The following is a 144,179-nucleotide window of genomic DNA, read 5'->3' on the forward strand; positions in this document are numbered from 1 at the left end:
TTTTTTTTTTTCGCGATGAGCGTCTAGTACGCGAACCGGAAAGCGTTCTGGGCAGCGTACTATAAGGATAATAGAATGATACACTTTTCAAAGACTGTATGTTAATTGTTTGGTTTTTTTTCTTTTTTTTTTTTGTTGTCTTTATTTTTAAAGTTATTTTTGTTATTTTCATTGTTTTTCATACTTTATTAAATTTTCTAACATTTCATTGTCAGAAATGTCATAATTTATTATAGGGTGTAATTGTTTTTCATTTTCAAGCAAGTTGTCTACTGCTTCAACACATTGTAGAAGTTCGTGGTCTCTACTGTCATCCATAAAGTCATCAAGTTTGTCTTGGCTGCTCTCCTTCAGTTCAATCGAAAATGAAATTTGTTGTTCGCCTTCCATTTTGCCTGAAATTTTGAATAAGAAAATATATATTAGTAGAGATAGGGCACTGTTGGGATTAATTTTAGATAGTCATTTTTTATCAGTGAATTTATCTTTTGGCAGTGTATAGTATCAGAGTGGAAATAGGACTATAAAAAAGTGTATGTGATTTAACCAAGACAAGCCTAACTCCATTCATAACTATAACAGAGAAGTCTATCTAAATACATTACTACTACAGAGGGATAGTGTATACGTAGCAGAAAAATTCTATTATATTAAGTTATAGTGCACAATATATTTCGTGTTTTTTTAAAAATTATATCTTACCTTCACAAAGAAGTTGAAGTTTTTGGAAGCTATTAAAAGGTGTTGTACAACAAGAAGTAGTAGTCAAAATGGCTGTGTTTTCTTCTCTTCCTTTATATATATTCAAGTATATAACCAATCAAATGTCAGGTAATAAAAGTAGAAAATGAAAGTAACATTTTCATTGGTTGTCAATTCCAACAGTTCAGATGTGTTTTGTGAAGTAATTTACCTCACGGTATTTGGAGAGGTCTAAAGGCTAAATGGCTAAATGAAATTTCAATCAAATTTGTGAGAATGAAAGGGATTGTTATGTAGTATGAGCTAATTTATATTTGGTGAGAGTGTCTCTAGTCGTTTTTCTGTAAATTACTTTCCCGCCTTTTTTTGGACCGCTTCCCGGATAGCGGTCCGGTCCGCGTACTTGGAGCGTAACGGGAGTCCACCATTTTGTGTTACGGTCGAATCAAGGAATAAAATGGAGGGTAAATAATGTTCTGAATGGGTAGAAGGGGGCATGGTACAAGTATTTTGCCCCCCTACGTTTTCTGAGGGTGGCTGAGGAGGACTATATTTGCGAAGAAAAAACTTTTTTTTGAAATTTTGCGCGGTTAGCTTCCAGTTCGCGTACCGGATAGCGCTCTTTAAGCGTAGTTTGTTGAAAATTACAGAAAAAAGTTAGAAAAAAAAATAATAAAAGTGTGTGATCAGATGAAGGGTAGCTCTGAGAAGAGCTTTTGGGTTTATGGTACATTTAGGTACTTATAAGTAGGTACCAATGCACAGTCTTAAATTCAGAATGAAAATTCTGTTGCCCTCATCTGAGAAGTGAACTCCATCTCCTCTGTAGATATCTTGCATGTAGTAACGCAAGTTATTGTTGTACAGAGAGCCCATTCCATGGTCTCTCATGAAAGCTGACACAGATTTGTTTACATGCTTCCTCGCTTTCTCAATTTGTGGACAAAATTGGTTGGACCACCTCCATTTCTGTCTTTGGCATATATTGGAATATACCAAGGCAGTTTGAGGAAAAAGTGCCATTAATTGCTCAAAGGTGTCCTTTAAAAGCATTTCCAGACCTACCCCTGTCAAAGTGCCCAAATCATTACCTCCACAGTGCACTATTAACAGGTCAGGTTTTGGCAAATGCATAAAGGTTTTCACCAATGGTATCAATTGGTGACATTTTAATCCTCTTTGGCCCAACCACTTAATTTCCACATCTTGTAAATTGAGGTTAGGTAAATTTCTGCTCTCAGCATACCTTTGAGCCCAGTGGATGTAACTATGTCCAACAATCCAGACGTTAAACATGGTGGCTGAAGGTTGTTCTGCAGTCAGATGAAGTGTGGTAATGAAAGGGCAGTTGAAACAGTAGGAGTTTCTAAAGAAAAAAAACTGTGGATTTACAATGCTAATGATTCATTAGCAGTGATTGGTGCATTTACATTTCTGAAAACAGAAAGTTAGGGTGCATGGATGTGTTCTTTGAAAGATGTAATTTGAATGGTCAAGGAAGAAACATTTAATGAAAGATTGCACTGGATACGCAGGTGCACTGAGAGTTCAGAGTTCAATTGAAACATTGTTGTGTGAATTTGCAAACATGAGAGGTCTTCCAGGAGGTGGTTGCTATGGATACAAGGCAGACAGGGCAGAGGGGGGAAGGATTTTGATTTGAAAAAAGTGAGGGAAGAGGTATGATTGGCTAATATGAGAGATATGTGAAAAGAATATCTGTATTTCTGTGCTTTCAATAGCTGCAGCCTTTGGAGTGCATCCTTTTTCTTCTGCTGAAGACAATTTGGTGTATTTCTGAGACTGTTTTCAAAACTCAAAAAATATTTGCTAAGGTGAGAAAAGATTTATTTAATTTAGATAGAGAATAGTATGATTTAAGGAGAAAATGATGAAGAAAGCTGTGTTTTTAAAATGTGGTTTTGTCTCTAGTGATATACTAATAGAATTAGTTTCAAAGAGAAATTATAATTGCATATTTGGTGTAACATTCTGGCATGCAGTTACACAAGATATTGTAATACATGGAGGCCATTTCATGGTCTGTTATGTAAGCTGAAACAGATATGTTGCTTTTAAAAACGATTTAAGAAATCAATTACATTTCTAGATATGTACTGCTAGAGCTTCATAGGTTGTTTTGGGCCATATTTATAAGGTATTTGAGTGTCTAAGATGTTGTGTTCGCCTTTTAAAATGTAAAGTGTTCCTCATGGGACAAGTGTCTTGTAAAAAACCATAGGTTATAGACCATATATAGTTAGGAATTAGCATTTACAAAACCTTGAAAATTCACTGAAAAAACCATAGGTTATAGACCATATATAGTTAGGATTTCGCATTTACAAAACCTTATTTTACTCACACAAAACCATTGAAATTCCATATATAGTTAGTTGCACTAACTATATATCGCGCACCCGCAATCCACTGCTGATGATGTCACATATTACATCATTCATGACATGGTCAGTGACATCACTGATGACATCACTGATGACATCTCAAATGACATCACTGATGACATCACTGATGACAACATCCAGTGACTGTATGTTTCTGTAAAGTTAAAATATGTCTTACATATTGAAGAATGAGTGGATGTATAAGTGTCTGGATGAAGGATTTAGTAGGTGCATGACTGACTGTATGAGTGAGTGATTAAATGTGTCTCACTGAGTGCATGGGTTAGTGACTAAACTGTCTTAATTTGTGCATCATTATGTCTGTTGTTCTGTAAACTGTTGCATGTGTTGATAAGTAGCTATATGAGTAACTATATGGGTTATTGATTGGTTGCCCAAGTATTTGTATGGGAGACTGAGTGTGTGTGTGGGTGGCTGGGAGGTGTATGACTCTGTGCATAGATGTGTGAGCAGTTGATTCACTAGATGTATGGTTTCAAAAGTGCATGTGGAAACAGCTGTATGGGCGGTTGACTGTGTGCATGAGTGTATTGGTGAGTGAATGGATATCTCAGTGCTACATGTCAAAGTAAGTACATATGTAAAACACAGTACATGTGAGAGTTGACATATATAAATAACTGTGCATAAGAGCCAGTGAATGTGTGAGTGGCTGTATGGATCATTGTGAACTTGTATCAGGGATTGTATAAGAGAGTAAATATGTGTTAGTATATGTTTGAATAAGTAAAGTTTGTATAACTGTATAGTTGAGGAAATGGAGGTGTGATTGATTCTTTGCATGACTGACTAGGTGTGTGAGTAACTCCATGGATGAGTGACAGTCTGTGAGTGTCTGTTTACACTGATTGTATCTAAGGTTATATTAGAGTCTGAAGAGGTTCATCGTATTATCACATGAATGATATCATCAGTGATGTGATGAGTAATGTCAAATGAGATGTCATCAGTGATGTCATCAGTGATGTCATTTGAGATGTCATCAGTGATGTCATTTGAGATGTCATCAGTGATGTCATCAGTGATGTCACTGACCATGTCATGAATGATGTAATATGTGACATCATCAGCAGTGGATTGCGGGTGCGCGATATATAGTTAGTGCAACTAACTATATATGGAATTTCAATGGTTTTGTGTGAGTAAAATAAGGTTTTGTAAATGCGAAATCCTAACTATATATGGTCTATAACCTATGGTTTTTTCAGTGAATATATATACAACACAAGTTTCTGGGTGTTGAGAAAAAGGGCATTTCCGTAATCGGTTTTGGAGAATACCAAGGTGGTAACTAGGGTCTTCCCAGCTGAGGTGGGGAGGTAAGGCAGCAATTTCTTAATTTTGTTTAAAATAAAGAAAGCAGAGGAGACAACCTTGTTGACATGAAGGTTGAATGTCAGCTTGCTGTCGAAGATGACTCCCAAATTCCTCGCCTATTTCACTGGGACAGGTGGAGAACCCAGCTGGTTGGGCCACCAAATGGAGGACCATTCTGGGGAGGGATTGCCAAAGGTCATAACCTCGGTTTTATGCAATTGGAGGACATCCACATACTAACAGCAAGCATAGCCTCCTGGAAATTGGCTGCCACCGCTGTGCCCTTCTTATGGATCGCCAGCACCAGTTGAGTGTCATCTGCGTAAGATGTTAATCGCACCCCATGGGCCTTTATTACCCTCGCTAAGTCCGCTACGTAGATGTTAAATAATGTGGGACTTAGCGAGGAGCCCTGTGGTACCCCACATGGTAGTGCAGAGACGGGAGAGTAGAAATTACCCAACTTGACTGTCTGGGTGCGGTCGGCCAGGAAGGATGAAATAAGGTCTCTAGCCGAACCTTTTATCCCCAGAGCTGTGACACGGTCGACCAAAATAGCATGGTCGACCGTGTCAAATGCTGCGGACAGATCCAGAAGAATCAGGATGGCCACACCTCCCTGGTCCATAATGGCTCTAATTTCATCTGAAGCTTTTATTAGAGCGGTCTCCATTCCATGTCCTTTCCTAAAGCCAAACTGCGTTTCGTCTAAGAGTTGGTTAGTGTCGACGAACTCCGAGAGTTGTTTATTCATCAGAGCTTCGCAAATTTTGGCAGGAAAGGGGGGACAAGCAATGGGTTTGTAGCTGACCAAGGCGGAGGGATCCAGGGAGGGCTTCTTCAGAAGAGGCTTAATCACTGCCTTCTTCCACGGGGCTGGATAACAGCCAGTTCGAAAGGCAGTTTGAAAGGCAGTGTATGTCTAAAGGTCGATGGAAGAATAAGTGTGTAAATAAGTGTCTAAATGGATGTTTTAAAATAAAAATGATTGTATAACTGACTTATTAAGTGTATCTTAGTGAATACATGTATTAGCGAGTAATGTTTAAATATGTAAATATCTGTATCAGTGTCTCACTTTGTGTATAAGTGGCTGCATGGGTTGGTGACTAGCTACATGAGTGTCGATATGGGTTATTAGTTGGTTTTTAGAATATCAGTATGAGAGTCTGTATGGTTTGGTGGGGGATAATTCTTACCGCATAGATGTATGAATGGGTGACTCACTGTTTCTATGTGTTTTGAAGACAGCATGTGTGCAGGAATGTATGGGTGGATGAGTGTGTGTATGGGTGTGTTAGTGAGTGAATCACTGTCTCAATAGTATCTTTATGCGTAACTACATATGTTTTAAACTAGTATATGTGAGTATTGATGTATATAAGTGAGTATATGTGAGAGCGCAAGATTTTAAGAGTTCCTGTCTAAATAAGTATGTGTTTCTATAAGTGATTGTTTAAGAGAGTACGTATGTATACGATTCTGTAGAAGTAAGTGTAGTAGTGGGTGTATAGCTGTATATGCAAGTAAATGGATGTTTGAGAGTAACTCTATAGATGAGTGTCGGTGTGTAAACAGATCTATAGGTGTTTCACTACATATGATGAGTGAGTACATGTATGAGTGCCTATATAGAACTGTTAGCGAATGACTGGATGTGTATGTAGATTTTGGAATTACTGAATAGGTTGTTCTAACTGGTATTGGTATCTCAATTTTTTTGCAAATTTTAGTTTCTATTTTTGAATGTGTGTATCAAGGGTTATATTACGCTGAGAGGAGGTCTGCCACTCTTTCACAAGGATGATGTCATCAGTGAGGTCTTCAGTGATGTCATTTGAGATGTCATTAGTGATGTCATGAGTGATGTCACTGACCATGTCATGAGTGATGTAATATGTGACGTCATCAGCAAAGCATTGCGGGCGCGCATGTTATAGTTAGCTAAACTAACTGTAACGGGGAATTTCAATGGTTTTGTATGAGTGAAATGTCCAGCTAATTATAACATGTGTGAAACCTATGGTTTTTTTGTGAATTTCCAAGGTTTTTTAAATGCCAATTCCTAACAATAACGTGGCTGAAACCTATGGTTTTTTCAGTGAATTTCTATGGTTTTGTAAATGATAATTTTAAAATGTACTAATTATTATATTTCTTTCTTTTTACAGTAATTTCCTACATTTTTATTATAAATACTTATATTTATTTTATTTTTAAAGTTACATTTCATATTTTTAATGTAAAATAATAACAAAAGTAAATTCAAAAAGAATGCAGTGCTAGTGAAACTGCCTGGGTGAATTTCTAAGTGTTTGTTGGAGGCAGATTTACAACACCAATGCTGTTGCATCACTTTTCTGATGAAGCGGCGGTGCAAAAGATGAGCCATGGTATATGTTATTTAGAATGTGACGTATCTGGGAGGTGGTATGTGATATTTAGAATGTGACGTATCTGGGAGGTGTGTCACATTGTAAATCCCTGTACCAGAAGAAGACATTCCTACATGGGGGATGGGGGTGGGGGGGGCGTTCGGCACAGGAACAGCTCCTAAAAGTGGCTGACTGAAATCTACAAGATTTCACTTTGTCACTTTTGGGCTCATGCTGTGTCAAAACCCTGCACTACCTTAAAGCAGCTGTAAGGATTGACACAACAGTCTGAGTATAGGGCCCCCAGAGCATTGCTGCAGATGCGTTGCACTTGCAACATATCTCAAACAATGCACCACATTTACAGCACAGATACATCACATATTTGTGCCATTTTTGTCCCATGGTACACCGCATTGTAAATACGGCACATCCATAGTGGTGGTGTCACGGAGCACAATAACTGACATATTCCCGGTTATTGTATATGTGCCCATTAGTGTTTTAATATAGTGAATAGATTACTACATACCGATGAATGAGTCACTACAAAACTAAAACAACAGTGACAGAGTGTAAGGATACAAACTGGTAAATTGAACATATAAAAGACAAATTTGCAATTACATAGAAGACTGCATACATCCTCTATAAGGGTTTGAAGCAGTCTATGCCCTAAGGCCTATTTTTAATGCATGAGTACTGCTAAATGGCTCACTACAATATTCAAACTGTAGTGTGACAATGTTTGCTGCAAGTATAAGGATACACATTGAGGAATTGAACATATGAAACATAAGTTTCCTGGTGCATAGAACAGTGCATGCACATTCTATAGGGGTTTGAAACAACCTATGGACTAAACCCTCTTTTAATCAATGAGTAGCTAGTTACTAACTGGATCATTACACTCCTACAAAGAAAGTTCCTCACTAAATTATTACAGCTTCAGTTTTACCACGGTGCAATGGAAAAGAACATACTGCTGACTGGCTCACTACAATACTAAAACAGCAGTGTCAGAGTGTTTGGAGGAAGTCTAAGGATACAGACTGGGGAATTGAAGGCATAAAAAACAAGTTTTCAGGTGCATACAAGACTGCGTGTATACTCCATACGGAATTTAAGCAATCCATTCCCTCAGACCCAATTTGCATATTTTAAATCAATACAAACATTTAAAGAATATATAACTGAATCTATGAGTGCTTCACTTTTAGTACAATAAATACATTAGTAGATAATGCTCAAACTTTTATTATTTTTTAACAATAAATTTATTCTATTAACATCTCATAATTTAACACACATTCCAATAGAAGTTCATCAGATATGTCATTCAGGTCAATTTTCTCATTAGCAGTTTCTGAATTAATTTGTTCTAAACGTTCAACATAATTTAATACTTCCAGAAAATCTCCATCAAAGCTTTTATCTTCAAAATCACACCTCCCGTCTGCAGCACTAATTTCCCCTTTATCACTGTCATTGCCTGTGACAGATACCTCTTCAATTACACTTAAGATAATATCCAAAATCTCCTGAGTATGAGCTATTCTCTTTCCATAATGTTTTCTTTATGTTCTTGCTCCTTGTATAAAAATATAAATAGTTAATTTTATCACTTTTCGTAATATATAATACAAAACTACCATTTTCACCTATTTTGGCCTCCAAAAAATACTATTATCTAATAACATTCCATTAGTAGAGTTTTAGTCCTTTGCAAAGTTATACAAATATAATTACTTATAAGGATATCCTGTTCTTAGCTTTGCTTAAACTTTGAAACAAGTCACTCCTTATGACTATAGGAAAAGACTCAGTCTGTTATAGTAAAATACACAATTAAAAAATGTAGAATATGTCTATTCACCTTACCCATTCCAAAATACTGAATATGTTTTACTAAAATGCAAAAGATACTGTTCATTGTCCAGAATTACACTGTGTATCTGTGTATATTTAGACATCATTATCACACTACTTTGTGAATAGTTCATGTGTTTACTCTATCTCTATTCCTCATCTATAACTTAATCTAACCCTACTAATTACCTACCCCTTCGACTTTCGACCTAGCCTCCCCTCTAGTATTTATCTGCAACCTTGTAGCTTGCGCTTCTTTATTTTTGTCACTGCATATAACCTATGATTACCTAACATTCATTAACCTAGCCCTCTCAGTTTATTATCTAATTTTTATATTATTAATTTCCTTGTGTTCTTTTACTAACCATTCTTTATGCAGTTGCTTGTTGTCTATTCTATCAATCCTTGAATATCTTGTGTTTTTCACTAATGTTCCTTCCTTCTTAATTCAAAAGTATGTCTAGTATTCCTTACTCAATGTGTTCTTTTCCCTTAAGACCTTCCTTAACACGAATGTTATCGTTTCTTGTTTTAAGTTATAGAAAATACATTGACTGAATACATTCAATATTGTCTATAATGTCAGGTAAGTTTACTTACTCACTAACTTGTCATACAACATTCTTTAACTCTCTCAGAAATATTTGCACTTTCTCTTCAGGAATGTCTAAGGAGCAATTGAAAACGAGTCTGAACTTCGGAACGTCTTCGGTGAAGTGCGCACTCGTTAGTGAGCGCGTGCCTGACAAAGGACTCCCCACAAGTCTGTGGTAAATGACTAGATCGCTACCGTGTCTTTCAGCCGCGGCCCGTGGAGGGAGTTGCCGTGGGGCAGGCAGGCATGGCGGGGGAGGGGCAGGGTGGGGGTTGATAAACAACGGAATCTGAATGATTGCAGGTAGGTAAACAATTAAATTAATAAAACGAATTTCGTTCCGTGCTCAGCATCAAAGGCTCAACAAAGGCCATCAAAGATTTTGACCTTGGGAATCATTGTAAATTCCCCCAAGCAGTCCTACGGGATCAGGAAGTCCTATAGCATAGAGCAAACTTTGCCGATCAATCTACACACTCAATCTACACACATATAGAAATAAATAAAAAATCAAATTTATTCCCACATTAAATTAAAAAAGAAACACACTTTTATATTGCTTGAACTTTTGCACCCTTTCCAACTGACAAAACATTCAACCATTCCCCATTCCACAATCTGCCAGTTACCATAGAAACACTTCAGGGAACACCTAACTCAGCACACAGGTGAAAGTTCATCATACATTGTTGCAAATTAAAACAGCAAGTATGCTTGACTTGAGAATATACCAGCTTATCTTATAAAACGTTCTGTTCTATCAGTTTTTCTTAACCAATTAAAATAAGGCTTTTAAAAAACAGAAAATGTACCCTAGTTTTCTGTAAAATGTTGTCAAACAACCAATCATTTCTTTTCTTTTCTCAAAACTGCATGTTGTCCACCATTTTAGAAAAATGTTACTTTTCAAACTGCCATTTCATTTACAGAGAACATCAGAGTGCATCCAGACCTCTCTTCAAAATGCTTACAGTGTGGATTGTGGGACACAGCTATATTTTCTGGAGTCAAAGGTACGCACAACAGAAAAGAATTCACAAAGACCTACGTTTACCAAATGTAGGCGTTAAATGGATTGGACAGAGAGGATTAAAGTGGCATCAATTGATGCCATTGGTGAAATCCTTTTTACATCTCCAACACCCTGACCTCATAATTGTGCACTGTGGTGGCAATAACCTAGGCACTTTGACTGGGGTAGGTCTGGAAATGTTTATGAAGGACACCTTTAAAGAACTGATGTCACTTTTCCCCCAAACTGCCTTTGTGTATTCCAACATATGTCAAAGACAGAAATGGAACTGGTCTAATCAATTTTGTTCACAGATTGAGAAAGCTAGGAAACATGTGAATAAATCTGTTTCTGCCTTTCTCCGAGACTATCGAATGGGGTCCATCTACCACAACAATCTGTGTTTCAATATGTATGGTATCTATAGGAGAGATGGTGTACATTTTACAGATGAGGGGAACAGAGTCTTCCTCATAAACTTAAGACTCTGCATCGGTACTTACTTGTAGGTACTAAAATCTCCCAAAAACACAAGGGTTTTTTTTAGAGCCACACAACACATAAAGAAATACACTTCATAAATATCTAAAATTATTTTTATTTTTCTTGCTTACGTACGCTTACTGGATGACTTCCAACATTCCTGCTGCACGTCGTCCATACATGCTTGGTACGCGTACAATAAATCTACCATATAAAAAATAGCCCTTATGACTAATTTTCTTTAATTCCCGAGGACCCCATTTCCCGGGGATAAAATCTAACGTTACAAACCCTGGAAACAGCCCCAAGGCCTCCACGATCCCAGCCGGCTCCCCACTTCCTGTGGGAGCCGGCATTGCTATTCCTCACAGAGAGCAGCTTACATGCTTCCATTCTAATTTCAAACATGATTTCAACAGTTTCTTATTATAAAATAATATAGCACTGCACGCTAAAGCAGAAAAGTCAGCACAATTATGATAGAATACAAAATAGAAAAAAATATATACTTCTACACTCAACAAACTCATAAGCAGAGTACACAGTTTAATTTAAAAGCATCCTACCACAACTAGTTTTTGAAACCCATTGTACAATAAAATGCGTCAAAAAATAGGCTACATACATGCTGACTCTACAACGTCACATAGAAAAAATAAGGCCACTCTTAAGCTACTAGGAAAATACAACAAAAGTACAAGTCCCAAACTTCCATTGTAGAGATTTCTTAGTTGCAGGTCTAGTTGTCAGATCGACAAACACACACTCCCTCATGGTTGGTAGACACCCACGCCACACCCATCCAGCGCATTCGTCATAACACATGTGACCCTATCTATAAAAAAGACAGAGCGCATGTGTTTTGTACGCCATTTTAGAGTTGTTCCCAAAGCACCGAACAATGGGCCCACTTCTACATGCGTGGCCTCTTTGGTCACTGAGTTAGTAGTTCATGATGATGGGAGCACGCGTATGTCGTTAGCCATAGAGATATCCAGACTCTGCACCATATATGAGACTTCTTTGTTGGAGATCAGGACTACATCATGAAGAAGTTGTCTTTTCCATGAAAAGGTTAGCAGTGAGGCTTGAGTACGCATCAGAAGGAGTCAAAGAGTTGTAGCTGACTACATACAAAAATGCGACTTAATATTTTAGACAAATGCACTCCTATATAATGTATATAATGAATTAATTTACATGTATAATTTTTTTTCGCAATAGCACTAACGTTTTTATAATCGCTAAAATGTCCGGAACATATTCACAATACAAACAGGGAGATATTATCAAGAACCGTTGTTAAAATTATCGCAGTTTTATTGGCAGGATACTGCCGATAAAACAGTGATAATGGGCTTGATAATTCGCCCTTGTTAATTCCCATAGAAGCCCATGTTAACACCAGAACATGGGCTTCTATGGGAATTAACAAGGACGTATTATCAAGCCCATTATCGCCGTTTTATCAGCAGTTTCATGCCGATAAAACGGCGATAATTTTATCAACGTCCTTGATAATATGCCCCCTAGTTCTCAAAAAGAACCATGAGCCATATTATCAAGCAAAGGCGATACATTATTGCCGCTTTTATCAGCAGGAAACTGCCGATAAAGCAGCGATAATGGGCTTGATAATATGCCCTTGTGAATTCCCATAGAAGCCCAGGTTATGGTGTTAAACTGGGCTTCTATGGGAATTCACAAGGCCATAATATCAAGCCCATTATGGCCGCTTTAGTGGCAGTTTCCTGCCGATAAAATCACATTTGGCGATGCAGCGCGGGCAACAAAATTCATTTTATTCATTTATTTCCTTACTTACCTGTAATGGTCCATATCCCGCATTTTAAAACCCCCCACCCTGCCCCTCCCCCGCCTGACGTCACCGCCCCGGTATATTACCCTGCACGGGCCGGGCCTGGTTGATGTCTTCATTTAAATAAGGTTCTGAGTAGGCTACTTCTCGGGATCAACGTTTATTTATAATGTATAGTTATAGTGCGGTGCTTACTTCTGTCGCAGGTAGTGCTACTTCCTTGCAGCAAAATAGTAGGTGTGGTTGCACTGCAAAAATTTAAGTCTAGGTTTGAAAGAATTTTTATTAAGCAATCACAAATATACGTTCTTAGGAAAGTGTAGCTATATATATCAGAGGGGTGACACATAAAAACGCAAAATATAAAATATCCCTTAAGTGTGGCCACACCCTCGTTTTTTTTTGTCACCTATAGTTTGTAAAAGTGTTCCCCTTATTCTTGTTAGTATAATGGCATCAGTTTTGTTTAGATCAAGTAGAAAAGAAGTGCTACAAGAAACACTCCCGCACTACATCATCTCAGGTCACAACAACAATAACAAGTAAAAACCAGTTAAACACAAATGACGTCTTATTACCTTGAAATGTACGCTTCATCAAAAGGTCAAATGTAGCACTATGTATACAATTTTTTTTTAGGGACTACAATTTTATAAAATATTAGCAGTGTTACAAACTGTGAGGTATTAAGTAAATAATGTAGTAAATTTTGGTAATTTCTCGCACAGATAGATCTCCAACCCCTTTGTACTATACATTCACAGTATTAAAATGTACAGGGTGAGTTTATAGTATTCCACAGGAGAAGAAGAAAAAAGGAGCACAACAAACAACTAAATGTTTCCAATTTCTATTCTGTAGAAGTCGGGAAAGTTTTGTCGTAGTTCTTAGAGGTCGCTCACTGCTCTGATAACAGATCACATACTCTTTTAAGAACATATAGTTAAGTAGTAATATATACACTACTATTCCTATATATTCTATAGGGAGAACGAGAATAGGAACCACAACAGAGAAAAAGAGAAATAGCAAAATATCAATTAAGAAATGTAGGGTTTATCAAAGGCATTCAGTAAAAAAGTATATGTGCAAACAATCTTTTTTTAAACTGCAATTTCAAAAAATATTCTCACTGGAAAAATATTTGATCAAGTAAGTTATAAAGGTCAGTAAGCTGTTTTTCAGATGGTTTACTCCTGGTGGCGACAATCTCCAATTCCTCTTGTGTAAAAAAATGACACTCTACTACAATATAGAGAGTGTTACTGATGCCACACAAAAAAAGAAAAGGAAAATAAAGTCATAAACACGAAACAAGATCAATAACAAAATATTTTCCAGCGGTGAATATGTTCAAAGCTTTTTTCTCCGGAACTTCTAAATCTTTCGTCTTCCCGCCGACGGCTCATAAACTCCTCTGAGATCACCATGACTGTGAATATTATAATATACATATCTACTCTGGTGAACACCCTAAATATTGATTCAAAAATATTGACTGCCCAGAATATTGAATGAAAAATATAAAATGGACAGAATATCGAATGACCAAAATATAGTTTGTTAGAATATCGAAATTAAGGTAAGAAATATTGATTTCCATAATATAGAATTCACAATATAATTTTACATAATATCAAAGTTTGTTTTAGTGTTATGTATGCTAGTATATGCGTTAAAAATATATATTATATTTGTAATGTATGTTTAATTTTTTTTTAAATAATGACATTTTTGTTATTTAATTTTTGCGTAATTTAATTCCATAGCAGGTTGTGGGTGTATAGGGGAAAAGAGGGGGAAGTAATTTAATTATAGTAAATTAAATATTCGTTTTTATGAATTAATGATTATTTTTCACTTAATTTTGCGTTTTAGTTCTGTAGCAGTAGTTTGTGGGTTTATAGGGGAATAGGGTGGGAAGTAATTTAATTGTAATTAAGTAAATATGAATTTTTGTTTGTATGTATTGAAAATTAATTAATTGTTAATGAATTATTAATTGGTAATTATTTTTTATTAATGGGTATTTAAGTTGTAATTAATTGATTAATTGGTAATTATGTAAATTGTTTTAACTTATTATTTGGAGTGGGTTGTGAGTTATAGGGGAATAGGGTGGGAAGTAATTTAATTGTAATTAAGTAAATATGTATTCATATTTAATGTATTGGTAATTAATTAATTGTGAATTACTTATTAATTGGTAATTCATTGTTAATATGTGGTATTTTTTAATCTTATTACATTTTTGGTATTGAAAAGTAATTAGTTATTAATGAATTAATAGGGGATTCATTTTTAAGAAATAACATTTATTGGTATTTATAACTAATTAATTATTAAATATTTTGTAAGTGGCAATTAATTTTAATTAATTTTACATTGGTATTGATAATTAATTTATTATTATTTAAATATTAAATCATTACTTTCTCTACTGTTGCACTCTCTGGAGTGGGAATATTCATTTTTACCCTCCCGCTATCCAACGCTTTCCCTACTGTTGCACTCTCTGGAGTGGGAATAGTAATTTTTACCCCTACGCTATCCAATGCTTTCCCTACTGTTGCAATCTCTGGAGTGGGAATAGTAATGTTTACCCTTCCACTATCCAACGCTATCCCTACTGTTGCACTCTCTGGAGTGGGAATAGTATTTTTTACCCTCCCGCTATCAAACGCTTTCCCTACTGTTGCACTCTCTGGAGTGGGAACAGTAATTTTTTACTCTCCCGCTTTCCAACTCTTTCCCTACTGTTACACTCTCTGGAGTGGGAATAGTAATTTTTACCCTAACGCTATCCAATGCACTCTCTGGAGTGGGAATAGTAATTTTTACCCTCCCGCTATCCAACGCTTTCCCTACTGTTGCACTCTCTGGATTGGGAATAGTAATTTTTACCCCTACGCTATCCAACGCTTTCCCTACTGTTGCACTCACTGGAGTGGGAATAGTAATTTTTGCTCTCCCGCTATCCAACGCTTTCCCTACTGTTGCACTCTCTGGATTGGGAATAGTAATTTTTACCCCTACGCTATCCAACGCTTTCCCTACTGTTGCACTCATTGGAGTGGGAATAGTAATGTTTACCCCTACGCTATCCAACGCTTTCCCTACTGTTGCACTCACTGGAGTGGGGATTGTAATTTTTACCCCTACGCTCTCCCACGCTTTCCCTACTGTTGCACTCATTATTAATTAACATAAACATTATTACTTTAATTATTTTAATTATTGTCTATTATTTATTTTTATATTTAAATACTATGTATATATATATACATAGTATATGCCCGTTGCAAGAGGCCGCCCTGAAGGGTCGGGGGCTCCATACTGGAGACTTTTTGTGTGGATGTTAAATAATGGAGCATGACCCACTCACCGGACTGTGCACCCACTGAGGTATGCTATTTGCAAGTCGGAGTTCGGCGCTGGAAGGGATTGTGTGTGGAGAACTTCCACACAGATCGTGCTGGGGACTGGAGTTTTGGACGGAGTCCTTAAACATCGAGCATTTGCTGTGATAGACATTCACGAGACTGCACATTAATTTTGAATTTGAATGCACTGGTGACAAGCAGCGAGCTCGGCACTGACTGAGCCACGAAAATGTAAAATGAAAACGAATTTGAAATCAGCTTGACACTTTATGTCCCAGATGCATTGTGGTACATAGAGACTTATTGAGTCACGTGATTAAAACATTTAAATTGCGTGCATTGACGCACTTGGTGGTTGGCTTCCTTCCGTGATCAAGGCCCACCCGCCGAAACATGTTGGTTTATGGGAAGCTTTCTAATGCCGCATGACCTCGAATAAAGCTTCTTTCCCCAGTATTGGGCCTCTTTTGGTGTGCTGCTTTTGTGGATTGGACGGGTTTCTCCGTGCCCGTTGCAAGAGGCCGCCCTGAAGGGTCGGGGGCTCCATACTGGAGACTTTTTGTGTGGATATATATATATATATATATATATATATATATATATATATAGTACTTACCTGTTATAAGATATTCATTCTATATTGTGTCCCTCGATATTTTGGTGTCAATATTTTGGTAAGTCGATATTCGGTCCCTCGATATTTAGATACTGATCCATTCACACTATGTGATCAAAGGAGGGAAATAGAGTAAGAAGCATACACTGGTGATGTTACATATATTTCTTTAGTCTTCGCACCGATGGGCCACCAACACCTCTGAGGTCTAGTATAGTGTCAATATTATAATATACAAAGTCACACTATAAGAGGTAAAAGGAGCCAGAAAATTAACAGTGTTTCCTCTATTCTGTCTGTTTCTTAATGCAAGCTGTTGACATATAAAGGCAAAAACAACCAATAACACTTTTTTCTTAATACAAATCTTTAAATATTCACAAATAGCTACGTATTATAAGTATCTACTATGCCATAATCAAACAACTTACAACTCAGTAATATGTTTTGTTGTCACAAAAGAGGAATCCAACGCTAGAAAAGGGAACCTGTATCACAGAATGGACATGCGTAAATAACTCGCAAAAACGAAACTAATTGTACAACGGGTGTGGTTTATATACTTTTTGGTTATTGAGTAGTCTATGGAAGGAAGATGCGGCTCTGCCCATTTAGATGTGACTTATTACAGTTGACACATGCTCCTGTTTTCACTGTTTCACTTGGGCACATGTTGGGAAAAGTTACAAAATGCAAAGCGGTAAAGGTTTCGATTTTGATCCTCACAAGTATAAGTTCCTTAATATATGAATACATTTGAGAGCTTAAAAACTGTTACCCGGCAAACCGTGTCATTTTCTTTCTCGTGACTAAAAACATCTATTAATTGCCGTAATTCTAAATAGAAGTTACAAACAATATATTGTTCAGAAGAGAAGAAAAAAAAATATGTGCTAATATTTCTCATCACTATGGTTTTAAATTAAAAAAAGTCCAGCATTTGTAAAGCGTACAGCTTCCTCCGGAGAGGTATCCTGGAGCTCGGGGGCATAGGAAAGATTAAGCAAGGTGTTGCCCACAGTGACATAGTGGTGGGCTAACGTGTCTCTGGAGCTGAGAATCGAACTGTGAAAGCTGTTGTTCGAAGTCAGGTATCATAGCTGCTGCGTCACACTTTTTCCACACATATATGCTAATGTTTTAAACATTGTTAAATTATAACTTATAACAGACTACTGTTACAATTAGTTTTTCACTACAAAAAGTATGCACGTCTTTTTAAAATGTATTTAAAAACAATATAGGTTTCAGGGACATTGTAGTTAGAAATTAGCATTTAAAAAACCATAGAAATTCACTGAAAAAAACATAGGTTTCAGGAACGTTATAGTTAGTTTGACATTTCACTCGTACAAAACCATAGAAATTCCACTGTTATAGTTAGTTCAGCTAACTATAACTTGCGCCCCCGCAATGCACTGCTGATGGCGTCACATATTATACCATTCATGACATGGTCAGTGACATCACTGATGGCATCTCAAATGACATCACTGATAACATCACTGACAACATCAGCCACGTGAAAATCTGGCGCACCTCCTCAAACTCTCATATAACCTTTAATACATCCACTGTAAAATACGGACTAGCATTATCTAAATTATTGACACGCCAATACCAGTTACTAGACACACACTCACTGATTGCTAGGACTACACACACATCCACTCATTCAGCTATAAAATCACTCATACATGCAGTCACTCATCAAGACAACACTATCATATGCACTCATGCACCTATACAGATAATCACACACCACCACTCATCCATGCAGTTACTCACACACCTAGTCAATCATGCTAAGAATCAATCACGTTCCCATTTACTCACCTATACAATTATACACACACCACCTTACTTATTCATAAGGATACTAACGCATACTTACTCTCTTATATAATCAGTGATACAAGAACACACTCATCCATCCAGCCAGTCTCACAATCACTGACTATCATGTAGAGTCATTTATATACTTCAACTCTTACATACACTGCCTTTTACATATGTAGTTACTTGGACATGTGCCAATGAAACCTCTATTCACTCACCAACGCACACACTCACGCAATCATACAGCTGTTTCCACATGCACTCTTGAACCCGTACACCCAGTGAATCAACCACTCACACAACAATGCACAGTCACAAACCTCCCACCCACCCACACATACATTTAGTCTTCCAAAAAAATACTCAGACAACCAATCAATAACCTTCATCGACACTCATGTAGCTACTGGCCAACCCATGCAGCAGCTTGCACAACAACAGACAGTCTGATACAGACATTCACACAGTTTAGTCACTAACACATGCATTTAGTAAGACACATTTAATTACTCACTTATCTAGTCAGTCACGCACCTTCTAAATCCTCCATCCAGACACTTATACACCCACTAATTCTTCAATGCACCTTGGAATATATATAAAACATATTAAAACTTTACAGAAACACACAGTCACTGGATGATGTCATCAGTGATATCATCAGTGATGTAATTTGAGATGTCACGGTGATGTTATCAGTGATGTCACTGACCATGTCATGAATGATGTAATATGTGATGTCATAAGCAGTGCATTGTGGGGGCGTGAGTTATATAGTTAGCTGAACTAACTTAAACGCTGGAATGTCTATGGTTTTGTACGAGTGAAATGTCCAACTAACTATAACGTTTCTGAAACCTATGTTTTTTTTCAGTGAATATATATATATATATATCACATCAGCTTCTTCTCCTATGAGTCCAGTAGATAAAGACACGGCACAGCAACAGTTGGTTTTCTCCACTATTTTATTTACACACCATGTGCAAAGAAAAGTGCATCAAGTGCATATAGATATATATATTACCTACTGTCGGTTGCCAGTAGGTAGTTATAGTTAGGACCAAGTTTCCATAGGAGGAATATTTTTTGTTTTGCTTAAAATCTTAGCGTAGTTTGATGAATCTTCATGAAATTTTCTAAACTAATTACTTGTTTATATCAGCTCCTATGTTGAAAGTTTGGGTGTGATTTGTCAAGGAGAGGCCCAGAAAAAAGGGGGTTCCAAAATGTGTTTTCTCTATGCAATTTCTATAGGAAACTTTAGACAATGCTACAAGTCGAACGGGTGAACGGAATTACCCCAAATTTGCCAGGGAGAAGGGTCTTGGTCTAGAAAACACGCTTTTGTTTATTTGGTGTAAATCCATTCAGTAGTTTTGGAGAAATATAAAAATTTACAGATATCGATATTTGGGAATTCTGCCATCTGATTGGCTGAGGAGTTATGAGCACAAGCTTGCTGCTTATTGGCTGTGAGCGGTTGCAACTAGGAAGTGTAGGCAGCCATTTTGTGATTCTGTTGAAACGTATAAGGGGAAAAAAGGGCAACAAGAGTAGGAAAGAGGAGGATAGGAGCACTGTAACCTCTGTGGGGGAGTGCGAAGCGAAGTAGTCATTCCTGCCGGTCTGAAAGTGCGTTGTTGCTCAGAATGACATGGTACTGAGAAGAGATGCTGCTACACTTGGGTATGATACCGAGAGCCTAAACCGTGAGCTCATTGCTGTAAAGGGATGTGCTCTGGTCTTTGTAGCATATGTGTACAAGTAGTGTTAGTAGGCATTTATACCATACAGGGAGTGGGAAGCGAACTACTGACCCCTACCGTGCGTTTATACCATACCGGAAGTGAAGTACTCACGCCTACCGGTGTAAAGTCTCAGGGATCAAATCGAGTGACATGTACTTAGAAGAGATGCTGCTACACTCGGGTATGATACCGAGAGCCTAAACCGTGAGCTCATTGCTGTAAAGTGATGTGCTCTGGTCTTTGTAGCATAGGTGTACAAGTAGTGTTAGTAGGCGTTTATACCATACAGGGAGTGGGAAGTGAACTACACACCTCTACCGGTCTCAAGACTCGTGGATGAAACCATGAGCTCATTGCTTTAAAGTCATGTGCTCTGTGTAGTATTCCAATGTAAGTCATAGTAGAATGTCGGTATGTAATGCTACTAGAATGTAAGTATGTAATGTTAGAATGTAGGGCTGTCATGAGGGGAACCTTGGGGAGTTTGTACACAGTGCTGGAGAAGACGGTTGCCTTGCTGTCTGCTCCTGTTGGTGGCTGTTTAAGCTGTCTTGTTTTCCTGCAATAATTCTACTCATCGGATCCACTGCTATCTGCCTCTTCACTACATAAATTTGGCGACGAGCGGGAGAAGGTAAAAAGAAGGCAGCACTCACCAATATTTCGAGCTTGCTTGAGTTCTGCTGAAGACCCATTTTCTTAGTGAAGCTGTTTTTACTCATCCCAAGGCCATTGGCTCATTGAACTATGTCATCCGACCTTTGGTAGGATTTATATATGTTTTGATTTTGGGCTTTCTCTGTCTCTTCACTACACTCTGGTCACTGTACTACACATGTGCAAGTAGTGTTAGTATGCGTTTATGCTAATTCTGTAGTTATGCAGTAACATCATGGGCCTAGGGAGCGGCACCTCCCAGGTGCAGCTCATACAATGTCCCAGGGTGTGCATCTGCGGGACATTTATGTTTGCCATTACAGGGTGGGTGCATGGCTTCCACCCAGTGATAGCAAATCCTTGTTTGCCTTGTTGAAGCGAGAGGAGGAAAACCTCGTATCGCTTTAATGGAGCTGATCCGGATGGTAAAAATGGAGAAAAAAAATGTAAGCAGGGTCTCACCCATTCATTTACATGAGGCCTCTGGTGGGTAACGTTCCGGGGATAATCCTATTATTATATTGCAGGGTCTCTGCATCACTGGTGACCTTAATCTCCCATGTAAATTAGGCGCGGGAGGGCACAGAGACGTTACGCAGCCTAGGCGATCGCCACTTCCCCGGGTATTGTTTACTAATTGTTCGGGGGCTTGGAGGCCAACTCTAGTCTGGGGATCGCCACCCTCTGGGGCTTTACTTAAATATGCAGGGTGGGCCTCTCCAGTCCCTGAAGCATTCGGTGGCCCTAGGCAGTGCCTTATTGGTTCTGTAATCACACGGGCAGTACTCATGGTGTTATAATGTGATACACTCTTAGAACCCTTGCAGTTGTAGAGTTACGCAGACTTCATTTATGTAATAGTCTGTTGGTTTATATTTGGTAGGTGCACTGCAAAGTTACAAATGTTTTCCCTCATAACCTCCTATAAACAGCCGATTTTGACAATAAACTACAGACAAGTGTTGTCAGAAAAAGAAGACCCATACACTCACTTATTTTTTTGTAAAAAAAATAACCTTTATTAAAACAAAACAAATAAATGGAAACGCAACTGTATTTCAACAAACAACAGTGGGTGGGTCTCCTCCGGAAGCAGTGTACAAAATCTGCAAGACAAAAAAGAAACATAAGTATGTGTGCCATGTCCAAGAGAAAAAGAAAGGTAGACAGAATGAAAGGAAGATAGTGAGAATGGGACGGAGTGAGAGTGGGTGCAATGGAGAAGCAGAGGGAGAGTCAAAAGAACAGAGGGAGGAGCAGACAGTGCGTCAGCGTACTCTACCCAGCCCTCACTGTTTACCTCCCGTCAGCCGTGTATCTAGGACGCTGGGGTCCACGAGAAAGAGTGCTGTCCAGCAAGTCCTTAAAATGAAACAGATATGAATGAGGCCAGAGATTACATTATTATATACTGCAACATCGCTTGCCTGCACTTGTGCACCCAGGCTTCTGCATCCCAGCCCCATCCCCTGCACTGTGCTCAATTGCTGCTCCTGCGCACGAGGCTTCACTGCTCACCTGCCACCACTGGTGTGTCCAACGACGTGCCGGGGCAAGCTCCGACTCCGGGGAGCCTCTCCCAGGTTGGCACAGCAGGTCTCTGATCGGGGACGGTGTCTTGATAACATGATGGACGGCATCAGAATGTCCAGGGCATTGTCACAGGGTGAGCACCCGCTACGCCCATTTTGGTGCAAGTAACTCAGTGTCTGAAAAGGAAGAAATAATATAATGCTGGAAACGTCTTGAGGTAAATGAAGATTTATTTCAAGCTTAATAGAGAACACCAGTTTAGTGCATCATTCCTTCTTGAAGTTCGATCTACCAACTGTTAATGGTAATCGTGGTTCAAAGAGGAGTTGGAGTGCACGAGAATACACAAGATTAAATATTAAAATGTTATGCCAACGTTTACATACAAAGGAACAGAGCGCATGCTAGAAGAAGGCATAATGCAGTGGCGCAAGCCTGTGTGCATGTACACTTAGTAATTAGCTCACTGCAGTGTTCCAAAAGCCAACGCCATGTGTCTGTAGTGCCCGCTGGCTCAGGCCTACAGTAAGGTCCAGCAGGTCCTTAAAATGAGACAGAGATGTGACTGAATGATGTCAGATATCACATCATTATGCACGGCAACATCGCTTGTTCGCACCTGCGCACCCAGGCTGATGCACTCCACCCCTCTCACAGCACCGTGCTCAATTGCAGCCCCTGTGCACCCAGGCCCCACTGCTCACCTGCTGCTATTGTTGTGTGTCCAAACACGACAGCCAGTAGGGTTCACTATTCATATCCAGTGTTGATTGCCAGGATAGTGTACATCTCATGGATCCTTTTTTTTATTGCGCAATGTGATAAGCGAGGTGGATGAGGCCATATCACCTGAGGCAGTGTGGAGGAACTGGGACATGTGGTGTTGTCATTATCCTATTTATACGTACGCAAAGTGGTCTGGGCTTACGTACGCCAGGCCAGTGTAGGGTTGTGAATAATTATTCTGGGGACCTGGGCATTGTTCAGTTCCTGCCTGGCCAGGAAGTGTACTTATCTGGGTTTCTGCTCCAGGTTTGACATCGCAGAATGCGCAATTTACATTAATGTAGCATGTACCGGGAGGGTGGCAACTATCGCTAATGAGATGCTGTTCGAAAACATTGAATGGCCAACATCACATGTCATTGTCAAGCTTCTGGATATGTGCAGACACGCATGTCAATGGTGTGCGGTATTATTGAAAGTGTTGCTATTGCGAAGCGCACACATGTGAATGTGCTCGGATGGAGGGAGGATCAGCAGTGAGGCTACGGCATACATAGTGATAATGCGCATTACAGTCAAGCAATGCATGTCAACTGTGAATCTGAAAGTCTCACATATGACACACTACTATACTGGTAAAGTCTGACAACAGAGCATACTGCAACACAAATCTACACATTACTCTTTACTGTTTGTCACATGTGATCTAGGATGTGCAATCTGCCCGTGGCTGATGATACCCCTTTGAGCCACCAATACCCAGGCCAAAAGGCAGCTCACTAATGCGCACACACACACACACTCCAGGGGCATCGTGTATCACACATTTGTTTTTTGATATAATGTTTCAGATGCATTGCCTTTGGTCATATAAGAGAGAGGCTTCAAGTGAGATCTTTCAAGGGACACACAAGTTAGATGATGTAATCACTTGCTGCATTCCCATTGTCTTTTTTCACTAGAGCGGGGCCTCATTCACCGAGCAGTTGCCGGGCGAGGTGAGGCTTACCCCCACATAAAGCTGGGTAAGTACCTTCAATTCACTACAATTATAATTCCCACCGTCAGCACTGTTTGGCTAATGGGACTAGTTATGTACAATGTATTGCAGAACTTAATGACAGTACGAAACTCCCTGTTTCTGAGCACTGTTTACCTTCGATCTCCTTAAAATTGAGTATTATTTTCCCTGATAAATTTTTCCTTCTCAACAGGAATGAAGAAATTACTCTGAAAAACTACACACATATGAGATATATTTCTGGTAGGGTGGTTAATAAACCACTGATTTATTTTCTTGTTTAATATATTTTTTTTCACACAATTAGAATTATTAAGCAGTAGCACAATTACTTTTAGGTCCTGAAGAAAGCCGGGTCATTCACCCTCTCGGCTGAAACATGTTGACCTCACTTTTAGCCAAATGATAGTAAAAATCTTTCCACACTATCTGGCGGTTTTTATTACATGGCATTAAGACAATCCCTATTAAACATATTTTTTGTCCTTCTAGCCATTTTTATCTCACTTGCACATATCACTTGCACTGCACTCCACCGGTCATCAAACCTTGGACAAACATAGAGGCTGAGTCATTTAGAGAGTAAGAGGTCCATTACCTTTGTACATGCAGTCTATGTACCACTGGGCTATATGTGACCCTTCTCTCTTAGTTTTCCAAATGACGAAGCTCCGCCAAATGGGTGGGCTGATGGAAACCTTACTCTAGCCCTGGTTGGGACAAGCCTTGTACAACTGGTGAACTGCACATGCTCTCACATAGGTTCTCCCTGTCATATTCCCTAGACCAGTGTTCTCCCTTTAGTTAGTAGAATCAGATGCATTGCCATCACACGTGGAAGGCTAATGTACAGACCATGAATATTGATCAAGATGATCGTTGCATGTTGTGTGTAGTATAAGATATGTGTACACAGCAAAAAACTTTTCAAAAAAGCTCTCTAAGCAGAAGGGGTGTGTCTCATCAAATGCTGTAGAGAGAATGACTAAAATGGGTGGGGTCCTCCAACTGTTATAATGGGAAATGTTATAAACTAATCAAATGCATTTTTTTAGGTCACATGACAATCGCGCATCTAGCCGCAAGGAGGCTGCACCCGACGTGATTTTGAGAAAATATATTTATTATAATATAAGTTTATTACAGTTAAAAATATATAAATGTTTAAAATATTTTAGATTATCGCTTGCTCTCATATACACTTTAAACTTATTTAGATATAGTTTTGAGACATAAAAAATGAGGGAATGGTGTACCTGGCGCGACAGCTTACGTCTATGACGTAACACAGGGCCTGGCCGGATGCACTCGTCGCATATGCAATGCACAGCGGGCGTGACCCCATACTTACATGACGTAACTCTTGGCTTGGTACTGCGTACCCGTTGGATACCAAAATAGCAGCTGGCGTGACCTCATGCATATATGATGTTACTCGAGGCGCAGTGCCACGAACCCGTCGGATACGAATTGTCATTTACGAGTTTAGCAATATGACGGATAGGATTTGCGTGGTGATGGAGCTTGGTACACTACCGGTATGGGACTGCAGATTTCTCCCAAAAAAAAAAGATATACATATTTGTTTGGGAAGATATTAAACATTACATAATTTTTAAAGTAAAAAAAAAAGGATAATAGAGTTCCAAAATATTCCACAAAAAAAAAGAGAAAATATAGGTATTAAAATATGAAATTAACATTTAAAAAACCTTTGAAATTCACTAAATAACAGGTTTCAGGGATGTTATAATTAGATGGACTTTAGATTCATATAAAACCAGAGAAATTCGCCCGTTATAGTTAGTTGAGCCAACTATAACTTGCGCGCCCGCAATGCACTGCTGATGACGTCGCATATTACATCACTCATGAAAGGGTCAGTGACATCACTGATGACATCTCAAATGACATCACTGATGACATCATCCATGTGATAATCTGATGCACATACTGATGCCCTAATATAAACTTTGATACACCCATTCTAAAACGCAGACTACTATTTTTGAAACCATACACACAACAATGCCAGATACTACATACCACTCACTTATGGCTGAGATACCCGCCACCCCCTCTCAACACAATCCCCAAGGATGGGAAACGGGAAACAGTTCTGAAGTCTTTGGAAGACGGGAGGGAGTAATCCCCCCGGCCGTATTTATTAAAATATGAAACAAAATTAAAACATTAAATAAACAGTTTCATATTATGTACAATTTCATTACCACATTGCGATGTTTGGCTAACCTTAACAGATTCTCTAATACAAAGGTTCTCCTAGCCGAACTAACATCCTGCAAAACATTTACTTGAACTTTTGAAATTGTACATCCTAACGTTTAAGGGCAAGGTTGTAACCGGTGTCAAGATCCCTAACCCAGAAATATCGCCCTCACTTGTGAGGGGCGGCCCAGAGGCGTACCTCAAGTGCAATTACCAATTTCCCTTGACTTGACGGGGGCCCCAATAAAACTCGACGCCACTTAGAGGTCGTACGAGGACTCGTGTGAGGTATCTAGAAGGTAGCGTAGACCCCCCCCCAAACCCCACACAACTTACCATATCTGCCGTCGCAGACGTCCTGGCCCCGGGAAATTCCCCAGGAGGGGGCTGTAACCCCTCCTACCCAGGAAGGGGCCTTGACCGCCTTTCCTCTTCTTCCGGCGACCCATCCTTAGAAGGGACCGCCTCCCCGTTGAGGGGCCAATGGCCACCTCCCCCGAGCGCTCCCATCCGTGCTGGGTAATGCCCACTCATAGGGATCTTCCAATTAGTGCTCACCGATCATGACCTTACCGCCACAGGCCGGATAGTTGACCGGCTATCCGGACCCCCCACAACACTCCTACCTAAAGGTCATGGTGTAACGTTTTTAGCCATGCTAAGAAGTCTCCTATGAGTAACTCATTCCCCACCCGAGACAAATGCACTCCATCCCCCAAATACATACTGTCATCATTAATACACCCATGTGAAATAGCATGCAGTGTCTTGGAACGGAACAACCTACTCACTTTGTTATTAAGCTTCCTAACAGAATGATTTAAAGCAGGAACCGAAATAGCCCCCCGCCACACTTTTCGTGGGATCATATGGGACCACACAATTGTGCACCCTGGAACTCTCCTCGCTAACCAACTTACAGTGGACAGCATCGCCTCAAGAAGAAGTCGTCTACCAGTGGTGACCAAATCATTACCCCCAAGATGTACTATCACTACAGACGGCGGTGACCTCGTCCGCCCTAGCAAACCCTCAAAAAATGATTGAAACTGGTCAATACAGAGACCGCCTCTTCCGTAGAAGGACACACTGTACTCGTATTCCCCAGCTACGTGAATCATATCACCTGCCTTGAATACGTCTGCAGCACGTCTCACGTATGAGTGGCCCACAACCCACACCTCCTTTCTCACAGCCGGTGATGTCTGACCGCTGGCCCGGTGTAGGGTCGACTGCAAAGTCCGCCCCGCCTCGTAGGCTTGCGCAACTGAAAACCAAACAAAAACAAGAAGCGTGAGTACATTGCTACAGCTTCACAACATGTGCAACCGCACATACCTTTTATAACAATTGGAGGACCAACGACCCACCCGTTTAACTTGTTCAACATCCAGACCCCTGGCTGTAGCTTCTGTAGCCGCCCCTATCCGAAAGGAATGGGTCCCAAACTCGCCCGGGTTCAAGCCCGCAGCGGCAATCGACATCGCAAGCACCCGCTGAAACTGAAACCTTGTCAGTGGGGTGGCGTCAGCGTGTCTCAACAAGGTCCCCCCCCATGATGCCACCCTTTGTGCTAAATAATCTTCTAGACACCTTACCGGGCACATGGAGGACCCGGGAATCCTGCGTATGAATACGCAGTCACCCATCCCACTTTGATCGGTCTTGGACCTGACAAATGAGACCGTCATCGTCTCCCCTCTGATCTGGACGTGCTCCTGGCACAATCCTCCTGTCACATCCTGCTTGTTCCTCGCCACTAATTCGCTTACCCGCATAGCCCCATGGAATGCCAGCGTAAAAGCGGCTCGGAATAACACTGACTCAAACTGAGATGAACACGTAGCAGGGAGTCTGGATAATAACTGGGCCAGCCTATCCAAACCTATCGGGCGCCTCTCATCTACCCTGCGACCCTCAAGGCGTTGCCACCCCCGCAGCGCTTTCTGTACAACGAAAGACGCTGTCGGGTCATGGATCCCGTGAGCCCTAGCAACAAAGGAAATGGCAGCCCGATGCCTCTGAGCCGTGGCCACCGATTTCCCGACCCGATGTAAGGACATCAGAAAATCCACCACCCACTCTTCCTGGCCCCAAAGCTCCTCCCTATCAGTCCCCAAAAAGGCCAAATAGGACCGGAACGCCCCTTCATATGCCTTCCTCGTCCTGGGTGCTAAACTCTCTCCCACGAGGTTACGAAGTTCGGGGCACCGAGAGACCAGAGAGCTTCGGGAAAGGGTGCCGGCTCCGGGTCCGCTGTGGGAAGGAAACCCCAGAAAGCCTGCATATGAAAACGAGACAGTGCATCAGCCGCCTGGTTCATTACCCCTGGGACATGTCTTGCTCTGAATAGCACGTTCAATTGCATACAAAGTAAAACAATTTCCTTGAGCAGTCTCAAAATCCATTTGCATCGTGCTGCCTGACTATTGATACACTCGACCACGGTCATATTGTCAGACCAAAAATACCACCGAGTGATCCTTGAACCCTTCGGGCCACGTTCTCAGGGCCACTAAAATGGGGAAAAGTTCCAGGAAAGCAATGTTACTTGTCAGTCCACTGTCATGCCACCATGCCGGCCACTTTTGTGCAGACCATCTTGTGCCGAATATGGCACCGAAACCTATGCTCCCTGCCGAATCTGTCCACAGCCCCAGCTCCTCAGAGGACACGGCTGGTTTGTTCCAGACGACTCGACCATTGAAATCCGCCAGAAATGCCAACCAAATGCGCATGTCCTGGCGGACCTCTGCCGAGAGCCTTGTGTGATGATGGCACTCCTTCAGGCCGACCATGGCTTGAGCGATCGAACGGGAAAAGGGGCGGGCCATTGGTATAACCCTCAGGGCAAAATTCAACTGGCCAACTAACTGCTGTAATTGATGCAGCTTAACCTTAGGTCCCCTTATACACATCTGCAGAGATGTCCTGAACTTTGACACTTTGTCAGCTGGTAAACGAAAACAACCTTCTGCGGAGTCTAACTCGATCCCCAGAAACTCGAGGCAAGTGGAAGGCCCCACAGTCTTACCTGGTGCCAATGGCACGCCAAACTGATTCATCAAGACACAAAACTGTGCCAAAGCTTGCCCACATTCAGGGTCCCCGGCTGCCCCCAGGAACAAAAAATCATCAAGGTAATGCATCACATTTCGGAAACCCGTCTTCCTTGTGAAGACCCATTGTAGAAAACTACTGACTTTTTCGAAATAGGCACAAGATATAGAGCACCCCATCGGCATACACCTATCCATGTAATAATGACCCTGAAACATGAAACCTAAGAGACGCTGATCGTCTGGATGTACCGGGAGCAACCGGAACGCTGACTCGATATCAGTTTTTGCCATCAGCGCCCCGGGTCCCAGGCGATTCAAAATGGCTACGGCCTCATCGAAGGATGCGTACCGCACCGAACACACTTCCGGGTCTATCGCTTCGTTTACGGAAAGACCACGTGGGGCTGATAAATTATGGATCAGCCGAAACTCACCCGGGTCCTTCTTTGGGACCACACCTAAAGGGGAACAAACAAAATTAGGAACCGGTGGTACACTAAACGGACCTGCGACTCGACCTCGAGTAACCTCCTTCCTGATCTTATCCTGTACCACAGTCGTATGCTGAAAGACCGATAGCTGATTTTTACATTTCGTTGCACCTTGAAAGTCCCCCACTGGGATGCGGAAACCATAAGAAAACCCGTTCCGCAGCACCCCAGCAGAAGCACGATCCGGGTATTCACTGAGCCAAGGAATCATTGCCAAGATATCAATCGGGTAGGTAAAGGCGCCCCTCGGACTATGTTAGACCTGTTTGGCGCCTCCTCTACCCCCGTTATCACCCGTTTTGGCTCTGCACGTGGACTCAGGATGGGATGATTGCCCACACCCACTACATTCGTGTCTAAATTTGCACGATCCCTGGGGCCTAGTACATTTACCCCTGTTGAAGTTCCAACAAACCCCCCTTTTTCCTGTGTTACCGGCAGGCTTCGAGTAATTGTCTGTACCCGCACCTGACCGAAAGGGCGCCCCCGCATACTGGCGGGAAGATTCGCCAACGATACTCCCCACTAATGGCAATTTTAACATACCAGTCTCCTTCATTTTGGACCATGACACAGAATCATAACAATCCCATGTTAAGTTTTTATCATGTTCTTTAGCTTTTCTAAACAGGTTATCATAGCAGAACCAATGATTACCCTCGTGTGATACAGAGTACCCCATGATTCGTGACTGATAAATCGGCAATTCGGGTAACAGATCGGGCCTTCGCTCCCCCAAGATCGATGTAAAAACCCCCCACGCTTGGCCCCAATTGCCAATGTTTTCATTTACCTTAAAGGCGGCCATTTTTGTGCGCCAAACACTCGGATGCATAAGCTCCTTCTGGCCCTTGACATGCTCCATCTCATAGTGATCAGTAAGCAACGAGAATATGTTTACGTATTCCCCTGCCCATATCCTTTCCTTAATAGCCAAAGGAACATGCTGACCCAATTTTTCTCTACGAGAGGGTGCCGACTCATCCCTCGCAATCGGCAATGGCCGCTTACCTGCACCGGACGTTGTCTCTGCTACTGAACCCGTCCCCTGTGGCTTCTCTACTGCTGCAGCCGGCGTGGACACCCTCGCTGCTTCTCGTGACTCACGCAGTTGCTTCATTAGCTCCTGCGCGTCGACAGCCGTGGCGCCCTCGCTACCTTTTCCCAACCACGCTGCCAATTGTGCTGCCAGCTCGGGCGGCATATCTTCCTCAGACACGGGGGTGACCACAACGGGAATCGGATTCCCTTCCTTCGGCACGGGAGTTGGTGCCTCGAGCGGGGCACTGGGACCCGGGATGTCTTCTCCCGCTGCTCCCCTCCTGGGCCTCTTGTTTTTCCCTCCCGGGGCTGCTCCCGCCAAAGGACGTTTCGGTCCCCCTTCCTCGTTCTTATCCATTCGCCTCTTTAGTTCGGTCATCTCCTTCATGAGAACGCGCAGCATCTGTTCAGTAGTCATGCGCTTTCCCGCCTTCTTCGGCATTCTCCAACAGAGTATCTGCAAAACAAACAAGAACGATTACAACGTTCAAAAATTGGCTCTTCGTTCCGTCTCGAGCTCACGTGCAGCGAGGAGGTGCAGCTTCAGAGCACAGGAACAAGAGGATGCCTTCGGATCTTGCTTCTCCTTTTATCCGTTTTCAGGGCGGGCGTAAACCCGCCCCTGCCTGCTGCCCCTAGGGCGTGGCCAGCCGCGTCAGTGTCTAGGCCAACCCACTCTAGGGCGGGAAAAGGCGCGCCCCGGCTACGCCGCTTCGGGCATACCAGCCGAGACTCGCCTCCCGCCCAAGATGGCTTCCCGGGGGGATCGTGGTACTCTGCCATACGTTCGGGGGGACCGAGTGGTCGCCCCTTTCCAATTTCCTAGGTCTACACACGCATCCAGTCACTTATACATGTAGTTACTCATCAATACAGTACTATAATATGCACTCATACATCTATACATACAGTCACACTCCTCCACTCATCCATAGAGTTACTCACACACCTAGTCAGTAATGCAAAGAATCAATCACATACCCATTTACTCATGTATACAGTTATACACACCAACTCCGTTATTTTTAGACACACCACGTCCCTTATTTATACAGATAATAACACATATTTGCTGTCTTATACAACCACTGATAGAAGCAGACACTCATTTATACACCTACTCTTCAAATAACTTACTCTCACGTATAGTCATTTATTTACTCCAACACTCACATATAGTGCCCTAAAACATATGTAGTTAGTCACAGATATACCACTGAGACATTTATATACTCACCAACACACCCAAACACACACTAACACACCCATATAGCCCTTCCTAGATGCACTTTTCAATCCATACAACCAGTGAAACACCCACTCAGACATCTATGCACAGTCATACACCCACCCACACAGACACTCAGGCACTGACACAGATACTTAGACAACAAATCAATAACCCATATAGACACTCATGTAGCTATTTACCAACCCATGAAGTTGCTTACACACCAACTGAGAGACTAACACAGTTTAGTCACTATCCCATGCATTCAGTAAGACACGTTCAATCACTCACTTAAACAGTCAGTCCCGCACCTACTAAATAATCCCTTCAGGCACTTGTAAATGCAGTAATTCTTCAATACAACTGGCATAGATATATATGAAAAATATTTAAACTTTACAGAAACACGTATTCACTGGATGAGGTCCTCAGTGATGTCATCAGTGATGTCATTTGTGATGTCATCAGTGATGTCATTAGTGATGTCACTGACCATGTCATGAGGGATGTAATATGTAACGTCATCAGCAGTGCATTTAGGGCGCGATAGTTATAGTTAGCTCAACTAACTATAACGGGCACATTTCTCTTTTTTTATATGAGTCAAATGTCCAACTAACTATAATATCCCTGAAACCTATGTGTTTTTAGTGAAAAAAAAATATATATATATGTATATATATTTTGTTTCCAAGTTGCGCTGATGTGAAGACACCCTCAACAGGAAATTATTCTTCTGAATCCTTTATTTGAAAAACCAGCACATTGTATTCTAATCTTTTAAAAAGCCTGACCGGTTTCGGAGCCCCAGCTCCTTAATCATAGGGACAGATGCTCCAACACATGCACTCTCCCGTCTGCATGTTGAGAAAGTGATTGACCTCCGGTGTGCCTCTCAGGTGAGTTTGTACTTGGCAGTGCATGCTGGGAATAGTAGTCTGTTTACTTTTTTCCTTATCCTTAACCTTATCTTTGTCCTTTTCTTTCTCTACCTTGCTCTTTAAGCATCTTGTCTCTGGTCGGTTCACAGTGCCCATGGAACTCTGCACTGTTTGAGGTGCAGTCTGACCCCCAGTTGGACCTATGACACCTGGGCCCCCTGATGGTACTAATGCTACTAAAATGTTTGTGTCTGAAACATGGCTACCTGCAGGCTCCTCCATATTGCTCTTTATTTTGCTCTTTATCTTTTTTGCCAAATTTTAAACGTAGCTCACCTCTGCCCGGTTGCCTAGATTTCGTCCTCCACCTGAGCAGACTCACACCCAGACCTCCACTGAGTGTTCTGAGTGTTCTCTCCACAATCAAAACGGGCAGCACACGCCCGGACCGGCAGAAGAGAGTGCAAACAGCAAGCATCAGACCTCATAGGGCCGTCTGACCGTATCGGCTGCCCCTCCAGACGTTCCCTAGCAACGGGAAACTGAAGCTGGATCACCGTCAACCAGCTCTGAATCAACGAGGGGACGCCGTCTGCACACCACTAACAGGTCAGCGCTGAGCGCCAAGCCGTTTTTGCCACCGAGGTATTGCCTCGGAGCTTCTCTTTCTCTCTTTTTTTCTTTTTTTTCGGGACGTCGCTGCTATGAGGGATGCGAGGGATAGCTTTAGAAATGCTTTCAAATCAGCTTTCAAATTGGCGGCTTCCACCCGCGGCTTCCTCCCGGTTTCCTCCCGCGGTGTCAAGTGTAGTTCGCCGGCATCTCCATTAGTCAGTTACGGTTCTTTTCATCTCGGGTTGCTTCACCGTAAACACAGTGTACAGCATGCTTCTCCAGAACAGCAGCTCGCCTAATGTCATTATCCTGTCATTTTTCTTTCTTTGAACACGACAAACAAAAACCTCCATGCAGCGTTGAACGCCGCACAGAAAGAGAACAGGCAGAGCAGCGGGGGTCTGAGCCAGCAGAGTCCGCCTCAAGCCCCGATCACCCTGACGCCATCTTGCCCCCTCCCTAGAAAAGGAAAAAGACAAGGATATAGATTGTGATGGAAATGGAGTTGATAAAGTATATAATTCGCTCAGTATACAGAGTAGTGGGTGTGCTACAGATAAGACAGACCTGCTGGCTAAAAAGGCAAGAAGATTGCAGACATTAAAAAATTTAAAAACTGCCCCAAAAACCAGCGGGAAAACTGCTGAAGCCCAATCCCGGATTTCAAGCATATTTAATCTTGTGGCTAAAGCTTTGACGGGCTCTGTGGGGAGCGATGGGCCCATTGCTCTTGATACAAAATTAGCCCACACATCAAACAGAACAAAAATTCCATGTGTCCAAGGAAATAACCCCTCTGTTAAAACAGGGAGACAACCCGAAGTGGCAGAAAATGGTAAAGATATGGAGAAGGATAAAGTTAAAGAACACGATAAGGGCATGTTGGAGGTCAAAATGAGCGAAACTATCAAAATGGCTAATTTAACAACAGTACCTGAACACACATCGGCACCAGTCAGGGTGGGGAAAAACACAGTCACAGCTGGAATGGCGGAGTATAAGCTGACTACAAAAATAGACTCTAATACTGGCCATGCTTCAGAGTTACTTAGCGTACAACCGGCGCAAAACCTGGATCATGACAAAGGCGGGGCACAACAGAGACATGAGATACAACATGTACCAGAGCTAAATATTGATAGTGATACCGGGGAAAATGCCAATCTAGTTCAAATCTAGTCATGCACAATCAGTTTCAATGCCTGGCCCATGCTGGCTTTGCAGAGTCTGCAGAGTCTGATTCGGGTTCTGAAATTTATGAAACTGGCGCCTCAACCTCAAGTGAGTTGCAGCAGCTAGAACAGACGAGTGTTGGGTCTCCTGAACCATCAGATCGTGAATTCGATTTATCAGAACCAGAGCCAGAGTCAGAGCAAGAGCCTGAAATAAAGAGATTGAGTGTAGTTTCAAAGGATAGTGCGTCAAGAAAGAATCAAGAAAGAAGAAAAAAAAGACAAAAAAGACAAAATAAACCAATGTATGAGGACACTACGGATCAAGGGAGTAACATTGATCAGACCGGTCATAGATCCAGGAATATTCCATCACAAGATATTACCTGTTTAACATCCTAAACTATGTCTCTCCGGAAAATCAAAAACACTTAAGACTTCGCAACCTTATGTTTGGGATGGCAGGAGAACACAATCAGACCCCTCCTTGTGCGACGTGTTAAAATCAATCAAGAGTTTTAAAGAAGACGTCAAACAGGATAACAAAAAAAAAACATACTGTCGTCCATACTGCCATCCAGAAACTTCAGGGGGCTGTACAAAAAGTGTGAGCCACGTGTCTTGAGATCTCTGACAGAATGGCATCAGTGGAAACACGTATGGAAAGTATTGAGCAAGATGTATCGGCTCTACAAACACTTGGGAAAGAGCAGGATCGTATCGTTAAAGATTTAATGCAGAAGGTTGAAGACCAGGAGAATAGAGCAAGACAGAATAATTTACGCTTTCTTGGGATACCTGAGAATGCAGAGGGGAATGATCCCAGGGGATACATGATCGTGTTGTTGAAAGAAGCGTTTCCAGAGCTACACATGTAGAAATACAACGGGCCCATCGCTTTCCCCTGACTCTTTCAAAAAAATCTCAGACAACTGTGCAGTATCCTTGAGCGCTCTTGGTAAATTTTGGTAACTTTCTACTTCGTGAAGCCCTTTTTGATTTAGCTCGGCACACAAAAAAAAGAGAATATAAGGGCTTCTCGTTCTTTTTTAGACCTGGCTTCGCCCACGCAACTGTGGAAAGAAGGTGGAGGTTGAGACAGTTAATTACTCCATTTGAACTAATTGGTGCCACCGTGTATTTGCAGAACCCGGCACGATTAAAAATCATAGCTAAAGGCACTATGAGAAGCTTTACCAGTGAAATACAGGCAGAAGCGTACCTAAAAGAAATCCCAAATTCAGATAAAAGCAAGAATAATAGATAGATTACTTAGCAACAATCATAAGTAAAATGTTTGTAGTAGTTATATCATTGTCACCTATTTGTACATATGTCAAATAATTGATGGAAATTGAATACACTATGCTTAAGAATAACCCCGTTCCTTCAGGCAGACACGGGGGTTGGGGCGAGTGGCCGCTTGGAGCTACTAATCACACGGGTGCCCACAACTTGGTTCGTTTTGAACCTGGAAGCCTCAGTAAGGGGTAGTGGGGGGTGGGATGGTTTACTGGGAGGGGGAAGCAGTTATTTTTTTAAAGGGGCACTAGGGTAAAGAGTGAGGGGGTGGGTTTACAGGCATGTAATTAGGTCAGAAGTTGTGGATTTCGTAAGTTTCCATTTGCTTGTGGAAAGCTTTAATGATAGATTACTTTTTTCTGTGTATTGATGAGTCAATTAAAAATATTAACAATTAACATTTGTGGATTAAACGACCGAAAAAACGGCAAAGAACGGCGATATGTCTTAATGCAATCGGAGCGGAAATAGTTTGCCTCCAGGAAACTCATGTCCCAGGGTCCCTGTTGGACCCGGCCCGTTGGGCAGGTTCACCCCTAGACTTTTTGCTTTTTACTAGCCTGTTTATGGAACCTGGTGTTGGTGATTTTAGGCCTCTGCGCACTTTTTCACTGTGGTACAGTGTAAAGTGCTGGAGCTCTCTGTGAATGAGTGGTGAGTGACCTGCCCTCCCATAGGAATGAATGGGGAATATGTATGCCCATGGTAGTTCCTGATGTGTGGGGAGTGCAGGGTCGAGTTTGATATGTATGAACTCGTGAGAATGAATGCTGCAAAATGATATATGCGGCATGACTGTGTCTAGTCTAGAAGTACTACTTTTGGAAATTGGCATATTTGTGTCAGTTGGTGCTGGCGTGTGATTGGCTAGTGAGCCTGGCCCAGAGTGCCTGGGCCTGCTTGTGGATTGACTGTCTGGTTTGAGGATGACAGGGGCTGGAGAGCCCAGGAGGTTGTCTGAAGTCAGCCCATGGATGAAAGGCAGCATCTGCTGCCAGGGAAGTGGGAGGAGATGGCACCTGATAGTGAAGGGCTGTGCCTGCCTAACTACAAAGCTGGCTCCACCTCCCGCTGGGGGACTGTCACCTCTGTCCCTGATACTGAAGGGACTTCCCTCTAAACCAGTCCGGCTGGTTCTCACACTGAGACTTCAAAGACTTCAAAGACTTTTCACTGTATAAGAAGGGGCTGTGTCCCCTTCCAAAATGTTCTTGTTTCTAACTTGAATCTGCCAGGGGCATGCTGCTGCTGGGGCCCAGGGGAATCCCTGGGCCCTGCCCAGCTCCTGGACACCTGATGGACTTTCCCTGGGGGACCCTTTGCCTGTGGTCCCCTGCTGCAGACTGCTGGGGACTTTTGCTTGCTTTTGCCAAGGCTTATTATAGCCTGGAAGTGCCTGGAGGACTTTGCTGCTGAGAGCGCCTGGAAGCGCTTTATTTTTAAAACCTTCTTGGTCCTTGTAGCGCTGGGGGAGTGCTGGATGTTGTCTCTAGCGCTTAAGAGCACTTCATATTGCAATAGCGCTAGGAACGCGCTGTATTTGGATTATAGCGCTTAAGAGCGCTTCCACCTGGCCCCCTGGCGCCTGGAGGCGCTTCTCTATGTGGCCCGCATGTTTAATTAAATTGCGAGTGCCCACCTCGTGTAGTATGACTTTATTTACTCTTCGGCTACCCACGCCGTGATTGCCATGGCCCGGGGCCAGGAAAACCCTCTCAAAGTTGCTGTTCTTGACCAGGAGCTGCGGTAGCGAAGATCGAAGCCGCCGCGCTCCTATTGGCCCAGCGAGACGAGCCCCTCCAGTAACGCCACGCTGGGATTGGCCCAGCGCAGCCGCGTCATCGCCGAGGCCGCGCCCTGATTGGCTGACGGCTCAGCATCTTCCAGGGGCTGGTCCCGGGAGCCGCGCTGTCATTGGCTGGCTCCCGGGCGTGTTTTGAGGATGGCCGTGATCACCGCCGGGCCCGGGAAGAGGAAAAGTCGCGTGGCCGCTGCTGGGGGCTCCCGGGTGTCGAGGGAGCACCGGCGAGAGAGAGTGAAGCCAGGGACGTTTCCTTCCAGTCTCCCGTGAGGAGAGGGAGACCGGAGATGCCCGCCGCCGAGAGGAAAGCGGCAGAGAGCAGCTGAGCTTGGAGGCGGGGCTCCGTGGTGGAAGAGGAGCCCCGCGCTGCCCAGAAGACAAAGCCGCCGCCCAGAGGAGCCCCGCACAGGAGAGCCCGGTGAGTCGAAGGGCTGTGGGGCTCCGTGTGGGCCACTGTGGGTGCCTGCTGACGTCGAAGAGCGTCCCCACTTGGCAGCGGGCCGCTCCAGCATTTGGGGCATTTTTGAGAAGTTAGATTCCCCCGTAGGGGACTCCACCATGAGTGGGGCAGAAGAGAGGAGGGGCGCCGGGACACGTTGTCGGTGTCCGCCTCTCCAGAAGCGCGAGCTCGCGCTCCTTGTTCGTGGGAAGCCACGAGAGCTTCAAGGGCGGCCCCAGCTGGCAGTGGGTCGCCCCAACATGTGTGAGCCCAGAAAGGCTCAGAGGGGCCCTAATTTGTTTAAGAGCCTGTTTGGCTCCAGAGAGGGCCACATTAGATAGAGGGGGCGTCGGGGCACATTGTCGGTGCCCGCCCCCTCCTGCCACCGAGTGTGAGGGCCAGAGCCTGAGAGGCTCCAACGCTGGGTGCACAGTAGTTTTAGAGCCTGTGTGGCTCAGGTGGCGCAGATTTGTTCTAGGGGCTACTGAGAGCCCTGCCACAGCTTTTTGTACACAGCTGCCCAGCACTTTGTGGGCAGCTGCCACGTTTAGGCTTTTGGTACTTTTGGACTGGCGCTGCATGGCAGCGCGCTCTGACATTGGACTCAGGGCATCCTTGCCCCACAAGGCCAGTTGGCCTAGGGACTGCCACAGGTGGTGACTTATGTAAGTCATGTGCAATGTGATTTCTATGGTTTTAATAGTAATTGCCTACTGTGTGTTTTGTTTGCGCTATTGACTTCTGTTCTGGCACCTCTGAATGTGTAGGTTTATGCATTATGTGTCTTTCTTTCCATGCGCTGCACCTCTGAATGCTTAGTCATCATGTGTCTTCTTGCGCTGCACCCCTGAATGTATTTTATTGCATCATGTGCTTTATACTTAACACCTCTGAATGCTTAGTCATCATGTGTCTTCTTGCGCTGCACCCCTGAATGTATTTTATTGCATCATGTGCTTTATTCTTAACACCTCTGAATGCTTAGTCATCATGTGTCTTCTTGCGCTGCACCCCTGAATGTATTTTATTGCATCATGTGCTTTAGTCTTAACACCTCTGAATGTGTAGGTTTATGCATCATGTGTCTTCCTTTCCATGCGCTGCACCTCTGAATGTTTTAGGCATCATGTGTCTTATTGCGCTGCACCCCTGAATGTATTTTATTGCATCATGTGCTTTATTCTTAACACCTCTGAATGCTTATGGCATCATGTGTTTCTCTTTATTACTCCTCTGAATGTGTTTTATGCATCATGGGTAAGGTGTTCTGGTTTATACCCCTAAATGTGTTTATTCTTAGGTGGTTGTCCTTTTAGTACAGGTGGTCCTAGTAAGGTCCTGGTTCCTGTTACCAGTGGATACTGGTTGTGATCTTTGTGATTACCATTTTATGTTTATTATTTCTTATTCTAGAAATACTATATCTGATATGACCGTGGCCCATGTGGCCCTGTCTTGTGAATAATCCCATGTGAGTATTGCCCGTGCCAGTTGGCACAATGTATATGTGTGATTTTATCTGATGTGTTTTTACAATACAAAAGTTATTTTTATAATAACGTTGTGTGGAGTCTCTTTTGTGGTGTGCCTAGTATGTTGTTGCTGCTGTGCGCTGGCGCAAATGCTTTACACATTGCCTCCGAGTTTAGCCTTACTGCTTGTGCCAAGCTACCAAGGGGGTGAGCAGGGGTTATCTTGGCGTGTGACTTCCTTGCCCTGACTAGAGTGATGGTTTCTGCCTGGCTTTGGCGTCAGCCTTAGCCTACCAGAAATAGCCAGTTCTAACATTGTTGGTCAGCGGTGCAGATTTGGACTTGTGTTTGCGCAGTGCCATAGCGACAACTGGCTACATTACAAAACTCTGCAATTGTTTTTTTCAGATAGTCACATGTTTGGGATTATTGTTTTTGATTTTTTTTCCTCAAGAGTGTCATTTTCAAATGTGTTTCTGCGCTTTATGCTTAGTGGCAGATGAGAGAAAGTGACAGGGCGGGACGCCAGTGGAGGGGGAGGTTCCCATAGATTAGGAATCCCTTGCTGGGTCCAGTGTCCAATCCCAAATCCTGTCCCTGTGTGGGTAGATGGAAGAGAGGGATTGTGAGGAGAAATGACTAGCTCAGGAGGGTGGTTGTTCCCTGAGTGTAGTGTGTGTGTGTCTGGATTCCCCAGTGTGGTAGGATCCAGTGGTGGCAGCTTAAATGTGTCCAGTGCGTGTGAAGTCCCATTCCCAGTTCCCAGAGTATGGTGCCTGGTGCTCAGTAAGAGGGTGACAGGTTGTGAGTCAAAGGCAGTAAGGAACTGTCTCACCAGTTTGGAGGGGGAGTGTGTGGATGAGTGGTGTCTTGAACTGGAGGAGTTGGTGTGAGTTTTTTTTAAGGAGCTTGCACGTGAGGTGTACCTCTGGTGGTGTGCAGGAGGTCCTGCAGAGGCACTGGACAAGAAGGTGGATGTCTGGCGGTGTGCTAGATGTCTTGCAGAGGCATTAGGAGGTGATTCTAAGGGAGTGGCTTGTGTATCTGATGATCCTGTGAAGGGGAAGAGGTTCATGTGTAACCCAGCTAGGTCCCAGTAGTATGGTAGGGGTGTAGGGGCTCACGCCCTGTCTCAGTGGAGGTGGAGTGAGTGTGGGACGGTGTGTCCCACGTTGGCCTGAAACCCTATCTCAGGGCCTGGAGGGTTCCCTAAGGGAGCGCCAGGTCAGGGGCCTAAGCTGTACATAGGTCATTTGAGGAGGATCTTCCTGTGTCTAGAGGACGGGGAGTGTCTGTAATCAGAACTCTGGCGGTCCTAGTGTTGGGCAGTACCGCTCCTAGTGGAGGGTGCAGAAGTCCTGGCTCCCTGAGCATTTGACAGTCTAGAGTGCTTGACCATTTGTGGGGCCTCTGGAGGTCGTTCCCCGAGGAGGGGGGAAATCCAGGTTGGGGTTGTGGCCTGACCTGGAAGGAGTACTGGAGGAAAGTGTGTCACTGATACGCTGCTGGCGTGTGCTCTGTCTAGCCTGGGACATACTGAGAATCACCCTGTGATAGGGAGTACTGGAGGAGAGTGTGTCGCTGATACGCCGCTGGCGTGTGCTCTGTCTAGCCTGAGACATACTGAACTGGAAGGGGGTGCAGAGGGACGGTGTCCTTACTTCTGACCCCGGTGTAACCTGAGGGTTTAGATCTTAGGTTGGGAGATTAGGAAACTTCTAGGTCAAGAGGAATCTCTACCAAAGTGGATCAGCTGAAGAGACTGAGGGGGCTGCCCTTGCTGTGTGTTCTGGGGCTCACCTGCAGTTTGTTGTTTCCACTAAGGTAGAGAAAAGGGGACTTTGCTGTGTGCTGTGTCCCCCCACCTGCTTGAAGAGGGACTGTGCTGGGTGCTTTGTACCTCAGAAGTGGAATAGTTTCCAGGTGGTAGACCAGTGATGGAGTGAGGTCCTGATCTAGTAGAATTGTGTTCTGGTGGGTGCTTCTCTGTGAGGGTGCGGAAACCCAGAAGTAGAGGTAGGGTGGGGCATTCTTGCCGTGACCTCTGGTCAGCCTAGGGGTGTGGACCCTAGGTTGTTGGATCAGTGGTAGTTGTAGCTACACTGAGGAAGAGTGGAGAATGGCTATTGTGTGCCAGGGGTTACTGGCCCCCACTCTGTGGATTAGTTAGGACCTGTGATTTGGATGGCCTATGGCCTGGTCTTGGCTGTGGATGACTAGGGAGTACCAGTGGGGTATCCTAGTTGTGTCAGAGAGTTATTGTTTGGAGGAAACCATGTAGGTTCAGAGTGGCGAAAAACCGGAGGGTGTCCCTGCCGTGCGGGCCCGTGTCCGTGTTTTGTCGCCCAAAGAAAGGAAGCCCATCAGTGGAGTGATTGGTCTACCCTGGGTTTTGGCTGGAAGGGGCTTGTGTTGGACCCGGCCCGTTGGGCAGGTTCACCCCTAGACTTTTTGCTTTTTCCTAGCCTGTTTATGGAACCTGGTGTTGGTGATTTTAGGCCTCTGCGCACTTTTTCACTGTGGTACAGTGTAAAGTGCTGGAGCTCTCTGTGAATGAGTGGTGAGTGACCTGCCCTCCCATAGGAATGAATGGGGAATATGTATGCCCATGGTAGTTCCTGATGTGTGGGGAGTGCAGGGTCGAGTTTGATATGTATGAACTCGTGAGAATGAATGCTGCAAAATGATATATGCGGCATGACTGTGTCTAGTCTAGACGTACTACTTTTGGAAGTTGGCATATTTGTGTCAGTTGGTGCTGGCGTGTGATTGGCTGGTGAGCCTGGCCCAGAGTGCCTGGGCCTGCTTGTGGATTGACTGTCTGGTTTGAGGATGACAGGGGCTGGAAAGCCCAGGAGGTTGTCTGAAGTCAGCCCATGGATGAAAGGCAGCATCTGCTGCCAGGGAAGTGGGAGGAGATGGCACCTGATAGTGAAGGGCTGTGCCTGCCTAACTACAAAGCTGGCTCCACCTCCCGCTGGGCGACTGTCACCTCTGTCCCTGATACTGAAGGGACTTCCCTCTAAACCAGTCCGGCTGGTTCTCACACTGAGACTTCAAAGACTTCAAAGACTTTTCACTGTATAAGAAGGGGCTGTGTCCCCTTCCAAAATGTTCCTGTTTCTAACTTGAATCTGCCAGGGGCATGCTGCTGGTGGGGCCCAGGGGAATCCCTGGGCCCTGCCCAGCTCCTGGACACCTGATGGACTTTCCCTGGGGGACCCTTTGCCTGTGGTCCCCTGCTGCAGACTGCTGGGGACTTTTGCTTGCTTTTGCCAAGGCTTATTATAGCCTGGAAGTGCCTGGAGGACTTTGCTGCTGAGAGCGCCTGGGAGCGCTTTATTTTTAAAACCTTCTTGGTCCTTGTAGCGCTGGGGGAGTGCTGGATGTTGTCTCTAGCGCTTAAGAGCGCTTCATATTGCAGTGGCGCTTGGAACGTGCTGTATTTGGATTATAGTGCTTAAGAGCGCTTCCACCTGGCCCCCTGGCGCCTGGAGGCGCTTCTGTATGTGACCCGCATGTTTAATTAAATTGCGAGTGCCCACCTCGTGTAGTTTGACTTTATTTACTCTTCGGCTGCCCACGCCGTGATTGCCGCGGCCCGGGGCCAGGAAAACCCTTTCAAAGTTGTTGTTCTTGACTAGGAGCTGCGGTAGCGAAGATCGAAGCCGCCGCGCTCCTATTGGCCCAGCGAGACGAGCCCCTCCAGTAACGCCGCGCTGGGATTGGCCCAGCGCCGCTGCGTCATCGCCGAGGCCGCGCCCTGATTGGCTGACGGCTCAGCATCTTCCAGGGGCTGGTCCCGGGAGCCGCTGTCATTGGCTGGCTCCCGGGCGTGTTTTGAGGATGGCCATGATCACCGCCGGGCCCGGGAAGAGGAGAAGCCGCGTGGCCGCTGCTGAGGGCTCCCGGGTGCCGGGGGAGCCCCGGCGAGAGAGAGTAAAGCCAGGGACGTTTCCTTCCGGTCTCCCATGAGGAGAGGGAGACCGGAGATGCCCGCCGCCGAGAGGAGAGCGGCAGAGAGCAGCTGAGCTTGGAGGCGGGGCTCCGTGGTGGAAGAAGACGAAGCCGCCGCCCGGAGGAGCCCCGCACAGGAGAGCCCGGTGAGTCGAAGGGCTGGGGGGCTCCGTGTGGGCCACTGTGGGTGCCTGCTGAAGGCACAGTGACGGCGAAGAGCGGCCCCACTTGGCAGCGGGCCGCTCCAGCATTTGGGGCATTTTTGAGAAGTTAGAGTCCCCCGTAGGGGACTCCACCATGAGTGGGGCAGAAGAGAGGAGGGGCACCGGGACACGTTGTCAGTGTCCGCCCCTCCAGAAGCGCGAGCTCGTGCTCCTTGTTCGTGGGAAGCCACGAGAGCTTCAAGGGCGGCCCAAAATGGCAGTGGGTCGCCCTAACATGTGTAAGCCCAGAAAGGCTCAGAGGGGGCCTTAATTTGTTTAAGAGCCTGTTTGGCTCCAGAGAGGGCCACATTAGATAGAGGGGGCGCCGGAGCACATTGTCGGTGCTCGCCCCCTCCTGCCACCGAGTGTGAGGACCAGATCCTGAGACGCTCCAACGCTGGGCGCACAGTAGTTTTAGAGCCTGTGTGGCTCAGGTGGCGCAGATTTGTTCTAGGGGCTACTGAGAGCCCTGCCACAGCTTTTTGTACACAGCTGCCCAGCACTTTGTGGGCAGCTGCCACGTTTAGGCTTTTGGTACTTTTGGACTGGCGCTGCATGGCAGCGCGCTCTGACATTGGACTCAGGGCATCCTTGCCCCACAAGGCCAGTTGGCCTAGGGACTGCCACAGGTGGTGGCTTATGTAAGTCATGCGCAATGTGATTTCTATGGTTTTAATAGTAATTGCCTACTGTGTGTTTTTGTTTGTGCTATTGACTTCTGTTCTGTTTTAAGAATACAAGGGAACCCACTAAAGGCCTTTGGACCATGGGTAAGTGTCTTATTACAGAGAACAAGGGTCCTAAGGAGTTACGGTATGGCGAGAGGATAATAATATAGACTACAATCAGTACTATATAGTTTCAATGCCCAGCCGGGCGTGAGTTTATTTAAGGAATAGTATAGAATATTGATGATCCAAGGAGGATCAAAATAAAAGGTGAGATAGGGTACAGTCCTGTACCTATCCCAAAGGGTTAGAGAGAATAGATCAAAGCAAGGGGGATAGAAGGAGGAAACAGGTTTTTCAGGCAGGAAAAAATTCTTGAGCCAAGGGGTGACTTGCAATTACAATAAATAGTTCCAACAAATTCACCTTGCAGTATAAACAGTTTTAAATATACATGCTATATCATATGCTATACTGCATTGCGCGTCGACGCGCAATGCAGTATAGCATATGATATAGCATGTATATTTAAAACTGTTTATACTGCAAGGTGAATTTGTTGGAACTATTTATTGTAATTGCAAGTCACCCCTTGGCTCAAGAATTTTTTCCTGCCTGAAAAACCTGTTTCCTCCTTCTATCCCCCTTGCTTTGATCTATTCTCTCTAACCCTTTGGGATAAGTACAGGACTGTACCCTATCTCACCTTTTATTTTGATCCTCCTTGGATCATCAATATTCTATACTATTCCTTAAATAAACTCACGCCCGGCTGGGCATTGAAACTATATAGTACTGATTGTAGTCTATATTATTATCCAATTGACTTCTGTTCTGGCACCTCTGAATGTTTAGGTTTATGCATTATGTGTCTTTCTTTCCATGCGCTGCACCTCTGAATGCTTAGTCATCATGTGTCTTCTTGCGCTGCATTCTGAATGTATTTTATTGCATCATGTGCTTTATACTTAACACCTCTGAATGCTTAGTCATCATGTGTCTTCTTGCGCTGCACCCCTGAATGTATTTTATTGCATCATGTGCTTTATTCTTAACACCTCTGAATGCTTAGTCATCATGTGTCTTCTTGCGCTGCACCCCTGAATGTATTTTATTGCATCATGTGCTTTAGTCTTAACACCTCTGAATGTGTAGGTTTATGCATCATGTGTCTTCCTTTCCATGCGCTGCACCTCTGAATGTTTTAGGCATCATGTGTCTTATTGCGCTGCACCCCTGAATGTATTTTATTGCATCATGTGCTTTATTCTTAACACCTCTGAATGCTTATGGCATCATGTGTTTCTCTTTATTACTCCTCTGAATGTGTTTTATGCATCATGGGTAAGGTGTTCTGGTTTATACCCCTAAATGTGTTTGTTCTTAGGTGGTTGTCCTTTTTAGTACAGGTGGTCCTAGTAAGGTCCTGGTTCCTGTTACCAGTGGATACTGGTTGTGATCTTTGTGATTACCATTTTATGTTTATTATTTCTTATTCTAGAAATACTATATCTGATATGACAGTGGCCCATGTGGCCCTGTCTTGTGAATAATCCCATGTGAATATTGCCCGTGCCAGTTGGCACAATGTATATGTGTGATTTTATCTGATGTGTTTTTACAATACAAAAGTTATTTTTATAATAACATTGTGTGGAGTCTCTTTTGTGGTGTGCCTAGTATGTTGTTGCTGTTGTGCGCTGGCGCAAATGCTTTACACATTGCCTCCGAGTTTAGCCTTACTGCTTGTGCCAAGCTACCAAGGGGATTGAGCAGGGGTTATCTTGGCGTGTGACTTCCTTGCCCTGACTAGAGTGGTGGTTTCTGCCTGGCTTTGGCGTCAGCCTTAGCCTACCAGAAATAGCCAGTTCTAACAGTCCCAAATATCAATTTTAAAAACTCTAGGATATAGGGTGATCACGGCAACTGCTCAGGCAAATAAAACACGGGGAGTAACAATTTTGGCACGCGGTGGGGGGCTCCAACTTGATAAAATCAACGACAGATAAGCTTGGAAGATGGGCCATTACTGAATGTCAATATGGTGTGGGGAAAAAACGAACCATTTGCTCGGTATATGGGTGCGTAGATGATGATCCTGATCCTTTTATATTTTTAAACAATGAATTAGCACATTGGCCACTACCATTGATTTTCTGCGGGATTTTTAACCTGAATCTTCCAGCAGACAGGGCGCAAGGGCCAAATAAATTCATGTATCAAGGCAGGAAACCGAGAGTTTATAAAGCCCTTGAAGAACTTTGTAGTACACATGGGATATTCAACTGTTGGCAAATGCACTTTTCAAATAACCCCGGTTATACCTTCGTTTCCCACCCATATTACAAATTTGCAAGACTGGACTATATATTTGCTTCACATTGCATTGCTACAAAGTGCACAATAGATAAATTACCGAAGGTGTTGTCTGATCATAACCCTTTAATTATAAGTATTGATATAGAAAAGATACAATAAACCATAAAAGGTGGACTTTTGAAAGGGCTTTCCTGCTTAACGAAGAATATTGTCAGCTTATAGAAAATTGGATTACCGAATTTTTAGAATTTAATCTCGGCAGTGCCCCACTGGAAATTGTATGGGATACCCTTAAAGCGGGAATCAGGGGAGAAACCATCAGATTCTCTATCAAAAGTAACCAAAAAGCAAAATTGCTGATAAAAAATTTACAAAATAAATAAGCTAAAAAAGAGGAAGATCTAGTAAGGACAATTCAGGGAAATACTAACGTTGACGAAGCGATAAGAGAAGTTGCCATCACTAAAAACCAAATTGTAGAAATATTTACCTCAAAAGCAGTTTGTAAAGCCACCCAAAATAAGCAAAAGGTCTATGAGCTCGGGGAAAATGTGGGGCACCAATTAGCTGTTCGTACAAGGCAGGATTATACTGACAATACAATTAAAGAGATTAGAGATCCCACTAATGGCCTTACACAAGACACTAATGCAATTAGAGAATCATTTAAAAGATATTATGAGGAATTATATACCAAGACATGTAAAACCCAATCTCAAATCGAGGAATATCTGGATTTGGTAACATGGACACTACTTTCCCAAACTGATCGAGATATTTTGGCCGAGGAACCACAATGGGTCGAGATACTACTCTCAATTAATAGCCTCTCACCTGGTAAAGCAGCTGGGATCGATGGAATTCCATCAGAATTTTATGCCAGATTTAGTAAACAACTGAAAGGGATTCTTGCCAAGCTATTGACCCATGTGTTTCAGGGTGGTCAACCGCCAGGATCCTGGGCACAGGCAAAGATTATTGTATTCCCCAAGAAGAACAAAGACCCCACTGAGCTAGGGGCCTACCGTCCTATCACCTTAAATAATAATGATTCTAAAATCTATTCCAAATTACTGGCCAGCCGGCTTGCTCCACTAGTTCATAAAATTATTTCAGCCAGGCAACATGGATTCGTTCCGGGCCGATCTACCACCGATCACATTCAGAGGGTTATCACACTCTTTGACATAGCCGAAATTGCAGGGGACCCTATGGCACTTATACTGCTAGACGCTGAAAAGGCGTTCGACAGGGTCTCCTGGCAATATTTATGGATGACTATGTCAAGGAGTGGGATAGGGGAAAATTTCATCAGGGCAATACGTATGATGTATGTTAAACAGGAAGCGACGGTCATGATAAATGGGGAGACATCGGACAATTTCAAAGCGACAAGAGGGACAAGGCAGGGTTGCCCTTGCTCCCCCCTATTATTAGGTTTATTTATAGATCTGTTTATTCGGAAACTAGAATCCAATCAAGCCATAAGACCAATAACGACCCCCAATGGAGCCACCAAAACATTGGCATATGCCGAGTACATAGCTATAACAACAACTAACCCAAAGGAGGCCATAAAACTAATTGAACAAGAGGCTGGGGATTTTGGAGTGGTTTCGGGTTATAAATTAAATCCAAATAAAACTCAAATTATAATCAATAACCAAATTAAGTATTGTGATATAAGGGTAGTAAAAAATGCAGTTTATCTAGGAGTTAATATCACTTCAAATCTTGACAATTTGGATAAACTCAATCTTAATCCACTCTTGAAACAAACGGACCAAGCTTTGAAGAAACTGCATAATCTACACCTAACTATTATCGGTAGATGCAATCTTATTAAAATTGTATTTTTCCCCAAATTTTTATATTTTTTCAGAACTTTCTGTCTAATGTTTGACCAACAAATTTTTAAAGAAATTGATAGTATGTTTTCTCGCTTTATTTGGGGGTATAGTAGATCGCGTAGAGCCATAAAATTCATTAATCTACCTAAAGATAGAGGAGGACTTGCCCTTCCAAACTTTAAAGTTTATTGGTGGGCGACTATTCTCAACTATAGCAGCGCACTCTCAACCCCAAACTCGCAATTAGATCAAGTGAGGGGGGTCCCGACTCCACAGGAACTTATTTTGGGTGCAGAGACGGGAAATCATCTTTGGCGCTTGACTTATGATTGTCACTTTAAAAAGGTTCACTTTAAAACTATATACTGCATGGGGCAATATACGCAAAATCCTTGGGATTGGTAGATTTTCGCACTATACGACTATATATAGAAATAGAAATCTCCCTGAGATTTTCTCTGATTCATGTATGGAACGGTGGGTTAGGCTGGGTATCAGTAGACTTGGCCTTTTTTATAATTTAACAGGGTTCAGTACATTTGAATTATTAAAAAAGAAATTTGGTCTGGATCATCGCGATATTTTTAAATACTTACAAATTAGAGATTTTATTAAAAAAAAGGGTGGCGGCAACTCGGCATTTCAGAAAATACAATTAATTGAAATGATTACCCAAAATAACACAATTAAAATTGGGGAAACATACAACAATCTGATTACCATGCTGCCTGTCGATTTAGACAAACATATTCAAATTTGGCAGAACCTATTAGATATACCAGAAACCTCGATTCAGATGGGATTTGATTATTCTCAATCATTCCTAATATCAACTAAACTACAGTCACAATACTATAAGACTTTTTTTCAACTATATTATACGCCTAAAAGAATAGCTACGTGGAGTACAGGCAAGGGCACTCAATGTCCTAGATGTTCACTACCGGAAGTCGATATAATACATATGTTTGCCACTTGTAAGGAACTCTATATTATAAAACAGAAAATATCTACTTTTCTTTCTAGAATTTTTAAAACTAATATAGAGATAACTACTGCTGAAATAGTTTTGGGGGTAGACGGTGATACACAACCGACGCACACAAGGGGATTGAAATTTGTTGCAATGGCAGTACTTAGAATATGTCTTGCATCAGCATGGCTTGACCTTTACTCACCTACATTTCAACAGTGGCAAGCGCGTATGCTAGCAACCTATAGTTTGGAAATTGCCTTATGCAGTCGGAAGGGTCGGAATAAGAAAAAGAAAGGGTTAGAAATTTGGGAGCCCTTAGCACAATGGATGGAACATACTGATTAATCAAGGATGTAAATGATGTCATTATATTTTAATTTGCTTAATTATAATTTTTGTATAATTATGTGCTTATTCTGACCTATGTTTATATATTTGTTTAACTATCATGCCTGTCTTAGGGTGGGGTGGGGGGTGGGGGGACGAGTTGCTTCAATAATGTAAAAACTCAATAAAGATTGTTTTAAAAAAAAAAAGGGAATAAAAAAAATTTGTAAATTGATACTTGTATAGCGCACTACTCACCCGCAAGGGTCTCAAGGCGCTTGTACGAATACCGCTGTGGAACCCATCCTGGCTTTCCCTGTGAGGCGTCCACTCCTGGGCACCCCCAAGGTGGAGGCCAGGCATCCTTAGCGTTGTGGGGGCCGTTGTGGAGATTAAGCAAGCTATTGCCCAGAGTTGCAGAGTGGGACTCAATGATTGGAATAGGCACCGAGGCGAGAATTATCAGGTCCGTGGAATTTTGAGCCCAAGACCCGCCGAGGCGGGGAATTGAACGCTGGTCCCGGGCTAGACCTCTGCATCAGGGTCTGCCGCTCTAACCATTGAGCTACACTTCTCCAAATATCTCCGAATAGTAGTCTGTGTAGTGCCAATATTTCTCACTCCAGTGGGTTCTGTGTACTTTAACAGATTCATCTTTTTCACATTTAAAGCCATCCAGTAGGCCTCAGAGTACAAGTCTGGTTTTCATTTGTAAATCTCCTGTGCTGCTTCCAGGCTGAGCATAGTTCCCAGCCCCTGCGGCCCCATTTTGTTCCATGTAATGGTTGTGCAGTCTTCCACAGCCGGACTGCTGTGTATCAATTGTTTCCAAGTTGCCCTGATGTGAATACACACTCGACAGGAAATGATTCAGGCTTTTTAGAAGATTAGAAAACAACGTGCTGGTGTTTCAAATAAAGGACTCGAAAGAATCATTTCCTGTCTCGTGCGTCTTCACATCAGAGCAACTTGGAAACAATTAATACAGGCAGTCCAGCCGTGGAAGATTGCACCACCATTACATTATACAAAATGGGGCTGCAGGAGCTGCAGAAACGGGAAGTAGGTTGAAAGCTCAAAAAAAGGTAAAATGAGCCCCCTCTTTGAAAAATGTCACAACTGTGATAAAAGATTAGGAATTTTGATTCAGCTCTGCATGTTCCTGAAAGCTAGGAAGAATTTGTCTTTAGCACATTAAACAGTTCATTGATGCCCTTTTAATTGAAAAACAAACTTTTATCCAGAGCACTTTTTTCCTATTTTACCTCAAAACTCAAAATGTTGCCATATTTGGCTATTTTCTAGGGCCCCTTCAGGAAAATTCACAAACCATGGGTAATTTTTAGAATCCCCAGGATGTTGGCAAAAAATAGAAGCAAATTTGGCATGGATAGCTCATGTTCACAAAACGTTATGAAGGCCTGAGAGAGAACCACCCCAAATAGACAACAAAAGCTTAGCACGGGCGAAGAGGCCTAGAAGCGAAATTGTAACAGTGAAAGTATAATACATTTTAAAACTTTTGTTAATCATTAATATCCTTCTGTCCCCCAAGTGCAAGAAGTAAGACAGAAACTTTTTGCAAACTTTCTGCCAGGAGAACCAATAGAGAACAGGATCCCTGTCAAAGCTGATGACTTGGAATCGATTTTCAGCGTCACCTCCTGGCTTGCCCTACTGTAGGAGATCAAACTTCCAGAAAAGTTTCTAAGTATCAATGTAGAGGGCTTCACCATGATTGATGCCAATAAGTATTCAATCTATGTTAAGGCCTTCTTGGTCACGGTTTGTGAACTTCCCCCACTCTGAACTTTTCCACCAGAATGCAACTGGTCCCTGGATCCATAGCGATCAGCCTTAACTTTTGACTTTGACCCTGTCTAGCATGACCAGATACCTACGCTTGGTACTTTGTGCTTTTTAGCACTATTTTCAATTCAAACTTTAAAATCTCCAGTGCTACTTATTGTATTTTGTCTTTTTAGTGTCATAAAACATTCTCATTTTTTCTAGATTGGTTTTGAAATGTTCTTGTGTTATGTTTTAACTTTATTACTGTGTGAATTGCTGCATTGTCTCTAAGTTAAGCATCACTGCCTTGTGCAAAGCTACCATAGTGTTAAGCACATGTTTATTTAGTAATTTTTGTAGTTCGCCCTGACAAGGACTGTGATTATATTTTGAAGTGAATTCTCATTCCTTTCAACTAATACTCCACTTTCTCCCAGATAGCATCAGAGAAATCGGTCGGATTGTATCCAGGTTTCAGAGAAAACTGCAAAAGACCTGCAGTGGTGGCTACTGGATTCCTAATGGGTCAATGGCTCTCCTTACATCACACAAAGCTGACAGTGGTCACAGATGCATCCGTAAGGAAATCAACCTTAACAATGGGCTCTACTCTCGGGAGCAGTTTCCTCTGTGGTTGCAGCTCCTGCGAGCTTTCGCTTGCGTGTCTCAAGTTGCAGGTTGTCACGTTCTCTGGCCGATTTAATTTTTTCCTACAGCCTGAAACAGCCCACACACAGCATCATGGGGTGATTCTTTCCTGGACACCAGCATTTCGGGAACAACTTATACAAGAGGATTGACTGAGTCCACAGTATTTTTAGGATAGAAAAAAATCATGTTTATGCACATACTTTTCTCTTCTTATTCTGGTACTTTTTGGGATTATGCATGATTCCGCTGTAGTTTTCGCGAGCTTAATTGTATTTCTTCCTAATCTAAGATGGGCACACCCATTCTGAATGACATCCCATCCTGTTTAGTACTATAGAAGGAGAGTCCATTTTGATGTCCATTTTGATGTCCCAATTGTTCTTGCATAATTCCTCGCTTGCTGGACTCTGTGAGCTTTACGCATTCTCCTGTTCCTGCTTGATCAATCATGCTTATTGCCTAGCTCCTAAGCCTGAACAGCTAGAGACTTGTTCCTGGCTTCCAGTTTTTTCCTACCTACTGGATATTATTTCTGGAACAATACTGGATTCTCAGTCACGTCTAGTGTTGTTTCTTTAAATAGTAGGCCTTTCTTATTCACCAAGAAGCCTCTCCGAGCATTGCCCAGAAGACCTGCCTTTGAAAACACCACTACTGGGTTGAGGGGTCACTTAGGATAAGTAGAAGTCAGAGGCCTCTGGTCGCCTGCAGCGACTCAATTCCACATCAGTTTATTGGAGTTGAGGGTGATTTACTAGGTGTTGAAGGCCTTCCTGCCTAGCCTCTGAGGAAGGCTTGTGAAGGGTACACCCAGTCCACACCAGTGCCATGTCGTACTGCAACCAGCAGGGTGGAATGGGGCCTGTGTCAGGGGGCTCTGTTCTTCTGGAAATGGCTGGATCACCAAGGAATTTCTTTGGTGCTAAGCCATATGGTGGGATCTCTAAACATCATGGCGGACAAATTTAGCAGCCAACACTTAGCCAGATCACAAATGCCATTTTGCTATAGACGTGGCGCAGGGCATCTTCTGCCAATGAGGAGAACACTGGCTTGATCTTTTTGTCACAGCCAAACATATTCCATGTCAGCACTTTCGCACATTGGAGTTTCTAAAACATCTCTCTCTTGACTTTCCTTCTAGAGTAGACCTCAGCACACCTGTATACCTTCCTGCTGTTGCCTCTCATGTCCTCAGTTCTGCAAAAGACCAGGAATGCCAGGGCCCTAGTTATCCTGGTAGCACCAATCTGGGTTAGGAGAGTGTGGTACCTGGGACTCCTGGGCATGATTATCTGTCCCCCAATGAAGCTGCTCTTTTGAGAGAATATTCTGTCGCAGTAGCAGGGCAGTGTCCTGCACTTGGGCCAGCACACATTGACTGGAAAGTGAGTGTTGCATTAATGGCATTTTGGCGATGAGACATTCTGGTACAAAATTGTGTATGCTAGTGAGGTGACACAAAAATTCACTCCCTTCAAGCCAAGTTGTCTGACGCGTTGTTGTTTGTTTTGGCCCTGGACCAGCTAGGACTTGCTTCTGGCACGGTTAAAGGCTATTTTGTCGCCATCTGCTTTTTTGCAGTTGCCTGATCAGGCTCTTTTATTTAAATCACCTGTTGTTATGAGATATTTGAAATGTTTTCAACATTTGTTTCAGCCAAAACCTTTTGTGATTCAAAATGGGAATTACATTTTTTGATGTGCACCCCTTTCAAGATGCTGCACAGTTGTCCATTAAAGCTTCTAATGTTAAAAACAGTCTTGTTCATCGTCGTAACATCAGCTAGGCATGTGAGTAAGCTGCAGACCCAACCCATTTTATACAACATTCTTTCCAGATAAGTTGGTTTTGAGGACCAAGCTTAATTTGTACTGGCATTCTTTGCCCCACCCGATCCCTGTACAGAGGAGGAATGACTTCCTTGTTTGGACTCCAAGAGAGCACTGAGCTTTTATATTGATTGCACCAAAGAACAGTGAGTGGATAATCTGCTTTTTGTGGGGTTCTCTAGGCAATAGGGGAACCAAGCAGTACAAAAACGGACAATCTCCCAATGGATGGTTCTCTCATAAAGAGCTTCTACCAAGAAGACAAGAAGACTCAGAGGCTCATTCCACCAAGGCTAAGGCTACCACCACTGTGCTACTGCATGGAGTTCCTTTCTTAGATATTTGTCAGGCAGCAACTGGGACATCTGTACAAACATTCACAAAGCATTGCTGCCTGGAATTTGGGTTTGTTGTGAGGGCCACTTTGCCTGCTCAGTGCTGCAGTGCTTTTAATCTAAGCCAGTTCACAAACCCACCATCTGGAGCGGTACTGCGATGGTATCTATTCACAAGGTGAGGAAGCAGTGGTTAGAGGTATCCACATCAGAAGAATACGTTACTTACCTTCAGTAATAATCTTTCCCATTTACAAAAGGTCCCAATTTAGGGAGAGGCACAGTGGTTATGCCAATCTGCCGATGGGCTCTGCGAATGAAGTCCTGGACAGCCAGGGAAAGCAACTGATATCAGCGTGCATGGGTGGCAATTATGTGCGGCTCCACTCATCACTTCCGGAGTAGAACGACATCGGTGTGGAGCTGGTGCAGAAGAGCTTCTTTAAACTTTCTGGATCCAGTCTGAGGCCAGGGGAATATTCACAAGAAAGAAGGCATCTGTGGTTAGAGCTACCCCCAGAGATTGTTACTGAAGGCAATAACTTGTTCTCTATGAATAGGGTCTTATAGTTTTCCATGTATCCCCGCAGTGGTTTTAAAACTACTGCCAAGCCAGGACACAATGGTGCTCTCTCGAGCAATATATTTTAGCCATGTATAAGGGTGGTGTAAGTATAAGTCGCAGTCTTAATATAACAACACTGGTGCGTTTCCAGCGCCAACATCCACGGCCCTACTGTCAAGATAAATAAACTAATTGGATGTAAACAATTTTACTGAATGTGTTCAGACGCACAGCACACACACGAGGGCACGTATGGCAGTGTCAATGTACTCTAAGCCATTATACGAGCAAACATACACAAATGGTGAATAATCTGCGGAGTTCATACAGAAAACGTTGATTTCCTGCAGTGTATCTATCGATTTCTATGAAAAGAACGGTAGGTGAACTTGTTAATTGTTCAAAAACATATTTGGAATTAAAATGTGGCCAGCATCTGTGGACTTTTACAGAGGTAAAATGTTAGTTTCACTTTTCTCATAAACTCTTCCAGTGCCATTTAAGCTTCTCTGCATGGCATTGGAAGCAGTTCTTTTCTAAGTAAGCGCTGCTGCGAGTATTCCAAAATTTCAATAGGACATTCCTGAACACTGTATACAAACTACACATTGTACACCTTTACGCATTGATTCAGTTTCCGTTTTCCTGTGGAAAAACAATAAAAAGCCGTCAAACAAAAGTATAAGAACCCCATTTCAGAATTCCTAGTTTAATGTAAAATTTTCGCAAAATTGAAATTACTTCATTTCTTTCTTTGAGGGTACTGTAACATTTTGGTATATGGTGTGATTAACATAGAACAGAACATTATGTATGCGTTTCTAGAAGCATATGATTGAAGGGAACCTCAGACTGGTCTTAACCGTTTCAATCTTGAAGTATTTCATTTCCCCATGGAGATATGACATGGGGAAAGACTGACTCATTTTTTCCAGAAGAAATACCAGTTAAATATGTATTACATTTCAATCGTATTAAACCCTGGGAATTAAAGTTGGTATACTCGAAACCGAACTTGGCTCATTTTCCCACACCTTGTAATAATTTCAGTAGTAACGTTTTTTCCATATGTGAGATGGTATCTAAAGTTCAGGTTAAAATAAATCCGCCTCGAAGCCAAGAGCAATTGTTTTCATTTTACAAACTTCGCTTCTCAATTTAGTTTTCATTTAACATTCTGTCATGGCAAATTACACGTTGACAACCTACGTTTTATTTATCAGGAGGATCAGACCATTACAAAAAAATGTCCTAGAGGCCATGTTAGGTATCCAGTCGAATTGTAGGTCTTCTCGGTTAGACAGCACAAGCTCTCTGGTTGTGAAAGACCAGTTGTGAACTTACAGTGTATTATTTGCTTACCATTGGCTGGATTTATATCACTATCATTTGATTTCTTCTTATTCACTGGCTTGATGTCCTCTTCTTGTGTTTGTCCCTCCGCTGGAGTATGGACTTTGTAAGATCATTTTGAGTGCCACTTGTAGTCTTCGTTCCACGCTAAACAACAGCATTCAACCAGATGTTGCTCTCTGCCTTGTATAGTTCTCCCCGGCCTGTGCTGATATCTTCCTCATGTGCTGCTCACTCTCTCCTGCGTCTTACCACTCTCCAGTGCTGTCCACTCGCTCTTGTACTTCTCCCCAAACTCCCCTGCCCTGGTGTGCCATGTTGTTCTCTTCCTTGTGTGCCTCTCACCTGCGTGTACTTCTCTCTTCCGCATGTGCTGCCAGGGTCGGATTGGGATCACAATTCGGCCCGGGCACTGACGAAAAAAGTGGCCCACATTCAAGAGGCGTGGCCCATATTTAAGGGGCGTGGCCCACATTCAAGGGGCGTGCCCTTTCATGAAACACCATTTGCACAGACAAGGAATGAAAGTGGGAGGATACTGTTCTTGCACACGACACAGGGCCAAGGTGACTATGGCCTACATGCTGAGCAACTAAACAAAATAGCAAGGCCCCTTTTTGTCACAAAATTATTCCAGCCCTCCAGCACAGGAGCACCTGAAAAGCAGCAAAGCCCTTGCTAATACTAACCTACTCAGCCCTCCCCATACCTTCAGCTCAGGAGCACATGAACAGAGGTAAGGCCCCTGGAGTTCGTAAATTAATCAACCCTCCAGGCCTTGGGAAAATGTCCTGGCAGGGGAGCACAAAACACAGCTTTCTGGGTCATCCAAGGTAGCCAGGTAGCCAGGGGGGAGGCTGAGGTGAAGCTGGTGCATGGGAAGTGCCTTCCCAGTCTGTTCTGGCAGTTTGAATGTTTACCATTTATTGTAGTATTACCCTTGTACCTGTGTATGGTACCCTTTTGTAACTTGCACAAGTCACTTTTCTCTTGTAACACACTGTTTGCTCCTCTCACTTTTGTTTGCTTTAGATACTTGCACAAGTGCCACCATTGCCTACATAACGTTTGTTCTTGTGCTGGAGTGTCTACCATTAATTGCAGTATTATACCTCTACTTGTATTTTGTACGCTTTGTAACCTGCACACATGTCACTTTTTCCTCCTGTAATGTATCGTTTGCTCCTCTTGTATTTTGGTTGCTCACTATTGTCACTTTTGATTCATGTAACTTAACGTTTGCTTTTGTAATTTGTCCACTTATAATTTCTCCATGTATTATTGCTGTTCCTAGTGTGACGCGCTCTGACACCTTAGGTAAAGTCCGTGCTATATAAAATTGCATAAATAAATAAAGAAAACAAAAAAATTCCAAACATCACCAGGCCCCCACAGCAAGACCCTTTTGCCCTCGCCCACTGTGCCCTGAATGTGAAGGGCTGTGGGCGAGGTGTTAAGACTAACACCGTTTCTGGGCTGCATGGGCGCCAGGGGGCCGAGGTGCAAATGGCTCAAAGGCCTGAGAAACACCTGGCCCCCAGGGAGGCCGATTATTGCAAACAATCACCCCTTCCCAGCCCAGCATCAGCTTGATTGCTTGGCAGGGCAGGGGTGAAGGAGAGCTGACAATTGCTGTCCGGCCGCACAGCGAGGCTGCTTTCATTTTCTGTCTCTGTCTCCGTGCACTCTGTGGGCCGGTTTTTTTTCTCCCCTTTCCTAGTCCACTCTCTGTGGACTGGGACAGGGGAGAAAAAAAACGGCCCACAGAGGGCACTGAGGCACCGGCCCTTCGGCCCGTTCCCGAATGCCCGCCTTGCCAATCCGCCCCTGTGTGCTGCTCACTCTCTCATGCTATTGCCAGGGGGAGGGGGCTCAAGTGATCCTAGTGGGGGCTCCAAGCTCTGGCCAAATGAATCATTATGCTGATAACAGTGCTTTATTTTAAGTAGAAAAAAATTGTGACAGTAAGACACTCTGTAATGGGCCATTACTAACATCTTTTGTCATTGATATCTTAGCTGGGAGTATGTGTCAAAAGGGAAGGGACTCCAAATATTCTTCAAAACCCAACCCCATTTCTCATAATCACAGTGTGGATGCTTTGGCATGTGAATAAGGCCTGCCTGACCAGAACAGTATGTTTGGCAATCATTTGTTTAATTGCATTTGTAAAACGGTAGCAGAACTTAACTGCAATGTTTAAATAAGTCTAGACATATTTAAACATTACCAATTTATATTGGCAATAGAATAATTGTGAAAAATGTAGAGGGGGTGGCAATAATTTTTTTCCACTTGGGGGCACGCCATTAAAAAGGTTGAAGACCACTGCTTTATTATGTGTTCCTCCCCATGCCCATGTTTCTCCTCCCTCGTGCACTAATTAAAAAAAAATAAGTATTTACCCATCCAAATAGCATCCACCATCTTGGATAGGCAAATCAAAAGAAGGAAAATGGCACCCTTGTCACTATGCAGGCATGTGCATGCATGGTGACACATGTGTGCACCTACAGAATAACACTCCCGGCAATAGCGCTTGCATCATGACACAGTTTTTTTCTTCTTTTCCTGTGCAAAGACATCAGAAGGCCCGTTGCTCTACCGTGTGCCAAAAGGCAAGATCTTCAATAAAAAAATTGTGTTCTTTGATTTCAGTAATACATAGATTTCATATATATACAACCCAGTCAGCACCTGTTTTGTTTTTGTATAATCCTGTTGTAAGTCTATCCATCCAAGAAGGCAGCAGAGACTGGATACACTTTTTCAAAGTTTATTAGTAACAGGAACCCCATGCCAAGCAGGCACAGCATAGAAAGTACATCTCACAACTGATTAGAACCCCCACAACATCAATAGATAACATTCCACAGAATGATATGACACCCAGGGTAAAGGGTGAAGAAAGACTGGAAACATAGTATAACACATCCCTCTTCTTTCAGACAGAACAACAACCCACGAGGAACCCCATGCAGGACACCACCCACAATCCCACAGATAAATAAACACGCAAGGGAACACAAAACAAATAAACAACAGGAGAGAACAATGGAACTCTCCGCTAACTGTGGAAAAAAAATCAACGAGTTACAAAATCATTTAACCATTTGGGAGATCCTATAACTCTTCTGTTTCTTTCAGATTTGCCAAATGGCCACACAGTGCATTTTACATTACATTTCTCATTCCCAGATGTGCGAAAAGTTGTAAGCCCATTGGTTTTGGGTAAAGTGGAAACTTTATTCGAAGGAACAGGGCTCGACCTTTGAAACAAAGCAACTCTTCTAATGTTCCAAATCTGCATATTGTCCAACTTCAACCAATTGTGGCCAACCTGAATAACCTTAAAGGGACTACGAAATTTGGAATAACCAGCTTTGCAACCACCTGGCTTGACTTTCACTAAATATCCAACCTTGAAGAAAACTGGGCTGGCGGGAACAACTGAATCGTTGGAAGGAGAAACATTCTCATTTTTCCACATCCAAAAAGGACACAATTCAGAGGAGGGCACCCTACCCCTCGTGATTAAAATGAAGTCTTACCGGTGGCTGTATTGGGTGTGGTGCAATAAGCCAAGAGCATGTCTTTAACAGCACTCTGCACATTCTGCCCCACTTTAAAGGCTAACTCCATGGTGCCTTTAAACTAATCTGTTAATCCTCTCAACTTGGCCGCACTCTGTGGATTGCAAAGACTTACAAATGTGTTTTGCACCCACATGACTCAAAAATGACTCTATGTCAGAAGAAGTGAGATGTGTGCCATTGTCAGAAACCAACTTAAGAGGGACACACTCTATTCTAAAAATTTCCTCCAACATAGCAATAGTGGATCTGGAGCTAATGTTCCTCACGAAAATCACCTCAAACCACTGTGACTTGGCATCAACTAAGATCGCAGCAAAACGTTCAAACTCAGAAAGGAACGAAAAAGGACCAATTAAATCAAGGCTGAGCTTCTCGCACACTGAGTCAGCTTCAGTTATGTGAAAAGGAAAATCCTTGACAGCTCCTCCCCACTTGGTCAGCTATAGGGAGTCCTTCCAATTGTTTAATCCGTACCTTAATTGAATTCAGAATGTTTGCAAGGAAGGCATTTCTCAACCCAGTCTTTGACATCAGATTGCATTTAGACCACCAAAAATTCTCCTTGACCCTTTTTCAAGTAAACGTATGGCCCATATGACCCTCATGCGCTAATGTGAGTCTGGGCCTCAAAGTGACAGGGAGAATTAATCGCTCATCTCTGAGAATGATGCCATCAGAATTTACAGAGAGTCCTTCTACAATTTTACAATATGGTCTGACATTGAGAGGATACACACTCTCCATCATAACACCTTGGTTAATCATTTTGTAAAGAGCAAGGAGTTCAAAGTCCTTGGCAGAAGCATCCAGCCACTGCCATTTAGAAATGGCACTATGTGTCGCAGACAGAATTTCTTCAATACTTGCAACTACCTCTTCCGTAAGAACCTCACCATCATCACACATTTTATCCAGCAGTCTCAATAGACAATCTGCAACCTTGTTTTTCCAACCAGGTACATACTCAGTCGAAAAATCACACTCCTGTAACTTAACAACCAATCTGGCAAGGCTGGCAGAGCAATTGTTGTAACCAGAAGGTGCAAACACTTTTAAAAGAGGTTTATGATCAGTCCTCAAGATGACCCTGGATCCCCAAATGAAAGAGCGAAAGTGGGAAGTGGCCCAGACTGCCGCCAAAATTGTTGAAAGCTCATCCATCCAAGAAGGCAGCATAACCTCTATACACTTGTTCCAAGTTTATTAGTAACAGGATCCCCATGCCGAGCGGGCACAGCAGAGAAAGTACATCTCACAACTGAATTAGAACCCCCGCAAGATCAATAGATAACATTCCACAGAATGATATGACACACTGGGTAAAAGGTGAAGAAAGACTGGAAACACAGTATCACAAATCCCTTTTTAAGGCTCAATTTTTGTATTAAAACCCACCAGAATTTTTTTTTTAAGTGCACCAGTAAAATTCCCATAAACAATTGAGTGTGTTGCATACTGCACTTACAATTTACCCTACATATATATATATTCACAGAAAAAAACATAGGTTTCAGGGACGTTATAGTTAGTTGGACATTTCACTCATACAAAACGATAGAAATTCTGCTGTTATAGTTATTTGAGCTAACTATAACTCGCGCTCCAGCATTGCACTGCTAATGACGTCACATATTACATAATTCACGACATGGTCAGTGACACCACTGACGACATCTCAAATGACATCACTGATGACATCATCCAGTGAATGTTAAGTATGGGCCCAAAATCCGTTCCGTTCGCAAAATTTGTGGATTTTCGGCAATTTCGCGATCCGCGAATCTCGTGAAATTGCCGAAAAATATGCAAATTCGCTCACGGGTAGATTTGGTTATTTTTGCAGTAGAGGGTGGCATCTTCGTGGATAAATATGCAGGCAGGATTCATTCTGGCACGATGCTCCTGTCACAAAAATTAAACCTCAACAGGAAGAGCTAACAGATATAAATAAAGCAGGTGCCCAAGTTGAAGCTCAAATTCAGTCACGCATTATAATCAGCCCAAACAACTAGTGCACACGGTCGAGGCTAGGGAGGTGTGCTTCCTCCCCATATCTACCGCCTACAATTAGATGTTATCCTAGATGGAGGTCTTTGCATGCACGAGTTTCTCTAGCGCAATCCCCTTGTACAGCCTGTGACCAGGAGGCTGCTTTGTGCTTCCTTCTCATCTCTGCTCTGATCGGTCTCTGACCCTTAAAGAGGCATGTGAACTCACATGGAAGCCGCGCCCGTTCGGCCCCACCACACACACACTAGGGAATGCAAAGTCTTTGCGCCTTTACCTCACAAAGATGGCCAGCTCACTCGAGGGACCTCGGCGCCCAAACAACTAGTGAGCACGGTAGAGGCTAGGCAGGTGTGCTTCCTCCCCATATCTACCGCCTTCAATTAGGTGTAATCCTTGATGGAGGTCTTTGCATCAACGAGTTGCTCTAGCGCAATCCCCGTGTACAGCCTGTGACCAGGAGGCTGCTTCCTTCTCATCTCTGCTCTGATCGGTCTCTGACCCTTAAAAGGCATGTGAACTCGCATGGAAGCCCCGTCCGTTTGGCCCCGCCACACACACACTAGGTAATGCAAAGTTTTCGCCCCCTTACCTCGCAAAGATGGCCAGCTCACCCGAGGGACCTCGGCGCCCGAACAACTAGTGAGCACGGTCGAGGCTAGGCAGGTATGCTTCCTCCCCATATCTACGCCTACAATTAGGTGTAATCTTTGATGGAGGTATTTGCATCCACAAGTTTCTCCAGCGCAATCCCCGTGTACAGCCTGTGACCAGGAGGCTGCTTCCTTCTCTCTCTGCTCTGATCGTTCTCTGACCCTTAAAGAGGCATGTGAACTCGCATGGAAGCCCTGCCGTTTGGCCCCGCCACACACACACACTAGGGTATGCAACGTTTTGCGTCCTTTCCTCACAATGATGGACAGCTCACTCGAGGGACCTCGGTGCCTTTCAGCGCGGTGGCAAAGTTACAGACACATGTGTGACAAATGGCAAAAAAATCCGCAAGTTCGCTGGAAAATCCACTAACTCGCAGATTTTTTGGCCTTTTCGCGCAAATTCACAGACCGCGAATCCGCAATATTCGCCCATACTTAGTGAATGTGTTCATATATAAAATGTAAATATGTTTAATATATATAGGGAAAGGCGTATTGAAGAATGAGTGGGTGTATAAGAGTCTGGACGGATCATTAAGTAGGTGTGTGACTGACTGTATAAGTGAGTGATTAACTGTGTCTTGCCTAATGCATGTGTTAGCGATTGATACAGACATTCACACAGTTTATGTTGTCAGAAAGTGTGTAAGTGGTTGCATGGTTTGCTTAGAAGCTACATGAAGATCTGTTTGGGCTATTTATTGCTTGTCTGAGTATCTGTATGGGTGCCTGAGTGTCTGTGTGGGTGGGTGAGGGGTGTGACTCTGTGCATAGATGTGTGAGTGGATAATTCACTGGTTATATGTGTTAAAGACTGTATATGTGAAGGGCTGTATGGTTGGGTGAGTGTGTGTATGATGTCTTAGTGAGTGAATGGATGCCTCAGTGGTACATGTGTGAGTAACTTAATATGTGAAAGGCCGAATATATGAGTTTTGGACTGTATTCATGACTCTATGTGAGTGAGTGATTGTGAGAGTGCCTATATGGATCAGTGTGTGCTTGTATTAGTTATTGTATTAGAGAGTAAATATGTGTTAGTATATGTTTATGCTTATGGCCTCTCCTGAAAGCTCACCAGCTTGCTCTTTATCTAAGATCATTGGGTAGTGCAAGAGTGGCTGTGCCCAGGGTGCATAAGGCGCGACTGGGCGGAAGATCATTTGGCTTTCTGGCAGCCAGGGCCTGGAATGAGCTTCCAGTGGATCTTAGAACAACTGAGTCAGAGTCTTTGTTTCGCAAAAAATGGAAGACTTTGCTCTTCCGCTCTTCCCATGGAGGAATATAGTGGTCGGGTTCCACCTAGTTGGATGCCCGCGTGTGGGGCAGCTGGGGAGGGCTGTTAGGGCTTGTTTGTCATAGCGCGGGGACACTTTGGTTGGAGGAACCATTGCGCTTTACAAGCTCACTAATAATAATAATAATAATAATGTTTAAATAAATGATGTAGTATGTGTATAACTGTACAGGTGAGTAAATAAAAGTGTGGTTAATTATTTCCATTACTGACTAGGTGTGTAAATAAATCTGAGAGGCTGTGTCTGAGTGTCTGTATAGATATGTCACTGGATATGATAATGATGTACTGATGGCTGACTGTATGTATGAATGACTGTATGAGTGAATGCTCACAGGAGCAGAATGTTGCAAGTTCCCAATGCCCCTCAGTGATTTCCAGCACCATACATATCAAAAGTACAAATGCTAAGAAACCCCATGGGGGAAAGGGGATGGGACAGAGAAGAGACTGCACACCAAGCCTGATTCTTCCTTCAGTTTGAGACGTCTTTGGGCATTCGGTTTTACTGGTAGTACTAGCAAGCTGCAATAAATTAACAGTAATAAAACTACTACTCTAAAGCTTTAGCTATTCTCATACTCTAAGTGTTGCTCTTGTTGTCTACACCTACCTATTATTGGTGCGACCTTGCCTCTCTTCTAACAGCTGTATACTTATTTTCTTTCTTGTTTATTTCTGTAATTATAAGCATAACCTTTAGACTCATTTTATGTGTCTAACCTCTCTTCTTTCTCTCTTATTATAGGTTCCTCACCTCAAGTATGCCCAGCTGTTGACTTTACTGGATTCTTCTATGGTAAGTCTTGCTTCCTTTACTTGTTAATTCTTCGTTTATTTTTTCTATTTGTGTTCTGCCTTAGAGTCTTCTTATCTGAACTGAAGTTTTCTTTACTTAACACCTCGTTTATTTTCTCTTCTAAGAAACTATTTCTCTCATAGTTCTTATTAAGGATACTTCTAAGAACTAAATCTAATTTATGTGCAACTCCCTTTTAAAACAACTAAATTGAGATTAACTTCTATTTAAGTAATTCTCAAATTCGTAGCCAAGTATAACGTTGCTTAGTTTTCCTCTCTGGCTCTTCTGTGAATGCACGGCGTCAACTAAACCTCCGAAATTACATACTGCTCTCTCACTCTCTCTCGTAGAAAAAACTGAACAGACTTACGTCTTTTCTTCTCCTCGTAGCTTCTCAACAATTATATTCCGGTCCGCTTTGAGATTTACGAGCTCTGCCAGGTCTGAAACGTAACCTGCGCTGAGCTCGAATCAGACATCCATATTGCGTAGTTCCTCAGGTGAAGTGCGCAGTTTGGCGTGCACAGGCACCTGAACCTTCCTGATTTGGCCACCAACTAGAGCGATAACCTTACGACCTAAGAAACGTTTTCTGGCGGCCATTTTAAAGATTAAGCTTGTTCGTCTTTTTAAGTTCAATGGGGATCTTCTTCTCATTTGCCCTAAGCTACATGTCACCACACCTTGTGAATGTCCAGTATCTTGGGACTGGATCGTGATCCTGACAGTTCATGGTTTCGAAAAATATAGTCTGTATTTTAGAGTGGGTGTATCAAGTGTAATATTAAGGTCTGATGAGGGGCATCAGATTGTCACGTGGATGATGTCATCAGTGATGTCATCAGTGATGTCACTGACCATGTCGTGAATGATGTGATATGTCATCAGCAGTGCATTGCGGGGGCACAAATTATAGTTAGCTCAACTAACTACAACAGCCGAATTTCTATCATTTTGTAGGAGTGAAATGTCCAACTAACTATAACGTCTCTGAAACCTATTTTTTTTGTGAATTTCTAAGGTTTTTTAAATGCTAATTCCTAATTATATTGTCTGTAAAACCTATGTTTTTTTCAGTGAATTTCAAAGGTTTTTTAAATGCTATTTTCTAACTATAACGTTCCTGAAACCTATGTTTTTTTCAGTGAATTTCAAGGGTTTTTTAAATGCTAATTTCTAAATATAATGTTCAATAAACATATCTTTTTTTTCTGTGTTTTTTAATTATCATCCCATTCTCAACCTGGTGAAAACTGCAAATCTCACCACTCTTCCATAGATAACTTCTGCCAACAAAATCGCCATAAACTAGAGCCACAACTAATGCTAATGATATGCAAAGTAGGCGTTCCTATGCAAAAAAACATGAAAACACCACTTCCCCATATTTTAAACAACCAGCCAAACTTGTAATGTGATCTAAAAAACAGACGATAAGCCGACTTACCAGTAACAAATTAACATCAACTTTTAACTGGTTTAAGGAGGTTGACTATCTACTATGTGAGTTAGACCCAACTCACAGCCACATCTAAAGACCAACATGTGATAGAGCTACTGATGATGCAGCTCCGACACCCAACAAGACCACAACACACTGGGCCACCACCACTAGAACCTCCCCCGGACCACCACCCCGCTACTACCACTGAGGCAGCGCAAAACAGGACAACGGTCCTTCCCAAAATACCACAGCTCCTCAGCCGCACAATAGCTGAAGGTTGGGAGATATGGCAACCAACTATATATGAAGAAGGCAAGTCGCCCATCAAAAATAATGCACACAATGCCAAGTGTAAGCCTGATGTGCTGCACAGACCTCACTATGCAAACCACAAATTTCTCTATGTGGAGATATACTATTGATACTTGTAGTGTAGTGCACAGTGGACGTAACCATGTTACCTCAGGCCGTGGGGAAGATATTGGTCATGTAGCTGTGTTTTCCCCCCTGGAAGCGAAGCGGAGTGGTTTGATCCAACGTACGCCACTTCAGAGTAGGAGTTTGAATAAATAGGCCAGGCCCTGGACGTGGTTTACTTCTGCGAAGACCAACGAGTCTGCCAGAGCGGTGGCCTCACCCCGGCATGTGGCTGCTGCCACGACCGCGGGCCTCCTCCACACAAGCCCCCTGCAAACCAAGCACCACAGCACCGCAGACTTATGTCTGTACTGACTGCTGCCTTCGATCTACACTGCGGACAGCAGGGTTCACAACTTGATTCAGCCTTGATTTAATAAATGCACAGGGAATTGTACTCTGTCAGCCACATGCATCATTGTAGGAATTTGCGATTCCTTAATTGCGAAAATTAAGGAATCGCAATTTAGGAATCGCAAATTCCTATGCATCAAGAAATCGCAATTTTTTTTGCGATTTCTTAATTTTCCTTATTTGCGATTCCTTAATTGTGAATCGCAAATAAGGAATCGCAAAATAAGAATGCAATTTCAAGGGTGCAGGGGGGGGCCGAAGGACCCCCCCCGCGCCCCTGAAATGTCACGTAATTACATTTTACTCACACACATGTCCCAAGGGCATGTGTGTGTGTAAAATATAAGTTTCAAAAATGCATTTTTTTGCATTTTTGAAACTTTTTGCAAATTACCATGAAGGTTTACTTCATGGTAATTTTCCCTTCCTAATTGCGAATTCGCAAATTAAATTAAATCATGCATAGCATTTAAGAAATCGCAAAATTTGCGATTTCTTAAATGCTAGCGCAATTTGAGAAATCGCAAAAATTTGCGATTTCTTAAATTGCGAAAAATGAAAATAAAATGATGCATCCCAAAAAAGGTTTTTGCATTCGCAAACGGCCGATTTTTGCGATTTGCGCCGTTTGCGAATGCAAAAACGCTTGATGCATGTGGGCATATGTCCTCGGATTTTGTCAAGAAGAAGTGGTGACAAAAAGCATTCCTCGATGTCTATGCTAACTACTGCCTTCGATCTACACTGCAGACAGCAGTGCTCACAATTCAGATACAGTGGCGATTGCATATGACGTAGTCCAGTTTGCAAGACACAGTGCTCCCAGAGCGGCCCGCCAGGACCACGCATCATCGCAGGATGCGCACACGCTGTGTGCTTCAGGTGCTACTAACTCACTGCACCATAAGTCATATCCAGGTGGCCTTATCAAGGCAAGACATTGCTCCAAGTGTGGCTCGCCGGGACCACGTATCATCGCAGGGTGTGCACACGCTGAGTGCTCCAGGTTCCACTAACTGTGCAGCTCAACTCAATGCTATGTGGCTATGCACCCATCCTGACCACTGCCTGCGCCCTACACTGGGGTTACACGGTTCAGAATTCAAGATTAGTAGCGACGCAAATTGTGTAAGAGACTATAATGGGTTAAGTAGACCAAATGCTCCCAATCTGTGCAGCTCAAGTCAACGTCACCTGCCTGTGAGCCTTTGCTGACCTCTGCATCCAGTCTAAACAGTAGAAGACTGGCCACACGTGGTGCCAACTAACCCTGTTCAACGCAAGCCGATCCCACATGTGTAACTGGTTCCTGAGTCCTGAATGGCAGCGACCCCAACTTCTTTGCAGCAATCATAGCACCAGAATCCCTTCAATCAGTGAGGGATATTTGCATATGGAAGGCCAGCAACACGTGGTGCCACTGAACCTGCACTACGCAGGCCGGTGGGGCCACCAACGTATGTACGTGACTGTGGGCCCTTGCTCACCGCCACCTCTGGACTACACTGTGGAAGACCGGTGACACATGGTGCCACTAACCATCTAACTCTGTTCAACACAAGCCTATCCCATGTGTGTTACTGTGTCCTGAGTCCTAAATCGCAGTGTCCCCAAGTCCATGGCAGTGACCACAGCGCCAGACTCCCTTCGATCAGTGAGGCATATTTCAATATGCAACTGCGGCGACACTTGGTGCCACTAACTTTGTTCAACACAAGCCAATCCCACATGTGTAACTGTGTCCTGAGTCCTGAATCGCACTGACCCCACGTCTGTGGCAGCGACCACAGCACCACACTCCCTTGAATCAGTGTGGCATATTTCGATATACAAGGCCGGCGACACGTAGTCCCACTAACCCTCTGTAACACATGCCGATACCACATGTATAACTGTGTCCTGAGTCCTGAATTGCAGCGACCCCAACTTCTTGGTAGCAACCACAGCACTGCACTCCCTTTCACTAGTGAGGATTATTTGCAGGTTGAAGTCTGCTGCCACTGAACCTGCACTACGCAGGCCGGTGGGGCCACCAACGTATGCACATGCATGTGGGCCCTTCCCCATTGCTACTTCAGACCTACACTACGGTCAGCAGGCCTCACAATTCAGATACAGTCCAGATCCCACATGATGCAGTCCAGTAGGAAAGACACATTGCTCCCAGAGCGACCCGTCCACATCAACCATCATCACAGGCTCATACAGTCTCAATACTTCTGGTACCACTAACCCTATTTAACACAAACCAATTCCACATGTGTAACTGTGTCCCGAGTCCTGAATGGCAGTGACCCCAACTTCGTGGCAGCGACAGCACCACGCTCCCTTCGATCAGTGAGGTATATTTCGATATGCAAGGCCGTCGACACATAGTCCCACTAACCCTCTTTAACACAAGCCAACCCTACATGTGTAACTGTGTCCTGAGTCCTGAATTGCAGCGACCCCAACTTATGGCAACAACCACAGCACCTCACTCCCTTTGATTAGTGAGGAGTATTTACAGATTGAAGTCTATCGACAAATGGTGCCACTGAACCTGCACTACGCAGGCCGGTGGGGCCACCAACGTATGCACATGGCTGTGAGCCCTTCCTCATCGCTACCTCTGGCCTACACTACGGTCAGCAGAGCTCAAAATTCAGATAGAGTCCTGATTCCATTTGACGCAGTCCAGTAGGCACCACACATTACCAACAGCGTGGCCATCCACATCAAGCACCATCACAGGCTCATACAGTCTCAATGCTTCTGGTGCCACTAACCCTATTTAACACAAACCTATCCCACATGTGTAACTGTGTCCTGAGTCCTGAATGGCAGTAACCCCGACTTCGTGGCAGTGACCACAGCACCAGACTCCCTTCAGTCTTATTTGTTGTTCTTTTCTTTTTTATATGTAAATCTATACACGACTAAGATTCTTCTTTCTCCAACCACACAGGGACACTTCCGGCCCAAGAAGGTTTTTAGGGGTATGTTGGTAATGTGGTAATGTGGGGAGAGGGAGCATCAAAGGGGTATCACTCACATAACTCCTATATCTTTTCATAAATGCCTCGGACAGATGCCAGCTGATGGACTGAATCACAAAATGGTTTTTCAATATTTAGTTATCAACAGTTCGCACCCAGTCTCGCAGAGTGTTAGAATTGGGGGTGTCTAGTTGGCACAGGTAGATACTTGTGACAAATAGGGACCCTCTCCTCTAGTCAGGGTAAGGGGTTACACTCCTAAAATAACCCTTGCTCACCCCCTTGGTAGCTTGGCACAAGCAGACAGGCTTATCTCAGAGCCAGTGTGTAAAGCATTTGTGAACACATACAGTAATCAAGTGACAACACTACAAATGACACCACACAGGTTGTAGATTTATAAAAATAAGTATATTTTATATAGAGTTACCACAATACCATAAACAACAAAAATAATCCACAATACTATTAGAAATTAAGAGTTTGTGTTAAAAAGGCTTAAATCAAGATTCTCTGCGAGTTGGTAGCCCTGTTCAGCTACAGCGTTGCTGAAATAACACAGAGTCTAACAAATCCAGCGGACGCATTGGTCCAGGCACACTCAAGTGTCGACAGACTTGGTCACAGTACCTTTACTTGATGCGGCAGGCACGGGCTTTGTAGAAAAGATAGCATTGCAGGATGTGTGGTCCCTCAATGCGGTGCAGGCAACAGCCTGTTGACGGAGTCGGTGGACCGAGGTGTATGTTGCAGGGCGAGACGATGCTTTGCTGCAGTGCTTGCAGCTTGTGGTGTGGCGACAAAGTCGGAGTTCGGGAGCCGGATCCGTCCGGACAGTGGTACGAGTCGAGCGGTGCATCGCGAAGCGTGCGAGCAGGGCCCAACTCCGATGCATTCACAGGACTCGAAGTCAGCAGCAGTGACTGCGTTGGTCAGACCGGTACGAGTTGCTGTAGCGAGGCGTTGCACTTTGCGGTGTCCACAAGTCGCGGTGCAGGCAATGGCTCGGTGATAGCGTCAGGACGGAGTCGGTAAACTCAGAGCTTTCATTGTTCGATGCGGAAGTTGTTCGATGCGGTGCCTACAGGACACCCGGCCGGTCGTGAGAGTCGGTCACAGCTCCCTGTCTCTGTAGCAACTGAAACAGCGTTTCCAGCAGCAATCCACAAAGGCTGGTGAAGTCTACTGATCCTGAGACTTCAGTCAGGGGGCAAGCTCTTTTCCAAGCCCTTGGATGTCCTTCCAAGTTGAAATAAAGCACATAACGTTCCTTTCTCCTTCCTTTGGCAGTAAGGCAGCCATTGCAGGCCAATCCCCAAAGCAGCACTTCAGCTTAGGGATAGTCTCTCCACAGTTTCTTCAGGTTCCTCTCCTCAGCAAAATGTTTCTTTTTGCAGTCCAAAAGTGATCTAATTTCTTGGGATCACGGACCCAATATTTATACACCCAAAATCCTTTGTACTCTGAGGCCAGAGGGGCCTTTGCCCAGTCCAAATCAATTCTGGAGCACTCTGTTGACATGGCTCCTTCTTTCCTTTCACAGTGCAGGGCAGGAACATCAGCCGCCCCACAGGAGGAGGAGCCAGCATTGTGGAGGGAGAGCACAGCCACGGAGCACATATTTGACATGATCCTTCTCGTCTTTCACAGTGCAGGGCAGAGACATCAGACGCACGACAGGGGGTGGAGCCAGGACAGTGGGGGGCAGGCACAGTCCTATTCAGGTCCCAGGTGCAACTCATCCCTCTCATCTAGATGCAGATCTCTCTATTCACCACTGGCCGGACTCATTCTGTCTCCTGGAATCCCACAGCCCTGTCATTCAAACTCCAGACAAGGAATACACAACCTAGCAGAGGCAGGCCGGGATAGTTAAACAAGAAAATACCTATTTTTTAAAAGTGGTACTTTCAAACACAGCATGTTAAAACCAACTTCACTAAAAGATGCATTTTATCATTCTGAGATAAGGCATACTAAACTTGAATTTCTTCCATGCTCCCTGAGTCAGTTAGGATTATAAAATATAATAATCTAACTGCCCATTCTGGCCTATGGAGAACAGGTAGCCTTGCAATAGCCAAAAACAAAAATGGCTGTAATTCACTATTAGGACATGCCACACACACCAAGGCATGTCCTACCTTATACTTACAATGCACCCGACCCTTGGGCCTACCGCAGGGGTGTCTGATATGAAGAAAAAGAAAGGTTTCGGGACTGGCAAGTAGGTGCACTTGCCCAGTCAGCCTGACAGTACCAGACTGCACAAAGGCTCTGCAATGGCAGGCCTTAGACACATTTTACAAGGCGGCTGCAAGCCCACCAGCAGCATTTGGATTTACAAGCCCTGGGCACACTCAGTGCACTGTGCGAGGGTCTTACAAGTAAACCAAACAAGCCAATCATGGAGTCACTAATCCATACATCAATTTACAATAGGGAGCGCTTGCACTGTGGCACTGGACAGCAGTGGCACAGTGCCGAAAGCATCTAACACCAGCAAAAACACATGAGGCAACAGTAAAAATGGAAGGGAGACCCACGCCAATGGTGCCAGGTCTAACACATGTCCCCTCCAGCTGAAATGTGGGGAGAACTACCCTACCTCCTGGGAGTTCTCATCAATAAGGCGGAAAAATCTGGACAGACCATCAGCTTTAGCGTGTTCTGTACCAATGCGGTGTTCCACCATAACCACCTCAACTGCTTTAGATTCTCACCCCTCATCTGCATTAACCATCTAAGGGGCCTGTGGTCTGTCTGAATCCAGAAGTCAGTCCCAAATAGGTATGGTCTCAGTTTATTCAGTGCCCAGACCACAGAAAATGCCTTACATTCAATAGCACTCCACCTCTGTTCCTGTGTAAATAACCTCCTACTGATGAAGGCTACAGGTTGATCTAGGCCCTCCTCATTCATCTGTGACTAAACAGCCCCACACCATGCTCTGAAGCGTCTGTCTGAACGATAAACTCTTTGGAGAAGTTGGGTTCCAGGAGCACGGGCACCTTGCAGATGGCCGCTTTCAGGGCCTCAAAAGCTTTCTGACAGGTGTCAGTCCTAATGACTTTCTTGGGCTGCTTCCTGGAAGTCAGCTCTGTCAAGGGTGAAAAAATGTTGCCATACCCCTTGACAAACTCCTGTAGTACCCTGTGAGTCCTAAAAATAAGGCTCCCACCTCTGTCTGGATTTTGGGGGGCTCCCAAGCCAGGATGATTTCAATGTTGGGTTCTAGGAGCGCCACCTGCCCACTCCCAACTTGGTGTCCCAAGTACACCACGGAACCCTGCCCGATCTCGCCCTTACTTGCCTTGATCATGAGGACTGCCCTTCGCAGTGCCAACAACATTTCCCAGAGGTGGCACAGATTTTCTTCCCAACAGGAGCTCAACAACTGCAATGTCACCCAGGTAGGCGGCACTTCTCTTCCAAATCAGTTCTGGAGCACTCTGTTGACATGCCTCCTTCTTTCCTTTCACAGTACAGGGCAGGAACATCAGCCGCCCCACAGGAGGTGGAGCCAGCATTGTGGAGGGAAAGCACAGCCACGGAGCACATTGTTGACATGATTCCTTCTTGTCTTTCACAGTGCAGGGCAGAGACATCAGACGCACCACAGGGGGTGGAGCCAGGACTGTGGGGGGCAGGCACAGTCCTATTCAGGTCCCAGGTGCAACACATCCCTCTCATCTAGATGCAGATCTCTCTATTCACCACTGGCCGGACCCATTCTGTCTCGTGGAATCCCACAGCCCTGTCACTCAAACTCCAGACAAGGAATACACAACCTAGCAGAGGCAGGCCGGGATAGTTAAACAAGAAAATACCTATTTTTTAAAAGTGGTATTTTCAAACACAGAATGTTAAAACCAACTTCACTAAAAGATCCATTTTATCATTCTGAGATAAGGCATATTAAACTTGAATTTCTACCATGCTCCCTGAGTCAGTTAGGATTATAAGATATAATAATCTAACTGCCCCTTCTGGCCTATGGAGAACAGGTAGCCTTGCAATAGCCAAAAACAAAAATGGCTGTAATTCACTATAAGGACATGCCACACACACCAAGGCATGTCCTGCCTTATACTTACAATGCACCCGGCCCTTGGGCCTACCGCAGGGGTGTCTTATATGAAGAAAAGGGAAGGTTTAGGGACTGGCAAGTAGGTGCACTTGCCCAGTCAGCCTGACAGAACCAGACTACACATAGGCTCTGCAATGGCAGGCCTTGGACACATTTTACAAGGCGGCTGCAAGCCCACCAGCAGCATTTGGATTTACAAGCCCTGGGCACACTCAGTGCACTGTAGGAGGGTCTGACAAGTAAACCAAACAAGCCAATCATGGAGTCACTAATCCATACATCAATGTACAATAGGGAGCACTTGCACTGTGGCACTGGACAGCAGTGGCACAGTGCCGAAAGCATCTAACACCAGCAAAAACACATGAGGCAACAGTAAAAATGGAAGGGAGACCCACTCCAATGATGCCAGGTCTACACATGTCCCCTCCAGCTGAAATGTGGGGAGAACTACCCTACCTCCTGGGAGTTCTCATCAATAAGGCGGAAAAATATGGACAGACCATCAGCTTTAGCGTGTTCTGTACCAGGGCGGTGTTCCACCATAAAGCCCATACCCTGTAAGGAAATGGACCACCTCAACTGCTTTAGATTCTCACCCCTCATCTGCATTAACCATCTAAGGGGTTTGTGGTCTGTCTGAATCCAGAAGTCAGTCCCAAATAGGTATGGTCTCAGTTTATTCAGTGCCCAGACCACAGAAAATGCCTTACGTTAAATAGCACTCCACCTCTGTTCCTGTGTAAATAACCTCCTACTGATGAAGGCTACAGGTTGATCTAGGCCCTCCTCATTCATCTGTGACTAAACAGCCCCACACCATGCTCTGAAGCGTCTGTCTGAACGATAAACTCTTTGGAGAAGTTGGGTGCCAGGAGCACGGGCACCTTGCAGATGGCCGCTTTCAGGGCCTCAAAAGCTTTCTGACAGGTGTCAGTCCTAATGACTTTCTTGGGCTGCTTCCTGGAAGTCAGCTCTGTCAAGGGTGAAAAAATGTTGCCATACCCCTTGACAAACTCTCGTAGTACCCTGTGAGTCCTAAAAAGAAGGCTCCCACCTCTGTCTAGATTTTGGAGGGCTCCCAAGCCAGGATGGTTTCAATGTTGGGTTCTAGGGGCGCCACCTGGCCGCTCCCAACTTGGTGTCCCAAGTACACCACGGAACCCTGCCCGATCTCGCCCTTACTTGCCTTGATCATGAGGCCTGCCCTTCGCAGTGCCAACAACACTTCCCAGAGGTGGCACAGATTTTCTTCCCAACAGGAGCTCAACACTGCAATGTCACCCAGGTAGGCGGCACTGAACTCATCCAGTCCAACCAACACCTGGTTGACCAACCTCTGAAAGGTGGCAGGGGCATTCTTTATCCCAATGGGCATAACTCGGAAGTGGAAATGCCCATCTGGTGTGGAGAATGCTGACCTCTCTTTTGCCCCATCAGTCAAGGCGATCTGCCAGTACCCAGACGTCAAGTCAAACATGCTGAGGCACCGTGCAACCCCTAGCCGATCAATGAGCTCATCAGCTCTGTGGATGGGGTGCGCATCAGTCTTCATGACCGAATTGAGCCCTCAGTAGTCCACACAGAACTGGAGTTTGGGTGTGGCACCCGGCGCTGCAGCCTTTGGGACCAAGACCACTGGGCTGGCCTAAGGACTGCTAGAGGACTCAATCACACCTAGCACAAGCATCTTTGAGACCTCGTCTTTGATGCAAGCCCTCACCCTGTCAGTTACCCTGTAAGGTTTATGCTTCACTGGTAAGCTGTCTCCGTATCCAATTTCAATTTTTTCAATTTATTTTATTATGATTTGGAATTCCAAGGAATTCCACATAACATTACAATAAAACATTAATTCCTAAAAAACAGTATTAAAAAGCACGAAAAGTTACACCCTTAAAATCTTATCTATGGGAGATGAATATTAAATGAAAGCGGCGGCAGCTTTTTATAAAGTGCTGTATAAAGTGCACATGCCATCTACAATGTGCAGACGCAAAGAAACCATAATCCTAATCCAGGTCTTATACCTGATTCAACCCTTTTGGCTTAGCCCAAGATTACTAAAATCATATACATTTATGCAATTATTATCCAATATACAGGAAGTAGTTAACAAAAGCAAATAAAATATTTCTTATGTCGAGGACAGAAAACACTGTTAACAGCAGATGACTTATGCAAGATGCTACTAAAAGTGCAAATATATCCAGGACAGAACTCAGGATGATTATCTAGCAACAATTTAGCCAAGTTCACTCGGAACAAAGAACTGAAAAGTTAAGCAGCAAACAGGATTGTTAAAACACAATACTAAACAATTGTTACTTATATGTGATACCAGGAACCAGGGAGAACAGGTCAGAAAACGGTCCCAGCAACTGGCAGCAGTCATTCTGTTGCTCAGGGGTCTGGGTGGAAGAGAAGCTTACACCATCCACTGACCCATCTTGCTCTGTTGCAGACAGGAGGTCAGGATCAGGAAGAGGCTCAGTCTCCTCCTCCATTCCATCAAGAGAATGGGGTAACCCAAAAAGTCAGAAGACCTGGGTGATGAATATTTATAATCCTCCTCCATTCCAGCATCTGTTGCTAGGAGCATGCCCACTTCGGACCTCTCAAAGTGGGGCTTAAGGCGGTTGACATGCAGTACCCGCAAGTGGTTCCTGGGAGACCACCAATCCACCAAGTAGGTAACTGGACTTTTGAGCTCCACAACCTCTATTGGTCTGATCCACTTATCTTGGAGCACGCAGGGCTCCACTGGGGCCATGACCCACACTTTCTGACCAGGCTGAAGCTCTACCAGAGTGGCATTCTGGTCATACCCTTGCTTCATCTCCTCCTGGCTGGCTTCCAGATTCGCCTCAGCGAGTTGTCTGATACATCCTGGGGAGGTTTCCTGGGAGATTGCTCCCAGCCTTCCTAGACCAGACTCAGAGGTCCTCTGACTAGGTGTCCATAGAGAAGCTCAAAGGGACTGAACCTTAGAGATTTCTGTGGCACCTCACGGTACGCAAACAACAGGCATGGTAAGAGGACGTCCCACTTATGCCTCATGGGTTCCTCAAGAACCATAATCATGCCCTTTAGGGGTCGGTTGAAAAACGAAAGTGGCTGTTAGGACATGCCACACACACCAGGGCATATCCTACCTTACACTTACAATGCACCCTGCCCTTGGGCCTACCATATGACTGTATGATATGAAGAAAAGGGAAGGTCAAGGGACTGGCAAGTGGGTGCACTTGCCCAGTCAGCCTGACAGCACCAGGCTGCACAGATGCTCTGCAATGACAGGCCTTAGACACATTTGACAAGGCTGCTTCTGTGGGTGGCACAACCTGTGCTGCAAGCCTACCAGCAGCATTTGGATTTACAAGCCCTGTGCACACTCAGTGCACTGTACTAGGGTCTGACAAGTAAACCAAACCAGCCAATCATGGAGTCACTAATCCATACATCAATTTACAATAGGGAGCACTTGCACTGCGGCACTGGACAGCAGAGGTACAGTGCCCAAAGCATCTAACATCAGCAAAACCACAAGCTAACAGTAAAAATGGAAGGGAGACCCACGCCAATGGTGCCAGGTTTAACACAGGGGGCCATCTGCAGCCTGTCCGCTCGACTCCCAGATACAGTACAACGAGCCATCCGCGTCATTGTGTCTATCCCTGCCTTGTTCCGTCGTATGCCACGCCACTCCGGTTACGTTCTGACGTTGACCGCACATAGCTACCTGTCGCAGGCATACTCGCTGTTAGTGTGCAGGTCAGTGGTCTAGTTCTCAACATCTCACGGCCATTCCCTGAGGGCAGGTTTGCACACACACCACACCAATCCGGCAATCCATGTGACCACGCAAATATAATAGACCGACAATATCACATCCTTTATTGCCGGTGCTGACTAGGTGGCGCACGCTCCACGGGTCTCAGCCATAAAGAGTCCATGAAAAGTTGAGCAGAAGGTTAGTCGCACCCTCAGCTGTCTGGCCGTCAGCGGCCTACCATCCCCTTGGCGCGGACTTCATATTCATAAGGTTAGGGCCACCCCAAACTCATGTGGCCATCAGGAGCCTACCACCACGTGGCACAGACTTGATTACCACAGGCTTAGCAGCATCAAACACTGAGGTGGTCTCCACCATTGACGACTCAGGAGTCAGCAACATGTCTGTCACATCTGCCGAACAGCTAATGTGGTCAATCAATCAATCAATCAAGGAATTTGTAGAGCGCGCTACTCATCAGTAAGGGTCTCAAGGTGCGGGGGGGGTCGCTACTGCTCGTACAGCCAGGTCTTGAGTTGTTTCCTGAAGGCGAGATGGTCCTGGGTCCGCCGGAGGTGGGTGGGGAGGGAGTTCCATGTCTTGGCTCCCAGATAGGAGAAGGATCTTCCTCCGGCGGTGGCTTTGCAAATTCGTGGGATGGTTTCGAGGGCGAGGCTAGCGGAGCGGAGCTGGCGGGTTGGTGTGTAGAGTGCAAGGCGGTTGTTGAGGTAGCTGGGGCCCGCGTCGTGGAGAGCCTTGTGTGCATGGGTGAGGAGTTGGAATGTGATTCTCTTGCTGACGGGGAGCCAGTGCAGATCTATCAGATGGGCAGAGATGTGGCTGTGGCGGGGGATGTCCAGGATGAGTCTTGCCGAGGCGTTCTGTATGCGCTGTAGTCTTTTATGGAGCTTGGCTGTGGTTCCGGCGTAGAGGGTGTTTCCGTAGTCCAGGCGGCTGGTGATGAGGGCTTGGGTGACCGTCTTCCTGGTTGCGGTGGGGATCCATCGGAAGATTTTTCGGAGCATGCGCAGGGTGTTGAAGTAGGATGCTGAGACGGCGTTGACTTGCTTGGTCATCGTGAGGGAGGAGTCCAGGATGAAGCCAAGGTAGCGTGCGTGGTCAGTGGGTTTGGGGGCAGTGCCCAGGGTGGGTTGCCACCAGGAGTCGTCCTAGGCAGAGAGGGATGGTCCCAGGATGAGAACTTCTGTCTTGTCTGAGTTAAGTTTCAGACGGCTGAGCTTCATCCATTCCGCGACGTCTCTCATCCCTTCCTAGAGGCTGGCTCTGGCGGTGTCCGGGTCGTTGGTGAGGGAGAGGATCAGCTGTGTGTCGTCGGCGTAGGAGATGATGTTGAGGTTGTGTTTGCATGCCATGGCTGTGAGGGGGCTCATGTAAATGTTGAAGAGGGTGGGACTGAGCGAGGAACCTTGTGGGACTCCGCAGATGACTTCGGTAGCCGCGGACCGGAACGGGGGGAGGCGGACTCTCTGGGTTCTTCCAGCGAGGAACAAGATGATCCACTCCACGGCTGCGCCTTGGATTCCGGTGTCTCTGAGGCATTGTATCAGGGTGTGATGGCATACCATGTCGAAGGCTGCTGAGAGGTCCAGGAGGATGAGGGCGGTGGTTTCCCTGTTGTCGAGCATTGACCTGATGTCATCGGTAGCTGCGATGAGGGCGGTCTCTGTGCTTTGGTTTGCTCGGAAACCAGACTGTGATGGGTCAAGGGATCCGTTTTTCTTGAGGAAGGCGGAGAGTTGTTTGTTGACTGTCTTCTCGATGACTTAGGCAGGAAAAGGGAGGAGCAAGATGGGTCGGAAGTTCTTGAGGTCCGTGGGGTCCGAGGTGGGTTTTTTCAGGAGGGCGCTGATCTCGGCGTGTTTCCAGCTCTCCGGGAATGTGGCGGATGTGAAGGAGCTGTTGATGACATCCCGGAGCTGGGGTGCGATGATGGAGTCTGCTTTGTTGAAGATGCGGTGTGGGCATGGGTTGGTAGGGGAGCCGGAGTGGATGGTGCTCATTGTGCGGGCGGTGTCTTCGGTGGTGACCTGGGTCCAGGTGCGGAGGGTGGCGGTTGGGTGCGCTGGTTTGGTGGTTGTGTGCGCGGTCTGTGCTCCGAAGCTGTTGTGAATGTCGGCGATCTTGCGGTGAAAGAATAGAGTCGCAGAGGTCTTGCAAGGGTGTGATGTTGTTGCAGGCGCTGGGGTTGGAGAGCTCTTTGACGATGCTGAAGAGTTCCTTGCTGTTGTGGGTGTTGTTGTCCAGACGTTGTTTGTATGTAGTTCTCTTGGTGGTGCGGATCAGTTGGTGGTGCTTGCGGGTGGCGTTCTTGAGGGCTGTCATGTTCTCTGTTGTCTGATCATGGCGCCAGGTTTTCTCCAGGGAGCGGCAGGTTTTCTTCGAGTTTATGAGGTCGTTGGTAAACCACAAGGCTTTCTTGCTGTGGGGTATGCTGGGTGGTTTCCTCAGTGGTGCGAGTTTGTCGGCGCAGTTGGCGAGCCATTGCGCGAGGTTGCGGGCCGCATCTTTGGGGTCCGTCGTGATGGTGGGAGGGTTCTGGCTGAAGGAGGTGGTGAGCTGGTCGGCGGTGATGTTGCTCCAGCTTCTATGGGGGGCCTGTTGCGGATGGTGGTGGGTTGTGGTTTTCCTGAAGGAGAAGTGGGCGCAGCTGTGGTCTGTCCAGTGGAGTCCGGTGGAGTGGCTGAAGGAGATGTACTTGCTGGAGGAGAAGACGGGGTCAAGTGTGTGGCCGGCATAGTGGGTGGGGGTGTTCACCAGTTGCTTGAGTCGGAGGTTGGCGAGGTTGTCCAGCAGGGTGGTGGTGTTGCTGTCATTGTTGTTCTCCAGGTGGAAGTTAAGGTCTCCTAGGAGGATGTAGTCTGGGGAGGTGAGGGCTTGCGGGCTAATGAAGTCTGTGATGGCTTCGCTGAATTGAGTGCCTGGTCCCAGGGGTCTATAGATTAGGGTGCCTCTGAGGGTGGTTCTGGGGTCGGTGTGTATCTGGAAGTGCAGGTGTTCGGCGGCTGTGAGGTTGTCTTCCGAGTTTGTTGTGATGCGGATTGTGTTTCTGTGGACGATGGCGATGCCTCCTCCAGTTTGGTTGGTGCGGTCCCTCCGGGTGATCTTGTAACCGTTAAGGATGGCTATGGCGATGTCGGGGGCTGAGGAGGCGTTCATCCAGGTTACGGCGACGTCGGGTGCAGTAGTGTCTAGGAGGTTCCAGAGTTGGACTGCGTGTCGGTGGACGGAGCGGGTGTTGAGCAGGATGCACTTGCGGTGATTCTTGCTGGTGGTAGGCTTGGCGGGTGCCGGCCCGGGATGGCTGCAGGTGAATTTGCACTCTTGGCAGGTGAAGGGTCCGTGGGTGCGTTTCGGGGTGGTCAGGTGGCAGGCGGGGTTGCGGCCGTGGTTGAGTGCGCAGAGGGTGGCAGCGTCGTAGCTTCGTCGGGTGCGTTGGCATCGTCGAGATCCGGGGTTCCTGGCACTGGACATGGTCCAGGCGCGGACGGGCGCGGACAGGCTTGCCTTTGGCGCGCCTTCAGCCCACAATCGGCGCACTCGGTGTGCGTGAATGCTGCGTGTACGCGCGTACTCTGCCATAAATGGAGAGTGGGAGGGAGGAGGGAGGGAGGAGCTGCTGGGAGGCGGGAGCGGGGTGGCGAACGGGAAGGGGAGAGGGTCCAAGACAAAAAGGGGGTGGGGCCGCAGGGGAGCAGTGGCAGGGAGCAGGGATCGGGGTGCAACGTCGGGAAAAGCGGAAAACAACAAAAATCACTCAGTCAGGGGCACCGCACGGGGAGAAAAACAACAACTGCTGGCAGAGAGAATGAATGAAAAACGGAGACACAGGCGTCACAGCCTCAGGGGCGGCGATGAGCGGGGGGTGGTAGCAGGGACACCGGGTGCACTCAGGAGGAGCCACGCGGCGGGTGGAGCGACCGGCTCTGACGAGGTCCGGTCACCGCTCCCTTCGCGTGGAAGAGCCTTAAATGTCCAGTGGGAGGGAGGAGCAGCTGGGAGGCGGGAGCGGGGTGGCGAATGGGAAGGGGAGAGGGTCCAAGAGAAAAGGGGGCGAGGCCGCAGGGGAGCAGCGGCAGTGTGCGGGGAGCAGGGTGCAGCGGTGGGAAAAGCGGAAAATGACAAAAATCACTCAGTCAGGGGCACCACACGGGAGAAAAACAACAACTGCTGGCACAGAGAATGAATGAAAAACTGGGACACAGGAGTCACAGCCTCAGGGGCAGCGGCGAGAGGGTGGTGGTAGCAGGGAGACAGGGTGCACTCAGGAGGAGCCACGTGGCGGGTGGAGCGACCGGCTCTGACGAGGACCGGTCACCGCCATTCAGGACTCAGGACTCAGCAACACATCTGAAAACGGAGGGGTTTTGACTGGCACATGCAGTCCGCCCACTGCTGCACACTTCGCCGGCACCAGGTAATTTTTTGCTCATGGATGCGCAGAGGCGACAGTCTCTCTCTCTCTCTCTCTGTCTCTCTCTCACTTCCCTCTCTTCTCTTTCTCTCTCTATGACTCTTCATTCCTTTCCTTCTATCTCTCTCTCCCTTTTCCCTTTCTCATTCCCTTTTTTCCTTCCCTCGCTTTTTCTCTCTGGCTTGTTTTTCCTTCTCTGTTTCTTTCTCTCAGTCCTTTGATATGCGCATTACACACGTCCTTATTGTGTGCTTTATTTTTTAGGCTCGACATCCATGGTGCCCACAGGAGTCTTCCACCTTGTTTTTTTCTATTATGTTTGGTAAATTTTGTTTATTGGCTTATTTTATATATATATATATATATATTAATAAAAAAATAAAAATGTAAAATAATTTATCGTTTATAAAAAAATTACGTTTGACAAAAAAAATGTATTAACCTTTTTGGTTGTTTTCTTAACTGCTGTGTGACTCTTTCTTGTTCTTATTACTGTTATTTGCTGGTATCCACCATGGTGGAGCACTTATCGCGGGAATACTGGTGATCTCTGCAGTTTGCACCAACTTCTGAATACTCTGTTAGATTTATCTCAACTTTAGTTGCATTAAATTGCTGATAATGAAATGCAGAGTAGCTGTGCCCGTATAAAAAGACACGAGGTGCACCTATGCAATTTATTCTAAATACTAAAATCCTGTATTGAATTGCACTGAGGTAGCCCCTGCACTTACAATGTACAGACAAAATCAATGAAGAAATCTCATTGTATTTATATTGGTTAGGAATAGTGCATCAGGTGCTGGATCTTGACGGGATAAACTGCCCAGTTCGCATATTGTTCTGCACACGAAAAAATGACAGCACAACTTTCACAACTGGAATGCAAAATTAATTCCGGCAATAACCCACACTACCACCAGGAATTTTGCACCTGCTTTCTGCTGGTGTTAAGCAGGACGACTATCTGCAGCATGAAAGGAAACACAGCCAAGAGCCACACCAGAACACACACAGGTGCCATAGAGTCAATCAGCATGATACAGGGATACCCATGCAGGTCACAAGACTCACTGAAACAACCCCAGGACCTCCAACGCCCCCCAAACCCGCATCTGAGCAAGTGTGTCCGTGAGGTCATTGTGTTAGCATGATAGGTTCGGGCCCTGCAACATCACAGTGTGCTGTCTTCAGCAGATGTTACCGTTACCATGTCTCCTCAGCATTGGCAGTGACCCTGGACGTGTAGCTACACACGCATCATCCTTCTGCAAGCACAACATATGTGTGCTGGTCCAGCGTACACAGGTCAGTGCAGGGGTGCGCTTATCCGGCAAGGGAAACGGGGTGTCTCCGAAATGTCCATGTGCAGGAAGTGTGATAAGTGTGTCTCTGTGTTCTGGTGTAGTCTGCCACATGTGGCCATAGCAGACGATGTTGTAAAGTGGCATACACCACCACCAGATGGCACTCTCATGGTGTAATTCGAATGCTACAGGCATGCCGGAATAGGCATTACAATGCTGTGCCATACGAGTGCATGGGATACAACAGCACACCATACTAAAGTGTAGGGGCTCGTGGGAGGGAGGAGCAGCTGTTTGGCAACATAACACACATGTGCCACATGCTGGTCATCCCATCCATCACGACCACGGTCGCAGACATCCCATAACACCCACAACTGGCCTTTGTACACATCCTGTATGAATGCAGCGTGGTTTTCACTTTTGTGCTCGTTTAGTGGTGTGATATTGCCGGATTGTGTGACTTATGTGCTTGTTGGTGTGTTTCATTTTGGCCATTGTTTGTCTATACTTGTGCTGTACTTGATTGTACATGAGTGCCATTGTGCCCATCTCCCCCGCCCCCCACTCCCTGCTTCTTCCTCTTCCTGCTGCTGTTGTTTCTCTAATGTTGCTCCTCCACACATAAATACAGGTAAAGAACAAATTAGAATAATTCCTTGATTCTTTTATGTTTCAAACCTTCTCTCTATTAGTTTCTTTTTAATTTTCCATATAAACAGTTTTTTACCAATTCAACGACACATCAAAGTCAGCAGTGCAATGTATTCTATCAACACACTTTCTAGAACATTCTACAACACGTGCAGGTTAAAAGTTCATCAATGTTTTTACACCTAACGATATTTTATTCGTAACATTTTCTCGAACATGTAACGGCACGTGCAGGGTGAAAGTTCACGATTGTTTTAAGTTCGAACATTGCCTTCCAAATGAAAGTACCAGGTGTGGTTGAGTTGAGCAAATTTTATCCTATAATATGTACTCCACGTTCAAACTGATTTTTCTTAACCAATCACAAAGATGCTTTTCCACAAATGAAATGTGCATCATACTTTTAAAAAACAATGCTTTTCGTCTCCCAATCAGGTATCATTTTGTATCTGGAAAAAAACGAGTTCCCCATCTTTAAACATATCTCTTAGTCTACAAAGAAACTGCATGAGCTACAGACGTCTTTCCATATCTTTCAGCCATACATTCAAAATGCTAGTGTGGATCGTAGGACATAGCTATGTTTTCTGGTGTAAGAGGTATGTAGAAGAGAGACATATTGACTTATACCTAGGTTTACAAAATGTGGACATTAAATGGTTTCCACAGAGAGGATTGAAGTGGCACCAATTGTTGCCTTTGGTTAAAACCTGTTTGCATCTCCAACACCCTGACCTCAAGATTGAGCACTATGGAGGAAACGACCTAGGCACATTGACTGGGGTAGGTTTGGAAATGCTTATGAAGGACACCTTTGGACAATCGATGTTACTTTTACCTCAAACTGTCTTTGTATATTTCAATATATGCCAAAGACAGAAGTGGAAATGGTCAAGACAATGTTGTCCTCCGATTAAAAAATGTAGGAAGACAGTCAACAACGCTGTGTCTGCATACCTCAAAGACCACAAAATGGGGTCCATCTACAACAACAACATGCATTTTGATATGGCTGATATCTACAGAAGTGATGGAGTACAATTCACAGATCAGGGAAATCGAGTTTTCCTGAATAACTTTAAGTTGTGCATCTGCACTTATATGTAGCTTCAACTAATGAACAAAAGGGCTCTTTTTAGAGCCACTCTATAACTTACAACTTAGGCCTGCTATTTTAGGGTCAGGTAACGGCAACTCCTGGACCCTCGCCAACCCATTTCTTGTTGACAGTCATCTGACACCTTCCCCCAGTGTAGGACTATTAGCGAATGCATGGTCAGTGGTCCGTGATTATATCCCTTATGCAACTCCGCATAGTCCTTCCAGACGACGCACCTTGCGCAGACTGATAGGTAGTACACAGGAACAAGTCGCTATGAGTCAACAGGCTCGTGTGTGGATGGAAAACAACACTATGTACATCTCTCAGAATATATGGATGACAATGGATCAGTGGACACACATTCAACAGATTGACATTTTTTGTGAAATGTGTGACATAATGGTCCAAATGTGGGAGGATTTTGTAGAATTAGGTCCACCCCCAGGTCTGTCTGACCTTAGCCATAAGGTTGAAAAAGGGGACATTCAGGGCCCAGCACTATTATGCGATCTAATCACATTAGTAGCCTACAGAGACTCCTTATCTGGTGTTTCGTTGAATAAGGGTTTCCCAATGAGGGAGGTACAGCCTGTTTGGTGGGACCGCGTTGTTGGAGTAGATAACCAGCCTGACATTCCGGCAGGTTTTAGGCAGATGTGGGTCTATGTTCCTGGAAAAGATCTAGCGTCCTCCAACTTAAAAACCAATTGCCTGACTCACGTAAAAATCCAGCAAGTTATTATAAGGAATTGACTCAGACACTCCAATCTTGCGTAATGACTTTAGCAGATATAGACATGTTAATGGGACAAGTAGTACCGACTGAAGTATGGTCCAAAAAACACCATAATGATCAGACAGAATTTGGCCATGCATGGAAGGAATTTGAGGAAGATGACAGAGCTCGAACTGGTGGTGAGAAACCCGATTCCATGATCTTTGCCCTTCCGGCACAGATACTAACTGCCATGAAAAAATGTTTGACACCTCACCGATCAATTTGGACAGATGAGCTGCTTGCAAACAGAAGAAATATGAAAGTGTCTCTGACTTTTTCATGCAATTCGAAATCACATTCACCGACTATAGTGTACAGGAAATGACCTTAGAAGGGGGACAGCGACTGTTTGTGGATACATTTGTGTCCAATCTGTTACCAGAGCTTGGAACTAAACTAAAAATGTCAGACAGTGCATCGCCCATCTCCACCCTGTCTGGTATTTTAACAATGACCCAGTACTGTGAGAATATGGAGAATGAAGAGCGAGATAGAACGGATAAAAAGACTAAAGAGTTAAAGACAAAGGTATTAGTCCAACAAGCATACCCGACCCAGACCCAAAAAAAAGGTGCCCCTAAGTTTTAACGAATAGGTTTCCTGTGACTCCTCGCCCACCCCTGGGACCCAACCAGGAGGGTCATTGGCGTGACAAGTGTCCATTGATTGCCCAGAACAACTCTGCCCCCACTGACCGCTTCACAGGACAACGTCCCCAGAGAGGACGAGGGCGAGGCGGACCTAGAACACAGTTACAGGACAGGCGACCCCCTTATGCAAGAGAATAGATTTGACACCGCTAATTATGAGGACTGCAATTATTTTACTGAGGATTATGAGCCTGAAGAAGGAACGGGGTTCATGTTCTACTAGGATTGCCAAGGACAAGAGAAGGGACCCGTCCCTATTCCTGTTGACCAAAAGGGACCGTATGTTCATGTTACAACACTGGGCTCCACGGAAATATTATTGGTCGACACTGGTGCAACAAAAAGTTCTATTGCTAGGTCCAAAGTCCCTGGGGCCCCCTTGTCTGGCGCAAATAACATTTCAGTAGGGTTTTCTGGCACCCCAGTATCTAGTCCCCATTTCACAACCACTGGAACTAACGGTAGGACCCTACAGAATTGATTCCCCTTTGGTTTTAACTTCCACATGTGGCGAAAATTTGTTGGGTTTATATCTATTGAAAAGATTACATGCAACAATATACTGTTCTCCTGATGGGCTTTACATCTCCATGGGCCCCCTACCACACACCCAGTATAGTTGGCCTCCCCAGATCCCTTTCCCCAGGGACTTCAGACTATCCCTCCTGCTCTTTGGGCCCCAGGTGATACTGATGTTGGCCTTTTGTCCATACACCCGTTTTCTGTTGCCCTGAAGGAAAATGATCGCCCTCCCCTCTTCCCCAATACAAAATACCCAAAGAAGGGGAAAGGGCATTACGCCAGATCATTTCTGAACGTGTTGACAAGGGTGTGGTTGAAGAGACAAGAGGAAATGTGTGCAATAGCCCAATTCTGCCTGTCCTAAAACGCACCAATACTTCTAAGCCCCTGTTTATCGTTTTGTCATTGATTTACGCGAGATAAACAAAATAGTAGTACCCCAGTTTCCTGTGGTCCCAGATATCACCACCCTACTTACTATGGTTCCCCCGACTGCATGTTTTTTCTCTGTCATTGACTTAAAGAATGCCTTCTTTAGTATACCTATTGATGAACAGTAAGATGCATGCACAGCATGCTGTGACCCCCAATCCACAATCCACAAGGAGGCAGTATGATTCCCACTCCAGTACATGTTTTCCTGAAAACCAGCAATGCATTATGGGAAATGTAGTCATAAGTAACACATATCATAACAGTCAGTCCACTGAACCCAAAGGCATGTGACACACATCAGCAATTAAAAAGCAGAGGACAGTCAGTTTGATTGGCAGTCATGAAATTTATTATTTCGCCAATGCTGCCAGAAAAGTGAGCAAATGTACATTCTGTCTCCACAGGCAAGCCATCGCGCAAAGCTGCTGAAGGGGACACAGGAAAGGCACCAAAGAGAGACAACACACAGGAGGGGGAGGTCTTGTCACCTGCAGAGCACTCACCACCACCACCACCACCAGCACCACCACCACGATCACCATCACCACCATCACCATCACCACCGCCACCACCACCATCACCACCGCCACCACCACCATCACTGCCACCACCACCGAGCGCCAGAAGGCATACAGTGGCTATCCTCCAGCAGATGGAGGTGTCCGAGGAGGACAGCATGGGAGGCCAACATTCCACACAGGCAGAGGATGACAACAGTGCAGGCACACAGTCCCCCACTGAGCACGTCCACACAGGTGTCAGACAACGCAGAGCAAGGACAGCCAGTCCTGTTGCACAGGGAGAGGAGTCAAGCATATTGGCTGGTCTCGAGGGGAATATGCTCAAGGTACCGCACCCGCAAGGCAAAACAATTAGATCAGTGCAACGGCACATGGTCCACATGAACAGACACACGCTGGAAATTAATAAGGGCATAAACAGCATGAACAATACTGTGGCTGAGGGCAGGAAGGACATGTCAGAGAAATTGGACAGCTACACTAAGGAGGTGAACCGCCTCTCCACTGCCACCTCTGTGCTCTGCAGGTGATCGGGGGCCATGCAGGAGGAGATGGCCCACTGCAGCTGTGACGTGGCAAGGGGGCTGGTCACAGTGACCAGTGCACTGCAAGTGCTCCAAACAAACCAAATAGCCACTACAAGTGCAGGGAATGGGGGATAGAGAGGAGGCAACAAGCGGCAGCAGCATCACACCCCCGATAACTGAGTCCAGGAGGTGCAGCAAACGGCACAGTGCTGCCACCGGACAGACCGCCTGTGAGGACAGGGAGCCTAGGGAACGTGGCAGTGCTGCGCATGGGTGCAGGAAATAATGACAGTAGAATATTGGCATGGCATGTTGAGGCCTTCATGTTGTGGTGGTGTGCTATGCTATTGCCTGAGTTAAGGTTAATAAAACACTGTCACTCCATTTCAGTTACTGGCTGTGTCTCCTTACTTACTCAGAAATAGTTGCGTGTGATCCCAGCCCGTCTGCGTCTCCCATCTGGTGCTGCTGCCACACCTGCTGTGTTGTGCTCTGGCAGTGGACAATCCTCACCCTCGTCCTCGGAGTCAGTTAGTTCTACTTCCTTTCCTTTCTTTGTGGCAAGGTTATGCAGCATGGCACATGTTGCTATTATTTTACAGCAGATGATGGGACAGGACTGACATGCACCTCCACTTTTGTGGAGGCAGCGGAACCTGCTTTTTAAGAGTCCAAATGTGCGCCCAACAACATTGCGCGTAGATCTATGTGCCACGTTGTATCTTCTCTCACTTAGGGTAGATGGGTTGAGATATGGAGTCAGGATAAATGCCCGCACGGCATATGCGCTATCACCTGAGTGAGAAAGTAAGCGTCGTTATTACCAGTCACTAAAACATTCATCCAAGGTATACATCAGGGTGTGTCACATTAATTTACCTAGCAGCTATCCTTCTCCAAATGCACCACCACCCGACCTGTGTAGATCCCACTGTTCCTAAATATTTAGGAGTCATGGGTGCTCCCTGGTAATTTTGCTACAATGTCGGTAATGATGTGGTCAGCATCGCAAATTACCTGCAGGTTGATAGAATGTGTAGATTTTCGGTTCCGATATATGTACTCTGTAGCTGCAGGTGGGCAGATTGATATGTGTGTCCCATCAATGCACCCTATTACATGTGGGAACTGTGCCTTTTGATAAAAATCCATCTTGGTTTTCTGCAGTTCTACCTGTGTGCTGGGGAAGCGTATGTAGTGATGCATTCTTTGCATCATGGCATCCAGGAAAGTATTGGAAAAACGGGACAGGCAACTCTGTGACACACCACCTGCCTCAGCTTTCACCTCCTTGTAACTACCTGATGCAAATAGGTGCAGGCTACAGAGCACCTGAACGTGTGTTAGTATAGCGTGCGCCCTTGATGTCTGATGCTCCAGGAGTGGGTGCAGGTCTCGTATCCGATCAAGGGTGGTTTGGGGGATTAGCCGGTACCTCTCATGGATTTTAGCCTCAGTCAGTTGGAACAATGTAACGCGCATTCTAGACACAGATTCCTCCCGTCTCCAGATCCTCAGTCCTGCTGCTTGGATACAAAGCTGCCTTGCAATAACATAGAGGGCCGCCATTGTGTTCACACTGTTGCAATTTGGGGCTGTTTAAATGCAGTGGACCTGATTACCACCTGCTTTGATACATCGATTTGCGAGTTTTTAAGGATTTCTTATTTTGCGATTCAGTACTTTGGGTTTCGGTGTCTGCTAATCGCAAATTAAGGAATCACTAACTGGTTTCCCTTATTTTTAGTGATTCCTTATTTGGCAGGTAACGTAGGAATTCAGCGAATTTCAACGTTACCCCTCGGTATTTGGCCAACTACATCTGGCCCTACATTTGCGTAGCCTGCACTTTCAGACCAATAGGGGTCAGTAGTTCAGCGACTTTACCCCGAAATTAAAATGTGTGTGTATTCTAAGTTTGGTTTGCATACAATTAATAAATCAAGTTGTCCTAACAATAACCTTCGGGTTTTTAATTGATTTTCATGTTTTTTTTTATTTTGCACTGGAGAGGGCACATTTGGAGTAAATTATTGGCAGTCCATTTCTGGTTTTTGAACTTGCACTCCCTATGATTAAGATGCCGGAGGCATCGAAACGCATCAGGGACAGCTACTAATCAGGTGTGACAGCTGTTTCCAGTTAATAAAGGGTTCTGAAGAACTTTTCTTCGTGGTTGTGCGTCTCTGAAGCTTGAGGACTTCTTTGGTTGATGTTAATACACGGCTGCTCCGGCCGTGAGAGACTGCACCGCCCTTACTATCAAGTGAAGGGCTGTGAGGCTGAAGAATCTTGCTGCGGCCGCTTTTCCAGCACGAGGAACGAAGGTATTGGGAGACAGCTGACTAAACCTGAGGCCCACCCGAGGGCTAAACAAACATAAATTTTAACATTGGCAGTAAAATCTGTGTTCAAAAACGGACCCCACTGGAGGGGAATAATTGGGACTACCAAAACCAGCATGCTTTGCACTAGAGAGGGCACGTTTGGAGTAAATTATTGGCAGTCCATTTCTGGTTTTTGAACTTGCACTCCCTATGATTAAGATTTTTTTTTTTTTTAACTTCATTTTTATTGCATCACCAATATAATTGTACAGACAAGACAATCAAAATTATAATTACTCTGTGTACAAGAAATAGCATTGTTCATTGTTTTCTTGTCCGGGAGGTCCGCCCCTTCCTCAGGTACGGTTAGCCTCTGTCCATGAGTATTTCTCGTACCATCTTACATTGTCCGACACAAGTGGTACTTGAGTATTGCTGGGTTGCTTTTTTGGTTTTCACCCCTCCCCCGCCCCATAATTTTGTTCCCCCAACAGCCCGCCAATTCCAGCTTCCTTCCCTCCCTCCCCCGTGGTCGCGCTGCGCTGATTCACCGTTGTAAGAACGTCTGTTGTGATGCAGGGAGTGCATACATTCGCTAAGGTGTGCCCCCCGGTATGATGACAGGGTCTGCTACATCCAGCTCCTCCTCGCCCTCCTGCTCCTCATCATCTATGTCACGGAGCGCCTGCACCATCATTTCCCACGCAGTTGCCCTCTCCAGAGCCTTCTCGTCATTTGTCCTCCAGGCCATCTGGTACCTCAAGGTGCTTTCACACGCCGCCCACCTCAGGCATTCCCCATACCATCTCTTATACGCGGGCCCCACTCTCGATTTCCAATTCCTCGTTATCTCCCGCTTAGCTAGAATGAGCCCCAAGTCTATAAATTTGCTGGTAGTCTTGTTTCTAGGCGTGTGCGGGAACCAATGGAGGATGCCCACCGCTTTCGTGTACTGGATGTCCCTGTCTGTTGCACTGTTGAGGGCTCGCCCCACTTCCTGCCAGTAGTCTCCCAGAGAGGGGCAATCCCATAACATGTGACCTAGGTCCGCCCCAACCGTATTGCATCTGGGGCAAGCAGCGTTTTCTATCCCAAAGTATTGTTGTATTTTCCCCGGTGTGAGGTATGCCCTGTGAATGATGTAGAAGTGGATTAACTGAAACCTGGCATTTCTCGAGCTCTTCCGTGCCCGCCTCAGTAGCTGGCCCCAGGTCGTGTCAGGGATCTCTAATTGGAGGTCCAGCTCCCACTTGGCCTTCAGGGCCGTCAGAGGCTGTAAGGCCTCCCTCTGTATCCTGGAGTACAAGCAGGTGACAGCCTTAAAGGTCCCCGCAGCCATCATCGTGTATTGACATGCCATGGAGGTGCCCGGCTCCTGCAATCCTTCCCCCCAGTGAGCCTGCATAGCGCCCGTGACCGCTGCGTGCAACAAGTAGTCGCCCCTCGGTAGGTCGAACCGCTCCTGCAATTCCTGAAACGGCAGTAGTACCCCATCCTCATACAGATCACCCAACATTTGTATCCCCGCCTCCTCCCAACCCAACAAGCGCGACCAGTCTCCTCCATGCGGGAGGGCCGTAACCATTCCCAGCGGGATTTCAGGGGCATACATAAGGCGGACTCCCGCCCGCTTACGGGCCCGGTTCCAGCAGAGCCGGAATGTCTGCTCCTCGACCGTCAAATCTCCTAGCCGGAGTTTCTGGTGTAACGTGATGTACGCCAGCACATGTCGCGGGGTGCCTTCTACTCTCGCGTCGTCAGGGCCTCTATACACTTTCGCGACCTCCTGAGTAAAAATCTGCAGCTGCGCGGCCAGATAATATCCCTCAAAATCAGGTACCGCCAACCCTCCTTCATCCTTGGGGCGCAGCAAAGTGTCGAGCGCTATGCGCCTCCGTCCCGTGCCCCATAAGAACGCTATGACCAGGGATCTCAGACGCTTGAAAATAGAACTCGGGACCCACACCGGGAGCGTCCTAAAATAATACAATAGCCTGGGCAGGGCCACCATCTTGAGCAGGGAGATCCTACCAGCCAGGGATAGCGGCAGGGTAGACCAGAAGTCCATGTTCCCCCGCAGGGTAGTGATACAGCGGGTGATGTTACCTTCCAGCAAATCAGCCGGGGTATGATAGACATAGACTCCCAGATAATGCAGACAGCGCGGTTCCCACCGGAGTTCTTGCGCGGTGAGTAGACACGGTTCTCCTGACCTCAGGGGGAATAAGCAGGATTTAGGCCAGTTGACCCTCAGGCCTGATAGCCGGCCGAACCGCCCCAGTAACCGCCGTGCCCCCTCTAGCTCGGGGCCCGCGTCAGCCAAAAACATCAGCAGATCATCTGCGTATAAAGAAATGTAATGCGGCCTGCCCCTAAATGATAAACCGGCGTAGTGGCGGCCCAGCCTGGCCTCCACAGCGAAGGGTTCCATCGCCAGGGCAAACAGGAGCGGAGATAGGGAACACCCCTGTCTGGTGCCACGCCTGACCGGTTATTGCCTCGAGATCAGAGCACCCACTGGGACTCTCGCTACTGCATCAGTATACAGGACCTTAGTCCAGTTTATGTATCCGTCCCCCAGCCCGAAGCGTCGCATCACCTCATACAAGTACCCCCATTCAAGGCTGTCGAAGGCCTTCTCTATATCAATAGAAAGGACAAATGGAGAGACGGCGCCCGGCCAGTCCGCCCCCATCAGTCTCGTAAGTCTGCGAATATTGTGGGTAGTGTTGCGCGTCGGGATAAAACCGCATTGGTCCTTATGAACAAGGCTAGTCATGTGCCCCAGCAGTCTGTTGGCAAGAATCTTACTCAGGATCTTGTAGTCCGTCGTCAACATGGACAACGGACGGTACGAGGATAAAGCCGCTCCTTCCCTGCCCGGTTTTAACAGCGGGATCATGAGGGCTTCACACATGGAGCCCGGGAGCCGACCCCTCGATTGCGCTTCATTGTAGACCTCTCGCAGCCGGGGAGCAAGGCACTCCAGATATTTACTATAAAACTCTATCGGGAGTCCGTCGAGTCCCGGGGTCTTATTTCTAGCCATTTGTTTCACTGCACACCCTATCTCTCCGAGCGTAATGGGCCGACCCAGCTCCTCTGCCTCCGAATCTTCCACCCTCGGCAGTCGTAAGCCGTCCAAGAACTCTCCTAGCTCATCTGTCCCCCCTGTTCCACCACTCTCATAGAGACCCTCATAATAAGTCCGAAACTTATTCAGGATCCCGGGTTGGGTGTGGCAGGGTTCCTCCCCTGTCTCTTGGATCATCATGATAGGCATACCCCTCCTGACTGGGTTAGCGAGCCACGCCAACATAGACCCCACCTTATCGCCTTCCGCGTGCGCCCTCGTCATGTACGCCTTGTGATCAAAGCTGCGCAGCCGTTCCAGTTCCACAGCCAGCCCCTCCCTGGCCCCACTAAGCCCCTCCTGTAACTCAGGGTGATTTGGGGGACCCTTCTCCAGTTCTCTCAACCGCGTCTCAGCCTTATCCAAGTCATCCAACAAAGTCTTGCGAGCCCCAGCCGTGTGTCCAATACAGTGTCCTCGCACCACCACCTTAAACGCATCCCACTCTACCGCCCTCGTGGAGGCCGAGCCGTTATTCTCCTCAAAGTAGCACTCAATGCGTTCTCCCAGGGCCTCCCTGAACAACAAGTCATCCAGGGTGTCGGGTTGCAGGCGCCATGTTGGCACGCAGTTAGCAGTCACCATCCAGTTCAGGGATAGCAACAAAGGGTTGTGGTCCGATATCGTTCGGGCCAAATATTCCGCCCCTCCCACCGCAGAAAGCACGCATGATGAACACAGAAACGCGTCCAGCCTGACGTGTAGATCATGCAGGTGCGAGTGAAAGGAGTAGTCCCTAGCGGTGGGGTGTAACGCCCTCCATGCATCCGTGAGGGCCCAGCTCTCCTGCCACTCCAACCTACGCTTGGCTACTCTATGCACTGGGGACGCGCGCAGTGGGGGATGGGACCTATCTAATATCACATCCTCGACCGAGTTGAAATCCCCCCCCAGGAGTACCGGCCCGCCAAATAACCCGCCAGTTTACCCGAGAGTGTAGACAAAAATGCGGGCAGATCCACATTGGGAGCGTACACACTGCAGAGAGACACCACCCTGCCTTTCAGCCTCCCCTCCACTGCCACATATCTGCCCTCAGGGTCCACCAATGTTTTTGTAACCTGGAAGGGAACCCCCGCCCGTATCCAAATCAGTGCCCCCCTCGCAAAAGCTGAGAACGTCGTATTAAACAGCTGCCCCCTCCAACGCCTCTGCAGCGCAATCCCTTCTTGCTTATTAAGATGTGTTTCTTGCAGGAACGCTATGTGAACCCCCCTACGCTTGAGGTATGCCTGAACTTTATGCCTGCGTGTCATGGACTGCATACCCCGCACATTCCAGGACACACATTTCAACGCCCCGGTACTAGCCATTCCCCTTCACACAAACAGATCGAACAATATAGCTCATTGACCTCGCTCGCTCCGCGACCACGGACCAACCCACCCTCTCTCTCCAAACAGGAAGCCAAACCCCCCCAACAACAACTACCCCCCGAGCAACCCCAACTGCTCTCAACTCCCACCCCCCCAGGACAGGCCCCCCGCAACTGGAAGTACCCCCATCCAAACCAACACTCCCAACCACCCCTCAAAGAAAGGCAGTAATGGTCGCAGTCTCCACTGCGATGACCTTAAGGGCCAGTAGGGCGTGGTACGATGCGAAAGGTTCGTGAAAGCAAATCAACCCCGCGCACTCCACCCCACAATCCCCACATCATAGCGCCCCAAAACCTCAGGTAACAGTGTTCCACTGCCACGGGCCCAGCGCCCCGGTGTCCAACCAGCGAGTCCACTCCACTAGTCCAGATCAGCACGCCTCAAGTATCTCCTCCGAAGTCTGCGGCGTCACGATAGGGCCTCTGGCTCCACCATACTCCGAAAGTCCCGTCTCCGAGCCCGTGCCCGGGCCCTCCGAGTCTGTGCCCTTCCCGGACTGACTTCTGGTAGTTTTGGATCAGTCCGCCACTGCCTGTAGGGCCTCTTGTCTCTCCGTCTCCGTTTGTGACACCGAAGGTCTGCCGGTCCTCCTGCGGTTCCTCCTGATCCGTTGAGATTTCCTGATCGGCTGTGCCACCTTAGCCTCCTCCTCCCTGGCCTTGGCACCATCCGTCCCCGCTTTATAAGTGTCCCACCAGGCCCAAGCGTCTGCCGAGGACGTGAAGAAGAGTGTCTGTTCATCTATCACCACTCTCAGCTTCGCTGGGAACAACAGGGAGTACTTAATGCCTTCATCACGGAGCTCCCGCTTAAGGGACAGGAAGTTCGCCCTGAGCCTCTGCGTCTCAAACGTATAGTCCGGGAACATAGTGACCCTGTTGTTGTCCACTTGAAAGGGCCCTGCCTCTCTCGCCCTTTGCAAAAGCCAGTCTCTGTCCCGGTAATGGAGCAACTTGAACACCACTGGGCGAGGCGGGAGGCCCGGGGCCGGCGGGCGCGCCGGAACCCTATGCGCTCGCTCAAGGGAGAAGAAGGGGGACAGTCCCTCCGGTGCCACCTCCGTTCGCAACCAATTATCGAGATAGCCCACCATATCGTCGCCTTCGATTTTTTCCGGCAGGCCTACTAGGCGTACGTTGTTGCGCCTATTCCGGTTTTCCGCGTCCTCGGCCCTCCGTTCCAGCACCTTCAAACGATCCATCACCACCGTCATCTGCGCCTTCACCGCTGCATGGCTCGGGGCCAATTCCTGGACCGTGACCTCCACGGATTTCACTCTGTCCTTGAGCTTATCGTGGTCAGCTTTTAGGAGGCCCAAGCCCGTCGCCACCTGGGCTATATCCTGCTGCAAGGCGTCCTTTGTGGTGGCGATGGCCTCCAGGATGCGGTCCTGCATCCTTTGTAGCGCCGTCTGGTCTCGATCCGCTCCTTCCGCGGCTTCTGTATCGGTCGCACCATCTCCCTTCCCTTTCGGCTTCCCCATCTGGGCCGGCACGAGCGGTGGCCTCCAAAGCTGTCTCTGCCCCCGCTCCGCACGTCGCCGGGCTTCGCCCTCAGGAAGGTCCCCTTGCAGCAGTAGCGGAAAAGGCCCGCCCCGTTCTGCGCCTGGGGCACTGCTCTAGTCTCCGGATTCAAGGCTGCCTCTAGGGAGCAGGGTGCTCGATCGGCCGCTAATCCGGCTGGCGCCAGTCGTGCTCAGTGGCCTGGGGCCATCGTCACTGGGTCGCCTCCGTGTTGTCGCCGCCACTATCAAGGGTTCGGATCCCAGCCACCGCCGGTGGCGCGCTAGAGGTCCACTCCAACACCCGGAGAGGGGCGCGATGCAGCCGTCAACACCTATCTGTGGAAGTAGCGGCCTTTAATGTGACTCCGGGCCAGCGCCTTCGTTGTCTCTGTGCCTCATGCCACCGCCGCCATTTTAGGTCGAGGTCTTCGCGCCTGGGTGCAGCTTTCAAAGTCAGATATCGGGCTTGGAATGGCCCCGAGTCGTCTGCCGTCGGCGCCGGACCCTCCGTGGTACCATCCAGTGTCGGATTATACCGATTTCATCGGGGTACAATCAGAAATTCAGGATATTTTCCGGGATCGGGCGCGGAGCTCCGAGCTCACGCTGCCTATCTCCTCGGCATCCAAGCCACGCCCCCCCTCCCTATGATTAAGATGCCGGTGGCATCGAAAAGCGTCAGGGACAGCTACTAATCAGGTGTGACAGCTGTTTCCAGTTAATAAAGGGTTCTGAAGAACTGTTCTTCGTGGTTGTGCATCTCTGAAGCTTGGGGACTTATTTGGTTGATATATATATATATATATATATATATAAATATATGAAGAACACCCTTCCACGAAAGAAAAGGTCGGAGGCCAGAGGGGATTCCTGGGAGAAACCAGCTTTATTCAGGCAGACAGGGAAATGACGGCAGATGCATTTCGGCGTTATGCCTTCTTCAGCGCCTTGCATTTCACGACCAGCTTCAACTAAATGTCCTAATTTCTGCGTCTCCTAAAATAGTGGACTGGATGCTCCTCCCCCAGGCTGATGGAGCTCACCTGTTGGATGCCGTATGGATTGGACGGACTCCAACTCCCACAATGCAGTAAGTGAGTGCATCTGGGTCGGTGGTGTGGGGAGTGCTGTTGAAGTAACAGGAGGCATGTCCAGATGATGCAGGTAGGTAGAGAGGCTGTGCGCAGAGATCCCCCAAAGTCCACCAGCCTCTCCCTGGGTCCCCTCAGTCCGCTGCTGCCTCGGAATCCAGGTAAGTATTGCGGCAGGGACAGCCATGGAGCACAGCGTCCTGTGGAAGTAAAATACCTCGCTCCGCCGGTGCTTTTTCTGAATAAGGAGGCGGACCCTGGAGTTCTCGGTACCCCGAGTTGTAGCAACGCTATGCAGCGCTGGTGTGCCAGTGAACGTCCAGGTCACTTAGTGCAGCAGGGCCATCCGAAAGCTCCTCTGGCTGGAGCTAATTACATGAAGAACACCCTTCCACGAAAGAAAAGGTCGGAGGCCAGAGGGGATTCCTGGGAGAAACCAGCTTTATTCAGGCAGACAGGGAAATGACGGCAGATGCATTTCGGCGTTATGCCTTCTTCAGCGCCTTGCATTTCACGACCAGCTTCAACTAAATGTCCCAATTTCTGCGTCTCCTAAAATAGTGGACTGGATGCTCCTCCCCCAGGCTGATGGAGCTCACCTGTTGGATGCCGTATGGATTGGACGGACTCCAACTCCCACAATGCAGTAAGTGAGTGCATCTGGGTCGGTGGTGTGGGGAGTGCTGTTGAAGTAACAGGAGGCATGTCCAGATGATGCAGGTAGGTAGAGAGGCTGTGCGCAGAGATCCCCCAAAGTCCACCAGCCTCTCCCTGGGTCCCCTCAGTCCGCTGCTGCCTCGGAATCCAGGTAAGTATTGCGGCAGGGACAGCCATGGAGCACAGCGTCCTGTGGAAGTAAAATACCTCGCTCCGCCGGTGCTTTTTCTGAATAAGGAGGCGGACCCTGGAGTTCTCGGTACCCCGAGTTGTAGCAACGCTATGCAGCGCTGGTGTGCCAGTGAACGTCCAGGTCACTTAGTGCAGCAGGGCCATCCGAAAGCTCCTCTGGCTGGAGCTAATTACATGAAGAACACCCTTCCACGAAAGAAAAGGTCGGAGGCCAGAGGGGATTCCTGGGAGAAACCAGCTTTATTCAGGCAGACAGGGAAATGACGGCAGATGCATTTCGGCGTTATGCCTTCTTCAGCGCCTTGCATTTCACGACCAGCTTCAACTAAATGTCCCAATTTCTGCGTCTCCTAAAATAGTGGACTGGATGCTCCTCCCCCAGGCTGATGGAGCTCACCTGTTGGATGCCGTATGGATTGGACGGACTCCAACTCCCACAATGCAGTAAGTGAGTGCATCTGGGTCGGTGGTGTGGGGAGTGCTGTTGAAGTAACAGGAGGCATGTCCAGATGATGCAGGTAGGTAGAGAGGCTGTGCGCAGAGATCCCCCAAAGTCCACCAGCCTCTCCCTGGGTCCCCTCAGTCCGCTGCTGCCTCGGAATCCAGGTAAGTATTGCGGCAGGGACAGCCATGGAGCACAGCGTCCTGTGGAAGTAAAATACCTCGCTCCGCCGGTGCTTTTTCTGAATAAGGAGGCGGACCCTGGAGTTCTCGGTACCCCGAGTTGTAGCAACGCTATGCAGCGCTGGTGTGCCAGTGAACGTCCAGGTCACTTAGTGCAGCAGGGCCATCCGAAAGCTCCTCTGGCTGGAGCTAATTACATGAAGAACACCCTTCCACGAAAGAAAAGGTCGGAGGCCAGAGGGGATTCCTGGGAGAAACCAGCTTTATTCAGGCAGACAGGGAAATGACGGCAGATGCATTTCGGCGTTATGCCTTCTTCAGCGCCTTGCATTTCACGACCAGCTTCAACTAAATGTCCCAATTTCTGCGTCTCCTAAAATAGTGGACTGGATGCTCCTCCCCCAGGCTGATGGAGCTCACCTGTTGGATGCCGTATGGATTGGACGGACTCCAACTCCCACAATGCAGTAAGTGAGTGCATCTGGGTCGGTGGTGTGGGGAGTGCTGTTGAAGTAACAGGAGGCATGTCCAGATGATGCAGGTAGGTAGAGAGGCTGTGCGCAGAGATCCCCCAAAGTCCACCAGCCTCTCCCTGGGTCCCCTCAGTCCGCTGCTGCCTCGGAATCCAGGTAAGTATTGCGGCAGGGACAGCCATGGAGCACAGCGTCCTGTGGAAGTAAAATACCTCGCTCCGCCGGTGCTTTTTCTGAATAAGGAGGCGGACCCTGGAGTTCTCGGTACCCCGAGTTGTAGCAACGCTATGCAGCGCTGGTGTGCCAGTGAACGTCCAGGTCACTTAGTGCAGCAGGGCCATCCGAAAGCTCCTCTGGCTGGAGCTAATTACATGAAGAACACCCTTCCACGAAAGAAAAGGTCGGAGGCCAGAGGGGATTCCTGGGAGAAACCAGCTTTATTCAGGCAGACAGGGAAATGACGGCAGATGCATTTCGGCGTTATGCCTTCTTCAGCGCCTTGCATTTCACGACCAGCTTCAACTAAATGTCCCAATTTCTGCGTCTCCTAAAATAGTGGACTGGATGCTCCTCCCCCAGGCTGATGGAGCTCACCTGTTGGATGCCGTATGGATTGGACGGACTCCAACTCCCACAATGCAGTAAGTGAGTGCATCTGGGTCGGTGGTGTGGGGAGTGCTGTTGAAGTAACAGGAGGCATGTCCAGATGATGCAGGTAGGTAGAGAGGCTGTGCGCAGAGATCCCCCAAAGTCCACCAGCCTCTCCCTGGGTCCCCTCAGTCCGCTGCTGCCTCGGAATCCAGGTAAGTATTGCGGCAGGGACAGCCATGGAGCACAGCGTCCTGTGGAAGTAAAATACCTCGCTCCGCCGGTGCTTTTTCTGAATAAGGAGGCGGACCCTGGAGTTCTCGGTACCCCGAGTTGTAGCAACGCTATGCAGCGCTGGTGTGCCAGTGAACGTCCAGGTCACTTAGTGCAGCAGGGCCATCCGAAAGCTCCTCTGGCTGGAGCTAATTACATGAAGAACACCCTTCCACGAAAGAAAAGGTCGGAGGCCAGAGGGAATTCCTGGGAGAAACCATATATATATATATATATATATTACCTACTGGCGGTCGCCAGTAGGTATATATAGTTAGGATTTTTTCCCTATGGGATTTCTGAAAATTCTATGTCTAATAACTTTGGCATTTGTGGACGGAATCGGCTGAAATTTTCAGGAAAATGGCACATTTTGTTTCTGAGCAGCTCCTGGAAATTTGGGGGGGTTTCGTCAAGGGGGGGCTGAGAAAAAAGGGGGGTCCCAAAACGCGTTTTTAACATTGAGTTTTCCATAGGGCGGTTGGACTCACTTTTAGCTCGAACGGCTGAATGGATTTGCACAAAACTTGGCAAAATTGTAGGGACTGTTAGCCCGATGTGCCTTTGCTAGGTCTCAATATATGTGCTTCAGTGGATTTTGAGAAATTAACGTTTAAATCAAGATATATATCTGTAACAGCGCTCCGGGCAGCGCTCCGGTTCGCGAACTTTTCGCGTATCGGAACTTTGCGAAGCGAAGCTGATTGGCTCTCCGGTGTCTGTCAACATTCTAAACAGTCCGGTGCGGCCGCCATCTTGTCTCTCGGTAGGATCGAGAGACAAGAGGAGGCCAAAACAAAGGGGGAAATGAAGGAAAGGGGGCAAGGTAGACCCCTTCTGACCCCCTAGGGTTGATGAGGGGGATATTATAGAGCCACGCCGGGCCCAAAAAAAAAAAAAATCAGATTTTTTCGCCGTAGAGACGCGTCTTGGTTCGCGAACCGGGCAGCTAACCGGGCAGCTAACCGGGAAGCTAACCGGCAGTGTAACCCAAAAAAAAAAAAAAAAAACACGATTTTTTCGCCGTAGAGACGCGTCTTGGTACGCGAACCGGGCAGCTAACCGGGCAGCTAACCGGGAAGCTAACCGTCAGTGTAACCCAAAAAAAAAAAAAAAAAATTCCGATTTTTTTCGCCGTAGAGACGCGTCTTGGTTCGCGAACCGGGCAGCTAACCGGGCAGCTAACCGGGAAGCTAACCGGCAGTGTAACCCAAAAAAAAAAAAAAAATCCGATTTTTTCGCCGTAGAGACGCGTCTTGGTTCGCGAACCGGGCAGCTAACCGGGCAGCTAACCGGGAAGCTAACAGGCAGTGTAACCCAAAAAAAAAAAATCAGATTTTTTCGCCGTAGAGACGCGTCTTGGTACGCGAACCGGGCAGCTAACCGGGAAGCTAACCGGCAGTGTAACGGGAGTCTGACGAGTAGCTGATTGGCTGTCAATATTGTAAACTGTCCGGAGCGGCCGCCATCTTGTCTCTCGGTAGGATCGAGAGACAAGAGGAGGCCAAAACAAAGGGGGAAATGAAGGAAAGAGGGCAAGGTAGACCCCTTCTGACCCCCTAGGATTGATGAGGGGGATATTATAAAGCCACGTGGGGCCAAAAAAAAACAAACAAAAAAATCCGATTTTTTCGCCGTAGAGACGCGTCTTGGTACGCGAACTGGGCAGCTAACCGGGCAGCTACCGGGAAGCTAATCGGCAGTGTAACGGGAGTCTGAGGAGAAGCTGATTGGCTGTTATCATTGTAAACAGTCTGGAGCGGCCGCCATCTTGTCTCTCTGTGGGATCGAGAGACAAGAGGTGGAAAAAAAAAGGTGCAAATGAATGAAAGGGGTAAGGTAGGCCCCTCCTGAACCCCTAGGATTGATGAGGGGGCTATTAAAGTTCCCTGGGGGGCGAAAAAAAAAATTGTGATTTTTCGCGGTAAAGGTGCTTCCTGGTACGTTAACCGGGCAGCTAACCGGCAGCGTAACGGGAGTCCGACATATTGTGTTTTTTGAACGTTTGTGATATGTGCACGTGTGGATTTTGTCTAATTAAGGTTAAAAAAATATATATATATCTTTAAGCGTGTTCTGGCGCGCTTACGTTTTGGGTTTGGTTTGCGCTGCAGAGACGATACGTCACGGTTATGCGATGCATCATGAGGCGTCTCACGGGCTACGTGATACGTCACTTAATAAAGAATATATTTTACAGCTATAGATATTAGCTTTTAAAAAACCAATGAAATTCACAGAAAAAACCATAGGTTATAGACCATATATAGTTAGGAATTTGCATTTACAAAACCTTGAAAATTCACTGAAAAAACCATAGGTTATAGACCATATATAGTTAGGGATTAGCATTTAAAAAACCTTATTTTATTTGCACAAAACCATTGAAATTCCATATATAGTTAGTTGCACTAACTATATATCGCGGACCCGCAATCCACTGCTAATGATGTCACATATTACATCATTCATGACATGGTCAGTGACATCACTGATGACATCACTGGCAAAAAAGGCAAAAAGTTCTGCCAGACCCCGGGAGCCGGCCGCCTATGTCGGGGGCGATCTCAGGCCACACCAGGGCAACAAAACTTGGGGAGGGGGCAGGAGCCAAGCGCCCCCTCCCAGTCCGCCCTACCACACCGCCCCTTGGGGGCCTCCGTCAAGCGGTTCAGGGAGGCACCGCAGGCAGCGGTTCTTCAGATCAGTGGCTCTCACCGGCAAGGCTCTCCTCCGTTAGCAGCGATCGTTGGCGCTGTGGTCAATGCCCCGGCCTCTCCATGTCGTAGGCCGCAAGAGTGGGCGCAACTCTGCTGGCCGAGCGAGAAATACCGTCCCCCTGCACACATTCAGGGACCAGGCCGCATTGCGAGGGCACCGCAGGACGTGTCTTCAGGTCAAGCGGATTGTGGGACAAGGTCCAGAATGGAAGAGTCGCTGTACCGCAAGAGTGGGTGCAATTTAGCCGGATGGCAGGTGAGACGCTGTAATAGCAAGAGCAGGCGCAACTCAGCTGGCCGAGAGAGACTTGGGGAGGGGGCAGGAGTTAAGCGCCCCCTCCCAGTCCGCACCACCACACCGCCCCTGGGGGGCCTCCATCAAGCGGTTCAGGGAGGCACCGCAGGCAGCCGTTCTTCAGATCAGTGGCTCTCACCGGCAAGGCTCCCCTCCGTCAGCAGCAATCGTTGGCGCTGTGGTTGCGGCCGGAGGCCCCGCCTAGTCAATGCCCCGGCCTCTCCATGTCGTAGGCTGCAAGAGTGGTCGCAACTCAGCTGGCCGAGCGAGACTTGGGGAGGGGGCAGGAGCCAAGCGCCCCCTCCCAGTCCGCACCACCACACCGCCCCTCGGGGGCCTCCGTCAAGCGGCTCAGTGAGGCACCACAGGCAGCGGTTCTTCAGATCACAACAGAGACTCATGCTCCATCGATTGAGCTGGCCGAATCAAGCAACAAGAAGGTGTAGGGGGGAACCTCTTGCTCAACCACCACCTGAGGAGGTGGTACTCTCTTCCTAGGAGGTGGTGGTGGTGGTGGGGATGCACCAGCTGAAGCTACAACACTTGCTATTGCTAAGTGATGAAAAAAGGTCTTCCTCTCACAAAGATGAAAGTCAGAGTGAGGAAACAAGGAGGGTTTTTCATCATTTGGGACAAAAAATAGTTCTCAACCAATGAAAAGTGTTATTTTTAGGTCACATGACCTAGCCTTACATCATTAGGAACCCAAAAGTGAAATGAACCAATCAAAAGTTTTATTAACAAGTCACATGACCTGTTATGCTTACGTTACGCGCTCCGCGCCGCGCCCCGGATCGCTTCCGGGAAGCTGCGCTTCGCGCCTCGCGCACCGGAGCACTTCCCGGTGCGCTAACGCGGCGCGTCATATGACAGAAGGGACAGGCAACAAGAACCATCAGTCAAAGAGGGGAGGGCAAGTTCTTCTCTACCGGGTCACGTTGGGGCTCCACCGAAACTGATCGAATTGGTAGTCTACAGTGTTTCTGGATGTTTCAGACTGAAGCTGGCGTCAGCATGAGAGCATTCCGTGGCTACGTCGTGGCCATTCAGTGAGCAATCATGGCAGTCACTCCCCACCGGAAGTCTGCGGGAGTCGGGGGCCCCGGTGGCTCTTGTAGAATCTTCAAGGCTGAGGGGACGCTTTTGGGAATGGGGCCCATGCCCTACCAGTCAAGCGTCCGAGTTCCAGGGTTGCCCAGAGCCATCCTTGCAGGCCAGGCCCAAGTCTGTGGAGCCGACCGCCATTTCCTGAGCTCCGTGGCAGCCGCCTGTCACTGTACTGCAAGAGTGGGTGCAATTCATCCGGATGGCGGGTGAGACACTGTAATAACAAGAGCAGGCGCAATTCATCTGGCCGAGCAAGGCCCTGTGCCGCAGGAGCGGGCGCAACTCAGGTGGCCGAGTGAAGCGCTGGGGTGTAGCTGAGAAACCTCCACCTGGGGAGGTGGGGGAGGCTCGTTCGCGCCGCCTCTCCCTTCCAGTGCACCCCACGCCATCTCCTGGCACAGGTATATGTGATGGTTGGACCAGGGCACCGCAGGACGTGTCTTCAGGTCAAACGGATTGTGGAACAAGGTCCAGAATGGAAGAGTCACCAAAAGGCAACAAGTTCCGCCTGACCCCGGGAGCCGGCCTCCTATGTCGGGGGCGATCTCAGGCCACACCAGGGCAACAAGACTTGGGGAGGGGGCAGGAGCCAAGCGCCCCCTCCGAGTCCGCGCCAGCACACCTCCCCTCGGGGGCCTCCGTCAAGCGGCTCAGGGAGGCACCGCAGGCAGCGGTTCTTCAGATCAGTGGCTCTCACCAGCAAGGCTCCCCTCCGTCAGCAGCGATCGTTGGCGCTGTGGTTGCGGCCGGAGGCCCCGCCTAGTCAACGCCCCGGCCTCTCCATCTTGTAGGCCGCAGAGTAGTTGGGGAGAAATCCCGGGAACGGCGGCATGCATTTGGATCGATGTTGCAGCAGGCTGCCATGTAAATAGTTATTTAATAAAACGTTTTACCCTGTTACTTTGCTGGTGTGTTGTATATATTTATAATATTTGCATAGGGTTTGTCGTTGTTTTGGGCGGGGTGGGCGGCAGAGCCGAGCTGTCTTGCAGCCATCATGGCGTCGAGCTCAGTTCCTCTCACTAGGTTCATATTTCTTACGAGGGGTTGTTCCTAATGTTTCTATTTTAGTGAGGTCAAAAAGAGATCCCATTAGTGGCCTACTGATTTTGCTTGATTCCTTTTATTTTTTCTAACGATTTTTCACTATCTGCAAAGACTAAACAGAGTATTGCGACTCTGTGCTTGTTTGTAAATAGAGAATGAACCAAAGAGAACCAATTCCAAAACAGTAAATGCTTGGATAACAATCAATCAAATGGAGAGGGAAGCAGGCACGACGGATTACAACGGGGGCAAAGGCCTGCGATACCTACCCTTCACTATCTGCAAAGAGAGAATACTCCTAAAAGAAAAGAGGGGGGGGCAGCGTTCAGAGCACATCAGCGTGCATAGACACGAAAATGTTTTTACCTACCACGTACTTGACATTTTACAGCTTTTGATATTTGCTATTAAAAAACCATTGAAATTCACTGAAAAAACCATAGGTTATAGAGGATATATAGTTAGGAATTAGCATTTACAAAACCTTATTTTACTCACACAAAACCATTGAAATTCCATATATAGTTAGTTGCACTAACTATATATCGCGCACCCGCAATCCACTGCTGATGATGTCACATATTACATCATTCATGACATTGTCAGTGACATCACTGATGACATCACTGATGACAACTCAAATGACATCACTGACAACATCACTGATGACGTCATTCATGTGATAATACGATGAATCTGTTCAGACTCTAATATAACCTTAGATACACTCAGTGGGCCCGATTCACAGAATGAACTTAAGACTAAATCCTAAACTTACTACTATTTGGTATTCACAGAATACACTTACTACTTTCGGGATTCACAGAGTGAACTTACTACTTTCGGGATTCACAGAATGAACTTACTACTTTCGGTATTCACAGAATAGACTTAAGACTACTAACTTTACGTCCGAACTCGGGCCATAAATTACGGCCCGGGGGCGGAATTTCCTGCTTGGGGGCGGAGCTTGCGGCCTGGAGGCGGAGCTTCCGGGCCGGAGGCGGAGCTTGCGGCCCAGAAGTGGGGATTTAGGCATGGCTGAAATGCCCACCTCTGGGCCGCAAGCTCCGCCTCCGGCCCGGAAGCTCCGCCTCCGGGCCGCAAGCTCCGCCCCCAAGCCGGAAATTCCGCCCCCGGGCCGTAATTTACGGCCCGAGTTCGGACGTAAAGTTAGTAGTCTTAAGTCTATTCTGTGAATATCGAAAGTAGTAAGTTCATTCTGTGGATCCCGAAAGTAGTAAGTTCACTCTGTGAATCCCGAAAGTAGTAAGTGCATTCTGTGAATACCAAATAGTAGTAAGTTTAGGATTTAGTCTTAAGTTCATTCTGTGAATCGGGCCCAGTGTAAACAGACACTCACAGATTGTCACTCATCCATAGAGTTACTCATACACCTAGTCAGTCATGCAAAGAATCAATCACACCTCCATTTCCTCAACTACACAGTTATACACACCTTACTTATTGAAACTTATTCTAACACATATTTACTCTCTTATACAATCACTGATACAAGTTTTCAATGATCCATGCAGCCACTCAAACATTCACTAACTATTATACACAGTAATTTATATATGTCAACTCTCACATGTACTGTGTTTTACATATGTACTTACTTTGACATATAACACTGAGATATCCATTCACTCACCAATACACTCATGCACACAGTCAACCGCCCATACAGCTGTTTCCACATGCAGATTTGAACCCATACATTTAGTGAATCAACTGTTCACACATCTATGCACAGAGTCACACACCTCCCAGCCTCCCACACACACACACTCACTCTCCCATACAAATACTTGGGCAACCAATCAATAACCCATATAGTTACTCATATAGCTACTGATCAACACATGCAGCAGTTTACAGAACAACAGACATAATGATGCACAAATTAAGACAGTTTAGTCACTAACCCATGCACTCAGTGAGACACATTTAATCACTCTCTCATACAGTCTGTCATGCATCTACTAAATCCTTCATCCAGACACTTATACATCCACTCATTCTTCAATATGTAAGACATATTATAACTTTACAGAAACATACAGTCACTGGATGATGTCATCAGTGATGTCATTTTATTTGTGATCAGTGATGTTGTCAGTGATGTCATTTGATTTGTCATCAGTGATGTCATCAGTGATGTCACTGACCATGTCATGAATGATGTAATATGTGACATCATCAGCAGTGGATTGCGGGTGCGCGATATATAGTTAGTGCAACTAACTATATATGGAATTTCAATGGTTTTGTGTGAGTAAAATAAGGTTTTGTAAATGCTAATTCCTACCTATATATGGTCTATAACCCATGTTTTTTTCAGTGAATATATATATATATATATTACCTACTGGCGTGTCGCCAGTAGGTATATATAGTTAGGATTTTTTGTCTATGGAACTTTTGAAAATTCTATGTCTAATAACTTTGGCGTTTGTGGACGGAATCGGCTGAAATTTTCAGGAAAATGGCACATTTTGTTTCTGAGCAGCCCCCGAAAATTTGGGGGGGTTTCGTCAAGGGGGGGGCGAGAAAAAAGGGGGGTCCCAAAATGCGTTTTTCCCATGTTAATTTCCATAGGGCCTTTGGCCTCACTTTTAGCTTGAACGGCTGAATGGATTTGCACGAAACTTGGCAAAATTGTAGGGACTGTTAGCCCGATGTGCCTTTGCTAGGTCTCAATATATGTGCTCCAGTGGATTTTGAGAAATTAACATTCAAAACAAGATATATATCTGTAACAGCGCTCCGGGCTGCGCTCCGGTCCGCTTACTTTTCGCGAAACGGAACTTTGCGATGCGAAGCTGATTGGCTCCCCGGTGTCTGTCAACATTCTAAACAGTCCGGAGCGGCCGCCATCTTATCTCTCGGTAGGATCGAGAAAGAAGAAGAGGTGAAAAACGAAGGGGGAATTTAATGAAAGGGGGCAAGGTATACCCCTCTTGACCCCCTAGGAATGTTGTTGGGGTTATTAAAGGGTCCCGTGGGGAAAATAAAAAAAAAATTATTTTTCACGGTAGAAGCGCCTCCCGGGCCGCGAACTGGGCCGCAAACTGGTAGCGAAACGGGAATTCGCCATTTTGTGCTTCGTTTTAATTAAATTACTAGGTATAAGGGGGTGCAGGAGACCATTTTGTGCTTCGTTTTAATTAAATTACTAGGTATAAGGGGGTGCGGGAGACGTATCCTAATCCCTTATGTTTTCTGAGGGTGGCTGAGGAGGCTCATATATGTTGATACATGTCTTCCAGCGGCTGTGCGTGAGCTTTTTTTTTTTGGTTGCTGCGTGACGTCTGTTAACGTTCGATTCGATGGAAATCAGGAAGTGTTGACCACCAATTTGTCAGTGCGATAAAATATTTTGTTATAAATTAATCCTTATTGATAAACATTGTCTGCGCCATCTTGCCTTTTTTCCAATGCCACAATTTTGTCGTGCACGGCAGCCATTTTAGATGCCAGGCCGGTCCCAGGCTATCACCTAGCCCTGCGGATGTAGTTTATGGCCCCAGCTGTAGAGAATCCAGACATGCCAACCCTCCCGATTCAGGCGTGAGACTACTGATTTCAGTGCTAGTCTCCCGCCTCCCGATTTCTGCAAGCAAAAACCCGGGGGCATATTGCTAACAACTAGCGATAATTTTTGTCTCTAACTTGTTTAGAGACAAAAATTATCGCCGCACATCGGCGATTTTTATCTCAGATAAACCTTGCTATTAGCAAGGTTTATCGCAAATGCGATAAAAAACGGCCGCAATGCATGAATATCGCTGAAAAGTCAGCGATATTTATGCATTATCGAGCAAATGCTCTTAGCCATGTTATCCACCTCCCATTGGATAACATGGCTAAGAACTGCTCAGGTCAGGTGTTAGCTTTTGGAGATATTCGCGCTTAGCGCGAATATCTTCAAAAGTTGGTAATAGGAGATAGCGATGTTAGGGACTGTTTCCAGTCGCTAACATCTTGGCACGCCCACTTTGCATGTCATTAGTGATAAATATCACTGACATGCAAAGCGGGGCCCAAGATGGTCGCTATCTCCTTTTAGCTGTCACTAACTGGTGTTAGCGACAGCTTGGTAATAGGGAGATAATTTTATCTCCGCTTTCTTGGCTTTTAAAGCCAAAAAAGCGGAGATAAACCCCCTTGATAATATGCCCCACGATTCCTCGGGGGTTTCAGCTGACAGGGCTTGGTATTGTGTTACGTGGTAATTTTTCTAGGAAACGTCAGAGGGTCGATGCCGGGGTTCTAGAAGGGGTGATAAACCATTTAAGCCTCATGAACAAGCGCATGGTCTTTTAAAGATCTGTGAAGTACTCGGGGCGGCGGTGTGTGTGTGTCCTCTTTCAGGAGCGGGCGGGGGGGGCACTGCCAGCAACTTCCAGGCCAGGCAGTGTTCAACACTTGCATCACCCTTTCTCTGCCTGCTATTGCGCTCCATGCTTCGGAAAGGTAAGAAAAAGAACGTGCATTTGAGTTTGAAATGTCCGATCCTGTAGCAGTACACTTGCAAAGCCCACACATGACAATAACCCGATTCAAGGCCCCATTCACCCGTTTTTTAAAAAATATATAACACTCCAAAAAAGTAGGATTATAAAACTTTATTAACTTTTAAATATAACGAACGGAACAAAAACTGTAAAAACATTTAAACATTTTTCACAAAAAAAGCAACAATGGTCAGAAGCTGTCTTTTGTGCGAATAGTCCCAAGGAAGCACAACGTGCTGAGTTCTGGACGGCACCCAGGTGATGTCACCTGGGTGCCGCACTGGTTTTTGGGATCCTACAATGCAGCAAAGAAAAACAGCGTGGGGCGTCCAGGGTAGTGCGGAGGGAGGCCTCGTCAGTAGCGGTCTGTTGTGCGAATAGTCCCAAGGCAGCAGAACGCGCTGAGATGTTGATGGCACCCAGGTGATGTCCAGTAAACTGCCGCACTGGTTTTGGTATCCTACAATGCTGCTCCGAAAATTGGCGTGGGGCGGCCCGGGGGGGGGGGGCGTGGGGGAGGCGGCGTGAACAGGCCTCCCCAGGTGGCGGCCATCCAGCTGAGTTGCGCCCGCTCTTGCGGCTACAGCGTCTCGCTCACCATGTTGTTGAGTTGCTCCCACTCTTGCAGTGCAGCGATAGGCGGCTGCCACATGACTCTTAAAATGGCGGACGGCTCTTCGGTTTTGGGCCTGGTCCACTAAAATGGCCCTGGGACACCTTGGAACTCGGACGCTTGCCTGCTAGGGCTTGGGCTCCATTCTCGAAAGCGTCCCCTCAGCCGTGAAGATTCTACAAAAGTCTTGGGGGCCCTCGACTCCTGCAGGCTTCCGGTGGGGAGCGGCTGCCATGATTGCTCGCGGAATGACCACTACGGAGCCACGAGATGGTGGTGCTCTCATGCTGACGCCAGCTTCAGTCTGAATCATCCAGAAACAAGGTGGGGCTTTCATCGTTTGGGAAAAAAAAATGTTCTAAACCAATGAAAAGTGTTATTTTTAGGTCATATGACCAAGCCTTCCATTTTTAGGAAACCAAAAGTAAAATGAACCAATGAAAAGTTTTATAAACAAGTCACATGACCTGTGATGCGGCATAGGGCTACAAAAAGCGTAGAAAATCCGTTGGCACGTGAGGCGGCGTCAGTAGCGGACCGATGTGCGAATAGGCCGAAGGCAGCACAACGCGCCGAGATCCGGATGGCACCGAGTTAGTGTCCAGCAAGTTGCTGCACTGGTGTGGCTATCCTACAATGCTGCGCCGAAAGTCGGCGTGGGGCGCCCCGTTGGCCTGTGAGGTCGCGTCAGTCAGTGGGGGCTGTGCGTCTCCCCCAAGATGGAGGCTCCTCGGCTGCAGTGCGGCGCCCCTTAGCGTTTCACTCGCCGTCCAACTGAGTTGCGTCCGCATTTGCGGCTACAGTAGGCCGAAGGCAGCACAACGCGCCGAGATCCGGATGGCACCGAGGTGGTGTCCAGCAAATTGCCGCACTGGTGTGGCCATCCTACAATGCTGCGCCGAAAGACGGCGTGTCCAGCTGAGTTCCGGTCACTCTTGCGGTACAGTGACTCGAACGCGCCGAGATCCGGATGGCACCGAGGTGGTGTCCAGCAAGTTGCCGCACTGGTGTGGCCATCCTACAATGCTGCGCCGAAAGTCGGCGTGGGGTGCCCCGTTGGCTTATGAGGTGATGTCAGTAGTGGACCGATGTGTGAATAGGTCGGAACCAGCACAAGGCGCCAAGATCCGAATGGCAAGTCCTGGATGTTGAGTGCCATAGTTGAGAGTTCTGAGCAGTGCTTGTAAGACTGTCTGAAGCTTATTTGCACCTGCTGCAGCTTCACTATTGCCCTGGTGTGGCCAAAGGTCGCACATGACATAGGCGGCCGGCTCCCGAGGTCCGGCGGATCTTTTTTCCTTTTCCTTTCTGCTTCTTGTCCTACAATCCGTTTCATCTGAAGACACGACCAGGTCCCTGAATGTGTGCAGGGGGACGCTATTGATTGAATGAAAATGGCAGCTTGACACAAAGCTGACTCAAGCGTTGCTGTTGATGCTATACAGACAAAAATTGGTTTTCAGTTTGTACATTCTTCAGGATTTTTTTTTCCATCCAAGGCTGATTGAGAGTTTGTAGAAAAATGGCTTCAGATTTTCCACATACTACTCTTCAACATTCTTCCTAAATGTAACAATGTGAGACTCACTAGGAGAACGGCTGTTTATGTTTCCTTTCAAAATGCTGCGAACAATATTTTCTGAATGGAAGACACCATCTTGTAGCATAAAGGGCCGAAAGGGGTTCTGGTCTGGCCGATGGTTGGTGGAGACATTTTGACTATATCTTGGACCTGCCCGGCCTCGCCCAAAATGGCGCCGGTATAAATGGGACTCGTAACTCATTGTTGTGTACTGGTTGAACAACCTTGATATCACGAGATATGAATGCAGTTTTGATGCTCATGGCGGGCGGGGACGAGAATTGATTGAATATTTCGACATCCCTATTGATATTAAGTTCTGATGTGTTATTGATTACTGTACTATTGAAAGTTCGAATTAACGTCACCCATGGTACTTGCACGCAAATGTATATCTAGATAACTTTTTTGTAAGTGGCCCTGTCGTATTTTAATTACAAAATGTACGTCCACCGATTCCGCAACTGTTAGACACCTTAGTTCTTGCAACCTAATGGCTCGTTCGTTACGTTCCTCTATAATGTAAATGTCTCCTCATCATATACGATTCCAGTTTGCTCCGTGGCCGGCCCACGTGGTTATAGGCCCGTATTTGTATACTGACATTTTCACAATAAAGGTTTTTAAAACAAAACATGGTAGTAGTATTTACATTGGTAAAGTTTTTACTTTTAGTCACTGTTTTCGAATCAGTAAAAGGCAAGTGAAATAAAGTAGTCCAATTACATGACGGATAAAAGGTATAATATGTAGGAACGCAGTAAAGATAAATGGTCAAGGGCAGTTGTGTTTTCCACTTCTGCAACATAAAGTGATCGATAAGAATCTGATAATCAGGCGTATCGGCGACTAAGACAGCAGGCCGAGTCTCTTTTACTCAACGGCTCCGTCATGGAACGAAGAAACGCCCTTTTTCTCGAAAAAGGAATATATTTTACTTACAGGACAGTTGTAAATTTTCCGGGAAAGTACATTAGCCTGGAATATTATAACATATATGTTTTTAAAAAAAAGTTCGAAATCAATAAAAAGCTTATTTTTTAGGTCATATGACCAAGCTTTTCATTATTAAAATAACAAAAGTAAAATGAACCAATAAAAAGTTTTATTAACAAGTCACATGACCTGTTATGCTTACGTTGCGCGCTGCGCGCTGCGCGCCGCGCCCCGGATTACTTCCAGGTGCGCTAACGCGGCGTGTCATATAACGCATTACGCGACAACGTAGGTCAAGAATATAGTCAAAATGTCTCCACCAACCAGCGTTCGGAACACAACCCCTTTCAGCAGTCCAAAAAGTTCTGTAAAATGACAACAGAGGGGACAGGCAACAAGAACCATCAGTCAAAGAGGGGAGGGCAAGTTCTTCTCTACCGGGTCATGTTGGGGCGCTACCGGAACTGATCGAATTGGTAGTCTACAGTGTTTCTGGATGTTTCAGACTAAAGCTGGCGTCAGCATGAGAGCACTACCATCTCGTAGGTCCGTCGTGGCCATTCCACGAGCAAACATGGCAGCCGCTCCCCACCAGAAGCCTGCGGGAGTCGGGGGCCCCCAAGACTTTTGTAGAATCTTCACGGCTGAGGGGACGCTTTCGAGAATGGGACCCAAGCCCTATCAGGGAAGCGTCCGAGTTCCAAGGTGTCCCAGGGCCATTTTAGTGGACCACGCCCAAATCTGAAGAGCCGGCCGCCATTTTGAGAGTCCTGTGGCAGTCGCTTATCGTTGCATCGCAAGAGCGGGAGCAACTCAACTACATGGTGAGCGAGACGTTGTAGTCGCAAGAGCGGGCGGTAAACAGCTGAATGACGGAAGAGAAACAGTGTAGCAAAAGCAGGCGGAATGGCAACTAAAACGGTAAAGGGGCGCCCCACTACAGCGTGTCTTCAGGTCAAACGGATTGTGGGACAAGGTCCAGAATAGAAGAGTCATCAAAAGGCAAAAAGTTCCGCCGGACCCCGGGAGCCGGCCGCCTATGTCGGGGGCGATCTCAGGCTACACCGGTGCTATAAGACTTGGGGAGGGGGTCGGAGCCAAGCGTCTTCTCCGAGTCCATGGCCATCACACCGCCCCTCGGGGGCCTCCGTCAAGCGGTTTAGGAAGGTAACATATCACATTGTTTTCAAATGCAGTCAGGTCCACAAACGACACTCACTTACTTTGAGAATAGTGAAGCTGCAGTAGGTGGAAATAAGCTTCAGACAGTGTTACAAGCGCTGCTCAGAACTCTGAACTATGGCACCCAACATCCAGAACTTATGCCATTTGAGAATGGCAGTGACATTGAAGCAACTCAGGGACCAAAACCATTACCGTACTTTCACGTATGAAAATCTTACTTGGGGGGGGGGCAGGAGCGAAGCACCCCCTCCCAGTCCGCGCCACCACACCGTATGTTGAAAATCTGAAGCCATCGTTCTACAAAGTCAACCAACCTTGGATGGAAAAATCTAGAAAAATGTACAAACTGAAAACCAGTTTTGGTCTGCATAGCATCAGTAGCAATGCTTGCTATCAGAGTGCATGAGTTTCATGCTCGATCGATTGAGCTAGCCGGATCGGGCAATAAAAAGTATAAAATAGTTATGTAAATAGTTATTTAATAAAATGTTTTACCCTGTTTCTTTGCTGGTGTGTTGTCTATATTTTTAATATTTGCATAGGGTTTGTCGTTATTTTGGGCGGGGTGGGTGACGGAGCCGAGCTGTCTTGCAGCCCTCATGGTGTGGAGCTCAGTTCATCTCACTATTTTCGTATTTCTCATGAAGGGTTGTTCATAATATTTCTATTTTAGCGAGGTCAAAAAGAGATCCAATTAGTGGCCTACTGATTTTGCTCGATTACTTTTATTTTTTTACACGATTTTTCACGATTTTTCACTATCTGCAAAGACTAAACAGAGTATTGCGACTTTGTGCTTGTTTGTAAATAGAGAATGAACCAAAGAGAATCAATTGTAAAACAGTAAATGCTTGGATAACAATCAATCAAATGGAGAGACAAGCAGGCACGACGGATTACAACGGGGGTAAAGGCCTGCGTTAACTACTCTTCACTATCTGCAAAGAGAGAGTACTACTAAGAGAAAAGAGCGGAGGGGGGCAGCGTTCAAAGCACATCAGCGTGCATAAACACGAAAAAGTTTTTACCTATCACGTACTTGACATTTTACAGCTTTTGATATTTGCTATTAAAAAACCAATGAAATTCACTGAAAAAACCATAGGTTATAGGCCATATATAGTTAGGAATTTGCATTTACAAAACCTTGAAAATTCACTGAAAAAACCATTGGTTATAGACCATATATAGTTAGGGATTAGCCTTTTCAAAACCTTATTTTACTCACACAAAACCATTGAAATTTCATATATAGTTAGTTCCACTAACTATATATCGCGCACCCGCAATCCACTGCTGATGATGTCACATATTATATCATTCATGACATGGTTAGTGACATCACTGATGACATCACTGATGACATCTCAAATGACATCACTGATGACATCTCAAATGACATCACTGATGACTTCTCAAATGACATCACTGATAAAATCACTGATAACATCTCATTTGACATGACTGATCACATCACTGATGATATCATTCATGTGATAATACCATGAACCTCTTCAGACTCTAATATAACCTTAGATACAATCAGTGTAAATAGACAGTCACAGACTGTCACTCATCCATGGAGTTACTCACACACCTAGTCAGTTATGCAAAAAATCAATCACACCTCCATTTTCTCAACTATACAGTTATACACACCTTACTTATTCAAACATATACTAACACATTTACTTTACTCTCTTATACAATCCCTGATACATGTTCACAATGATCCATACAGCCACTCACACATTCACTGGCTCTTATGCACAGTTATTTATATATGTCAACTCTCACATGTACTGTGTTTTACTTATGTACTTACTTTGACATGTAGCACTGAGATATCCATTCACTCACTAATACACTCATGCACAGTCAACCGCCCATACAGTTGTTTGCACATGCACTTTTGAACCCATACATATAGTGAATCAACTACTCACACATCTATGTACAGAGTCACACACCTCCCAGCCACCCATACACACACACTCAGTTTCCCATACAAATACTTGGACAACCAATGAATAACCCATACAGTTACTCATATTGCTACTGATCAACATATGTAGCAGTTTGTAGAACAACAGATATAATGATGCACAAATTAAAACAGTTTAGTCACTAACCCATGCGCTCAGTGAGACACATTTAATCACTCACTCATACAGTCAGTCATGCACCTACTAAATCCTTCATCCAGACACTTATACATCCACTCATTCTTCAATATGTAAGACATATTTTAACTTTACAGAAACATACAGTCACTGGATGTTGTCATCAGTGATGTCATTTGAGATGTCATCAGTGATGTCATTTGAGATGTCATCAGTGATGTCATCAGTGATGTCACTAACCATGTCATGAATGATGTAATATGTGACATCATCAGCAGTGGATTGCGGGTGCGCGATATATAGTTAGTGGAACTAACTATATATGAAATTTCAATGGTTTTGTGTGAGTAAAATAAGGTTTTGAAAAGGCTAATCCCTAACTATATATGGTCTATAACCAATGGTTTTTTCAGTGAATTTTCAAGATTTTGTAAATGCAAATTCCTAACTATATATGGCCTATAACCTATGGTTTTTTCAGTGAATATATATATGTATGTATATATATATATATATATATATATATATATATATATATATATTACCTACTGGCGGTCGCCAGTAGGTATATATAGTTAGGATTTTTTCCCTATGGGATTTCTGAAAATTCTATGCCTAATAACTTTTGCGTTCGTGGACGGAATTGGCTGAAATTTTCAGGAAAATGGCACATTTTGTTTCTGAGCAGACCTTGAAAATTTGGGGGGGTTTTGTGGAGGGGGGGCCGAGAAAAAAGGGGGGTCCCAAAACGCCTTTTTCCCATGTTAATTTCCATAGGGCGGTTGGACTCACTTTTAGCCCGAACGGCTGAATGGATTTTCACGAAACTTGGCAAAATTGTAGGGACTGTTAGCCTGATGTGCCTTTGCTAGGTCTCAATATATGTGCTTCAGTGGATTTTGAGAAATTAACGTTTAAATCAAGATATATATCTGTAACAGCGCTCCGGGCAGCTATCCGGTTAGCGAACCTTTCGCGTAACGGAACTTTGCGATGAGAAGCTGATTGGCCCTCCGGTGTCTGTCAACATTCTAAACAGTCCGGAGCGGCCGCCATCTTGTCTCTCGGTAGGATCGAGAGACAAGAGGAGGCCAAAACAAAGGGGGAAATTACCATAAGGGGGCATAGTAGATCCTCGTTGACCCCCTAGGTTTTATGTGGAGGTTTTAAAAGGGCCTAGGAGGGTCCAAAAAAAAATATTTTTTTTTGCGTGGTAAGCGCCAAGTTCGCGAACCGGATAGCTTTCTGGGCAGCGAACTTTATGGATAAAAGAATGAAAGACTTTTCTAATACTGTATGTTAATTGTTTGTTGTTTTTCTTGTTTTTTTTTGTTTTCTTTATTTATTTATTTTTTTTATTATGATTGTGTTTCATACTTTATTAAATTTTCTAACATTTCATTGTCAGAAATGTCATAATTTATTATAGGGTGTAATTGTTTTTCATTTTGAAGCAAGTTGTCTACTGCTTCAACACATTGTAGAAGTTCGTGGTCTCTACTGTCATCCATAAAGTCATCAAGTTTGTCTTGGCTGCTCTCCTTCAGTTCAATCGAAAATGAAACTTGCTGCTCGCCTTCCATTTTGCCTGAAATTTGGATTAAAAAAATATATATTAGTAGAGATAGGGCACTGTTGGGATTAATTTTAGATAGGCAGTTTTTATCAGTGAATTTATCTTTTGGCAGTGTATAGTATGAGAGTGGAAATAGGACTAAAAAAAAGTGTATGTGATTTAACCAAGACAAGCCTTACTCCATTGATAACTATAACAGAGAAGTCTATCTAAATACATTACTACTACAGAGGGATAGTGTATATGTAGCAGAAAAAGTCTACTATATTAAGTCATAGTGCACAATATATTAAATTATAACTTACCTTCACAAAGAAGTTGAAGTTTTTTGAAGCTTTTGAAATAGGAGGTACAACAAGAAGTAGTAGTCAAAATGGCTGTGTTTCCTTCTCTCCCTTTATATATATACAGGTATATAACCAATTAAATGTCAGGTAATAAAAGTAGAAAATGAAAGTAACATTTTCATTGGTTGTCAATTCCAACAATTCAGATGTGTTTTGTGAAGTAATTTACCTCACGGTACTTGGAGAGGTCTACAGGCTAAATGGCTAAATGGAATTTCAATGAAATTTGTGAGAATGGAAGGGATTGTTATGTAGTATGAGCTAATCTATATTTGGTGAGAGTGTTTCTAGTCGTTATTCTGTAAATTACTTTCCCGCCTTTTTTTAGGACCGCTTTCCGGGAAGCTGCCCGGTTAGCGAACCTTAAGCGTCACGGGAGTCCACCATTTTGTGTTTCGTTCGCATTAAGATACAAGATGGAGGGCAAATAATGTTTAGAATGGGTAGAAGGGGTTATGGTAGACTTATCTTGACCCCCTAGGTTTTCTGAGCGTGGCTGAGGAGGCTTATATGTGCGGAAAATTTTTTTTTTTTTTTTAAATTCCGCGAGGTTAGCTTTCGGTTAGCGAACCGGGTAGCGCTCCGGGGAGCGAATTTTGTGGAAAATTAGTGAAAAAAGTTAGAGAAAAATAATAATTGTGAGTGATCAGATGTAGGGTAGCTCTGAGAAGAGCTTTTGGGTTTATGGTACATTTAGGTACTTATAAGTAGGTACCAATGCACAGTCTTAAATTCAGAATGAAAATTCTGTTGCCCTCATCTGAGAAGTGAACTCCATCTCCTCTGTAGATATCTTGCATGTAGTAACGCAAGTTATTGTTGTACAGAGAGCCCATTCCATGGTCTCTCATGTAAGCTGAAACAGATTTGTTTACATGCTTCCTCGCTTTCTCAATTTGTGGACAAAATTGGTTGGACCACCTCCATTTCTGTCTTTGGCATATATTGGAATATACCAAGGCAGTTTGAGGAAAAAGTGCCATTAATTGCTCCAAGGTGTCCTTTAAAAGCATTTCCAGACCTACCCCTGTCAAAGTGCCCAAATCATTACCTCCACAGTGCACTATTAACAGGTCAGGTTTTGGCAAATGCATAAAGGTTTTCACCAATGGTATCAATTGGTGACATTTTAATCCTCTTTGGCCCAACCACTTAATTTCCACATCTTGTAAATTGAGGTTGTGTAAATTTCTGCTCTCAGCATACCTTTGAGCCCAGTGGATGTAACTATGTCCAACAATCCAGACGTTAAACATGGTGGAAGAAGGTTGTTCTGCAGTCAGATGAAGTGTGGTAATGAAAGGGCAGTTGAAACAGTAGGAGTTTCTAAAGAAAAAAAACTGTGGATTTACAATGCTAATGATTCATTAGCAGTGATTGGTGCATTTCCATTTCTGAAAACAGAAAGTTAGGGTGCATGGATGTGTTCTTTGAAAGATGTAATTTGAATGGTCAAGGAAGAAACATTTAATGAAAGATTGCACTGGATACGCAGGTGCACTGAGAGTTCAGAGTTCAATTGAAACATTGTTGTGTGAATTTGCAAACATGAGAGGTCTTCCAGGAGGTGGTTGCTATGGAAACAAGGCAGACAGGGCAGAGGGGGGAAGGGTTTTGATTTGAAAAAAGTGAGGGAAGAGGTATGATTGGCTAATATGAGAGATATGTGAAAAGAATATCTGTATTTCTGTGCTTTCAATAGCTGCAGCCTTTGGAGTGCATCCTTTTTCTTCTGCTGAAGACAATTTGGTGTATTTCTGAGACTGTTTTCAAAACTCAAAAAATATTTGCTAAGGTGAGAAAAGATTTATTTAATTTAGATAGAGAATAGTATGATTTAAGGAGAAAATGATGAAGAAAGCTGTGTTTTTAAAATGTGGTTTTGTCTCTAGTGATATACTAATAGAATTAGTTTCAAAGAGAAATTATAATTGCATATTTGGTGTAACATTCTGGCATGCAGTTACACAAGATATTGTAATACATGGAGGCCATTTCATGGTCTGTTATGTAAGCTGAAACAGATATGTTGCTTTTAAAAACGATTTAAGAAATCAATTACATTTCTAGATATGTACTGCTAGAGCTTCATAGGTTGTTTTGGGCCATATTTATAAGGTATTTGAGTGTCTAAGATGTTGTGTTCGCCTTTTAAAATGTAAAGTGTTCCTCATGGGACAAGTGTCTTGTAAATACGCTCCCACTTGTGCTTGGCAAATTTAGATTTTGATTATGGGAGTTACCTAGCCATGTTAATAGTGTCCCAAAAATGGTGCTAGGGCATTCCAGAAAACACTTTCATGTGTCTCAAGGACATTTTTAGTCATTTCTTCATGAATGCAGGTATACAATTGATTTATATGCTGTGTTTAAAAACGAATTTTGAAATGAATTAAATTTCAGGATATGTACTGTTAGAGCTTCATAGGTTGTTTGGGGTCATATTTAGAAGGCATTTTAGTGTCTTTGAAGTTATTTTTCCCTTTTTAAATGGAAAGCGTTCCTCATGGGGCCCTGAGCAGTTCTTAGCCATGTTATTTAATAGGAAGTGGATAACATGGCTAAGAGCATTTGCTGGGAAATGCATGAATATCGCTGATTTTTCTGCTATATTCATGCATTGTGGCCGTTTTTTTTCACATTGCTTCATAGGTTGTTTGGGTTCATATTTAGAAGGCATTTTAGTGTCTTTGATGTTATTTTTCCCTTTTTAAATGGAAAGCGTTCCTCATGGGGCCCTGAGCAGTTCTTAGCCATGTTATTTAATAGGAAGTGGATCACATGGCTAAGAGCATTTGCTGGAAAATGCATGAATATCGCTGATTTTTCTGCTATATTCATGCATTGTGGCCGTTTTTTTCACATTGCTTCATAGGTTGTTTGGGTTCATATTTAGAAGGCATTTTAGTGTCTTTGATGTTATTTTTCCCTTTTTAAATGGAAAGCGTTCCTCATGGGGCCCTGAGCAGTTCTTAGCCATGTTATTTAATTGGAAGTGGATAACATGGCTAAGAGCATTTGCTGGAAAATGCATGAATATCGCTGATTTTTCTGCTATATTCATGCATTGCGGCAGTTTTTTTTCACATTGCTTCATAGGTTGTTTGGGTTCATATTTAGAAGGCATTTTAGTGTCTTTGATGTTATTTTTCCCTTTTTAAATGGAAAGCGTTCCTCATGGTGCCCTGAGCAGTTCTTAGCCATGTTATTTAATAGGAAGTGGATAACATGGCTAAGAGCATTTGTTGGAAAATGCATGAATATCGCTGATTTTTCTGCGTTATTCATGCATTGCAGGCCTTTTTTTATCACATTTGCAAGCACTTCTTAGCCATGTTATCCAATGGGAGGTGGATAACATGGCTAAGAGCATTTGCTTCAAAGGTTGTTTGGGGTTATATACCATTTTTGGGAAATTATTAACATGCCTATCTAACTCCCATAATCAAAATCTAAATTTGCCAACCGCAGGTGGGAGCGTATTTACAATAAATTTGCACCATGAAGAATGTAAAATAGCATACTAGATACTCAAATAACTTATAAATATGATCCAAAACATCTTATGAAGCACTAGTAGTGCATATTTCCAGAAATGTATTGGTTTTCATTTAATGATTTACTTCATTGGTAGGCCTTCACATGTTTTTTTACCTTGGTTTTTTTTCAGTGAAAATCTTATCTGCAACCATGTGTTGGCCTCACCTCAAATAAACAAAACAGGTGATGGACTGAATGTGGATCAATGACACACATTCACCCCAGTCCAAAGATCTGGGCCTAAACAAACCTTTAGATAGGCTACATCTTATCGTCATCCTGAATTAATGATTTAAAATATTAGGGAGTGATTTATGAGTGTTGTATGCCTGTTTTGTACCAGTAAATGTTTTCCACTCTTTTTACCCGCAATGCACTGCTGATGATGTCATTGACAGTATCTCTCATTTACTCTCTCTAGCTGTCTTTCTTTTTACATTATTCTCTGTTTACTTCCCTTATACTAACTCTTCTTTTTTTTAAAAAAATATTTTTTTAGTTCGCTTAAAGTTCGCGAACCGGTCAGCGAACTTGAAGCGAACCAAAAGAAATAGAGCTTGCCAGAGTGATAAACATTCTAGCAATTTTGTTTGAAAGGGGAGGTAGTTCTGAAAAGAACTGTTTTTTTTTGTTTTTGTTGTTTTATATTTTTTTTTTATTTTTTGAACATTTTTTGATTTTTTTGTATTTTTAGAACTGTTTTATGTTTTTTTTGTGTTTTTTATGGAGGGGAGACAACAAAAAACAGGCTTTCAAAACGGCTCAACTGGAGCAAAAAAAAAGAAAATTACTTTTTGGGTGCATTAGGGCACTTATGATTTTCATATGCAATGTTCATGAGGTTGACACTCATGTTGCCATATGACAGCATAGCACCACAGTAAATACAAGACAACTTCATGTGCTGGAAGTTAGGTTGGATGTTTGGCACAGTCTCTTGTGCCTCTCTTCCCGTCAAAGACAATGTGGATGTAGATCTTGCCACAGGAGTTGCCGTCGGATTGTCTTCAAGATCCCTCAACTCAGCCCGGCTGTAGTTCAAGGGATGCCACCTGCTCATGTGACGATGCATTGTATAGTTCCCCATACTGTACTTCTTTTCTGTGCCTCTCGATAATCTGTAGTCACAGATGAGGCAGGTGGCATATTTTGCATTCACTTTCTTGGTTCCAGGAGGGATGGTGAAAAACTGCCAGATGAAACTGGTTTTTCGTTTAGAAACCCGGGGCAACTCATCAACAAATTGTTGTCCCTCTCTCTCCTCTTCTTCTTCTTCCTCATCTTCCTCCTCTCTGTTAGTCATAATTTGACTGGGTGGTCCTCTCTTCTTATGGGGAGGTGGAGGTGGTGGTGGGGGTGCACCAGCTGCAGCAAGAATGGAAGCCATTGTGGAACTTCTGAATAATGGTCTTTCTCTCACCAAGATGAAAGTCAGAGTGAGGAAATAAGGAGGAGTTTACTTGATTTGGGGAAAACAAAAGTTCTGAGCCAATGAAAAGTGTTATTTTTAGGTCACATGACCTAGTCATACATCATTTGGAAACCAAAAGTGAAATGAACCAATGAGAAGTTTGATAAACAAGTCACATGACCTGTTCCGCTTACGTTACGCGGCGCGCGCCGCGTCCCAGATCGCTTCCGGTTCGCTGTCCGGAGCACTTCCGGGAGCGCTAACGCGACGCGTCATTAGACGCATTACGCGATAACGTGATACATCGCGCTTCCGCGGCGCGTCACTGTTCCGCTAACGTAACGTTGACCGGTTCGCGTACTAGATCGCGGCATCAAGATGAGCTAACGGAAAGCTTCCCGGTTCGCGAACTAGAAGCGAAGAAAAAAATATTTAAAAAAAATTATCAATAAATATCTATATATATTTTGGGATTTAAAGAATAATACATTTTACAGCTACAGATGTTAGCTTTTAAAAAACCAATGAAATTCACTGAAAAAACCATAGGTTATAGACCATATATAGTTAGAAATTTGCATTTAAAAAACCATTGATATTCAATGAAAAAACCATAGGTTATAGACCATATATAGTTAGGAATTTGCATTTACAAAACCTTATTTTACTCGCATAAAACCATTGAAATTCCATATATAGTTAGTTGCGCTAACTATATATCGCGCACCCGCAATCCACTGCTGATGATGTCACATATTACATCATTCATGACATGGTCAGTGACATCACTGATGACATCACTGATGACATCTCAAATGACATCACTGATGACAACATCCAGTGACTGTATGTTTCTGTGAAGTTAAAATATGTCTTACATATTGAAGAATGAGTGGATGTATAAGTGTCTGGATGAAGGATTTAGTAGGTGCATGACTGACTGTATGAGTGAGTGATTAAATGTGTCTCACTGAGTGCATGGGTTAGTGACTAAACTGTCTTAATTTGTGCATCATTATGTCTGTTGTTCTGTAAACTGTTGCATGTGTTGATAAGTAGCTATATGAGTAACTATATGGGTTATTGATTGGTTACCTTAGTATTTGTATGGGAGACTGAGTGTGTGTGTGGGTGGCTGGGAGGTGTATGACTCTGTGCATAGATGTGTGAGCAGTTGATTCACTAGAGGTATGGTTTCAAAAGTGCATGTGGTAACAGCTGTATGGGCGGTTGACTGTGTGCATGAGTGTATTGGTGAGTGAATGGATATCTCAGTGCTACATGTCAAAGTAAGTACATATGTAAAACACAGTACATGTGAGAGTTGACATATATAAATAACTGTGCATAAGAGCCAGTGAATGTGTGAGTGGCTGTATGGATCATTGTGAACTTGTATCAGGGATTGTATAAGAGAGTAAATATGTGTTAGTATATGTTTGAATAAGTAAAGTTTGTATAACTGTATAGTTGAGGAAATGGAGGTGTGATTGATTCTTTGCATGACTGACTAGGTGTGTGAGTAACTCCATGGATGAGTGACAGTCTGTGAGTGTCTGTTTACACTGATTGTATCTAAGGTTATATTAGAGTCTGAAGAGGTTCATCGTATTATCACATGAATGATATCATCAGTGATGTGATCAGTAATGTCAAATGAGATGTCATCAGTGATGTCATCAGTGATGTCATTTGAGATGTCATCAGTGATGTCATCAGTGATGTCACTGACCATGTCATGAATGATGTAATATGTGACATCATCAGCAGTGGATTGCGGGTGCGCGATATATAGTTAGCGCAACTAACTATATATGGAATTTCAATGGTTTTATGCGAGTAAAATAAGGTTTTGTAAATGCAAATTCCTAACTATATATGGTCTATAACCTATGGTTTTTTCATTGAATATATATATATATATATATATATATATATATATATATATATATATATATATATATATATATATATATATATATATTACCTACTGGCGGTCGCCAGTAGGTAGTTATAGTTAGGATTATTTTCAATGCAAAATCTCAACATTCTATTTTGAATAACTTTGCCGCTGGTTGAGGAATCTGCCAGAAAATGTCCTCACATTTGCCTTGCCGCGCCCCGGTTCTTCCCTAAAAGTTTGGGGGGGATCTATCAAGCGGGGGCCGAGATAAAAGGGGAGTCCCAAAACGTGTTTTCCCCATGTTAATTTCCATTGGGCGGTCGACCTCACTTTTAGCCCGAAGGGCTGAATGGATTTCCACCAAACTTGGCAAAATTGTAGGGACTGGTAGCCTGATGTGCCTTTGCTATGTCTCAAGATATGTGCTCCAGTGAATTTTGAGTAATTTAGGTTCAAAAAAATATATATATCTATAAGTGCGCCCCGGTACGCGCACCGGGGAGCGCACCGGGCGCACTACGCGAGTTCGCGCGCGGAAAGCTGATTGGCTCCCAGGTGTTTGTAAACATTCCAAACAGTCCGGAGCAGCCGCCATCTTGTGTCTCGGTAGGATCGAGACACAAGAGGTGGCAAAAACAAGGGGGTAAAAGACCATAAGGGGGCAGAGTAGACCCCCCCTGACCCTCTAGGTTTGATGTGGGGGCTATAAAAGGGCCCCGCGGGGCAAAAAAAATAAAAAAAATAATTTCGATTTACGTGGGGGGAGCGCCCGGTACGCGAACCGGGGAGCATAGGGGGAGCGTACCAGGGGGAAAAAGAATGACAGATTTTTTTTTAAATGTAGCCTTTTTTTATAAATTTGAGGTAGTTCTAAAAAGAACTGTTTTTTCTTCTTTTTGTTGTTTTATATTTTTTTATTGTTTTTATGAACATTTTTTACTTTTTTTGGCTTTTCTGAACAGTTTTATATTTTTTTTGTATTTTCTTTGGGGAGAAACAAAAAACAGGGAATTGAAAATGGCTCAACTGGAGCACAAAAAAAATCAGGAAAAATGATGGTTTCCTCGGGCATTTGTGGTTATCAATAGCAACATTAATTAGTGTGATGCTTTGCTGACCGTAACTAATTGTTTTGTTGGAATATATACAAACAATTTTGTAATCTTTTAACTTTGTTTGTATATTTGGGACTGTCTCCCTTGCCTCTGGACCCGATGGAATTGGTTCTTTTGATGTTGAGGTTCTGGATGTTGATTGGGGTAGCTTACTGCAGAGGTCCATTAGCTCTGCTGAAGAATAGTTGTTAGGGTGCAAACGCATCATGTGCCGAATCATAGTATGATTCCCAAAGGAATTTTTTTTGTTAGGGTTCGCCCTGGACAGCTCAGCTTTACAGATCAGACAAGTCACCTTCGCAGCATTGATTTTTTTGAATCCCCTTGGGATTTTGAAAAACTCCCATATGAAGTGCTCTTTTGGTTTGTATGGAGGATTATCTTCAGGCAGGTACTCCCTTGTCTGTTGCTCCTCTTCATCATCCTCCTGTTTTTCTTCTTGACCACCAATGGGATCTTCTGGTGGTCTTTTTGATGGTGGTGGTGGTGGTGGTGGGGCAGATGCTCCAGCTGCTGATATGACTGTAGCCATCTCTGTAAGGAAAAAGCAGATCTTCCTCACTCAAATAACAAAGTGAGAATGAGGAAAAAAGGTGGGGGCTTTGATCATTTGGAAAACAAAACTGTTCTGAACCAATGAAAAGTATTATTTTCAAGTCACATGATCCGGGATTTCATCATTTGGAAACCAAAACTGATCTGAACCAATAAAAAGTGTTATTTTTAGATCACATGACCCGACGCGCTTACGCTACGCGCCCCGGTGCCCGCTCGGCGGCGCTTATGTTGCGCGATCGTATGCGCTCGGGTGCTTCTGGGTGCGGCTACGCCGTGCGTCATATGACGCATCACGCGGCTACGCGATACGTCACAATGTTGTTTTCGTTTGCGGCAATAGCGCTAACGGGACGCTCCCCGGTACGCGCCCCGGGGCGCGCCGTAACATTGCGCTCACCGGTGAGCGCATCGGTAAGCGCACCGGGAGCGCTCCAGGGTGAAAAATAAATAAATAAATGTATGAATATAAAAAGTATTATATTAATATACAAAATAGGATTTATTTTAAAAAAAAATACCTTTCTTAGCTATAGACATTTGCTATTAAATAACCTTAGAAATACACAAAAAAATACATAGGTTTGAGGCCCTAATTATAGTTAGGAATTAGCATTTAAAAAACCTATGAAATTCACTGAAAAAACCATAGGTTTCACACCAGTTATAGTTAGGAATTAGCATTTAAAAACCTATGTGAGATACATTGCTTTCGAGTATTATGAATTTATGTTTGGTTCCACCCGCACGCCCATCCAGGGCTACATTATTCTTATCAATATGTGTGTGACTGTGCATTCTCGATTTTGAGGTAGATGGCGATTTTCAATTGCATTTCTTGATTTATGTATCTCACTTATTTCTTTACATGCGCATTCATTTATGTTGAAATGTTATTCAACTTGCATGTAGATGATACGTATTGTATACCGTTCCGTAATGGCGGCTACGAATGTATTGCACAGTCCTACTGGATGTTGTCATCAGTGATGTCATCAGTGATGTCATTTGAGATGTCATCAGTGATGTCATCAGTGATGTCACTAACCATGTCATGAATGATGTAATATGTGACATCATCAGCAGTGGATTGCGGGTGCGCGATATATAGTTAGCGCATCTAACTATATATGGAATTTCAATGGTTTTATGCGAGTAAAATAAGGTTTTGTAAATGCAAATCCCTAACTATATATGGCCTAAAACCAATGGTTTTTTCATTGAATTTTCAAGGTTTTGTAAATGCAAATTCCTAACTATATATCGACTATAACCTATGGTGTTTTCAGTGAATTTCAATGGTTTTTTAATAGCAAATATGAAAAGCTTTAAAATGTCAAGTACGTGATAGATAAAAACATTTTCGTATTTATGCACGCTGATGTGCTTTGAACGCTGCACCCCCCCCCCCCCCTCTTTTCTCTTAGTAGTACTCTCTCTTTGCAGATAGTGAACGGTAGTTAACGCAGACCTTTACCCCCGTTGTAATCCGTCGTGCCTGCTTGTCTCTCCATTTGATTGATTGTTATCCAAGCATTTACTGTTTTAGAATTGGTTCTCTTTGGATCATTCTCTATTTACAAACAAGCACAAAGTCGCAATACTCTGTTTAGTCTTTGCAGATAGTGAAAAATCGTGTAAAAAAATAAAAGTAATCGAGCAAAATCAGTAGGCCACTAATTGGATCTCTTTTTGACCTCGCTAAAATAGAAATATTAGGAACAACCCTTCATGAGAAATATGAAAATAGTGAGATTAACTGAGCTCCACACCATGAGGGCTGCAAGACAGCTCGACTCCGTCACCCACCCCGCCCAAAATAACGACAAACCCTATGCAAATATTAAAAATATAGACAACACACCAGCAAAGAAACAGGGTAAAACATTTTATTAAATAACTATTTACATAACTATTTTATACTTTTTATTGCCCGATCCGGCTAGCTCAATCGATCGAGCATGAAACTCATGCACTCTGATAGCAAGCGTTGCTACTGATGCTATGCAGACCAAAACTGGTTTTCAGTTTGTACATTTTTCTAGATTTTTCCATCCAAGGTTGGTTGACTTTGTAGAACGATGGCTTCAGATTTTCAACATACGGTGTGGTGGCGCGGACTGGGAGGGGGCGCTTCGCTCCTGCCCCCTCCCCAAGTAAGATTTTCATACGTGAAAGTACGTTAATGGTTTTGGTCCCTGAGTTGCTTCAATGTCACTGCAATTCTCAAATGGCATAAGTTCTGGATGTTGGGTGCCATAGTTCAGAGTTCTGAGCAGCGCTTGTAACACTGTCTGAAGCTTATTTCCACCTACTGCAGCTTCACTATTCTCAAAGTAAGTGAGTGTCGTTTGTGGACCTGACTGCATTTGAAAACAATGTGATATGGTACCTCCCTAAACCGCTTGACGGAGGCCCCCGAGGGGCGGTGTGATGGCACGGACTCGGAGAAGACGCTTGGCTCCGACCCCCTCCCCAAGTCTTATAGCACTGGTGTAGCCTGAGATCGCCCCCGACATAGGCGGCCGGCTCCCGGGGTCCGGCGGAACTTTTTGCCTTTTGATGACTCTTCTATTCTGGACCTTGTCCCACAATCCGTTTGACCTGAAGACACGCTGTAGTGGGGCGCCCCTTTACCGTTTTAGTTGCCATTCCGCTCGCTTTTGCTACACTGTGCCTCTTCCGCCATTCAGCTGTTTACCGCCCGCACTTGCGACTACAGTGTCTCGCTCACCATGTAGTTGAGTTGCTCCCGCTCTTGCGATGCAACGATAAGCGACTGCCACAGGACTCTCAAAATGGCGGCCGGCTCTTCAGATTTGGGCGTGGTCCACTAAAATGGCCCTGGGACACCTTGGAACTCGGACGCTTCCCTGATAGGGCTTGGGTCCCATTCTCGAAAGCGTCCCCTCAGCCGTGAAGATTCTACAAAAGTCTTGGGGGCCCCCGACTCCTGCAGGCTTCTGGTGGGGAGCGGCTGCCATGTTTGCTCGTGGAATGGCCACGACGGACCTACGAGATGGTAGTGCTCTCATGCTGACGCCAGCTTTAGTCTGAAACATCCAGAAACACTGTAGACTACCAATTCGATCAGTTCCGGTAGCGCCCCAACATGACCCGGTAGAGAAGAACTTGCCCTCCCCTCTTTGAATGCTGGTTCTTGTTGCCTGTCCCCTCTGTTGTCATTTTACAGAACTTTTTGGACTGCTGAAAGGGGTTGTGTTCCGAACGCTGGTTGGTGGAGACATTTTGACTATATTCTTGACCTACGTTGTCGCGTAATGCGTTATATGACACGCCGCGTTAGCGCACCCGGAAGTAATCCGGGGCGCGGCGCGCAGCGCGCAACGTAAGCATAACAGGTCATGTGACTTGTTAATAAAAAATTTTATTGGTTCATTTTACTTTTGTTATTTTAATAATGAAAACCTTGGTCATATGACCTAAAAAATACGCTTTTTATTGATTTCGAACTTTTTTTTAAAAACATATATGTTATAATATTCCAGGCTAATGTACTTTCCCGGAAAATTTACAACTGTCCTGCAAGTAAAATATATTCCTTTTTCGAGAAAAAGGGCGTTTCTTCGTTCCATGACGGAGCCGTTGAGTAAAAGAGACTCGGCCTGCTGTCTTAGTCGCCGATACGCCTGATTATCAGATTCTTATCGATCACTTTATGTTGCAGAAGTGGAAAACACAACTGCCCTTGACCATTTATCTTTACTGCGTTCCTACATATTATACCTTTTATCCGTCATGTAATTGGACTACTTTATTTCACTTGCCTTTTACTGATTCGAAAACAGTGACTAAAAGTAAAAACTTTACCAATGTAAATACTACTACCATGTTTTGTTTTAAAAACCTTTATTGTGAAAATGTCAGTATACAAATACGGGCCTATAACCACGTGGGCCGGCCACGGAGCAAACTGGAATCGTATATGATGAGGAGACATTTACATTATAGAGGAACGTAACGAACGAGCCATTAGGTTGCAAGAACTAAGGTGTCTAACAGTTGCGGAATCGGTGGACGTACATTTTGTAATTAAAATACGACAAAGCCACTTACAAAAAAAATCATATAGATATACATTTGCGGGCAAGTACCATGGGTGACGTTAATTCGAACTTTCAATAGTACAGTAATCAATAACACATCAGAACTTAATATCAATAGGGATGTCGAAATATTCAATCAATTCTCGTCCCCGCCCGCCATGAGCATCAAAACTGCATTCATATCTCGTGATATCAAGGTTGTTCAACTAGTACACAACAATGAGTTACGAGTCCCATTTATACTGGCGCCATTTTGGGCGAGGCCGGGCAGGTCCAAGATATAGTCAAAATGTCTCCACCAACCATCGGCCAGACCAGAACCCCTTTCGGCCCTTTATGCTACAAGATGGTGTCTTCCATTCTGAAAATATTGTTGGCAGCATTTTGAAAGGAAACATAAACAGCCGCTCTCCTAGTGAGTCTCACATTGTTACATTTAGGAAGAATGTTGAAGAGTAGTATGTGGAAAATCTGAAGCCATTTTTCTACAAACTCTCAATCAGCCTTGGATGGAAAAAAAAATCCTGAAGAATGTACAAACTGAAAACCAATTTTTGTCTGCATAGCATCAACAGCAACGCTTGAGTCAGCTTTGTGTCAAGCCGCCATTTTCATTCAATCAATAGCGTCCCCCTGCACACATTCAGGGACCTGGTCGTGTCTTCAGATGAAACGGATTGTAGGACAAGAAGCAGAAAGGAAAAGGAAAAAAGTTCCGCCGGACCTCGGGAGCCGGCCGCCTATGTCATGTGCGACCTTTGGCCACACCAGGGCAATAGTGAAGCTGCAGCAGGTGCAAATAAGCTTCAGACAGTCTTACAAGCACTGCTCAGAACTCTCAACTATGGCACTCAACATCCAGGACTTGCCATTCGGATCTTGGCGCCTTGTGCTGGTTCCGACCTATTCACACATCGGTCCACTACTGACATCACCTCATAAGCCAACGGGGCACCCCACGCCGACTTTCGGCGCAGCATTGTAGGATGGCCACACCAGTGCGGCAACTTGCTGGACACCACCTCGGTGCCATCCGGATCTCGGCGCGTTCGAGTCACTGTGCCGGAAGAGTGACCGGAACTCAGCTGGACACGCCGTCTTTCAGCGCAGCATTGTAGGATGGCCACACCAGTGCGGCAACTTGCTGGACACCACCTCGGTGCCATCCGGATCTCGGCGCGTTCGAGTCACTGTACCGCAAGAGCGGGAGAAACTCAGCTGGACACGCCGTCTTGCTGCGCAGCATTGTAGGATTGCCACACCAGTGCGGCAATTTGCTGGACACCACCTCGGTGCCATCCGGATCTCGGCGCGTTGTGCTGCCTTCGGCCTACTGTAGCCGCAAGTGCGGACGCAACTCAGTTGGACGGCGAGTGAAACGCTAAGGGGTGCCGCACTGCAGCCGAGGAGCCTCCATCTTGGGGGAGACGCACAGCCCCCACTGACTGACGCGACCTCACAGGCCAACGGGGCGCCCCACGCCGACTTTTGACGCAGCATTGTAGGATAGCCACACCAGTGCAGCAACTTGCTGGACACTAACTCGGTGCCATCCGGATCTCGGCGCGTTGTGCTGCCTTCGGCCTATTCGCACATCGGTCCGCTACTGACGCCGCCTCACGTGCCAACGGATTTTCTACGCTTTTTGTAGCCCTATGCCGCATAACAGGTCATGTGACTTGTTTATAAAACTTTTCATTGGTTCATTTTACTTTTGGTTTCCTAAAGATAGAAGGCTTGGTCATATGACCTAAAAATAACACTTTTCATTGGTTTAGAACATTTTTTTTATTCCCAAACGATGAAAGCCCCACCTTGTTTCTGGATGATTCAGACTGAAGCTGGCGTCAGCATGAGAGCACCACCATCTCGTGGCTCCGTCGTGGTCATTCCGCGAGCAATCATGGCAGCCGCTCCCCACCGGAAGCCTGCAGGAGTCGATGGCCCCCAAGACTTTTGTAGAATCTTCACGGCTGAGGGGACGCTTTTCGAGAATGGAGCCCAAGTCCTAGCAGGCAAGCGTCCGAGTTCCAAGGTGTCCCAGGGCCATTTTAGTGGACCAGGCCCAAAACCGAAGAGCCGGCCGCCATTTTAAGAGTCCTGTGGCAGCCGCCTATCGCTGCACTGCAAGAGTGGGAGCAACTCAACAACATGGTGAGCGAGACGCTGTAGCCGCAAGAGCGGGCGCAACTCAGCTGGATGGCCGCCACCTGGGGAGGGCCGTTCACGCCGCCTCCCCCACGCCCCGGGCCGCCCCACGCCAATTTTCGGAGCAGCATTGTAGGATACCAAAACCAGTGCGGCAGTTTACTGGACATCACCTGGGTGCCATCAACATCTCAGCGCGTTCTGCTGCCTTGGGACTATTCGCACAACAGACCGCTACTGACGAGGCCTCCCTCCGCACCACCCTGGACGCCCCACGCTGTTTTTCTTTGCTGCATTGTAGGATCCCAAAAACCAGTGCGGCACCCAGGTGACATCACCTGGGTGCCGTCTAGAACTCAGCACGTTGTGCTGCCTTGGCACTATTCGCACAAAAGACAGCTTCTGACCATTGTTGCTTTTTTTTGTGAAAAATGTTTAAATGTTTTTACAGTTTTTGTTCCGTTCGTTATATTTAAAAGTTAATAAAGTTTTATAATCCTACTTTGTTGGAGTGTTTTAAAAAAAAAAAAAAACGGGTGAATGGGGCCTTGAATCGGGTTATTATCATGTGTGGGCTTTGCAAGTGTACTGCTACAGGATCGGACATTTCAAACTCAAATGCACGTTCTTTTTCTTACCTTTCCGAAGCATGGAGCGCAATAGCAGGCAGAGAAAGGGTGATGCAAGTGTTGAACACTGCCTGGCCTGGAAGTTGCTGGCAGTGCCCCCCCCCCCCGCCCGCTCCTGAAAGAGGACACACACACACCGCCGCCCGAGTACTTCACAGATCTTTAAAAGACCATGCGCTTGTTCATGAGGCTTAAATGGTTTATCACCCCTTCTAGAACCCCTGCATCGACCCTCTGACGTTTCCTGGAAGAATTACCATGTAGCACAATACCAAGCCCTGTCAGCTGAAACCCCCGAGGAATCATGGGGCATATTATCAAGGGGGTTTATCTCCGCTTTTTTGGCTTTAAAAGCCAAGAAAGCGGAGATAAAATTATCTCCCTATTACCAAGCTGTCGCTAACACCAGTTAGTGACAGCTAAAAGGAGATAGCGACCATCTTGGGCCCCCCTTTGCATGTCAGTGATACTTATCACTAATGACATGCAAAGTGGGCGTGCCAAGATGTTAGCGACTGGAAACAGTCCCTAACATCGCTATCTCCTATTACCAACTTTTGGAGATATTCGCGCTAAGCGCGAATATCTCCAAAAGCTAACACCTGACCTGAGCAGTTCTTAGCCATGTTATCCAATGGGAGGTGGATAACATGGCTAAGAGCATTTGCTCGATAATACATGAATATCGCTGACTTTTCTGTGATATTCATGCATTGCGGCCGTTTTTTATCGCATTTGCGATAAACCTTGCTAATAGCAAGATTTATCTGCGATAAAAATCGCCGATGTGCGGCGATAATTTATGTCTCTAAACAAGTTAGAGACAAAAATTAACGCTAGTTGTTGGTAATATGCCCCCGGGTTTTTGCTTGCAGAAATCGGGAGGCGGGAGACTAGCACTGAAATCAGTAGTCTCACGCCTGAATCGGGAGGGTTGGCATGTCTGGATTCTCTACAGCTGGGGCCATAAACTACATCCGCAGGGGTAGGTGATAGCCTGGGACCAGCCTGGCATCTAAAATGGCTGCCGTGCACGACAAAATTGTGGCATTGGAAAAAAGGCAAGATGGCGCAGACAATGTTTATCAATAAGGATTCATTTATAACAAAATATTTTATCGCAGTGACAAATTGGCGGTCAACACTTCCTGATTTCCATCGAATCGAACGTTAACAGACGTCACGCAGCAAAAAAAAAAAAAAGCTCACGCACAGCCGCTGGAAGAGATGTATCAACATATATGAGCCTCCTCAGCCACCCTCAGGAAACATAGGGGATTAGGATACGTCTCCCGCACCCCCTTATACCTAGTAATTTAATTAAAACGAAGCACAAAATGGCGAATTCCCGTTTCGCTACCAGTTTGCGGCCCAGTTCGCGGCCCGTGAAGCGCTTCTACCGTGAAAAATCATTTTTTTTTTATTTTCCCCACGGGACCCTTTAATAACCCCAACAACATTCCTAGGGGGTCAAGAGGAGTATACCTTGCCCCCTTTCATTAAATTCCCCCTTCGTTTTTCACCTCTTCTTCTCTCTCGATCCTACCGAGAGATAAGATGGCGGCCGCTCCGGACTGTTTAGAATGTTGACAGACACCGGAGAGCCAATCAGCTTTCTGCGCGCAAAGTTCCGTTTCGCGAAAAGTAAGCGAACCGGACCGCAGCCCGGAGCGCTGTTACAGATATCTATCTTGTTTTGAACGTTAATTTCTCAAAAACTACTGGAGCACATATATTGAGACCTAGCAAAGGCACATCGGGCTAACAGTCCCTACAATTTTGCCAAGTTTCGTGCAAATCCATTCAGCCGTTCGAGCTAAAAGTGAGTCCAACCGCCCTATGGAAATTAACATGGGAAAAACGCGTTTTGGGACCCCCCTTTTTTCTCGGCCCCCCCCTCGACAAAACCCCCCCAAATTTTCAAGGGCTGCTCAGAAACAAAATGTGCCATTTTCCTGAAAATTTCAGCCGATTCCGTCCACAAACGTCAAAGTTATTAGACATAGAATTTTCAGAAATCCCATAGGGAAAAAATCCTAACTATATATACCTACTGGCGACCGCCAGTAGGTAATATATATATATATATATACATATCAAAGCTCCAAATTCTCCCAATTCAAAGGAAAACAAAGCGGCACTCTCGGAAATCTGTGCAAGTTAGTATTTATTTACTTCACAAACAGACGCGTTTCGGGTAACTCCCTTCTTCGGTGTTAGAGTGCAACGCGCTGCGCAGCGCCATTTTAGCCACTCTGAACATGAGAACAGAAAGGGGACTGAGGGTGCCCCACACAATTGTAAGCGCCATCTTGGAAGTCTCCATTTCATCGTAATCAAACAAGTCACATAGTGTACCAACAAACATTGCCTGAAATCAAGTTCAAACACTACAATTAATCATAGCATTATCGTGTTGGTGCACAAATCAATATAGTCGTGACATTGATAATCTTGCTGTGGATCGGCATTGGCAACCTATCCAGGTTGCCTAAACTCCCTTGTGGGTCTCATGTTATATTACAGATACAGAAACATGTCAATCTAAATAACCCATAGGACATTAACATTAATTCATATTCAGTTCTCATTAGTCCTACCCAACAGTTGACTTCAGTTAGTCTTGAGTCAAGATGTTAATAACCAATCCTAATATGATTTGCCTGGTGCCTAGATGTACTGCCAATTCCTCCCCACTGTTAAGTCCCCCAGGTGCCTTCATCTGCAGGTCCACTATGTAGCGGGACTCCAACCTACGTAGTTTTTGTAGTCTATCGCCTCCGCTCGGGCATTCAGGTACACAGTCTAGACAAAAATACTGTAACAAATTTTGATCACTCTTGTGCTTAATGGAAAAATGATGAGCCACCGGGTAAGTGAAATCTTTGTTCACGATGGCTCGCATGTGTTCCAAAATTCTTAATTTCACACAATTAATCGTGCTCCCTATGTATTTTAGTCCGCACAGACATTTCAAGCAATAGACTGCGAGCATCGTCTGGCAGGACATGAACTTATTGATTTTTCTTCCTTCTTTTAGTCCTTTGACTTCATAAGACAAGGTTCTTTTACTAAAGGAGCACGCTTTGCATCTCCCACAAGGGAAGAAGCCCTTTGCCTCTTGTAGTGATCCTTTCTTTTTTGGCATCGGTTCTAGATGGTTGTGCACTAGGCTGTCTCTTAAAGAACGAGCTTTCCTGAAAGTTATCATGAGAGCTACAGGCACATCAACTCTGATAATATTGTCGGATTTTAAGATGTGCCAGTGCTTCTTCATTGTCATCTTAAGCCAATTCGCATCTTGAGAGAATATGGTTATCATGCGAAATCGACCATCATCACTGTACTGCTCCTTCTTCTTGAAAAGATCTTCTCTAGGCAATTGTTCTACCTTATGCAGTGTCGTTGTTAAAAGTTCTGCATTATATCCTCTTAATAGGAATCTGTTATAACTCTCTTTGGCAGCTGTATCGAAATCATGTTTCATGGAGCAGTTAAGTTTCAACCTAAGAAACCCTCCATATGGGATACTGTTAATTAGGTTGCGAAGATGGCTACTGGATGCATATAGCGTACTGTTTCCAGCAATCGGCTTTCTGAATAAGGAGGTGTTGACTTTGCCCTCATGTATCTCCACTCTCGGGTCAAGATAGTTAGCTGTCACCAAACTAACCTGTCCAGTGAATTTTAAGTTGTGATCATTAGTATTCAGAAATTTGACAAAGGAGGGAATGTTGTTTTACTCTCACGTGACCAGTATGTTGAAGAGGCCATGCGTCAACTGGGAGATCGGAGTTGTTATGAGCCAACTTCGAGAGCCAGATATGATGAGAGCATCAAAGAATTACATATACTGTGAAAAATGTGGCATGACCAACAAATGCTAGACTTGGATGAATGCTTATTCCTGAGGACGACAAACCCTATCCTCCCCTCATTTTACTATCTTCCGAAAATACATAAAAACATGGATAGACCACCTGGACGACCTATCATCTCATCAATTGGAAGTCTCACTGAAAACCTCTCCAGATTCTTGGATCACTTTCTATTTGAGGCAGTTCTAGAATTGAAATCATACATCAGAGATACCACTGACTTCATTGAACACATTGAACAATTGGATTGGCAAACAACTTATTGTCTGATCACCCTTGACATCACAAGTCTCTACACTTGTATAGAACATACACAAGGACTGTTGGCAGTAGAGTACTTTTTGAAGAAAAGGAAATTGAAATTTGCAACTCATAACAGAATGTTATTGAACCTGATTGAGTTTTGCTTATTCAATAATATTTTTCTTTTTCAGGGTGATCTTTTTAGACAAATATCTGGGACTGCCATGGGCTCCTGCTTCTCCCCCAGTTACGCAAATCTATTCGTGGGCAGGTGGGAGGAGCAGGTAGCCTGGGCACCTGAGAATGAGGCATGGTCAAGGAAAATCATATTGTGGTATCGTTACATTGACGATTTATTCGTGGTGTGGAATGGCACAGTGAGGGAGGGAGAAGAGTATATCAAATTTCTGAATACTAATGATCACAACTTAAAATTCACTGGGCAGTTTAGTTTGGTGACAGAAATGATCTGCTGTTCCCAGTGAAACAGAATGAGGGGTCGTATAAAATCAGATTCATCACAACTTACTGTGGACAGGCCAACAATATCCGTCAGATTTTTAAGAAACACTGGCATGTCCTTTTAAGCGATGAGCACCTAAAACCTGATCTTGGGAGCAATCCACAGATCACGTTTTGGAAAAGCAGATCATTGAAAGATGAACTAAGCCATAACCATGTCACACAACTCAATCAAGGGATACAGGGTACACAATCCGGTTACAAACGCTGCAACAGGTGTAAAGCCTGCAAAGGGAGCTCCAACTGCAATACATTGGTAATCCCCAGTACCGGAAAGGAATTTACAATTAAGAAACATCTTACCTGTAACACCACACATTGTGTATATGTTCTAATTTGCCCATGCAACAAATGGTATGTGGGAAGCACGAAACACCAGGCCAAGAAGAGAGTTCTTGAGCATCTTCGAGCTATTAGGAACAATAATAGACTCTATCTAATAGCTCAACATTTTTACCCACATCATTACCAAGATGAAACAGGAGTACGCATGGTTGTGATTGATTGTATGGACCTTGGGATCAGGGAAGGCAATCAAGAGTTATCGCTACGCAAATTAGAATCAATGTACATTATCGAATTTGAGAGCATTGTACACCGAATGGATTAATTGTTACTGAGGAACTGGCAATACATTTGCATTAATTTCATTGTATGAGCTAACAATAGTACAGGATCGCAGTCGCAGTTTTTAGTCATTTTAAATTTCTATTTTAATAGGTGCTTGGATGGTGTAGAATACTGTGGCCACAGAAAATTAACGCACATGTTGGTTCAACTGAGAGATCAATGAGTTTGGGCATTAACATAACATAACATAACATGTGTATTTGTAAAGCGCACGTTCACCCAGCGGTTTCTTGGCGCTGAATAACAGATGTTTATTGTTACCCAACTCAATGGTACTCATTTTATCGACCTCAGATGGATGAAAGGCTGAGTGGACCCGCCGGGATTTGAACCTGTGACCATGAGGTCGAACACAGGCCCCTGCAGTGGACGCATTAGTCCACTGAGCCACCAGACCCGGCATTAAGACGCAGATATTATTGAATATTTTATATGTTTAATAGTTAATATTGTCTAAGCCCACTGGGGCATTACCGTGCAAGTCTGCCACGTTTACCAAGTTGTTGATGGACTTTTTGATCTATTCTAAGGTGTGCTTCATGCTGAAAAAATATCGACTAAGCATAATAACGATTATACACTCTTTAGAGGGGCAATATGATGGCAACAACGCTGCATGTTTCCAATTGGTTGAGAACAATGACTAGCCCACTTGGGCGAGACTTTTGTAGTTTTTCTAGTTTTTTGCATGAATATGAGTATGATTCTCAAATGTACTGCCTTATAGAAGTTATACCAGCTACATGCTAAATCATGTTGTATTTATAAAGTCAAGCCCATTTGGGCGAGACCTTCCTAATTCAGTGGATGCCTATGACCTTGAATTTCGTATGAATTTCCATATGAAAATTATACCTCTTGTTTGCATAATCATGATTTATGAAACATGTGATACAGCACAAATTACAATTCTAACTATGTGTGTTTAGAAATGTACTGTGTATATGTGGTCGCGGCGTTTTTGCACAATGTAAGATGGCCGATACATTTACCAGCTTGTATACAGCACCAGTAAATAGTCCTATGTTAATGTTTATGATTTGTTTTACACCAATGGATTTAAATTTGATTGTGCGCATCGAGACTTTCAAACGTGATCAAGGCTTAGTCGCCGAAACGCGTTGTTTTTTGCCGCAATAAATCACTTTTTGCAGAAGGAAGGTGTCCGAGTATCTTTCGTACGAGAAGGATTGGTGAGAGGACGTTTTGGGACTTTTGGTGTCCCTGCTCGGACCGCCCGACGACAGCATTCCTATCATACCGGAGATCGATGGGAGAAAATATATATATATATATATATATATATATATATATATATATATATATATATATATATACATATTACCTACTGGCGGTCGCCAGTAGGTAGTTATAGTTAGGATTTTTTTCAATGCAAAATCTCAAAATTCTATTTGGAATAACTTTGGCACCGGTTGACAAATCTGCCTGAAAACTTCCTCAAATTTGCCTCGCGGAGCTCCGGTCCTTCCTTGGAAGTTTCGGGGGGATTCGTCAAGCTGGGGCCGAGATAAAAGGTGGTCCCAAAACGTGTTTTCCCCATGTTAATTTCCATAGGGCGGTCAAACTCACTTTTAGCCCGAACGGCTGAATGGATTTGCACCAAACTTGGCAAAATTGTAGGGACTGGTAGCCCAATGTGCCTTTCCTATGTCTCAAGATATGTGCTCCAGTGGTTTTTGATTAATTTAGGCTCAAAAAAATATATATATCAAAGGCAGCGCTCCGAGCGCGCCACGCCACTTGCGCACAGAAAGCTGATTGGCTCTCGGGTGTCTGTAAACATTCGAAACAGTCCAGAGTGGCCGCCATCTTGTGTCTCGGTAAAATCGATCGCCCGGTACGCGCACCGGGGAGCGGACCGGGGAGCGTCCCATGGGGAAAAATGAATAATAGAGTTTTAAAAAAATGTAGCTTTTTTTTAGAAATTGGAGGTAGTTCTAAAAAGAACTGGGTTTTTTCATCATTTTGTTGTTTTATTTTTTTTATTGTTTTTTGAACATTTTAAACTTTTTTGGGGTTTTCTGAACACTTTTATATTTTTTTTGTATTTTTCATGGGGAGAAACGAAAAAACAGGGAATTGAAAATGGCTGAACTGCAGCAAAAAACAAAAGAAATAATGAGGGTTTATTGGGGCATTTGTGGTTGTCCCCAGCAAGGACGATGAGCTTTACGCTCTGTTCTCCGTAGGAGATGGTCTTCCCACAATATTTACAGATAATTCGGAAATCTGCAAATCGTGGCTGAATGCAAGGCATCGTCTCACTTTCCTCTGGTGCCGACGGAGTGGGTTGCTTTCTTTTTGAGGTGGTGCTTGTGGTTTGGGGAGGGTTACTGGCCAGTCCCCTCATCTCTGCAGCAGAATAGTTTATTGGATGCTTGCGCTGCATGTGGCGAATCATCATGCTGTTTCCAAATGAATATTTTTTATTAGGGTTCCCCCTAGAAAGTTCCATGCCACAGATTAGGCACGTCACCTTGGCTGCATTTACTTTTTTCTTCCCCTGTGGGATCGAAAAAAACTCCCATATAATGTGTGGTCTTGGCTGATATGGGGTATTTTGTTCTTCAAGTCATCTTCACCTCCCCTCTTCCTCCTCCTCCTCCTCTTCCTCCTCTTGTTGACCACCAATGATATCTTGTGGTGGTCCTCTTGGTGGTTGTGGTGGTGGTGCAGATGCACCAGCTGCTGCTGCTACTGAAGCCATTATAAAGATCAAAAAGGTACAGAGAGGTACAAACAGGTCTTCCTAAGTCAAAGGACAAAGTCAGAATAAGGAAAAAAGGTGGGGTCTTTCATCCTTTTGAAAAACAAATGTATTGAACCAATGAAAAGTGTTATTTTCAGGTCACATGACCAGGGGCTTCATCATTATGAAACCAAAACTGTTATGAACTAATGAAAAGTGTTATTTTCAGGTCACATGACCCCACGCGCTCATGCTACGTGCCCCGGGGCGCGCCCAGGGGCGCGTTGCGTAAGCGCGTCAGACGCCTACGTTGCGCGATCATATTCGCTCGAGTGCTTCCGGGTGCGCGTACGCCGTGCGTATCACGCGGACGCGGTTACGCGATACGTCACGATCATGTTTTCGTTCGCGATATTGGCGCTTACGGGACGCTCCCCGGTGCGCGCCCCGGGGCGCTTCATATAATTACGCTTTCCGGGGCGCTCACCGGGGCGCGCACCGGGAGCGCTCCAAGGCAAAAAAAAACATTTAAAAAAAACAATATACAAAAAAAATTGGCAAAATTGTAGGGACTGGTAGCCCGATGTGCCTTTGCTATGTCTCAAGATATATGCTCAAGTGGTTTTTACGAAAATTAACTTTGAAAAAATATATATTGGGCTACATTGGGCTATATATATGTTAGAGCCCAAATGTAGCCCAATGTAGCCCAAAGATGGCCATCAGAGACAAAAAAAACCAAATGTAGCCCAAATATCAGCCAGTTGTAGCCCAAATATAGCCCAATGACAGAATGTCCCAGAGTGTTCTAAAGAACAACTAGAGCGCTAACAGTCTTACTTATAAACTGAGACTTATAGTTAGGAATTAGCATTTAAAAAACCTTTGAAATTCACTGAAAAAACCATAGGTTTCACACCAGTTGTAGTTAGGAATTAGCATTTTAAAAACCTAATAAATTCACTAAAAAAAACATAGGTTTCACACCACTTATAGTTAGCTGGAAATTTTACTGACATAAAACCATTGAAATTCCCACGTTATATTTAGTTGGACTCACTATAACTTGCGCGTGCAATGCACTGCTGATGACGTCACATATTACATCACTCATGACATGGTCAGTGACATCACTCATGACATCACTGATGAACCCATCCTTGTGACAGAGTGACAGACCTCCTTTCACTGTAATGTAACCCTTGAAACACATATTCAAAAATAGAAACTAAAATTTAAAAAAAATGGAGATACCTATACCAGTTACAACAACCAATTCAGTAATTCCACCATCTATATACACATCTACTCATTCACAAACAGTTCAATATACTCACTAATACATATAGTCACTCATCATATGTAGTGATACAACTATACATCCTGTTACACACCGACAGTCATTCAAAAGTTACTCGCACACATACTCACACATGCAAATAAACAATTGAACATCCATTTATTTGCATATAGAGCTATGCACACACTACTACCTTACT

The sequence above is a fragment of the Lissotriton vulgaris genome, chromosome 4_1 (genome assembly GCF_964263255.1).
Source record: "Lissotriton vulgaris chromosome 4_1, aLisVul1.2, whole genome shotgun sequence".
In the NCBI taxonomy this organism is placed as follows: Eukaryota; Metazoa; Chordata; class Amphibia; order Caudata; family Salamandridae; genus Lissotriton; species Lissotriton vulgaris.